General features: G+C 45.7%; 3 protein-coding genes across 3 annotated transcripts; 1 reads left to right on the top strand and 2 right to left on the bottom strand.

The window, feature by feature from the left end:
- The first annotated feature begins 15,855 nt into the window (after window positions 1-15,855).
- Window positions 15,856-25,109, top strand: NAGS (N-acetylglutamate synthase). The gene is made up of 7 exons (XM_066586408.1): window positions 15,856-16,255; window positions 18,323-18,585; window positions 20,170-20,383; window positions 21,376-21,556; window positions 22,694-22,865; window positions 23,122-23,304; window positions 23,620-25,109. The coding sequence occupies exons 1-7, from the start codon at window positions 15,938-15,940 to the stop codon at window positions 23,762-23,764; spliced, it is 1,476 nt and encodes a 491-aa protein (XP_066442505.1). The 5' UTR covers window positions 15,856-15,937; the 3' UTR covers window positions 23,765-25,109.
- A 6,820-nt stretch (window positions 25,110-31,929) lies between these two features.
- Window positions 31,930-37,970, bottom strand: TMEM101 (transmembrane protein 101). The gene is made up of 4 exons (XM_066588233.1): window positions 37,806-37,970; window positions 36,342-36,522; window positions 34,831-34,977; window positions 31,930-33,301 (listed from the first exon to the last, which is right to left on the bottom strand). The coding sequence occupies exons 1-4, from the start codon at window positions 37,934-37,936 to the stop codon at window positions 32,993-32,995; spliced, it is 768 nt and encodes a 255-aa protein (XP_066444330.1). The 5' UTR covers window positions 37,937-37,970; the 3' UTR covers window positions 31,930-32,992.
- Window positions 37,971-50,014: 12,044 nt separating this feature from the next.
- On the bottom strand, window positions 50,015-119,447 carry ITGA3 (integrin subunit alpha 3). Its single transcript, XM_066587334.1, has 26 exons — window positions 118,871-119,447; window positions 98,475-98,602; window positions 95,389-95,468; window positions 88,463-88,712; window positions 88,273-88,356; window positions 80,694-80,898; window positions 79,940-80,133; window positions 79,195-79,283; window positions 78,732-78,862; window positions 75,496-75,579; window positions 71,942-72,009; window positions 70,133-70,269; window positions 68,896-69,042; window positions 60,543-60,640; window positions 60,016-60,181; window positions 59,870-59,938; window positions 59,705-59,784; window positions 56,876-56,953; window positions 55,563-55,665; window positions 55,295-55,471; window positions 54,615-54,710; window positions 53,724-53,837; window positions 53,322-53,420; window positions 53,088-53,213; window positions 51,459-51,609; window positions 50,015-50,951 (listed from the first exon to the last, which is right to left on the bottom strand). The coding sequence occupies exons 1-25, from the start codon at window positions 119,032-119,034 to the stop codon at window positions 51,499-51,501; spliced, it is 3,078 nt and encodes a 1,025-aa protein (XP_066443431.1). The 5' UTR covers window positions 119,035-119,447; the 3' UTR covers window positions 50,015-50,951; window positions 51,459-51,498.
- Window positions 119,448-144,179: the final 24,732 nt, after the last annotated feature.

Genomic DNA, 144,179 nt, shown 5'->3' with positions numbered 1-144,179 from the left:
CATTGCGCAGAGAAGAATCCTCTTCTGGAGGGTCCGGGCTCACGAGCTGCGTCCTGGCTCCTCCCCCTTCTCAGCATCATCGCGTAGCTCCGCCCCCGTCACGTGGTGCTGATCAGCCAATGAGATGGCTGTAATCAGCAGTGGAGCTCAGACTGGAGAAGAACATCCACGGTGCACCATGGGAGAAGACCCGCAGTGCACCATGGGAGAAGACCAGCGGTGCACTTGGGAAATGACGGCGGCCATCTTGGAAGAAGATTTTTATAACTTCATGAAACAGCTTCATGGTGAGTAGAATTGCTCTAAAAAAACGATTTACATGGGTAGTTTGTGATGCTTGCTTAACATGGGGGACTGGGGTGTGAAAATTTTTTCGTTTTGGCCGTGGGACAACCCCTTTAAAGACCAATCAATTTTTATCATCACATTGCAAGAGCCATAACTTTTTGACATAGCCCTATGAGGCCCTGTTTTTTGGGACAAGTTGTATCTTTTATGGCAGCACTCTGGGGTACATAAGTGTGTTAAATAACTTTTATTTATTTTTTGGGGGGGGGGGATGGGAAAAAAAACACAGAAATTCCACCATTGTTTTTGGTTTTTGTTTTTACAGCATTTACCATTCAGTAAAAATAACATGCTAACTGTCTTATCTGGATCAGCACAATTACCACAATACCACGTTTACAGAGATTTTTTATAATACTACTTTTGCACAATAAAAACAAGACTTTTTCACTTTTCCCATCTTTTGCATTCGGCTCAGACCTCCATGATGACTTTTTCCAGACATCTGTAAAGTTTTCAACATAAGACATCTTTGGTTCTTCGCTTTTCCAAAATGCCCATGAATGCCTCCTTAATGTTACTAATGCCACCTTTATGCCCCTTTAAATGCAATAATGTGCCCTATTGCCCCCTTAGTTCCCTCAACTCTAATGCTGCCCCTTTCAGCTAGTTATGTTGCCCCCACAATCGGTAAGACTACCCCCAATTCAGTATCTGTGCCCTTATTCAGTAATACCGTAGTACCCCTTAGTGCCCCTCACTCAGTACTGATGCCCGTAAGTGCTCTTACTTAGCAATAGTGTTCCCCCACTTAGTATAGATGTCCCCTGAGTAATAATGCCCCCACAGCCAGTATCCATGCCCCCCAAGTAACAGTGCCCCCACACTCATATATGTTCTCTTAGTAATAGTACCCCCACACTCATATATGTCCACTTAGTAACAGTGCCCCCACATTCATACATGCCCCCTTAGTAATATTACCCACACACTCATATATGCCCCCACACTCATATATGCCCCCTTAGTAATAGTGCCCTCACACTCATATATGCCCCCTTAGTAATAGTGCCCTCACACTCATATATGCCCCCTTAGTAATAGTGCCCTCCAACATGGTGCACAGGTTGACAAGGGCATTGCCACCTGTACTTACACTCCTACCAATTGTACCTGGAGCCGTTTTACCACATGATTGTAGATAATAGGAGATGGCTCTCGTTGTAGTTTAGACTGTGACTACAGGAGTGATACTCACCTACTGACGCCCCCCATATACAGCACACGTCCCTCTACATGAAGATATTGACTAGTATTAGGCTTCTTTTAACACCCATTATTACCATGTCCGCAGGATACTGCCGCCAAGTCTGAGGACTGAGAGTCGTCAATTGGACATTTCAACGAAGGTTAATTAACTGTGTCCAGAACAGAGTCTTATTGATCTGAGGAATGAACAGAATGACTTGTTAGCTATTATCAATAAGTAATTAACATGGACTTCGTTAGCAAGTGTTGATTAGTGACAGGGTCCCCATTGGTCTCTTGTCTCATTCAGGATCTGCAGCTAATGGGTATTATTTTAACTCTACGGGATTCACAACGTGCCATAAAATGAGCATCTGCTATATAGAAATCATTGGCTAATGGCCATATAGTTCTCCAGCATTTCCTCTCTTTTGGTCTTAAGACTCTTTAATGACCTATCAAGGAATTCCATCATTGCCTCCATCCATCTTGTTTAGGGTTGTGCGCTCCCTATTTCCCCCATCAACTCTTCCTACTACATTTGTCTTTTCTAATGAGCTGGGTCTTGTGATAATATAGGACCTTGCAGTATTAAGGCCCATAAAGGGGGTGTCTAGTTGTAAACTATTGACAGCCTATACTTAGGGTAGGCCAGCAATAATAGATCAGCGAGTGTCCGCCGCCCGGGACGCCCACTGATCAGCTATTCACCAGGCCGATGTACTCATGGACTGAGCTGATTTTTGTAGTAAGCAGACAGCTCCATTCCCACTGCAGTGGCTAGGCTTGGTATTACCAGCAAAGTTGCTATTCATTTCAATGAGAACTGTCTGTAATACCCAGCCTGGCCACTGTAGTGGGAACGGAGCTGTCTTCAATCTGATCATCATAGTATACAAGTGCACCAGCCCAAGTAATAACTGATTGGTGGGGTTTATGGGTGGTACACCCATGCTGATCTACTATAGATAGCTTATCCTGCAGTAGGCCATCATTAGTTTACAACTGGACAATCCCTTTAATGTCCTGACCGCATTAGTTGTGTGGTGGCATCACAAGTTGCCTGTACATAGCTGAGGGACAATCCACTAGACACCACTGAGTATACTGTCCCATTCATAGCTCTCCATTCTCTGAACACCCGGTAGCGTTCACACTATATTTGCTCTCTTGTCCCACTAAGCATATAAACCAGTATCACTCAATTGGACACTCCTGTTCCTACCTGCTGGTCATCATTTACTCACCTCTCCAAAACTAGGCAACCAGGGAATCTACTGCACACCAGAGGACATAAGATACCCTTCTTTATTGAACATTATTACTTCATCCCAGGGGATATTACCTCCTCACAGTGGATCAATAGGGGTTATAGGTTTAGCCACTTGATTACCAGGGCTTACAATCGTATGTCACAAAAATCACAAAATCGATCACCACTTAACCACCAGGGATCATGCCACTTAATCTACTGCTAACAACCAAATATTATACATTGAATACACTGCTGACCAACAGGGAATGGACAATATATGAACCATTAATGACCAGGGACTGGACAATATATGAACCATTGATGACCAGGGACTGGACAACCTATGCACCACCGACCATCATGGACTGGATGATGTATACACCACTGACCACCATAGACTGGACAATGTATACGCCACTGACCACTGTGGACTGGACAATGTATACGCCACTGACCACCATGAACTGGACAATGTATACACCACTGACCACCAGGAACTGGACAATGTATACGCCACTGACCACCATGGACTGGACAATGTATACACCACTGACCACCAGGAACTATAAGTTTAATAACACAACATTTCAAAGCTATGCAAAGTAAATACTCCAATAGAGGACTTGTGGAGACTGCAGGGTACTACTGATGAACTGTTTACTCTAAACACATCTCATATTATATCTGGCTATAAATATGATTAATGCAAATGTGCAACCCCCCCCCCCCCCCCAAAAAAAAAAAAATGGGACACTGTGTAAAATGTAACACGCTCTTATACACAGTCATGTGACTTAGCAGGAAATCGACCCTCCAGCTGTTTTTCTTTATTACCACTTACTTTCCCAGCTTTTTGTTGCCCCTGCCCAACTTTTGTGAGATGTGTTGCTGCCATCAATATCTCAATGAGTTATTTTTTCCCTTCACCTTCTGATATGTGATCCAAGTTCTGTAGTGAACAAAATAGGGTTACATGAGATTTCCAAATCATCGCATTCTTTTTTCTTTATATTTATTCACATTTTACATTGTGCCCCAACTTTTCGGGAATTGGGGTTATATATTTTATACAGCACCCACGGGAGTAGTTGGGTGAAGACGTTGCTGATACAGCATGTGCCCCCTGGTCCATCATTACCTCCGACCTGATCTGTATAGTGATTTCACATGACAACCCATAGTATATAGCATTGGGTCATGTGATGCTCAGACCCTTCACCAGGTGTTCTTCACCAGCCCAAGTACTGCACTATGCAAACAGATGATAGTCTCTATATTTATTGCTCTCCTCTTACTTCATTGCTAAATTAAAAGGTTTCTCTCCCTCTGTGCAATTGCTGCTATCAGCTTGTTTACAGATAAAGGGCTGCCTCTGCCCACTAACCGTAATCCCTTTGTTTGCCTGATCGGAAAAGTGGCTTTCCGCCATGTATATCCAGAGCTTCCTGGATGTGGGGATTTTCAAAGTCCTGAGCAGGAAACTCTGCCAGAGAACTTCAAGCAAGTGCCGTTTTCGTGCGATGCAACACATAGGAAGGCTCCATACAGAAACATGGACTGCAAAAAGTTTTTAAAAATCGCAAAGCGTGGTTGTATAGATTATGCCGCGATTTTGTATTCTAGCAAAGCTTTGAAAGAACCCCTTGGAAACCATGGGCTTCACATACATGTGTTTTGTAGCGCTGTTACATTGCTACAAGATCATGTGATTTTGTAGCCCGTGTGGAAGCAGCCTAAAGGGGTATTCCCATCTCGGGAACCCCATCCTACTGTGCTGCAAATGAGTAGCGCTCTCCAACAAGCCCTCACCTTGTTTTCTCCAAAAGCTGTATTCTTCTCGGCCATTGTTTACTGCTTGTTGTTAGGGGAACCAACCACCTCCACTCCATATATATAAGAGGCGGGTTAGAAAAGTTTAATTTTCCTGGAAAAGTAACTTCACCTACTATGTGACCTCACCCAATCCACCCAATCATGGCTACTGGTGGGGAAGAACCCGTACACCATCGACCAAGTTCAGCAGTGCCCATGCATGCATCCGGTACAGCAGATAAGCCATCACCAAGAGTGCTGTACCTCTCACCACCTCCTTGGTGTCAGCCCACTGCCCTACCCCTTGGTTGGTCCCATTCGCTTGTTTACTGAGGGTGACAACATGCGGTACTCTCCCAAGTGGAAACAAACAAAAGGCCTTTTGATCCTTGCTGGCAAAACTGGGCACCACAATAGGGGGCTGATTTTGATCTGTACAATGGGGTCCTCTCTTTTTTGCTCACACCATTGCAAAGAGCCTTTTATTTAGAGTATGGGTAGAGTTCTAAGTGATGCCTATGTACAAGCCGAAGATCACTGTGACTAATTGTAAGTTCAGTCCTGGTGGCCCTCCAACAAGTGGTTGACCAAGACTCGGATGCCTTCCAGACAATATATAGCACCATGTCTCTACTTTTACAGTTAGAAACAAGAGTGAAAAGTGTAGAAAGTCACAGGAGGTGGAGGGTAAAGTGATGAAAAGAGACGGGCAGGAAAGCAACACTTCTTCAGATGAGCCTTCAAGAAAGAACGCCCTAAGAGAGAAGCAACATCCAGAAGAAGAAAGCGGTGGCTCTGTGGTTGCACGGAGGTTGGAATTTCAAGTGGCTTTTCAAACATAAAACTCTTCTCTTTTCGAGAGCGAGCAAAACTCTGGCCAGCAGACAGACCAACTGGAAGCCCATCTGCGTCCTAGTTGTTGAGAAATAGCCGAGAGGGAAGAAGGGAGGGCAAGATGCATCATACACAACTAATCTAATTCTCCCGTGTTGTTCAAAGAAATATCATCAAAGACAAGTCTCCCTCCTACAATGACAATCAGTGGTGACCTTGCTGGTGACAGACGGGAGGCATCAGCTATATACACTATAGGAGGGCCAGGGCTATGGCTATTTTGGTCTGTATAGTTCACTATTAGGTATTGTTTAGCATTGATCATCCATTATACAACCTTCCATCTTTCTTGTACAACCTCATATTCTGGTGCCAACTAGTGCCAATAGTAATATTGAAGATTGTAGGACAATGGTGGGCAGAGGACGATGGGGCAGTGGGCAGATCAATACAATCCATTCCCAAACATTGATTCACCATCTACTGGGAACCTGGACTTTGGTGGGCTGCATTTGGACGTCAGCCATTTCCGGGGTCCCATAGAAGTGAGTTCCCTGCCTTGATTACATAGGAAAAGAAAGGATTAGAACTGGTAAAGAGGGGCAGTGTTCTACATCTTGCCCATACATAGCGATATATAGAAACATATCACATAAGGATATTAATTGTGGACAAAAGAGTTAGCAGAAACGAACTATTTGGACCACTTACGTAGTTTTACCCTATTTTCTCGATAGCACTGGCTATGCTGAACATTTTTTAATCTTTAAAGGGGTTTTCTGGGACTTAAAAAAAAATTTCAGTGGCTAAAATAAAGATAAACCGCAAACTCACCTGCTCCAGGGGCTTCCCATCCAGCGCTGGAGCACCGGTGACCATCTCTCGGACCAGGGAAGAAGCAGGCTGGCGGTCACGTGCCGTATATTGTACACATGATAACCCAGTCAATCACAGGCTGCAGCAACCATGGAAGAATCACCACTAAAGGATGTGGATTGGTTATCACTGGTATTTGCCTGGAAAACCCTTTTAAAATTTCATCCACATGGCTGTATACTTGCACACAGTTTTTGAAGGGACTCAGCAGGGAGATTGTTCGAGAACTAACCAGAGATCTTTGTGGATGTTGGCTTGCTCAAATCCTTCTGTCAGACAGACTGGATGATGTTGAGATCAGGGCTTTGTGGAGGCCAAATCATGACTTGCCTGACCTTCTTCTTTCATTTCAGTTTGTTTTTCAATGGAATTGTACAGATAACGGGTCACATTGAAGGTGGGAATAATTCTGAAGTGATGTTTTTTTAACAAGACAAAGACATGACATTTTAACAGGGGTGTGTAGACTTTTTATATATACTGTAATTAGATATATTTCCTAAGATAACACTTTACAATCTATACAGGTGTGGGCATTCTAAAGATATGTATAAACTGACATGCCAAAAGTGATGGGATAGCAGTATGTAAATTGATTATGAACTGGTGTCATCTTCCGAAAGTCCACACTTGTATCAGTTGTGGGGTCGGATCTTGTGAGAGAGGTTGAACACCGGCCCGCGTGCTCATGGGAAGGCGTTCTGTAGCTGAAATTCTGTAACATTTCCACTGTGTTTGAACTCATCCATAAAGCAAAAATGGGCATGGTCCCTAATAAGTTAGAGGGGCAGTTCGGTAAGACAGGTGCCCAATCTCTTAACTCTTATTCAGGCTCCGGTGATGACATCCTGTCACTGGGACATGTGACTGCTGCAGCCAATTATTAAAGGGGTATTCTGGGTAATTAATGGACAGGAGTCTGCTGCTCGGGTTCCCCGTCCATCAGCTGATCGTCTGTCAGTCAGCAGGTTGGACGTCATTGGTGGTTAGAGGGGGAAGTCGGAGCGCCAACTTCAGTCCCATTGAAATCAATGGGAGCTCCGCGCTGCTTTCACACTTCCTGATCAGGACAGGAAACTACACCCTGACCGCGGTCCTCAGTAGGCGCTCCCATTGATTGCAATGGGACTGAAGCTGGCGCTCCGATGTCCTCCTCTGCCCACTGATGATGTATGACCCTCTGCACTGATAGCGAGCCGGACGATCAGGTGATGGACGGGGATCCCGAGAGGTGGACCTGTGCAGTGTCACATATCCCTGTGACCGGAAGTCATCACGAGAGCCACAGCAGGGGACCAGGCGCTGTGAATATCGACGCTGCGAATATCAGGTGAGGTGACGTGTTTTATGCTTTTATACAGCGCTGAGCAGGCTTAGTTTATTTTTTATTTCCCCGGATTACCCCTTTAATTTTGCCATAAGTAGTGTTATTATACAATTGATACTATATGTACAAATATGCAAAAAAAAAAAAGCAAATTTTTTTTTTAATGAAGTGTAACGCATAGTGTAGTCTCTTTGGACTAACTCGCTCTTGATTCCAAATTGTTGTGTCCATTGATTTAGAACATAAAACTGGTAAAAGTAGATTAGATTCAAGGACCATTAGCTCCAAAACATGAGACGCATCAAGTTATCAGAGCTTCACTAATGCAGATTAGTAATCAGCGATCCTCATTAAAAGTGGTAAACCTCTGGTGACACCTGCTGGCAGAAGGGGGAATTCATACTCAGTTACAAGTAAAATTGCCCACTTAATTGAACTTTCCAGGAAACTCTATTGTATACAAAGCCGACAGTATATGGGCAGCCTGTGTATGGCCACCTAAGCCTGCCGACTACGCCATGGGGAGCGCATAGACACATGCCAAGGAAAATAGAAAATATCACAAAAACACAAAGTAAACTCATTTCTGTTTTTCTTTGCCTTTTTTCTCTTTCAGTTCCTGGCAAATCTACAAACAAACATATTAGACATGAAAGAGGAATCAAAGTTTTCTTTAATCAGTGACCTTGGATAAGAACATGGAGATAAAAAGACCAAAAAATAATTTAAAGGGACTAGATCACCAAAATTTATTTGCATTAATTAAAACCAAATAGTGAAACATTTTCCCTTTTTCTGATCATTTTTTATTTTCTGAGTGTAGATTTTTATATTCCGTTGTCTGTACATGACTATCGGGGCAGCCATCTTACCTGAGCTAGATTTAACAGCATTAAAGGGATTGCCCCATTGTGAACAGTAGATTGGCGGGGATTCATCACCTGGGACCCTTGCTCATCAGTTTTTTCCTGGGCTGCTGTGCTTATGCTGATCTCTGCAGGAAGCAAACAGCTCTGTTCCCACTGCAGTGGCCTGGCTTGGTATTGCAAGTCATTCACTTCAATTGAAACTTTGCCTGCAATACCAAAACTGGTCACCTCAATGCACAAGCACGCTAGCCCAGTGAGCAGCTGATCTGCAGGGTTCCCGGGCGACTGATGCCTGTTCATCCACTATGGATGGCTTATTCTATGAATAGGCCATCAATACTTGAGCATTTAGAAGATATGTTTTGCAGCAGCTTCATGGGCCATTAACACAATGGATAGGAGCTGACCCATTGACTTGTATGGGGGGCTGTTCTAGACATGCTCTGTGAGCTGCGGGGGTCATTGTGCAGGGAGGAGGAGTAGATAGTCATAGCTTCTGCCTATTGTGATTGGTGGATCCGGTGTTATCTACATATAGGTGTCACCTCTCAGTCTTGTACCAAGATTGTAAGTTATCCCCTATCCATAGATATCCATACACCAGGACGTGCAACGTCATAGACAGAACACTCTACTTGAGGTCTCACAAACGTCACATCAGCATACACACTATTAATCAACAATTACTACAAATAGGTGAAACGTCACTTTACTCAGAATTAACCCTTTACTCTCCAGCTCGAATCATAACTCAGACCTAACACTTAGCAGGCACGCTAACTCACTAATATCTTATACTGGTGTGCATACCTAACGTTGGGGCCCAAGCTACATACTGTTGGCGAGAGGTATAATCTCAACCACATGCTCCATTACACAGCACCTGTTGCTCCGGCTGCTCTCCATCTGGCGCCATGCCATCATTCTTCGACCCCCAGTCATCAGGGCCCTTTTTGTTCTGCCTGTGCTGTTCCCCAGCATGTGGACAGCACAGCTCCTACAACCAGCTGCCTCCAGCACTTTACCAGTTGCTGGCCTCTTCACTGAATGTCTGCAGCTTCCTACTCACAGAAGGCTGTGTCTCAATCCAAAGACTGGCCCATCCCCACATCGTTATATGGGGTTACACAGCCAAACAGGGGCTTCTTCTAGAAGCTTCCCAGTGTCCTCTAATGTAATTCAACTGACTTCTATTAGCAGACAGTTCTTTTCTGAGCTTTGGGCTCCCTCTTGTGGTCAACTTTAATAATGCAGCCTGTAACAATTCTAGAGCTCTGTCCTGGATACCCCAGATTGGCTGATAGTGGCAGTGAATGGGACTTCACTCCAGTGCAGCTGTGAGACACTGTAATCCTTAAGAGGGGAGCAGGGCACTGCTCACCCCTCTTACATAGTTCCTCCCCAGAAATTCTCTGCAATTGCAAGGAGAAAAAAAAACCTTTTGAGTCTTCCGGAATGGAAGACCTTATTTATAGTTGTTCTGTGCTCTTCAGTAGAATGCATAGAACATAGGGGCCCCATAGTATAGATCAAAATGAGCCCCCATTATGTTTCCAGGTTTTGCCACCCAGAACAGAAGAGTCTGGTATTTGTTTCCCCCTCTACAGTCCACTCTCACTCAGCCAATGCCGCCATGACTGCCGTATACCGCCATTACAAAGTGCTACCCCATTAAATTTATTAAAGACACAGTACCAGAATATCTTAAGTCTAAAACGTCTCATAAATTTCTATAATATTAATGCCTTGGTGATGTCTAACGTACATTGGATGTGTGCAGGGTGAGTATGGAATAGGCCTGGGAGCCAAGCTTACTCCATATGTGGCGCATGTCAGCTGTCTTTGATGGCAGCTGTGATGAGAGATAATTCAGATCGTAGCTCTTTACCACTTACCCATTCTGACAGCTGCATTTAAATATCCCAACACCAGAATAGCATTTTTTTAATCACCCCAACTCCAAGAAAAAAGTTAATAAAAAGCTATTAAAAAGTCATATATACCCCAAAATATTATCAATACAAACCACAGCCCATCCCACAAAAAACAATCCCCTTACAGAGCCGCATCGACAGAAAAGCAAAAAAAAGTTATGGAGGTTGAAAGATGGCAGGAGAATTTTTTATTTTTTTTTAAAGTACTACAGCAAAACTATATCAGTTTGGTATCACCGTAATTGTACTGACCTACAAAAAAGTGAAAACATGTCATTTCTGCAGCAGTGTGAACGCCGTAAAAACAAGACCCCCTCTTCAAAAACAAATAATGCAATAGAAACTTTTGAAAACTTCTAAAAGTTTTTCAGTACATTATGTGGTACATTCAAAACTATAATTCGGCCTGCAGAAAGAAGTCCTGAGACGGTTGTGTCAATGGAAAAAATAAAAAAGGATTCTTTGAAAGTGGGGAGGAAAAACAAAAGATGAAAAAAAGAATTGTTATGTCTTCAAGGGGTAAACAACTTTCACTGAGATTAACACCTCCACCTCTAGACAAGCTTACTAGGTAGTCTGACCTGCCCATACATATCCTTACCTTGGGGGCTATGTAGAGCTGAGTTGTTTCACTTCAATGGCCCTATAGTGGCCACTAGAGATGAGCGAGCGTACTCGGTTCGGGTGTTTTTGCACTCGAGCACCGCTTTTTCTGAGTAACTGACTACTCGGACAAAAAGATTCGGGGGGCGCCGGGGGCGGCGTGATGGAGCGGGGGGGGGGGATAGCAGTGGGGAACAGGGGGGAGCTCTCCCCCCCCCCTCCCCTCTGCAACCCCCTGCTCACCCCGAATCTTTTTGTCCGAGTAGTCAGTTACTCGGAAAAAGCGGTGCTCGAGTGCAAAACACCCAAACCGAGTACGTTCGCTCATCTCTAGTGGCCACATAAATATCTGACAACCCTTTAGGCGCATGACTTGTTACAAAACACAACTCTGATGACTGTAATGTAGCGAATTGAGCACTGGAGTTAATTAGGACGCATCCCTTATTCAGGTCTTTTATCAATAAGTTGAGCAGAAACTGACCACAAAGAGTGTTTCTCTCTCCGGAGATTAAATAAAACCTCCAGCGCCACCTACTGGAAGGCAATATTCCTTGAAGCCAAAGTCAGAATCTTTATACAAGCCTTGTAACAATGACTGGGAATTAAAAGCAAATACCCTGAAACAGCTGTCCGTGCATGGAGTCTGGCTTTGCTTTTAATTCGCAGTCATTGTTACAAGACTTGTATAAAGAGTCTGACTTTGGCTTCAAGGAATGCTGCCTTCCAATAGGTGGCAATGTGGAGGTTTTATTCCATCTCCCTTATTTGCATATTACTCAAAGGAATGTGCATGGCTATTTGAGTCTCCTCACTCACCGTCTAGGTGCTCTCGCAAAGCAGAAAAGATACAGTTTCTTCTCTCTCTCTGGCGGACCCAGCATCTCTATGCTTAACATGGACTGCCAATTGATTTCATATAGTACTATGCAATACTTCATATCCCCTGCGGAGGTGCTGCAGGAGAATTAAATACCTCCTGCCAGGTTCCTTCACAGATTTCAGATGATAGCAGGGAGTCCTAGCAGCAGGACATCCTGCAATCAGCTAGGTCTTGGGGAACCCTTCTAAGAAAAGAGGGTTTTTCTCAAAGAGGACAAATCCTTTCGGAGAATGTGATGTTAGAGGAATCTATTCATGTTGTAGAGTCAAGAAGAATAGATGACTGTCACACGGGAATGTACGGATGGGATGGGGATGTAATGTTCTGTCTCATTGGCTATTCCTACGAATGTCCTGTTACGTTTTCTGCCCCACGAGTAAACTGTTATCCATCCAAAATATATTTGTTTACACGCGACTTGGACAGTACTTCTGTGTGACAAAACAAGGCCGCGTGACTGCGTAATCATATGCTGTTTTATCAGCAAACACAGAAGGAAAGGTGGGCCGGAGGCGAGGACAAACACGCTGTGCCAAGAAGACAAATATATGTTCTATGGACAGGCAGGAGCTGCAGCGAGTACCTGCTGGGAATGGAATAATTCATGTACTGTCTCTACAAAAATCTTTATGTAAATGGAGGACCTTTATAGCGTCACCTATTGGAAGGCAGCTTTCCTATAATTCAATATCGAACTTTTTAAATAGCCTAAAGGCAGCCCTTGTAGGACCTTCCAATAGGTGGCACTGCAGAGAAACTGCACCATCTCCTATTTGCATACCTTCTTTCCTAGAGGAGCATGGCTTGGCCTCTAAGCCTCCTCAACCCAACGTGGTGGTCTCCAGTAACACTACCCTCTACGTCTCACAGAATACTTTTTCTCAAAAAATTACAAACTGGTAACCAGGGTCCAAAGTGACCAATCTGTGATCTAAGGAAGAAGATCAAGAAAATAATGAGGCAGGTTGGCCAGTAATAGATTAATTGGAATAACACATATAGCTATGTTGTGCCCCCTCTGTTACCAGTATACATACCCATCACACATACTTCAAGCCAGAGCCCTCATCCTGGCCAGTCCTTGGTGTCTAATGATAATCAAGGTTTTGTTACCCATGAAGGGAAGTCTGTCACTACTTTTTTGGGCTACCAACTGAATATACCTGTGAGTAAAAGAAATGAAAAAGGAGGGTGGAGCAAGACCCAGTGAGGGTGGTGGAATATTTATGGAGTGCAAAGAGTTTTCAATGATTGAGTATTTTGAATGATGGAGGTGCTGCCAACCAGATGACGCTCCACCAGTGTGGGCGTAAGTGGTTAAAGCACTTTTTTCTCCCCTGTCCTCCTGCACACAGGACCTCCGACACATCCAATACATCTTTGGAATTGTGTCACCCCCAGGCATCCTGTTGTCCTATCCAGCCGAACTGACGAAGGGGTTCTTCCCCGAAACGCGTATTCCATTGCTGGTTTTTAATTTCTGATAAAATAATAAAAAGGAAGTGCTTTCACCATCATATATTGGACTTTGATCTACATCTTCTAGTAGCTTAGAGGGTTGTGCCTCCATACCAGTTCTTTTCACATCCTTTTCGTTAACTGAATATACCGGCAGATGTCTGATGATGTGAAGAACATATTGTTACCTTCACTGTGTTTCACTGCATCTCCACTCTCCAGATACCGTTTGTGAAGTGTGCCGGGTGCTATATGCAGATTAGCAGTAGACCGTCCAATGTATATTCACTTGGTAGCCCAAAAAGTCATGATAGACTTCCTTTAACGTAATGTCCTTCCATGGTTTCCAGCCATGTACTCACAAGACAATACATGTTGTCAGCCTACCTAACAGGCGTGAGCTTATAATGATATATATGCTAATATCTACGGGTATTGCTTGTTCTTTAGTTTTGGATACTTTTTAGTTCTTCTCCATTAGGACACAGGTAAGATTAGTAACCTCAGCTTTGCTGCATTGTCTAAGAAGTGGCTCAGGTAGTAGGAAATGTACATTTCATTTCATTGTAGGATGGACTTTTAGTATTCATGACCTATCCTCAGGATAGGTCATCAGTAGTTGATCTGTGGGGTCCCTCACTCAGGATCTCTGCCAATCAGTTGATCGCCGGGCTCCCTTTCAGTGTAGGCAGAGCAGGAAGCAGATAGTGCTGTCCATATTGTAGTAGCCCAGTTTGGTACTGCAGATACAGCTCCCATTGAATCCATTGCAATACCAACTTGGTCCACTGCAATGTTGACAGCACTATCTACTTTCAGTATTGCCCGCACTGACATACTCTGAGGATAGGTCATCAATACTAAAAGTCCAGACAACCCCTTCAAATGAAAGTCTGTCAATTTTGGCAAATCCATAAAATGATTTAATGTGTATGGGAGTCTCTGACTCCTCCTCAATAGGAGATAAGGATCGGGCAGCTGGATCTCCTGGCTTGATCCTTTTGTTCTTGGGGAGATAAGTCACTGACAGAAATGTCCAACAGCAGCTTTCTACCCTTTCTACGTTCAGAAGACTTGTGTTCTCGACAAGTCAAGTTTGCAGATGTTTTCAGATGCCAGCAAGGTATCTGTAGACCCAACAAGCAAGGCTGCTTCTCTTTTCATTGCACAGAAGCTATACATCAGGGAGTCCAGTTTCAACCGTGACTGCTTCCTCCTGCCTATCTGAGCCAAGCTTGCTGCCCAAGCTGCCAAACCGCACTGAATCAGCCATGTCTCAGTCTGCACCTAGCCAGCGTCAGGCCCCCTACTCCTCTTAAATCCCTTCTCACACCTGGGCAGCCCCCTTATTTTCCAACGTAAACTACCATTTGGCCCCTACTTACTACTTCACCTTTCTAGATTGTCCCCATCAATACCTCAACTATACTACCTCTCCCTTACTAGTACTAACCACAGGCACCCTAACTAGCCAAAAACAATGGGTCACAGCGACCCCTTATATCTCTTCATACAGAACAGACCACATTCGTCATTCTTTCCTTGTATCATACACATTCAGCAGAGTAATTAATGCAGGTCATGGGGAAGTTGCCGGTGTTAATTGACGGCCTTATAGTTGTTTGCCCCACAGTTATCTTACTGTATGTCTATGAACATGGATTGCTCGTCATTAAAACTGAAACCAAACCCTTTTATTTCGAGGCAGTGGGCTTGAAAATCAAGGTTGAATTCCAGAAGTTGCCAAAATCATGCTGCCCTTTACCCTTCCCATCCTGAAACCTCCCTATGTTTTATCTCTGTTGACAGTAAATCATTATCAGTACTGATAAAGAAAAAAAGGTTCTTTTTCAGCTCGAACAGATGCTTGTTTTAGGGTTTTTCATTCAGTAATTTTCCGTTAGGAGGCAAATATGTGCATTGAACACTTCTACATACAGTTTATAGACTCAGCGGGCGCATAATTGACATTGCCTGGAGAAGACATTGACTAAAACAAATCTTCCTTATAATTTCTCTTCAGATGTTGGGACTACAATTTTACATGATGTACTTGGGTCTACAGAAGAACCTCAGGTATCCTAAGCTACCTCCAGGTATGTTAACCTCTATCTGGTATAGACCTCCAGACCATGTATTACTATCTATTACAGTTTTGAAGACTTATAGGACTCCTTGACCTCGGAGAAGATGATAGGACTTGGAAATGGTAACTATGGTAGATCTTCTATTGATACCTAAATTCACTGAACCATCTTTCCAACCCAAAGGAATGTGTTATCATCTTATCACCACCCAATCATGGACTGTTACTTTTCCATAGAAGCGCCTACAATTTCCTAATGAAGTCAACAGCCTCGAGTCATCTCTCAAGCCAAAGCCAAGCCCCACCTCTACTGATGCAACATAGCCTTGACCATATAAACTAAGCATTGAGCATAAGAGTCTTATGACACAAAAAGTTTGCTGAAGAAGTTTGAACTAGTCCTCATCAAGACCTGGATAAAGCAGGGGCGAAAAGATAAAAGTTTGGCAAGGACCTGAATCTTCATGGCAGCTGGAAAGGGAATTTCAACATTGACTCTCCGTCATTCTCGCTTCTTAAGTGGTGGAACAAGTGCCGTGCTCCATCAACGTGCTAGAATTAGGGATGATCCTGCCCATGAAGAAGTAAAAAATGCATCAAATCAACAGAAGGCTTCTAAGGAGACAGGTGGCATCTCCAACATGGTTGATCGTTCTTTGGTTCGGAGAGACATTAGAGCTTTCCTACGAGAGTGTGGTGGGACACCCAGTGAGGCACGTCATTGGCTTGCGCAGTTCCAGGAGATGCATTCCACTTATCAAAAGGCCTTTGCAGTTGTTGAGGTAAGTCTTACCAAGGGCAAATAAATGGGTGGTCCAGGATTGGAAAACATGGCTGCTTTCTTCCAAAAACAGTGCCATACATGTGGACAGGTTGTGTGTAGCATTGTAGCTCAGCCTCATTCACTTAAAAAGTAATTACACTTTTCAGAAACGTTTGACATGTCATAGAGACATGCCAAAAGTTTTGGTCAGTGGGGTCTTGCTGCTGAAACCCCCATTCATCACTAGAATGAGGGGACTACAGCACTCGTCTGAGTGCTGTGCCCCCTCAGCTGTCTTCACCGCTTTGTGGCTCTTCCTAGTAGCTGAAGACGGCTTGCATAGAAGTATATTGTGCTTCTATAGGTCTCTATGTGGGACAACTTCAGCTGCCAGGAGGAGCCGGAAAGCATCAAAGACAGCTGACGGGGAACAGTGCTGTAGTCCTGTAATTCTAGCAATCAGCGGAAGTGTCTCAGCAGCAGGACCCCACTGATCAAACCTTTTGATATGCGTCTATGACATGTCAAAAAGTTTCTGAAAACTTTAAATTGAGCTGAGCTGCAATACAAGACCAACCCATGGCCAGGTGTGGTGCCATTTTTGGAAGTAAACAGCCATGTTTTTGTGAAAGCAAACAATCCTTTTAAACAATGTCCTGGAATAAATGGTCCTTCCTAAAGTCCTATACTAGACTGACTATTGCCTTCAAGAACAGAAGTAGGTGCACAGAACATGGCCTCTCATTCTCACTTGGCCAATTCCAACAAGGGCAGAGACAGTTTAAGACGACTTCATTGTCTCTCTTAATTCCCCATTTTGTTTCAGAGAGTCAACAGCAGTCTCTCACATCCCAAGACAGTACATGCTCTACAGCTTTGCCCTTTGGTTCTTGAAACGCTCCCACACTAGAATACACTTTGCAACTACATTTGTGAATGCTCTTCACTTCTAAATGAATTTTGGTTTATTCTTTGACCATCCAATATACAAGAATAGACATATCGTATACAGGGGCGTAACTATAGAGGATGCAGGGGATGCAATTGCACCCGGGCCCAGAAGCCTTAGGGGGCCCATAAGACCTCTCTTCTTTATATAGGGAACCCAGTACTATAAGTAAAGCATTATAGTTGGGGGCCCTGTTACAAGTTTTGCAACGGGGCCCGGGAGCTTCAAGTTACGCCTCTGATCCTACAACTAGGTTTGCAAGCAATTAGTCATGGGAATTTATATCCAATATACATTCCTGTATCAAGACTTTGGTTTATGAAATTTTTGAAGTCCTTCTCATAAACTACTTGCAAGAAAAACGTATGAGAGCAGCAACAGTCCTGTATTTTCTCCATTTGTAGATAAGGCTTTTGTAGCCTTTCCCAGCTTCATGCGTCTCTATAACAAGTCTTCTGAGGCCTTCTCAATGTTATTTACATTGAGGCATGGTTCTTACTAATGCATCTTCCTTGAGAAGAACAGATTTGTGAGTAACCAGGCTTTGTGTGCCTTTGTTAAATAGGCAAAGCACTTGTAAAACGTCTACCTGCAATATCATCTCCTTCATTGAAACACCTTTTGCCGATTTTAACTTTTTTGGAAACGTCATTAACACAGAGAGAGCTTCACTTACTTTTTCTCCCTGCACTGTGGAGGTCTACTTTGTCTAAAATTTTGACTTGGATAACAATCAGACTACATTTGTGCCATGGACTTGCCAAAGATGCACCATAGATCTGCACAAGGCTAATTGGCCCTATTGCAAATTAAATTTCTGTGCAAAATAAGTGATGTCACTTTTTTTTTCATATCATGGATTGAAATCTGCTAAGAAAATTTCCGGTGCCTTTGAATTGGGTTTTAGAAACAGTACACAGATAAAGTAATCCATGTACATCACTATGCCATACGATCTACATAGGACCAAGAAGCCAATATGTCATTGCCTTACATATGTTGTAATGGAAAGTTTGAGTTAAAAAGGTTGTCCAGAATTAGAAACAGTGCCACTCTTGTCCAGAGGCTTGTTGTGGTATTGCAGCTCCCTTCCAACCAGTTATATGTCTGCTTATACACGTGTATTATTTCTCTTAGGTAGATGAAAATGTGTTCAGCTGCAAGAGGTCCTTGACCAGCGTTGCATTCGCCCTGTCTTTTCTCCAGAGGATGGATATGAAACCGCTGGTGGTAATGGGGCTGCCAAGCACATACTGTGCCCGACCTTCAGCTCACGATGCCAAGTCTTTGCTTGTCCACAACTGTCAAACTTTGGTGGATGCCATCCATGCTAATTCTGGTACTGTTTTGCCCTTTTTCAATGGAGGATCTGTGCTGACTGCTCGTGAACAAGACGGCAGGTACCATCCACAATCTATTATCATTGGCTATTTCCTCAGTCAGTCAGGAACCACTGAAATCCTCTAAAACACTGGTGCCCAAACTGTGGCAAAACTACAACTCTAAGCATAAGGTTGACTAGTTTCCTACTCTTAACTCTTCCTATAATGATATCAAAGCTAGTGGACAAATGATCGCCAACACCACAAAGTACTTAAAGGGGTTGTCCCGCGCCGAAACGGTTTTTTTTTTTTTTTAACCCCCCCCCCCCCCCCGTTCGGCGCGAGACAACCCCGATGCAGGGGTTAAAAAAACAACCGCACAGCGCTTACCTGAATCCCGGCGGTCCGGCGTCTTCATACTCACCTGCTGAAGATGGCCGCCGGGATCCTCTGTCTCCGTGGACCGCAGGGCTTCTGTGCGGTCCATTGCCGATTCCAGCCTCCTGATTGGCTGGAATCGGCACGTGACGGGGCGGAGCTACACGGAGGCGGCATTCTGCACGAGCGGCCCCATAGAAGACTGCAGAAGACCCGGACTGCGCAAGCGCGGCTAATTTGGCCATCGGAGGGCGAAAATTAGTCGGCTCCATGGGAACGAGGACGCTAGCAACGGAGCAGGTAAGTATAAAACTTTTTATAACTTCTGTATGGCTCATAATTAATGCACAATGTACATTACAAAGTGCATTAATATGGCCATACAGAAGTGTATAGACCCACTTGCTGCCGCGGGACAACCCCTTTAACATTTTAGTCTGGTATCCCAGAAACAGTACTCTGATGTTCAGATTGTCAAGGTCTGGCACAAGAACATTGTAGAAAACTTCTGAAGGCATTTATCTGCTAAAATTCTTGGCTGGTTTACTGGCAACCATTTATTAAAGCTACTAGATCCTTGTGATGACAGGTTGGTTGGTATCTCTTAAGATGGTCATATACATAAGATCAGGGGCGTAACTAAAGGCTCAGGGCCCTGATGCAAAACGTGAGCTGGGCCCCCCCTCTATCTGTATCTGTACCCGTACCCATACCTAAACAATGCTGCACAGAGACATAACTTGAAGCTCCTGGGCCCCAATGAAAACCTGTAACAGGGCCCCCCAACTATAATGCTTTATTCATAGTACTGGGCTCCCTATATGGAGAAGAGAGGCCTTATGGGCCCCCTAAGGCTCCTGGGCCCGGGTGCAACCGCATCCCCTGCACCCTCTATAGTTACGCCCCTGCATAAGATTAATATTGGCCAAAGCCGCTAATTTTGGCCAACCATTTAGTGTATAAGAGACTCTCGACTGATGGCAGATGTCAGGAAAAAAAAAGGTTGGGCGTGTTGGATTTCAGAATGTCCATTCCTTTTGATCTCAGAGGAGATAATCTGGAGTTTCGCAGCAGCTTACTCCCCATTGAAAATATATGCACACTCCCCACCCCCCACACCCACCGGTTGGGCTGAGTGTGCATGCATAAAAGGGAGTCGGGAGGAATAGCCATTGGGTGATTGAGCATTCACCTATAGCTATGTGAAGTGTACAGACAGTGTTAACCTCCTCTTCAGACTCATTTGCAGGCTAAAGATATCTAATGTATGATCTTTTCTCCTAGCTATGGGACGGTTTCATCAGTGGACATGGAACTGCTCACCTGGTGCCTCAACTCCGGTAACATTCCCATCATTTGTCCTATTGGAGAGACCCCTTCTGGACGCTCTGTTCTTCTAGACTCCTTGGAAGTCACCACAAGCATCTCACGGGTCTTAAATCCACTTAAGATCATCTTCCTCAATACAGCTGGTGGTCTGAAGGAACTGAGTGAAAATGTAAGCTGCATCAACTCTTACTGTACATAGGACTATACACTCTCCTACCAAACGTAATTGGACATCTGAACAAGAATCAAAAGTAGTATTTATTTACATATGTTAATACTTAGTGGGGCTCCGTTGGCCCTGATGACATCAGATACTGTCCGTGGCATACTTTCTACTATTGTCTCATACATTTCAGCAGGTATTTCCCTCCATTCATCCTGCAAACATCTGGCAGGTTTTCTCAAAGAAGATGCATCGGCCCATGTACAATGGTACAAGGCGCATCGTTATTGGACAGTTGAGCAATAGAAGAATGTTCTATAGAGTGATGAATCACACTACTCCATCATCAAATCACATGGAGGTACCTGGTTTGGAGGACACCTGGGCAACGTCTGTTGCCTGAGTGTGTTGTGCCAACAGTTAAGTACGGTGGAGGATGCCTTATGGTCTAGGGATGTTTTACGTGGCATGGCCTCTGTTCATTGGTTGTGGAGACATGAACCATGAACACGGAGGTGAACCCTGCTGACAATGTGGTAATACTCTGGGAATGGTCAGCCATACTTCCAACAAGACAACTGGCCTTGTCATAAAATCCAGCGCTGTTTTATGTTGCTTTAAGGATACGGATATTCCACGATTTGACCGGCTGCACAGAGTCTGACCTGAAACCTACTGAACATCTTTGGCATCAGCTGGAACATCGGGTCAGGAAATATGAACAACGTTCATTTTCTTTGAGAGAACTTGCCAGACCTTTGCAGGATGAATGGAGGGAAATACCAGTTGAAGTGTATCAGATGTCAGTAGAAGGTATGCCATAGAGAATATCCGATGTCATTAGGGCCAAAGGAACTTAAGTAATAACATATGGAAATAAATACTACTTTTGATTCTTGCTCAGGTGTCTAATTACTTTTGATAGGATAGTGTAGCTAACATGATGGAGCAATGTTGGTGCTATTCTTGCACTATTGTAACCTCCCTATGACCCACAGGTTGTAGGACATGTGAATCTTCCAGCAGATTTGGAATTGATGAGGAATGCTGTATGGATGAGTGAAAGACAACGTCAGCAAGTGACGGTCATTGTGGATCTCCTGAACCGCCTGCCTCATTCGTCTTCTGCTGTCATCACATCAGCCCGGTCTCTGCTTAGCGAACTTTTCAGCAACAAAGGTATGAATTGATTTTCAGATATGCACTAATAAAGGAAAAAGAGTGCATGCAAAAACGCAACGGCACACCAACAACCACAAATAAGTCTAAGTATATAGTCTTTATTAAAACAGTCAGGGGCGTAACTATAGAGGGTGCAGGGGATGCGGTTGCACCTGGGCCCAGGAGCCTTAGGGGGCCCATAAGGCCTCTCTTCTCCATATAGGGAGCCCAGTACTATGAGTAAAGCATTATAGTTGGGGGCCCTGTTACAGGTTTTGCATTGGGGCCCAGAAGCTTCAAGTTATGCCTCTGTGCAGCATGGTTTAGGTATGGGTACGGGTACAGATACAGATAGAGGGGGGCCCCAGCTCACCTTTTGCATCAGGGCCCCTGAGCCTTTAGTTACGCCCCTGAAAACAGTTATACTAATATCATACCCCACCAACAAAAAGATTGAAAACACTTAAAATAGAAACAACAGGGTAAGTACCATGATACATATTACCAATCTATACCCCTCCTATGCCAGTGTAAAGCAAAAATACTCCATAGAAAGTGCAAGTGCAAAGTTGGTAATAACTACAATAAGATGATATCATGGATTGGACAAGCAAAAAGAAAATATAATAAGAAACAGCAAGCAATAAACACTTGTCCAAGTGAAGCTCGCAATATGATAAAGCCAGAGAATCCTCAAGATAGGTCATCAATAGTTGATCAGCAGGGGTTCCCCACTCGGGATCCCCGCCGATCAGCTGATTTCTGGCAATGCTGTCAATGTGGACAGCGCTGGAAGCGGAAAGCACTGTCCGTACTGCAGTGGCCAAATTTGATAGTGCAGGCACAGGTACTGAATTTAATGGGATACAGTACCAAATTGGGCTGCTGCAATATTGACAGAGCTATGTGCTTTCAGCATTGACAGTGGTGCCAGGAATCAGTTGACCATAGGGGATTCCGAGGATTGAACCCCCCCCCCCCCTACCGATCAACTATTGATGACCTAACCTGAGAATAGGTCATCAACAGTAAAAGTTCTGTAGTATCCCTTTAAGCTTCACTCCCAATAAGCCTCCTATAAATGCCCCTTCTTGAGCTTTGTTACATTCAGTCCTGCTATCTCTGTCTTGACTCCTCACCATGTGTCCTTTATAGGTTCCGGGACGCTTTTTAAGAACGCAGAACGAATATTGAGATTCGATTCCCTCCAGGATATAGAAACCGATCGCCTCATCTCCCTGGTGAACCGGTCCTTCCAGAAAACGCTGAAGGACAATTACATCAGCAACGTGGCGAAGCGACTCCACTCTGTGTATCTATCTGAGGGGTAGGAGCCATAGCATCTAGTATAGCGATGGGATGGACAGTTCATTTCCAGAACAGCGCCCCTCTTGTCCATGGCTGTGTTAGGTATTACAGTTCATCCTTATTGTAGTGAAGGAGGCTGATCTGCAATAGCAGACAAAGCCATGGACAAGAGTGGCGCTTGCTCTGTATAAATTTTTTTTTAGCGAAACCCAAAAATTTCAATTATGGATTGGACTTTATGGCCACATTAAGTGACCCAATAAATCATCCTACAGGTATAATGCAGCTGCCATCATAACCACAGAACCGGTGCTGGGAGGAACGCCCTATCTGGACAAGTTTGTGGTCAGTAATGGGAGGCAAGGGCAGGGATCCGGCCAGATGCTATGGGAGTGTGTGCGGCAAGACCTGCAGACCCTGTTCTGGAGATCACGAGCCACTAATCCTATTAACCCCTGGTAAGTAATCCTCAGTTAGAGTCTGTTTTATACTCCAGAGCTGCATTCACAATTCTGCAGCTGAAATCTCATATTCCTTGTTGGCTCAATGTATGCACATAGCTTCAATCAGTGACTTAAATTCTGGGAAATGTCAGCTTTACCCCGGGCACTGTACAGTCATCCGATGTAGCAAACACTAATGACCAAGTTTTAGTAAATACAAGGTAGTCCTTCTGGTAGTCCTTCTGGTAGTCCCTCTGGTAGTCCCTCTGGTAGTCCCTCTGGTAGTCCCTCTCATCCCTGTGGTTTACGCATGCCTTTCCATTGTTGCAGGTATTTTAAGAACAGCGATGGGAGCTTTTCAAACAAGCAGTGGATATTTTTTTGGTTGGGTCTAGCAGATATCAGGGATTCCTATGAACTGGTGAACCACGCAAAGAGCCTGCCGGATTCATTCTGCAAAAGCCCCGCCTCATGACAGAGGCTGATGCCACCTGCTGGACAATCACCAGTACTACACCAATGCTACCCGCTGCCGCACAGATGTCAGTCCTATCTCAATACACTCATTGACAAAAAAAATAATGCACCCATATAGAAATGTTGGATTGCTGCAAAACTTGGCATGCAGTTCCATCTCAGGCAGCTATGCAATGATAAGAGTTGTGGTGTGATTAGGTGAACGGTCTTGCCACTAGAGGCCGTAAAAGTGCTTCCACCGTTACCCTATAAAAAGGCCCTCAGAGGCTCCGTGTGTGTAGAAGACCTCTTGTTGAGAGATCGTTGACCGCTAGACATCCTCTATGATGCACTCAAAGACATTTTCCCCAGTTAGCGTATTTTGACATCATTGGAATAAGATAGGCATGAAGATCATTTCAACAAATTGCCCGCCCTCTAGGCCGTTCTGACCAATCTGGTGGGAGCAGTGGCTACATGAAGGCATGGACACATGGCGAACAGGCTCTGGATGACCCAAACAGACCACCAGTAGAGAGGATCATTTGATCCACCAACAAGCATGAGCAGCTCCAACGGTTTTATTGTCCACCATCCAGACACAGGTGACACCATTGCTACAGACCCGTCTCTGCTTGGACGATTTCCAGGTGCTTAGCAGAAGGAAATTTGGAGTCACGACGGCCATTACATGTCCAGCCATTAACATCCCAACTCTGTCGCCTCTATTTGAAGTGGCGTCATGAACAAGAAACCTGAACTGCTACAGACTGTAACCGTATCGTCTTTAGTGGCAAATCCATATTGTGTTGGGAGCAGATGATGGTCCAATGTGAGTAGGAAACCAGCACATATGACAGTCGGTCCCCCCTAGTAGTGGTACGGGGGGCAATGACAGCTCAGCGATATGTTCAGGACATCCTGCAGCCACATGTGTTCCTCTCATGGAAGCTTCCAAGAGGCAGCAGGATAATGCTCGGCCGCACACACAAGGGGGTCACAGGAATGCCAGGTTGACAAACTTCCTTGGCTTGCACAGTTGGCAGATTTATTGCCGAGTAAGCATTCATGCACCAGCTTCTTCAGCCTATGAGTGTGCAGGATCTAGAGGCTCAGATATAACATCTGTGGGCAAACTTGCCTCAGGATAACATAAAGAGCCTGTATGTCTCCATGCCCGCCCGTATCTCATCTTGTATCCAAGCTAGAGGCAGTACAACAGGGTACTAGAGCCTCCATGCCCACCCGTATCACATCTTGTATCTAAGCTAGAGGCAGTACAACAGGGTACTAGAGCCTCCATGCCTGCCTGTATCACACCCTACATCCAAGCTACAGGTGGCCCAACAGGGTACTAGAGCCTTCATGCCTGGCCGTATTATATCTTGTATCCAAGCTACAGGTGGCCCAACAGGGTACTAGAGCCTTCATGCCTGCCCATATCACATCTTGTATCCAAGCTAGAGGTGGTACAACAGGGCACTAGAGCTTCCATGTCTGCCTGTATCACATCTTGTATCTAAGCTAGAGGCAGTACAACAGGGCACTAGAGCCTCCATGTCTGTCCGTATCACATCTTGTATCCAAGCTAGAGGTGGTACAACAGGGTACTAGAGCCTCCATGCCCACCCGTATCACATCTTGTATCCAAGCTAGAGGCGGTACAACAGGGTACTAGAGCCTCCATGCCTGCCTGTATCACATCTTGTATCTAAGCTAGAGGCAGTACAACAGAGTACTAGAGCCTCCATGCCCGCCCGTATCACACCTTGTATCCAAGCTAGAGGTGGTACAACAGGGTCCTAGAGTCTCCATACCCACCTGTATCACATCTTGTATCAAGCTAGAGGCGGTACAACATGGTACTAGAGCCTTCATGTCCTCCCATATCACATCTTGTATCCACGCTAGTGGTGGTACAACAGGGTACTAGAGCCTCTGCTGAATTGTGCAGTTTCTCCCCATTAATTATCCTTTCACACTAATATTGTAATCACTTACTTATATCATTGTTACAATCACACAGAGAACGTTTCCGACGACTCCTCCTCGGTGCGTTATTTTTGTTACTGATTGTACAATATGTTAAGACAGATATAGCAAACCGAAACTTGACATTCCATCAGTCAAGTTAACAACTGCTACATCTGTACACCAGGCGATGGACCTGGGGTGGTTCAATAGATTTGTGTTATTACAACGATGTATTTAAAGTATTATTGTATTTCTGTGTGATCTTTAATGTAAACTTCATGAATATCTATAATAAACCAGAGACTGATATAGTGCTGGAATAAATCGTCTCCGCTGACCATTGTCCTTTAAAACATGCCACATAACAGAAGCAGAGTGGAAGATACTGTATATACCTTACACAATTAGGTAACACTTCACACTTCGGATCTCCATCACTTGTTAAATATAGTCATCTTGAACCTGCTCTCATCTTCGAAGACAACGGGCACTAACGATAGATCTGCAAGTTCTGGTGTTCTCCGGTGAATGCCAGTGGATCTCTTGGTGCTGGGCTGGAGCCTCGGGTCCCACTATAGGACGTCGCGCCATCATGGAGTCTGTTTCTGACAATCGGGTCAGAAACATGCAGACCAGTAGCCCCTGTAGGTCATGTTGTAGGGCGCTGGTACTGCTCCTCCTGTTCCTCCGGTCCGGATACTGGGTTGATGCCCTTGTCCAGCTCTTCTTGTGTACTGGCCCATGTCCTCGTAGCTCTGGACTATGACACAATTTTATCCATTGTACACCACCATACTGATTATGACATAGAGCTATCAATATGCAAAGTGTGCATGGTCCAATTTAAAGGGGTTACCCAAAAACTAAAAACAGCAGAAAGTAGTACGAAACTACAAAGAACCTTCAAAAAACTCAGCTCCCCAATCTCCTGCCGATCAACAGGAGCGCATACCAAATAAAGCACCATGTAGTGTGTTAGACTACCACTGCTTTACCGATACATCAGGTAGTCAGAGGAAGGGTGCGGCCATGTTAGTTCGTCCAGGACTGCAGAGTCGCGTAAGGCCTGTTTCACAAGAGCAAAAAATTGCGCAATTTTCTTGCGTTGCGAAAATGATACAAATCGCAAACATATGAAGCCCATGCTTTCCTATGGGTCCCTTCACATTTGCGCTGTTTCGCAGTATGCGACATTGCGAGTCAAAAACCTTACGGTTTCACAATATGCCCGTGACTTGTGATATTTTGTAGCCCATGTTTCCCTATGGAGCCTCCCTATCTGTTGCATCTGCATTTTCATGCGGTGTGATGTAACTTTGGAAAGGATTGGAAATTCCCCGCTTCCATAAAGCGCTACCCCCGATTGGCTGAACGCCATGGTGCTCAGCCAATCAGAGCCAGCACTTGATTAACGAATCCTGGAGGTGGGGAATTTCCAATCCCGGGCCAAAATTCATGCCTGAAGACAACTCCCGGGGACCAGGAAGAAGACGCAATGGAGCCGGCAGCGCTTCTTAGGTGATGTACATACTTTTCTTGTGTTTTTTCTGCAGTTAGGGCTTCAATTTCAAGCACCACCAGACCCCGCACATTTTTCCAGATGGCACCACAAAATCGCGGTATCGCGAGAAAAAGTCGCCACAAAATCACACTATCAATTTTCTCACGGTGATATCGCTGTGCCCGTATGAAACAGGCCTTAGCCTAACTTCTTTTCGTTCCACACCGATTCCATTCGTAAACTTTTTTCTGCCCTCCCCGCGCGATATGCTAGTTTCTGTTAAACCGTACGATGGATGGTTCACCTCCCAAAAGATGATAATTGGCAAATGGAAGCCGTGGGGAACAGCTGAAAGTGTGAAGTCCACCACGGACCCTCATCAAAATCCACACCAAACCTGCTACGTGTGAACACACCCTTAAAGACGTTCATTCCCTTATTCCGTGGGTAAGAGATAAATGTTTGACAACAGGGACCCCCAAAATCGGCACCTCTTAAACACCCCCTGGGAATGCTCAACCGCTGCGCCATTCACTTTTGTAGGAAGGAAAGAAATAGCTGAGCCCATTAAAAGGGGTTTACCAGAATCACAAGTTATCTGCTATCCACAGGACAGAGGCTAACTTGGTGACCGGTGGGCGTCACACCACTGAGACCCCCACCAATCCCAAGAATGGGGGTCCCATGTATCCTCCCATCATTGCAAGCTTACTGCACCCACCGCAGGGAGAAGACTGAATGGAGTGCTAGTCACACATTGATGCTGCACTCTATTCACTTTCACTGGGGCTGTGAAGAGAGGCGAGCAGCAAGCACTGGGGGATTTCGGCTAGCCCTATTGAAATGAATCGAGCAGCAGCCATGCATGCTCAGCCAGCGCTCCATTCATTCCAATGACACTGCGGGGGCGAAGAGACCCCCATTGTGACAGACAGGAAGGGGGGGGGGGGGACACGGGTCCTCCATTCTCAAGATCAGTAAGGGTCCCTGCTGTGAGACCCCCACCGATCAGCTTCTGTCCCATGGATAGAAGAGACCTTGTGATCCTGGTACAACTCCTTTAATCTCCCTCCGCGGTGTGCCTCATTATGGGGTATTCGGTGTGTCATTCAGCAGGTCCCAGCAGTAAGACCCCCAGAAATCAGATAATTATCCTCTATCCCGTGGAAAAATGTCATTAGTAGAAAAACCCTTTTAAAGGAAGGTACTTAATATGGATGGGCTCATTTATAAAACCCACAGATGTCACCGCGTGGTGGTCCCTGCCGATAGCAAGCAGCTGCCCTCATTCTGGTGGACACAGCTGTTCCATGTATATTCATGGCTAACATGTATTTCACCTGTAGTGGTCACTGGAAATGATCAGGTGATGGCAACTTCCCTACATCTCTCAAAAAAGGTGCCTGGGACAAGAAAGCCCCCTTAAATCCAAATAGCAGATGAACACGAGGGTCGGTGATGTGCATCAGGTGATGACGACTTACTAATGATCATTTATTCCTTTCTGTGCTGAAGTCTGATGATACCAGCTTAAAAAAGACACACATGAACATACATACATGATCTGAGAAAAGGCATACCCTTTAAGGTATATAAAGAAAAGGCATGCTCTAAGCTTATGACAAACACTCCAGTGCACAGTGCAATGATTAGTTACCCCGGGTCTCACCACCATTGTAGCACATGAATAGCTGAGTCACTTTGTAAATATATACATTATATTCAAATATAGCCCAGAGCAGCATTCATAATTCAGCAGGCTTCAGTGCTGAAGTCTCCCAGCATTTCCTGCTTATTCAGAGTCTGGAAAGAGAATGGAGTCTTGATTTACTGTTTCAGCGCTGTGAAGATCTGCTTCTAACAATGATTGTTGTTGGATAAGTAATGTATGTACACAGCAACTCCACCAGCAGAATAGTGAGCGCAGCTCTGGAGTATAATACAGGATGTAACTCAGGATCAGTACTGGCTAAGTAATGTATGTACACAGTGACTCCACCAGCAGAATAGTGAGCGCAGCTCTGGAGTATAATGCAGGATGTAACTCAGGATCAGTACAGGATAAGTAATGTATGTACACAGTGACTCCAGTAGAATAGTGAGTGCAGCTCTGCAGCATAATACAGGATGTAATTCAGGATCAGTGCAGGATAAGTAATGTATGTACACAGTGACTTCACCAGCAGAATAGTGAGTGCAGCTCTGCAGTATAATACAGGATGTAACTCAGGATCAGTGCAGGATAAGTAATGTATGTACACAGTGACTCCACCAGCAGAATAGTGAGTGCAGCTCTGGAGTATAATACAGGATGTAACTCAGGATCAGTGCAGGATAAGTAATGTATGTACACAGCGACTCCAGCAGCAGAATAGTGAGTGCAGCACTGGAGGAGAATACAGGTGTAGATTTAGATCAGTACAGGATAAGTAAAGTACTTACAGAGTTACAGTACATGATTTCTACAATGTCAATCAAAAGTAAACATATACATTGTTATGGATGTCGGACTAAGTCCATTCATATTTTACTTGTTCGGTAAGCACTGTGACACCAGACGCTGGGACTTTAGGCTGCTTCCCATCATCAGGGGCCTCATTTGATAATTTCCCCTCAAATCTGAAACTTTGCACAGGCAGTTAATCAGAACTCATTTAAGGACCTTTGAACTAATTAAAACCAGATCATGGCACATTTTTTGCTGATGCTTTTCTCCGATTGTATATGACTACAGGGCGGCCATCTTACCTGAGCAGCGATTAACAGTATTTAGAGATATGCTTTGCAGCAGGCTCGTGGGCCAGACACGCAATTAAAAGCAGGGGACTCATTGACTTCTAAGGGAGAGTGTGGTGGTTATGCTGTGAAAAGGTCACTATGCAGGGAGAAGGAGGAGGTAAGCTGTGATCACCACCTACCGTGAACAGTGGATCTAGCGTTATCTATAGATGGGCAATAGCAGTCCTTACAATGGGACCTGATGAAAGTTTTCGCTACAGAACAGGACGTGTCAGACTTATTAGGCTAATGGCGGATTCACACACGTGATAAAGGCGTACGATTTTAAAAATAAAACCTATTCTTTTCAATGCATCTATGTACATGGGTGATTCTTCTCTTGCATTGATGCTGCAACAGAGAACAACCGCGGCATATTCTATTTTCATGTGAGTCTCGCACAGAACACGGACGGCCTGCCCTGTGCGATGCAAGTCACGCCCAAAAATGTAAGGTGCGACTTGCACTTGCCCACATAAATCTGCCCTGAGGCCAAAGGCACGCGAGTCTTGTGTTTGCTATCCGAACCGACACCTGACTGGACTCGGACCGCACATAGACCCATAGAAGTCAACGTGCCAAATCACACCCCAGTTGTTTCACAAGAATTTCGTGAAAAACCACACAACACGCGCAATTCTGTTCTGCGGACGAGATTCTCCTATTAAGTCAATGAGATGTTGACCATTCTGTAGCTAAGAAATGCAGACATAAAAAGGATCGGTCTAAATCTTAGGTGCGTGTGCTTTGATAAAAAAAAAAACGTGATTTATCCAATAGGCTATTTTTGATTACATGTTCCCTTTAACACTGGAGACCGGTCGGGAAAGACCGGCTGCGCAAACGCGCGTTCACAACTTATTACTGACGGCAGCGCAGCCCTTGTTTATGGGTGGGGAGGAGCGGACGCAAAATGGCACGTTTTACATCTACCTAAACGGTGCGATTCAAGACAAGCGAGCATCTTAGCACATGTTCTCACACTGCCGAAGTTTTCCACCAGTAAGCGGGGCGTGCCTTCTTTTGGGGAGTTTGGAGTAGATTGATATAACAATTTCACGCTTTGCATTGAAGGAAATCCATGTTACAAATCCACCGTAATTCTGCGGACCTGAGAGTTCGGATTTGTCTGCGAGTGAACGGAGTTTGTTAAAGCCCCATTCACTTGAGCCGCCTTCACCTCTGAGCTGGAAGCTCCAGTCGCTTTGCTGTAACTGTAAATGCCGCGGAATATCCGTGCAGAGGGTTCACACGGAAATTCCATCCTGTCTGGACACCTTTACACTTCAGGAATATCCATCTATATTGCTAGGAAGCAGAAGAGATTGCGAATCCATCTCACCTGCTTTGGTTCACAACAGGAGTTCTGAAGGGCAACAGTGAGACCCCGGAAAGAGACTGGAGACAATTCCTCGACTCCTTCCTGGCTGATTTTCCTCTAGTTTGGCATTTGCTGGTGTCCTTATCACTGATACATGAGCCGCAACCTGCAGCCCAATCCGGTTGTCCCGGTAGCCCTGCTCCTGCAGGACGGCACATCCATACGTGCCACCAGAAGGTTTGCCTGCAGAATTGTCTCCGGAGCATGGAGCAGATACCCGGACATAGGCCAAGACATGAGGAGAGCTGGACAGCGCTGGAGGGCATCAACCCAACTCTGGACTGGAGGAGCGATGCCAGCGCCCTACAAAATGACCTCCAGTGGACTACTGTCTGTACATCTCTGCCTAAACTGTCAAACGGACTCCACGAGGGCCCGACGTCCTGTAGTGGGACCCCTGCTCACAGCCCAGCACCGTGCAGCCCGACTGGACTTCTCCAGAGAACCCCAGAACTGGCAGGTCCATCACTGGCGCCTCGTCACAGATAAGGGCAGGTTCACACAGAGCACATATAACAGACGGGAAAGAATCTGGAGATGATGGAGAAAATTAAAATCTGACGTGCAATTTAATTGTTCCCTTCATTGAGTAGTGTATGTTACATCTATAGCTTATACAGAGATCGGACGTTCACGATCCGTCTCACATAGGATCCCTCTAGGTGAGGTACGCAGATTAGTTGACATGAGAAACAGACAAAACCAATCCAATACCTCCAACTGCAAGATGGTTTGGAGGTTACATCACATACATAATTACAACAGTTGTGTTGGGCAACCCATGAGCCCGCTCATAGGTGGTCTCCCTCCATTACAGTGAATGGGGAGGGGTACGGAAACAGCCAAGAACTAGAGATGAGCGAACGTACTTGTTTCGAGTAATTACTCGATCGAGCACTGCGATTTTTGAGTACTTCAGTACTCGGGTGAAAAGATTCGGGGGGGCGGGGGTAGCAGCGGGGAGCCCTCTCTCTCTCCCCCCCACTGCAACCCCCCACTCACCCACGGCGCCACCCGAATCTTTTCGCCCGAGTACGGAAGTACTCGAAAATCGCGGTCCTCGGGCAAAAAAGGGGCGTGGCCGAGTACGCTCGCTCATCTCTACCAAGAACCATATGCCACGTGCGACCAGATTTTGGCTAAAACTGGCGATGTGCGCCCACGGGGCCAAGCATCACACTTTTCCCCTTTACATAATAAGTAGCTTCTTGTCGTAGAGTAGTCGTCAGCGGGTGGGGAAGTATTTTGCCTTTTAAAAATGGGTGTGGCCTAAGTCTGATGGGAGGGGCTTGTTCATAAAAACCTCAAGTACTTTTTCTTTTTGCTGCTGCATTTATAGGTCTGCACCGTAGCGGTCGCAGGCGGTGATGAAGGATGACTGAAGAGATAGGTAAAGCATTGTAAGTCGCCTCCTGACTGTTCAGGTACGTCCAAGTCCACAGACTTCCTGCATTGAATGTGGTACACAGGCATGATGTGGTGCCCATGAAGTCATGCTGGGCACAGAAGCCTCTGGCAGATGGAAATTATAGCGATAAAGAGAGTAAACGTAAAGTTCTGAGACACTTCAGCTCCATTAGTTCTATTTGGTATAAAAACGCAGCAGGCGGCGCTCAGCCGTCAGTGGCCAGGACGACCGCGGCCCCAAAAATTCCAACGTTCTGCCCGATCATTCGCATCTGATTCCAGAACTCCACTCGCCGGTTTTTGTGCCAGTAGCCCAAGTTTCCATCTACAAGGAGTAAAGAAAAGGGTAGGAGGACAGCAAGGACTTGGGCTGAAAAGCGAACGTAGTAGCCGGATAGGAAGGACAACGCCAACACGTCGTACAGGACGAACAGGATCTGCAGGACGAGTTCTCCTCCGGGCAGGAAGTCCAAGTGTGATATCCGGTCCTCCTTACTGTACTGCAGGGTGTACGCCTGGTGGGGGTGACAAGCAGAGAATCCCATTATTATAATGGACCCTGGAGACCCAGACTCTCAGATTCTACAAACACAATGGAGCACCGAGGGATTTAGAGACACTTTGCCCCCCAGCCGTATGTCTCTGATCCCAGCTCACCGCCTCCGGGACAATAGACCTTTTTTCATTTTTGTTTTTTCCTCTCTACTTTCAACATTTTTTTTTTTTTTTTTTTTAAGTTTTTATTTTCCTGTTGACATGGCCATTCTGGGCTTCTTATTTGGGGCACAAGTTGCACTTTTCAATAGCACCCTATAATGTACTGAAAGGCTTAAAAATCTCCTAACACCAGTGAAATAGGGGAAAAAAAAAAGATCTCCGATCGCAGCCATTGTCACTGGGTGGCGACTGCCAAAAGACAGCCAACAACCACTGTCTATGACCAGTGGATGTCGCCAAGGGGTTAAAGGCTAAATAGGATGCCAATCTGTAAGAACGGGCAGTGATGCCCATCAACAGAGGCATGGAAATGCTTTATTCCAGACATAGGAATGGAGAAAAGAAGCCATCCGGGAGTCAGCATAGGAAATAATCTGCTGCACAGAGCGGAGGGATTATATCCACCGCAGACTCCGAGGGGCCTAAAGTGATACCATGGGCAAAAGCTGTTAATACAACTACTGCCCAGAGTGAAGACTCCTATCTCCACCCCAAAGTCTCACCTACCTGTTCCTCCACGATCAGGATCACTCCTGCATCCTGCCTGTATGCTCAGGACCTGGGCAGTGGTTATGGCCTGACCAGGAACCTGTATAGGGAATGACGCCCTGCAGATGCATGCGCAAACCATAAGAGCAAGTCATTCATTATACAGGTTCCCATCAAGAGACATTTATGAGTATCTCTCAGATTGAAGAGGGGGACGGCAAAGATGAGCTGTGTGGAAATGCTCTTCAGAGTGCCGTGCCCCTTCTTTTGCTGGCATTGATTGTACTACAGAAAGTTACAAAAAAGATAAAGCCAATACAAGACTCACCAAGGAGAAGGAGCACAGCACTCGTCAGATCACTTGTACGCTTTTGTTCCAGTGATTGGTGGGGTCTCAATACCCCATGGACTCCCATTGATCAAAACATTTATGAAGTCTATGAAATATCAGTGACCCTTTGATAGAGATCCTACAGCACTATATACAGTAGCAGATGCTGTATAGTCAGGTGTGGTCACCTTGGTCAGTCTATGCTGCGGAATCACATCTACACTGCTCAGTACTGCTGTATAAAGTCCTTTGTGATGCTGTTACTTATGACGGTGTGCTACGGGGAGGTAGAGAAGAGATCCTGCTCTCCTATATGCACAGTGCATAGAGACATCAAAGCACGGGTACGCTTTCATGCATGCCTCCAGTTTCACCCTAAATACTACAATGAAAATTTCATGTAACAACCCCCCTATAGGAACATGGTTCAATACTACAGGTGACTAAATCCAGACCAGCATCCCGGTTATTGGTGTCCAGGATACAGCTGGCAACCCAATTACCTACCAGACAGGTGAGGTAGATGCCCAAGAAGACCTGACCGGTGGACTGCAGGGAGCGGCTGCGAGGTTTCTGCCTGTAAATTTCCCCGGCACCGCTGGCCACGATTAGGAATCCTCCAATGACGGCGATGGTACGAGAGTACATGCGGACCTGAAAACAGACAGGCAAGACGAATCAATAAAATATACCGTTATCATACACTTCAGTTTGGAAGTTCAACTCCAGCCGTGTCCATACGCTGCAGACTACATAGCATTGTAGCTATGGAGGAAACTTCTCTCTACTTGCCCTATTACAGATGGGAAATGCTCAAAGATGAATCCCTTAAAGGAAATGTCACACAAAGTTAAAGGGTTTTTTAAAACTTAAAAACAGCTATATGGCAGTGGGATGGTGTAATATAAAGACATGGCATACTCACCCCCATCACTCTGAACTTTACTATTGGTCAGCTACCCTCAGGATAGGTCATCAACTTTTGATCGCTGGGGGTTTGCTGCTCTGGCCGATCAGCTGATATCAGGCCCGCTGTCTGCTTCCGGCCCTACATACATAGGATTCAGTGGGAGCTGCACCTGCAGTACCAACCCAAGCAACTGCACTATGGACAGAGCTGTCTGCTTCCGGCTCTGTTCATGATGACAGCGAGCCCGATATCAGCTGATCGCCGGGGATCCTGAGCAGTGGAATCCACCGATCAACCATTAATGACCTAACCTGAGGACACATCATCAAAAGTCAAGTCTCAGATAACCCCTTTAAGTTATCCCCAACCACAGGAATAACTACCTGAGCCTTTGGCGTGAGGTCTCAGCACTCAAACCCTCCACCAATGGGGAAAACGGTGGTTCACAGCATCCATGATGGAACTTGGCTATCACTGGTGGTCACAGTGCAATTCAGCTGGGGAGGCTCGGAGCCCCGTTCTCACAAACAGTGGGGGTCCCAGCATTCAGACCTCCAACGATCAGTTACTTATACCCTCTTCTGTTCATAGGGAATAGCTGAATTTTCGTGGTACAACCCGTTTAAAGGTACATATGGAGATCGCAATAGGGAATTCTTATCTATGTAGTTCCCTATAAACAAAAGCAGAAATTAAAGGGGTTTTCCAGGGAGAAACCATTGATGACCTGTCGTCAGGATATAGCTGATCAGCCGGGGTCTGCCGCTCAGGACTCCAGCTGATCAGACACCCGCTGTCAGCACCACAATACACAGGGATACAAAGGGGAATCAGTGAGCTCTGACCCATCTGTAGTGGCCGGAGTTTGTAACTGCAGGCTGGGGTCTCATTAAAAATCAATGGCGCCCTCAGTTATAAGCGTCGACAACTATACAGGGGTCAGAGCAGCAGCTTCTACCCCATCCCCCGTGCATTAGGGTGCTGATAGCAGGCACCCGCACAGCCGATCAGTTGTGGTCCCGAGTGGCGGACGCCAGCTGATCCTGAGGACGGGTCATCAATAGTATTTCCCTGGAAAACCCCTTTAACCACCGATAAAACCACTCACCTTCAGCCATTCTCCATAGTGGACGTGTCCCCCAACGTGTGCCGCGTAGGTGCTGATGGCCAGCTGCAGAGCAGAACCCAGTGCGAACCAGCGCCGCTTTACCCCAAAAGACATAAAACTAGCGCAAAGCACAGCCACGCCCAGGTCAATGTACAGGAACGGCACGGGGATGTCCGGATTCCTAAAGAAAACAATACAAGGGTTAATAAGTTAGGAAATGCACACAAGAAGTAGTCAGCGCTACGGCGATCAGCGCGTTTAGGGTGGCACCCAATTAGATGTGGTGACATCATCAAGCCGCCATACTGGATCACCTGGCTGCGGGGGACGGGCCTCTGTTTAGTAGGGGCGACACGTAAGCAAAGACATCTGAATGATCCCTCATACGTGGAAGGAAATCATCGCAGGTCTCGCTCGTTTAACCCCTTAAGGCTACAGGACGCACGTGTATGGGGTACTTAATGCAACAGGACCTAAACATACGCCCTGTGGATGGTATGGGATCAGAAGCAGCGCCCATGCCACCCCGCAGCAGGACCCAGCTGTTGCCGATAGTCGGCCTCCTGCTTAAACAGAGGCGATAGATAAGCACAGCGAACCCCACTGTTAACCCCCTCGATGCCATGATCCATGTAGATCAAGACATGCAAAGGGTTCACAGAGGGAGGGTGTTCCCCCTGTGACATCATCGGCCCTCCGTGATCTAGTTACTGACGACAGACATTGGTGTCCCGGCTTGCCATTGCCTATGGTCGCCATGATAAGCAATAAGGCATTGCAGAGCAGAAGTCCTCCAATACATCGTCATGGCAGTTATGGTTCAAGTCCCCTACAGGGACAAAAGGATAAAATAAGTAAATAGTGTGGACCGCCCCCGATTCAGCAGCAAATACCGCCCATAGCTGCTATGGCAAAATGCGATTTCCTCTACATGAGCGGAAAATGATTTTTAGAAGACCATCGGACAGGGGTCGCCGGCAGGGCACAGGGTCGGCTTCCACTGCGGAATCCGCCCCGTCCGTATGTAGGCAGCCTTACCCAATTTGTCTAAAAAAAATAAAATATTTCACATCATCGTATTCGTAACGACCTGTACGATAAACTGAACACTAATTATCCTGCACAGCAAAAAAAGCGCAAACAAAAAAAAAATGCAGGCAAAAATGCTTATTTTGCCTTCCAAAAAATGTCAATAAAAGTGATCAAAAGAGCCGCATGTAACCCAAAATGGGACAAATAAAAACTACAGCTGGGCATGCAAAAAACAAGCCCTCACAGAATGGGTGGAGACAAACAGCACGCCCCCAACTTTTGATTGCGTGCGATGCCATGGCAACGACTTAAAGGAGTTGTCCAGAATGCAGTTGCCGGGATACACCGATGTCGGAATGTAGCAGCCTCACTTGTAATTGCAAGCGTGCAAGGCAATGCAAAAAATTACATATATATATATAGTCACTGTACCTGTTCTCCTCTGCTCTATCCGCATATAACATGAGTTGACTGAAGCAGAACCAGAAGGGGCACCGGGTAAGGAGCAGCACCCCGAACCGGGTCACCAGCTGCATGAGCTTCTTCCGACCACTCACTGCCATTCTCCTGCCGATAAGCAGCGCCGCACCTCACTTCCGGAGAGCAGCACTTCTGCCAACCAAGCCATTCATTTTCTTGCCAACCAGGTAAACGTAGTGACGTCATATCCGCCAACCACACTACACTTCCGGGTCAGAAAAGTACTTCCGTTTTCTCTCTCGCAAAAGGCGCGCATCTATTATATTTCAGCCACACTTCAGTAGCGGTGAGCGATTCCAGTGACCTGATTGGCTGTTGGGTACACACCCCTGTTGCCAGCCACTTTGAATGAGCTTTTTTTTTTTTCTTTACCAGCAGCCGTAAAGCAAACTTCCTGTACAAACACAAGCAGCTGATTAACACTATTGGACTGCCGGAAAGTAAAACTGTCTTTTGTGCCCATGGCAACCAGCTTTCATTTTCTGTTGGCATTTGAAAGATGAATGCCGGCCTGTGATTCGTTGTTATGGAAACAGCTTTATTAATCCTCCCCAAAGTTTATTTGCTGACTGCAATGTTCTATAAAGAGATCAGGAAATCCAGAGAATGAATGACCCCCCCCCCACCCATATGTACTCCAGTAGCTGTACTGACTTAGTCAATAGTCTGCAGTAAAATGTGATTGTTCTCAGTAAGAGAAACCAAGTGATCTTGTAGATATGATAGCTTTTAATGGCTAACAAAAATACATGATGTTATAGCCAGCTTTCCAACCTACTCAGGGCTCTTCCTCAGGCTTAGTCCTCTCACAGGGGCGACCGCGATATCGCATCTTTGTACCCGTCATTTTGCAGCATCCGTGATGCTTTTTGCTGCTGAACGATCCCGCATCGCGTCGCTGCTACCTGCAATTTTCTCACAAGAATGTTGATAGGACTATTAAAAAAGCATCGCGCTAAAATTGCAAATTCGTGCGATGCGATAAACAAGGAGGCTCCGTAGGGAAACACGGGCTACAAAACATCGCGGCAGTACAGAGCAGAAAACCGCGCCATGCCAGAGTCAGTAAACCAGCAGATGATGTACAATGGTGCCTTCCTATTTGCGATGTTTTCACGGATGCGATGTTGCGTGGCATGATCTTTCTAAGATTTTTTTTAACTCCCATGTTTCCGATGGACCCTCATTTTTATCGAAACGCAACGATTTTAACATTAGAAAGCCTTATTGACTTTCACTAAAAAAATTGAGCCTAACAGGCTGAAAAAGCACAGACATGGAGTGATTCATTTTCACTTAAAATAATACCAGAATATCTACAAGATGACTTGGCTTCTCTTGGTGGGAACGATCACATTTTGCTCTACTGGCTAACACCGTACCAAACTTTTTATGTTTTACTAGGCTGGAAAAAGCAATTCCGCCACGTGTAAACACGTCAGCTTGAGGGATGCTGCTACGTGCAGAGTGGCCTCAGTAGTAATAGTGTCCCCCATATCAGCCCCAGTAGTAATAGTGACCCTCACAGTAGCCTCAGTAGTAATAGTGTCCCCTATATCAGCCCCAGTAGTAATAGTGACCCTCACAGTAGCCTCAGTAGTAATAGTGACCCCCACAGTGGCCTCAGTAGTAATAGTGTCCCCTATATCAGCCCCAGCAGTAATAGTGACCCTCACAGTAGCCTCAGTAGTAATAGTGACCCCCACAGTGGCCTCAGTAGTAATAGTGTCCCCCACAGTGGCCCTCAGTAGTAATAGTGTCCCTCACAGTGGCCTCAGTAGTAATAGTGTCCCCTATATCAGCCCCAGTAGTAATAGTGACCCTCACAGTAGCCTCAGTAGTAATAGTGACCCTCACAGTAGCCTCAGTAGTAATAGTGACCCCCACAGTGGCCTCAGTAGTAAGTGTCCCCTATATCAGCCCCAGTAGTAATAGTGACCCTCACAGTAGCCTCAGTAGTAATAGTGACCCTCACAGTAGCCTCAGTAGTAATAGTGACCCCCACAGTGGCCTCAGTAGTAAGTGTCCCCTATATCAGCCCCAGTAGTAATAGTGACCCTCACAATAGCCTCAGCAGTAAGTGTCCTCTATATTGGCCTCAGTAGTAATAGTGACCCCCACAGTGGCCTCAGTAGTAATAGTGTCCCCTATATTGGCCTCAGTAGTAATAGTGACCTCCACAGTAACCTCAGTAGTAATAATGTCCCCTATATCAGCCCCAGCAGTAATAGTGACCCTCACAGTAGCCTCAGTAGTAAGTGTCCTCTATATTGGCCTCAGTAGTAATAGTGGCCCCCACAGTAGCCTCAATAGTAATAGTACCCCCTATATTGGCCCTAGTAGTAATACTGACCCCCGCCGTGGTCTGAGTAGTAATAGTGTCCCCTATATGGGCCCCAGTAGTAATAGTGACCCCCACAGTGACCCCAGTAGTAATAGTGACCCCTACAGTGGCCTCAGTAGTAATAGTGCCCCCCACATTGGCCTCAGTAGTAATAGTGACCCCCTATATTGGCTTCAGTAGTAATAATGACCTCCATAATGGCTCCAGTAGTAATAGTACCCCCTATATTGGCTTCAATAGTAATATTGACCTCCACAGTGGCCTCAGGTCTGGTCACCTCACTCTTTGGGAATTGTTGTCCACCTATTCCATTTATTACTTTAGTTGCCCACCTTTGTACCCACTCAAGCTCTGATATGTCCTTCTTGAGTACCAGTGCCCCAAACTGTCCACAATATTCCATGCACTGGAGAAAAAATATTTTTCATAGATTTGCTTTCTCCTCATCACCCTGTACCTTTTCTCCTACATTATTTATTAGGGGCCAACACTTTCAGTATTAATCTTGTTATTATTTATAGAATTGAAGAAAAGAGTTAGTTTTACTCTCTTTGGAATACGTTTCTCAGTCTCCATCTTTGCTGCTTTTATCTGCTTTTTACATAATTTATGTCCTTATAGGTTTTTAGTGCTTTTTTGATGCCTTCCTGTTTTAGTAGTTTAAACGCTTTCTTTTTTCTGTTTATTGCCCACTTTATATCTTTATTCGGCCACATTGGTTTTCTCCTCCTCCTAACCCTTTTATTCCTGTAAGGTATGTCCCGCTCACAGTGAGTATTTAAGATGTTTTTTTAATTTCCCATTAAAGGGGTTCTGACTAAAGATGAGCGAACACGTTCGGCCCCGCCCCTTTTTCGCCCGAACACCGAACTTTGCGAACACCTCGGTGTTCGGGCGAAAAAGTTCGGGGGCCGCCGTGGCAGCCCGGGGGGGTGCGGCGGGGAGCGGGGGGGAGAGGGAGAGAGAGAGGGCTCCCCCCTGTTCCCCGCTACTGCCGCCCGCGCCGCCGCGCATCTCCCCGCCCCCCGGCGGCACCCGGACACTTACGCGCGAACACTCCAGTGTTCGCTAAAGCCGGTGTCCGGGTGCGGATGTGTCCGTTACGGACACGTTCGCTCATCTCTAGTTCTGACATGAATAATGTTTTTATGCTTTAGCAGCCATTGTTCCCTGGTCTGCCTAATGGACCCAGGGAACCCATGGGTTAATGGCTGCTAAAGCATAAAAATCTTATACTTACCTGTTCTCCTGTTGTTGTTGACATGGGGGGTCATCTCCAGCATATTAGCACTTTCTGCTTAGGTTAAGCAGCCTGACTAGAGCCATCTGATTGGTGCACGCTGTGCAGTCACGTGGTGCCGAAGAGCCAATCAGGTGGCTCTAATCAGCAGCGCTGCTTAACCTAAGCAGAAAGTGCTAGTATGCCTCCCGGCAGGCAGTTTTCTTCTTCCAGCAGCCGCGCCGCTCCGGGATCGCGCGCATGCGCAGTGGAGAGGTGCCCTCTGACAGGAGTCAGGACGGGCCGCGTCTCCACTGCGCATGCTCAGCACTCCGGAGTTCAGCAGGACGGACGGGCCGCCCACAGCAAGCACTGTGCGGTCCGTCCGTTGACCTCGGAAGTGCCTGACGGACGGACCAGAGCAGGAAGCGGTCTTTTTGACCGCTCCTGCTCTGCTTTAAAGGCACAGAAGAAGATGCCGGCTGGAGGGTACATGCCTGGCGATCGGGCCAGGCCAGGCAAGGTGAGTACAATTTTTTTTTTTCATGTCAGAACCCCTTTAATTGTCTGTACTTTTATTTTTGAGGACATTGTCCGAGTCAATAAGATTAAGGGCATTTCTAAGCTGTTTGAACTAAAGTCTAGTATTTTTGTAGCTCCCCCATGGAAATGTATTATATTACTGCTATATATTTATTGCTGTAGTAAAAATCATTGTTTACATGGTGTTTAGTTCTTCACTGCACCCTTAAGGCCTCATGTCCACGGGCCCGTACATGAGGCCAAAAAATATAATATACTTACCTGTCCGGATGCTGCGGGGCTCTCCTCTGTGGTGGCTCTTCCTTCTTCTGCACGGCGGACATGCTCGGTACGCTGGCGGTGTGCCGGGTGTATGCGCCGTGCCCTCTTTTTTTTTCTTTTAAACTCCTGCTTTCTTGTGGTACCGCGGCACGGACGCAGTGACATCTGCGTCTTTACAGTGGATCCAGACGGCTTCCATTGGCTTCAAGCCATGTATGCGGGGAAACCGCACAAAAATGGAGTATGTCGCGGTTGTTTTCCTGCGCGTGCGATCCTCAGGCCGGGGGAAAGTGAAATCCGCAGGTGTTTAATTACCTGTGGGTGCCCAATGATTCCCTATGAGCGTAGATTGCCAGCGCGAGAGACCTGCGCAGTTTTTAAAATTCCATTTTTGCAGTGGACATGAGGAATAAGTGAGTGAACCACAGTATTCAGGCTTCTCCCACCCACAGAAAAAGAAACATGTCCATATTATAGAGCCACAACGTAAATAGACAGCAGCTATAGAAATCCATATAGTGTGCCTCTCGGTGTAAAATCTGTGAACACTGGGGACCCCCTAGTACCAACTCTTGTTATACTGCTGCATACTCCCAGTATTAGCCCCATAATGATTCACCCCAGTATCAACCTCATATATACTCCCAATATCATCCTCATGTATAGTGATATCACCAGTATCACCGCCTTATACATAGATACCCCCAAGTAGTGATACATCCCTGTATCAGTCTTAAATATACTGATGCTCTTAGTATCAGCCTCTTATATAGTAATACTCCCAGTATCAGCCTGCTTTATAGTGATAGCCCACAGTATAAGGCCGCCTGCAGACGGGCGGGTCGGATCCAGCGGCGAGAATTCCCGCCGCGGGACCCGACCCCAGCACCTGCAGGGAGGAGCGCGTACTCACCCATGGCTGGTGGCCCCGGCTCTTTCATGTGCCGGCTGCCGGGCAGCCGGCACATGCGCAGACCGCAGCCGGCGGCCAGGTGAGTGACGTTTCTGTGCGAGGCTCTGCGAGCCCCGCACAGAAATAGGACATTGCGCGCGGCCAAACCGCGGCCGTCTGCATAGGAGTGCGTATTGTAATGCACTCCTATGCAGGCTTTCAGTGGCGGAAATCCCGCGGATAATCCCGCCGCGGGATTTCCGCCCGTGTGCAGGCGGCCTAAGTCTTTTATATAGTAATATCCCCTAGAATCAGCCCTTAATGCACAGATACTCCCCAGTAGCAACCTCTTATATACTATATATAGCAATTCTCCCAGTATCAGCCTACTTTATAGTAATACTCTCAGTATCAGCTTCTTATATAGTGATAATCCCTTTAATAGCCTTTTGGCAAACGACTAATGACCACTTGTCTTCATGTATGTGTGTGAGTGCTTCTCATGCTCCGCCCCTGCTGATGTCATTGCTCCACCCCCTGGTGCCACCATCAAAGGTCCTACAATATATATAAAACACAGAGTCTGACCGACAGATGAACAACACAGTTGGGGCTCTTGGAATTGGAAGGACAAAAATAACACACCGAGAATACAACTAAGCCATTATTATCTCAGAAGACAACAACCTACCACCACCACAGAGATCCAGTGGGCTAAAGGACCTGTGGTGATGTCATTGCTGTGGGAGGAGCCAAGCATTTTGTATAGTGATAGCCCCCAGTACCAGCCTCTTATATAGCAATACCACCACTGTCAGACCCTTATATAGTGATATCCCCAGTATTAGCCTCTTATTGATACACCCCAATATCAGCTTCCTATATAGTTATAGTCCAGGTATCAGCCACCTTTATAGCAATAGCCCCCAGTATCAATCTCTTATATAGTCATATCCCGAGTATCAGCCTCTTATATAGTGACATTTTAGTGGCCCAGATTTAGCCGGGCCCCTCCATGAGTATGAATGTGTTTGTCTTGTGCAATTGTATTGTCAGTGTCTTTTATGTGTGTGCATTTCATGTGTATTGCACCTCTGCAGCACTGAATGGGTTAGGTCTGAGAAATGTATCTTGCTGTATGCCATGTGACTTTGTGTTGTATGCAAGGTGCAGTGCAACGGTTCTTCTTGCAAACGGCAGTTTGCAAAAGTGCCATAAGTTGAGCCTCTCTGGAGGTGAAGAGAACTTCTATTGAGTAGGAGACATTGTACCTCATCTCACGAGGATCCCCAAGATGGAACAGGCTGAGCGATGGCCTGATGTCTGCCCTGGACCCAAATCACCCAGGCCTCCTTGGTGCTAGTATGGAGTATTGAGAGAGAGAGAGAGAGATAGAAAGAAAGTGAGAGGAACCGCCATGCAGTGCTCAGTGCACTTCAAACTGTGAGTGTGTACTGGTAGAGAACTGGAGAGAGAGTAAAGAGAGTCGCCAGGAGCAGAACCCCACAGATAACTGGGACTGTGGCTTCATCTGCCATTCTGAGAATCCTCCCTGTCACACCACTATTCTGTTTGCACCGGTAACACGAGCTCTACTGACTTTTCACGGTTTTGCTCAGAAAGTTATCCGACTTCTGGATTCACTGCAGAGGACGGAACGGTGGCGTCACTAGTGACAAGGACTTCGAGGTAAACTGCAGATTGGGTTTTCTCTGTGAAACTCCTCCAGCAGTAACTTGGTCGGGTCCTGTGCTACACCCAGGGGAGAAGATGGTAGAGCCCAGTGACAAGGCCTTATCTATCCCGCTATCTCCTCGGCTGTGGAACCGCTCCTTTCACGCTGCAATATCTCCAAGAATCAGCCCCTTATATAGTGATATCCCAAGTATCTGCCTCTTATACAGTGATATACCCCAGTATCAGCCTCTTATATAGTGATATCCCCCAATATCAGCCTCTTATATAGTGATATCCCCCAATATCAGCCTCTTATATAGTGATGTCCCCAATATCAGCCTCTTATATAGTGATGTCCCCAATATCAGCCTCTTATATAGTGATGTCCCCAATATCAGCCTATTATATAGGGATATCCCCCAATATCAGCCTCCTATATAGTGATATCCCTCAATATCAGCCTCCTATATAGTCATATCCCTCAATATCAGCCTCCTATATAGTCATATCCCCCAATATCAGCCTCTTATTTAGTGATACACCCCAGTATCAGCCTCTTATTTAGTGATACACCCCAGTATCAGCCTCTTATTTAGTGATACACCCCAGTATCAGCCTCTTATTTAGTGATATCCCCCAATATCAGCCTCTTATATAGTGATACACCCCAATATCAGCCTCTTATATAGTGATACACCCCAGTATCAGCCTTTTATTTAGTGATACACCCCAGTATCAGCCTCTTATTTAGTGATACACCCCAGTATCAGCCTCTTAGTGATACACCCCAGTATCAGCCTCTTATTTAGTGATACACCCCAGTATCAGCCTCTTATTTAGTGATACACCCCAGTATCAGCCTCTTATTTAGTGATACACCCCAGTATCAGCCTCTTATTTAGTGATACACCCCAGTATCAGCCTCTTATATAGTGATGTCCCCAATATCAGCCTCTTATATAGTGATGTCCCCAATATCAGCCTCTTATATAGTGATGTCCCCAATATCAGCCTCTTATATAGTGATGTCCCCAATATCAGCCTCTTATATAGTGATGTCCCCAATATCAGCCTCTTATATAGTGATATCCCCCAATATCAGCCTCTTATATAGTGATGTCCCCAATATCAGCCTCTTATATAGTGATGTCCCCAATATCAGCCTCTTATATAGTGATGTCCCCAATATCAGCCTATTATATAGGGATATCCCCCAATATCAGCCTCCTATATAGTGATATCCCTCAATATCAGCCTCCTATATAGTCATATCCCTCAATATCAGCCTCCTATATAGTCATATCCCCCAATATCAGCCTCTTATTTAGTGATACACCCCAGTATCAGCCTCTTATTTAGTGATACACCCCAGTATCAGCCTCTTATTTAGTGATATCCCCCAATATCAGCCTCTTATATAGTGATGTCCCCAATATCAGCCTCTTATATAGTGATGTCCCCAATATCAGCCTCTTATATAGTGATGTCCCCAATATCAGCCTCTTATATAGTGATGTCCCCAATATCAGCCTCTTATATAGTGATGTCCCCAATATCAGCCTCTTATATAGTGATGTCCCCCAATATCAGCCTCTTATATAGTGATGTCCCCAATATCAGCCTCTTATATAGTGATGTCCCCAATATCAGCCTCTTATATAGTGATGTCCCCAATATCAGCCTATTATATAGGGATATCCCCCAATATCAGCCTCCTATATAGTGATATCCCTCAATATCAGCCTCCTATATAGTCATATCCCTCAATATCAGCCTCCTATATAGTCATATCCCCCAATATCAGCCTCTTATTTAGTGATACACCCCAGTATCAGCCTCTTATTTAGTGATACACCCCAGTATCAGCCTCTTATTTAGTGATATCCCCCAGTATCAGCCTTTTATTTAGTGATACACCCCAGTATCAGCCTCTTATTTAGTGATACACCCCAGTATCAGCCTCTTATTTAGTGATACACCCCAGTATCAGCCTCTTATTTAGTGATACACCCCAGTATCAGCCTCTTATTTAGTGATACACCCCAGTATCAGCCTCTTATTTAGTGATACACCCCAGTATCAGCCTCTTATTTAGTGATACACCCCAGTATCAGCCTCTTATTTAGTGATACACCCCAGTATCAGCCTCTTATTTAGTGATACACCCCAGTATCAGCCTCTTATTTAGTGATACACCCCAGTATCAGCCTCTTATTTAGTGATACACCCCAGTATCAGCCTCTTATTTAGTGATACACCCCAGTATCAGCCTCTTATTTAGTGATACACCCCAGTATCAGCCTCTTATTTAGTGATACACCCCAGTATCAGCCTCTTATTTAGTGATACACCCCAGTATCAGCCTCTTATTTAGTGATACACCCCAGTATCAGCCTCTTATTTAGTGATATCCCCCAATATCAGCCTCTTATATAGTGATACACCCCAGTATCAGCCTCTTTTATAGCGATATCTCTACTATAAACCCCTTATGCACAGATAGCCCCCAGTATCAGCTTCTTATATACTGATATCTCACACTACTTGCCCATCATACAATGACTCCAGCACATTTCCAACATACTCGCACTCACTAAAGTATCGGCTTATCACAGATTTGAGGCCATCTTGTCTTCTCTCTTCCTCCGATGACTAGGCCTCACCTCTTCCCCTCACAGCTCTGTACACAGCAGAACTCCTGTAATTAGCCTACAGCCACCGTCCGTGTGTAACAGGACAGCAGTGCGGCTATGGCTTGCGCTGCTGTGAGTCTGCATGTGAATTCGCCTCGCTCAACTGTGTGGAATCCACGTCATGGGTGACTTTTACATCCGGTTCTGTCCAAGTTTGTAACTGAGTAAACTCGGACGGAACTCAGACCCATTAAAATGAATTCGGTTATTCAGACACGTGTTTTTTTTAATTCGTGTAAATTCATCACCGCACGCTCTATTCTGGTCTGTTTCATGGCCAAGAGCAGGACATGCAAGGTCTACTGTCCGGCACATCGGACAGCACATGGGCAGGGTATGTATCTGTGTGCTGTCTGATGTCAGTTGCGCACAGTTATTTGATTGCAGCCTTATTTATTTGTCTTCTATAGCACAAATTTGAAATCCGTGTGCGCAAATCTGCCCATTGGGGACAATGAAAACACGTGAATTTTGGCGCAGAACATGAAATATACGCCATGTACCCTTCCATGTGTTATCGGTTCTGGGAATCTCTAGAAGCATTCCTATACATATGTGTGAATGATATTACACGCTCATCTTACCGTAGAGGCAGCTCATGCAATAACTATGGGGCCCCTGGGAAAAGAGGGCCCAGTCAAGGTTGGCTGCACCCCTTATTTTAAATGCAGATGAGAATCAGTGCGAGCATACTGTATCCACAATGCACGCTGACAAGGTTCTGGGAAAGTTAACTCAACAGGTCCTATTACATGAGCGCCAGCAGCTGCTGCTTGTGATTGCTTGCAATTTGCTGGCCTGAACCTGCAGTCCAAGTGCAGCCCGGCAATAAGTGCTACTGCACAAGCATTAACGGAGCGCAAACTGCATGCAAAGAAGATGGGAGCAAACAACGCACCTGTCCCAGGTGGTTAGAGGAGTGCTGGTATCAATCAGCCCCAGAAGGTGGCCCCAATTATAATAGTCACCTTTCATGTACTTCACTGACGTAATATGAAATTAAAAATGGGTATGACATCCCCTCTTGTCGCATTCATGAATATGGGATCCGTGTTCTGTCTCTCACCTAGGAAAGTTCCTTTAAGCTCTAATAATCGATATATATATATAAAGGCGAAAGCCCTCACTGACTGTCTGACTCGCCACTGATTCTGTAACTTCCCGGTGTCGTACAAACGTGAAATATGGCACGAGCATTCTTTAGGTCCTAAGTAGGAAAAGTGAAGGAGTCACAACTTGATTATTTAATCTGAATTGCAAAAGTAAGTGCACCCCTATGTAATGTACCTAATCCAATTCTCTAACTTCCCAGTGTCACACAAACTTGAAATTTGGCATAACCATTCTTTAGGTCCTAAATAGGAAACGCAAAGGGGTTGCAACTTGATTATTCAATTCTAAGTGCAAAAGTAAAGGTCCATTTACATGGGACAAATGTCTGGCAAACGATGCCCGATACTCGTCCTTGTGTTTCCACGCTAGCGGAACTGTCTTGCTCATTGAGCGGCCAGCAGGGGGGCGGGGCAGTGCAGGAGATTTCTCTCCTCTCGCTCCCCCGCCCCTCTCCATTGAGATGACACAGCGGCCGTTCACTACTGAACGGTCGCTGATCTTTTATGCATCGTTTGCCCGACATTTGTCCTGTGTAAATGCACCTTTACTGAACACCTATGTTATGTAACATTCGTCCCGTGTAAATGGACCTTTAGTGAACACTTATGTTATGTAACTTCCCGGTGTCATACAAGCATGAAATTTGGCGCATTATTTAGGTCCTACATAAGAAAAGCAAAGGTGTTGCAACTCCAATAATCAATTTTAAGTGTGAAAAAATCTACAATACCTAGTTCTTTTCTTAAAGCCTAGGGAAATGATTTGTATACTGAGAATAATCTACCTCACCTCTACCTACCTCACTAGGTACCTCCTGTGTATATACTAAAAAGAATCTAAGTCACCTCTACGTGCATTTACTGAACAGAAGAAAGCGACCATGAATTGCATGGATGGAATATGCCTTTAAGGCTAAGAAGGGGCTACAAACTCCAGTCTGGGGGTAAATTTGAATAAAAATGGGAGTTACCTTTAAGGGTAAAAAGTGAGGAGTGTGGGAGGGGTGGCACATTCTGCAGAGGGACATTGGTACATGCAGTCTGATGAGAATCTAATGCTCCTCTATGTGTATACACATTTTTTCCCTTGGTTCCTCTAAAGTAACCACGACTTCATAATATTTTCTGTGCGAACAGCATGTACAAACCTGTAACAAATTAACTTGGGCGAAGCCGGGTATATCAGTAGTGTCATATAGTCCACAAATAATAGCACCATACTGGCGCCCATTTTTCATGTGGCGGCGCTACAGGAAAATTGACACTTTGTTATGGGTTCTTACAAAGAATACAAATGATCACTAGGAATCTTAGTAGTGGGACGTCCTATGGTCAACTCCTCATCTAGGGAGCCTTCTAACATAAACAGACTACCTAAAGAGGACAACCCCTTTAAATTTAAGGTTTACACATCCAGAAATGTATTTCATTATTCTATTTTATTCACAACACTTTGGGGTGAAAAGAAAATAATGAAAATATTGGAAGAGTATGATATCTCCATATACCATACCCACCAAGCTATATCATACGGATCATTGTGTTATCTGAAGCAGAATGAGCTTTTCATCCATTGTAACTGTCCAAGGTACATATAGTCCATATAGATTCACCATATCTATACTCATAAATATGGCGTATTGTAAAATATACAGGTTTATTATGTGCAATACAAATGAGGAGTCATCTCCATGAGGGAATCGGTTCGTCCAGTGTCACTCCAAAAGTTTTTTCAGTGCTTCCTCCAGAGCTTCAGATCTGGATGTTCTTGCTCAAAAATTGCAACATACTTTATATTTTTATTTCCAGTGTCTTTGATCCAAAGTCACAAAAAGCATAGAACAATTCAAGTCTCCGTACCCATGTTCTGCTGGATAATTTATGTTCTTCCAGTGTCTCCACCATTCCAGTGCTACAGGATAGTCCGTCTCCATAGTCCAGTGTTAGGTCATACCCCCCCATTTCATGGCACCAAAGTCAAATGGAAATCTGCCGCTCATAATCCAGTGCCACAGGATAATTTGGTCTTTTTCTTTTCCAGCATAGTAAAATAATAAGATTCCTATATAAAGTCATTTATAAAATAATCTATAGCTGCCCCTCTCCCCAACCCTTTTCGCAATGTCCTCATTGTCAATGTGAAGCCAACGTCATAGAGGGAGATATTCCAGCTCCCGATGAGTCTTGGCAGTAGAATGCCCTCAGTAGTATCTGGCTGTTTCTTTCCAGGTGGTGACCCAATGTCTTTGGCTGTTAGGTAGCCTCCCACACAGCTTCTGTCTTTCTTCTTGACGGACGCACACGGCATAGTGAGTTTGGCCCAGGCTGTAACGTCTGACACGATGGAAAAATCCAACCTGCAGAGTCAGGGGCAGCAAGGAGACATGAAGGGAGGAACAATATGGATGTTGTGATTAGAATATGTTGAGATGAGAAAGTTGATGGTTCGGTAAAGAAATGAGTTAAGGAGATAAGATACCAGGAAGTAAAATAAGAAAAGAGTTAATATGGGACAGTCCCGAAGACAGTGAAGTTGTGTATAGGAACAGGTTAAGATGGTGGTGACGAAGAAGAAGACGTCATATGAAACGAAGAGATGACGCAAGTTGTAGGTAAAATTTATGGATGAAAATTGGACATGAGGTGAAAAAAAGACATAAAGGTGGAAAAATACAAAAACTTTTGTCAAGTAGCTCAAGACAGAATAAGCAGAGTGAAAATAGACCTGTAAACTTTACAAGAGGCGTTGGCTTTAAGATTGTACAGTAAATTATCAGATACCATGGAGACCAATAGATAGAGACACAAGTAGCGGGAGGAGGTGGGAAAGGTTTGCAAACACTTGGCTGAGATTGGTTGGTTACCCGAGGGACAGGGTTGGGGGTCAGTGGTCAGAGGTCGTACTCAGGAATCCTGTGTTAATCTCTCAGTCTCTGATGGTTGCACCTTCATTTCAGCCTTCTGACCTCTGACCTCATACTTGGCACGGGTGTTCGCCCTCCGGAAGAATCCACACTACAAGGCAGGAGAGTGGTGAGGGGCCGAGCAGGAAATTCAAAGGGCAATGTCACAGGTTATCACAAAACAACAGTGTAAAGCTAGCCATACACATTAGATGTACAGATGTATTTATCGACAAACAAACGGTTGGTCCCACCAGAGCTTTTCGTTCAATGAATGTTTGTCGCCTTATGTTATTTACGTAACCCATTGTAGTCTATTGACTGCCGGGCTAAGCAAATAGCGTAGATGCCCTAAGATTACAATGTAGCGCGCTGCACGAGTCAAGATAAAGGAGAATCCATCTGTATGTGTCAGACAGATGACATCTGACCATCTAATGTGTATCGGGGCCTCCAGAATGGCACATGTCAGGAACAGGTAGTTGTATTTCAAACTGCCTGATCTTTTTGCTCTTGGCGAGATAAGCCGCTGCCAGAGATTACTTACTACATTCTGCCCATTCAGAACATATGCATTCTGGACCGAGCTGAGCATGCATGTCTACAGGGAGGACAGGAGACATAGCTGTCTATTGTGTATGATCAGCCTAAGAGACTAGAGATGCCTCCCACCAGCTTGAAAAACAATATAATATTTTCTATACAGGATAAGGGGCATGAATAATTAGCTAAATATATCAGCAAGCGATGAATAAAAGGCAAGCAAGGGATAAAACATGCACACTTTCAATGGGTAGCACTGGGATACACTTGACATCTTCCAGGATATATGAAGTTTAGGATGTTGAAGAAAATCTCTTGCAACCAGAGTCAGACTGGCCCACCAGAAAACCAAGAGATCCAAAACAATTGTGCCTCGTACAACGTGGTCTCAAACGTCCAGCAGGAGACTACCCCATTTGGAGATGACTTTGGAGACAATCATTTGCCACCTAGGTCTATTTCTTATGGGTTTGTTATCTGGTGGGTCCAAGGAAAGGCAGTACAGCAGTCTAATCTGCAAAAGTCCTCCACCTGGCACAGCTTTATGAGCACTGGTGAGTTTCTGAAGCAACCTCAGACAATGACATCAGAAGATATGACCAGCAGGGCTGACTATTGTAGAACATAATGGGATTCGAGCCCTTATTTCAACATTTGGCTAATATAGTCTATATTACCATTCAATGTACAGGCCCATCAGTTACCGTGCCAGGACTATGACTATAATGGATAAATAAATAGGGGTCAGAAGCCCAACGTTGTGTTAATATCATTATACATCAAAGTCTTCTTTATGGCAGTGAGAGGTCCTAACTAGTGGCCAATGGTTAATCTTCACAACCAAGTACTGCTATTAACACAGGTGAAGTTAATGACACATGAGTGATATACAGGGGCAAAAGTTCAGTTTGCTATTTTAACTCATGCCCCGAGGCAAGAGGGCTTTTCTGCACTCCCCTTGGCCCCCGGTAGCCCATTCCCAGTACACCTCTGAACCCGCAGATACTATACATAAGAGGCCATATTTGATGGGATTTCATTTCTTACCAGCCAGAGGATGAGAATGATAAGTCCTAGAAGTAAAATACCAGCTACCACTGCGACAATGATCATCCAGAGCGGAAGTTCAGCCGGCGGTGGTTCTACCAGTTCAGAGTCTATGGTGACTGCAAACTGAATTCAAGAGTAATACACAGAGGAAAAGAATTAACATATGGTTAATCTATGTGGGAAAATATATCTTAACAAACTGGTGAGCTGATGTTGAGTAGAAACACGTACTGATACATGTTGACTTCGCATTTTTATGGCATCAATATTGGTTTTCAGATAAAGTTCTGCTGATCCTTCCACCCAAATTCTGTCAGCGTATCTATAATCCTAGGGGAACAACAGAATAAACAATGTTCAGGCACAAGAGAAAAAGATGATATTTTAGTTATGCCTATGTTATGGATCTATACTGTGGCGTCCATAGTGCACTTTGGGTTGATACTATCCCTTGATGTGCTTCCGTGGTATGACCCAATATACTTCCTTAGAAATATTAGGGGAGAATACAGGAGAGAGTACATTGCCTCACAGAGGCATTAAAGGACCAAACTACAGCTGCATGCCAATTCATGTCCTGCCATAATGGAACTGCATTAACAGACTAAGGATTGAATCAACAGTTTTTCTTACCTCTAAGAACGTGCTGTTCCAGACTCTTGCACGCACCGTAATATTGGCTAGCTTTTCCAAGTCATTCAAAGGGCATTCAAAACGCACACATTTGGCACTGCCGCCCTTACACCTCTGTAAACCCAATGCAATATGTTAAAACATAGGTGAAGGCAGGGAAATGCGTGCTACACAATGGAGTTTTTACAATGCCATGAAATAGGTAACTGATCTTATCCTGCAAAGTCAAGGAGAACAGAAGAAAACATGAGTCTGGGGTTTATAATTAAAAAGGACCAGTCAAGTCCTGGAGTCGGTTGGGCTGGCTGCATAACTTTACGAGGCTTTTCTTTTTCTTCTCTCTGTACTCCTACTATTCTCTTGCTTTGATTTCCATTAGTTTTGGGTCCTGGCATTGGGTATCTGATCACAGTTAATGGGTAACATTAGTGGGTGGAGGAAATCTGACGTTATCCCTTGACAGTGGGTGGAGGAGACCGCCCACTTGACAGATTTACATCACCAGGACCCAATACTAATGGAGGTTGGTGTGAGTGAACAGGAAAGGAGTACAGATGAGTGAAAAGCTGCACCAGAGTCAGAAGGATCGTGGCTGCAAAGCTATGCAACTAGCACCCGCTGACCCAAAAATATGACAGGTCCTCCTATGCAGCTGGCACTTGCTGACCCAAAGATATGACAGGTCCTCTTTAAGAAGAAATGCTCATGTTCAGCTCTTCAAGAAACAATATTGATGGTCCCAGATAGGACAACAAGGTGGAACAAGAAGTTGGAACCCTAATTATCTCTTGATATCAATAACAATCCCACGCTACGATGACAAACATTGAACTATACAAAAAGGTTTTATGTGAGGGTTCAAGACATTGACAATCATGTGCTGATTCTTACCAGGACAGTATTTGGTCTTTTAACAGCTGGTAAAACCTTTACATCTGGCAAATCCAACTTGACAGTGTCTCTCCTCCGTCTTCTACCCTCAGAGAGCTGAACCAAAGAAAAAAAACGGTTAAACCACATGTTGTAATAGGCAACTTATTTTAGCTACTATCTTGAAATGCAACAAAAATGCACAAACGCTCATTCAGTATTCTTATTTATTAGTCCAAGCGGAAAGCAGCGTCTCTCACCCTGGAGGACCAAGCAGGTTCATAATTGGCATGGACATCCTATTGATTTTGGTGGGAGAGGTGTAATTCTTCATGTTTCCTGTGGAGGCACTACTGGATAACTTACTGTGAGTTTCCCTTACATTTAACAGCTAATTGCCTATGAGGCTCTTCTAGAAAAAAGGGACTGTCCAAAGTGGATGACCTCTTTACCTGATTTTTCTTACAGCCTCTTGATGTCCAATGCTTTTCTAAGCGTCAAGTGTCTCTAAACTCCTCTCTTGACCCATGGCTACCAAATGCTTTACCATGGTTTAGCTTGACAATGCTAGTGGAAATGTGTGTGTATCAGTTACTACACTTTTCCCATTCCGATCTCTTTTGGCTTAGTTGGTTAAACCTGAGGACAACAACCTGGACATGGTTGACAGCTGGTGGAGATCAATTGTGATGTACACTTACTGTGAGGTTCAAAGGGTCAATGATATGTCCAGCAGGCTGGCACTGTGTCACATTCTGGGTCTTCACCAACACTTCTGTAGGATATAAAAGCCACTTCCCATTGGTCACTTCGTATGGCCATTCGACAGCTAGGATTAGGGATACCAAGTTGTTGAGGGGTTCACCTTCATTTTTAACCTAGAACACAATGTTGACACATGCTAGCTTAATGTCTTCCACTATTAACCTCCATTTAGGGATACTGTATCAATCCCCAACCATCTCTCACCATAAATACGAACTCCACAGGGCTTCCCACATCTTGTACTGTCTTCATGGCTGATTCCCCCATCACTTGGCCACTAAAATAGGTCTGTAGGTTCTGAGGCATCCTGTGTAGAGCCCATCATAGAGAGTAAGGAAGGAGACTTTGTTACTTAATGCACAATACTAATACCGTATGTCCTCTGTCCTGATTTAAAGGGTAACTCTACTCCAAATATTTTATTACTTTGATATACTGTTCATTCTTTATCGTTCATGAAATCTATATGAACAGCACTTTGAACGTCATATAGAAGCACCTTTAAAACCACTTTTTATCTACTTAAATTGGAAGTTGTCACAGACACCCCCCTATTAACATCACTAAATAGCACTTTAATGGGGCTGTCTTATCTGGTCAATGCCTTTCCATATATACTCTATTGCGGTACATGGACATCATAGTGGGAGTCTTCCATTCAAGACCCGTATCTAAGAGTCATAGCAGTAAGTTGCTGCCGAGAGAGGCTCCCAGTCCCACTATGGCAGGCTCAACTAAAGTCCCTCTGCAACAGTCAATGCAGAGCGAATAAGTGTCTGTATGAAGCTACCAAGATGATAACACCCGATCATCAAGAATTAGAGTAACCGGACTCTTTGGAGCAGCTTCATTCCAAGAAAGACTTGTACACATTAGACAACCCTTTTAATTATGCATAGTTTTAGCCTGTAGTTATAATATATTTTGGGTAAAAACATCCCATAACTACATCAGACCCATTATCAGAGTTGCTTAACAACAGGTCTATCAGACACAGAGCAGAAGGAATGAGTCATCTATTGTGAGTGTCTTTCATTGTTCCCCAAGACCATCTACCATTTTTACGGTGATGATTTTCCTTTAAGCCCTCTATTTTTCTCCTTACCCTTGGGTACCTATATAGAAAAAAATTACTTTCAGACTTTCCAGTTTCCACAGTGACTAGTAGAAAACACAAAAGAAGATGATACTTTCTGTTTACTACATCTCGCTTTTCTGCTATGTTGTAAAGACTGGATTTTCAAGAATGGTCATCAGCATGAGGGGCGGGACTAAAATTATTGATCTATTTTATTGTTGAAGACTATATAAGCAGGTCTAGACCACTGCTTTTGTTTAACTGTCTGGAGGAGGCTAGGGATTGTATGGAAGCCTGTTGCTGCAGCCATAAAGCATCATCCTGTTGCACCATCTTCCAATATGGCAGCCCCCGGTAACACACATAATACATGGTAAATCTCCTGACTGCTGGGTTGCTCATCACTTTCTACCGTCTCTATAATTTAGGGAGTACTTACACAGATAATGAAGTCTTTAATGTGTAGTCCACCAAGAATTCAGCATATTCCTCCTCCAGACTGTCCTGTTTACTCAGTCTGAAAAGAAAACATAGGGCAACTTAGCTGCATCCTTAAAGGCGCCCACGTGGATGGGACTTAATGAATACTTTTCACTCTTGAGGTTTCTGTTCAAATGTATCATCACTGACCAGAGCTATTAAATCAATCCGAGTTAACATGGTAAATGTAATATAGTAGCCTCTTAGATTAAAAGAGGTTGTCCATTTTTATTACCTCTTTATGTCACATGCTATCTGGCTGTTTGACAGCCTCACAATCAGGGGAACCTGGCAGCAAGTGTTCAATTTCCCTGCAGCACCACCAAAGGTGAAATGAAGCATTACACAGTGATCTTTGAAATCAATTAACTGTCCATGTAACACAGAGATTTTGCAGTAAGATATAGTGGGTCCGGAAAGTCTTCAGAATCTCACTTTTTTTTTTTTACATTTTCTTATGTTGTGGCCTTGTGCAAATTAAAAAAAAAAAACACAAGTTTTTTCCCATAATTCCCCACTCCCTACCCCATAATGAGAACTTGCAAACAAAATGTTAGAAAACTTTGTAATTAAAAAAAAAAAAGAAAAACTTACATTTTGCATTGACATAAGTATTCAGACCCTTTAATATGACACTTGAAGTTTAGCTCTGGGGACTTCCCATTTTTCTTGATCATCATTGAGATGTTTCTACACCTTGATTGGAGTCCAACTGGGGTAAATTCAGTTGATTGGACATAATTTTAAAAGACACACTGCTGTATATATAAGGTATCACAGCTCACAATGCGTTTCAGAGCCAAAATGAAACCATGAAAGGAAAGAACTGCCTGTATATCTCAGAGACAGGGTTGTAATAAATGGTATAAAAAAGCTGTTTCCACGCTCGTGTTATCGGCCCCTAAATATTTATATATTGGAAAAAAATCTTTTAGGATCCAGTTTCCAAATAAAGGTTTATTAAAAATACAACGTTACAAAATAACTTTTAAAATGCAACGCGTTTCGGCATTCTAATGACGCCCTACTCAAGCATATATCTAAACACAATAATGTTCTAAACACAAGAGACAGGATTGTGTGAAGGCATAGATCTAGAGAAGGCTTTCAAAAAATGTTTGCTGCACTGAAAGTTCCCAGGAGCACAGTGGCCGATATAATTCATAATGGAAAAAAGTATGGAACAACCAGGACTCTTCCTAGAGATGGATGACCCACCAAACTAAGTAATGGCAGAGAACGGCCTTGATAAGAGAGGTGACCAAGAACACAATGGTCACTCTGGCTGAGCTCCAAAGATTCTGTGAGCAGATGAAAGAAGCTACCAGAAGGTCAACCATGACTGCAGAACTCTACCAATCTGGGTTTTATGGCAGAGGGTCCAGAAAGATGCCTCTCCTCAATGAAAGAAACATGAAAATGCCCCATGGAGTTTGCCAAAAGCACCTAAAGACTCTCAGACTGTGAAAGACAAGATTCTCTGGTCTGATGAATCCAAAATCAAGCTTTTTGGCCTCAATTCTAAGCGTTCTGTCTGGAGAAAACCAGGCGCCACTCATCACCATCCCAAGACCATCCCTACAGTGAAGCCTGGTGGTGGCAACATCATGATGTGAGGATATTTATCAGCGGCTGGCACAGGGAGACCGGTCTGGGTTGATGGAAAGCTGAATGGAGCAAGGTGCAAAGATATTCTTAATGATAAGCTGGTCCAGAGCACAAGAAACCAAAGCTTTACAAGAGAAGCTTCACCTGCCAACAAGACAATGACCCAAAGCACTTAGCCAAGACAACACGGGTGGATTAGTGACAATTCTGTGAAGGTCTTTGAGTGGCCCAACCAGAGTGCTGGCTTGAACCCAATTGAACATCTCTGGAGAGACCTGAAAATGGCTATTCTCAAATGGCCCCCACCCAATCAGAAAGAGATTCAGAGAACTAATAGTCAAGTGTGATTTAATATGTCAGATCTACTTCTCATCTATATATTGTTCTCTTATAAACTATTTATTACCCCATATACTGGTAGCCTCGCCTATATCTCCTCATATTACTCCATATAACCCACACACACACTTATCTCCTCCATATGGCAGAAAATCCCCAAATCCAGGAATGCAAACCTTTTGGCATCAAGACGACTAGAAGCTGTAATCGCTGTCAAAAGTGTTTCAAGTACCGGGTACAGGGTGTCAATACTAATGTACAGGGTGTCAATACTAATGTACAGGGTGTCAATACTAATGTACAGGGTGTCAATACTAATGTCAATGCAAGATGTTACTTTTTAATTTTCTTTTAAATTACAAAGATTTCTAACAGTCTGTTTCCACTTTGTCATCAGGGAGAACTGACTGCAGAGTGATAAATTTGCGCATGACCACAACATAATAAAACGTAAAATAAAGTGAAAGGGTCAGAAGACTATATGCACTTTTTGGCTGCCCCGATCAATAGAAGAGGGTCCTCAGTGGGGATTTCCCTCTAGTAACTCAACATTCCTGAAAATGATACTTAAAATCAGGTTTTCTTAAGCAGACAACCCCTAGAATGAGGATAGAGAACCCCACTAAAGCTACAGCCAAGGTCCATTTGCTCCTCGCCCAAATAAAGCCAACAGAAGAACAAAGAGCATAGCCCCTTGTAGAGCTCCATTGCCCCTTGCTTTTAGCCATCATTAGTGGTCATAGTTTAAAGACTCCAGCTTTAATTAACTTGCTACAAAAACTAGACTCTGAATAATGTTTTTTACGTTGGCTTCCTCTAAAGTTCTCTGGCCATTTCTTACGTGGACAGCTGGAGTGCGGTGGTCACCTCTCTGGTCTTCAAGACAATTCCAGATGCTTCAAAGGTGATGTCAATCTCAGCCTATGGAATACAATGGCAGGTAAACAATATGGCAGTAAACCAGGACACAGGCAGCAAAGGACTAGATTACAAATAGATGACTCACTCTTTGGTTCCTTCGGAAAGGATTCCCAAGTTGACACAAAACAGTACCTTCAAAGATGCAGGATCCGACCTATGAAAGAACAATACACTTATATTAGCTCACACATCTGATATAGCGGTACATTATATTGTCCTCCTGCCACTTACTGGTCGCACGGAGGAGAAGAGAAGTTCATCTGGAAAAGTGACATTCAGCATGGCTTCATGGGCATCATCAGCTGAAGAGGTGGCAGTAGGGGCATTGGTCACAACTATTCGAAGGTGCAACCTCTTCACATGTAGGTCATAATAGAGAATCTGAGTCCCATTCACTCTGTGGGAATGTATAGCGAGAGTTATAGGGAAAAGTATGGAGTAATAGGAGGAGATAAAAGGGAGGTTATATGGAGTAATAGGAGCCGATATAAAGGAGATTATATGGAGTAATAGGAGGAGATATAGGGGGAGGTTATATGGAGTAATAGGAGGAGATATAGGGGAGGTTATATGGAGTAATAGGAGGCGATATAGGGGGAGGTTATATGGAGCAATAGGGGGAGATATAGGGGAGGTTATATGGAGTAATGGGAGGAGATATTGGGGAGGTTACTAGTATATGGAGCATTAAATAGTTTATCAGAGAACACTATATAGAATTGACATATTACATTACACTTGACTATTACTTCTCTGACCTTGGAAATGGCTCGTAGTTGTCCCTCAGGTACTCATACTGCATCTGTAAGTTGCTCCTGCACACATTATCTGCTCCGCACTCCTTCTGAAATTGGATCTACAAAACAATAGTGTACCGTTTACTGCTGTTAAGAGCTCTTTTATTACAAAGTGTGTGTTGTGTAATGTATGTATGAATTGGGATTTGCTTTTGTTGTTTGTGGACTCTGGACAGAAAACACCTTGTATGTGGCCATAGACTACAAGCCCTGGCAAATATTATGAAATCGGCACACTTAGAGGATACTTACTAGAGATGAGCGAACGTGTTCGTCCGAACTTGATATCCGTGCGGATATTAGGGTGTTCGGGATGTTCGTTATTCGTAACGAACACCATGCGGTGTTCGGGTTACTTTCACTTCCTTCCCTAACGTTAGCGCGCTTTTCTGGCCAATTGAAAGACAGGGAAGGCATTACAACTTCCCCCTGCGTCGTTCAAGCCCTATATCACCCCCCTGCAGTGAGTGGCTGGGGAGATCAGGTGTTCGCCTAATATAAAAGTCGGCCCCTCCCGCGGCTCGCCTCAGATGCCTGGTGAGTTAGCTGAGGGACAGTGCTGTTTATACCGGAGCTGCTGTAGGGAAAGAATTGGTAGTTAGTGTAGGCTTCAAGACCCCCCAAAGGTCCTTATTAGGGCCACTGATAGCTGTGTGTTGGCTGCTGTTAGCTGTGCTGCATATTTTTTTTCTTCTCAAAATCGCCTCTGCAGAGCATTGCACCCTCCATTGATACTACAGGGAAAGAATTGTGTAGGCAGGGCCACAACACAGTTATTATTCATTGAATATACGCAGTGCTGCCTTTTGCTTGTAAAACAAGTGAAAAAAATTCTATTTGACCTGCCTCTGTCCGTCCTAAGGGCGGTGGACACGTGTCGGCTGCGTGTGCAACGTTTAAAAATCAGACGCACCCAGCTACGGTTTACTGCTGGCTTCGCCATTTGCTTTCCTTAATTGGGAAAAAAAATACCTGCTCTGCCAGAGTTAATAACTCTGCTACCCTCAAGTTCTGTGCCACATTAGCAGGGCCACAGCACAGTTATTAAACTTCTCATGTTCATTGAATATACGCAGTGCTGCCTTTTGGTGGAAAAAAACTGAAAATAATTCTATTTGTCCTGCCTCTGTCCGTCCTAAGGGCGGTGGACACGTGTCGGCTGCGTGTGCAACGTTTAAAAATCAGACGCACCCAGCTACGGTTTACTGCTGGCTTCGCCATTTGCTTTCCTTAATTGGGAAAAAAATACCTGCTCTGCCAGAGTTATAATAACTCTGCTACCCTCACGTTCTGTGACACATTAGCAGGGCCACAGCACAGTTATTAAACTTAGATTATTCATTCACTAGAGGCAGTGGGGCCTTTCGTTTTCAAAAAAGGGAAAAAATTATATTTGGCCTGCAGTCTTGCGCCAATTCATTTCCTGGCTGTGAAATCAAATCACTGGTAATACAGCATGCTGAGGGGTAGGGGTAGGCCTAGAGGACGTGGACGCGGCCGAGGACGCGGAGGGCCAAGTCAGGGTGTGGGCACAGGCCGAGCTCCTGATCCAGGTGTGTCGCAGCCGACTGCTGCGCGATTAGGAGAGAGGCACGTTTCTGGCGTCCCCACATTCATCGCCCAATTAATGGGTCCACGCGGGAGACGGTTATTAGAAAATGAGCAGTGTGAGCAGGTCCTGTCCTGGATGGCAGAAAGTGCTTCGAGCAACCTATCGTCAACACGCAGTTCTGCGCCGTCCACTGCTGCAAATCCGAATCCTCTGTCTGCTGCTCCTCCTTCCTCCCAGCCTCCTCACTCCACTACAATGACACCTGCTCAGGAGCGGGAACACTCCCAGGAACTGTTCTCGGGCCCCTGCTTAGATTGGGCAGCAGCGGTTCCTCTCCCACCAGAGGATTTTATCGTCACTGATGCCCAACCATTCGAAAGTTCCCGGGGTCCGGGGGAAGAGGCTGGGGACTTCCGCCAACTGTCTCAACAACTTTCTGTGGGTGAGGAGGACGATGACGATCAGACACAGTTGTCTTGCAGTGAGGTAGTAGTAAGGGCAGTAAGTCCGAGGGAGCAGCACACAGAGGATTCGGAGGAAGAGCAGCAGGACGATGAGGTGACTGACCCCACCTGGTGTGCAACGCTTACTCAGGAGGACAGGTCTTCAGAGGGGGAGTCAAGGGCATCAGCAGGGCAGGTTGCAAGAGGCAGTGCGGTGGCCAGGGGTAGAGGCAGGGCCAGACCGAATAATCCACCAACGGTTTCCCAAAGCGCCCCCTCGCGCCATGCCACCCTGCAGAGGCCGAGGTGCTCTAAGGTCTGGCAGTTTTTCACAGAGACGCCTGACGACCGACGAACAGTGGTGTGCAACCTTTGTCGCGCAAAGCTCAGCCGGGGAGCCAACACCAACAGCCTCACCACCACCACCATGCGCAGACATATGATGGCCAAGCACCCCACAAGGTGGGACGAAGGCCGTTCAGCGCCTCCGGTTTGCACCCCTGCCTCTCCCCCTGTGCCCCAACCTGCCACTGAGATGCAACCCCCCTCTCAGGACACAGGCACTACCGCCTCATGGCCTGCACCCACACCCTCATCTCCGTTGTCCTCGGCCCCATCCAGCAGTGTAGTTCAGTGCACCGTCCAGCCGTCGCTTGCGCAACTGTTGGAGCGCAAGCGCAAGTACGCCGCCACGCACCCGCACGCTCAAACGTTAACCGTCCGCATAGCAAAATTCATCAGCCTTGAGATGCTGCCGTATAGGGTTGTGGAAACTGAGTCCTTCAAAAGTATCATGGAGGCGGCGGCCCCGCGCTACTCAGTTCCCAGTCGCCACTACTTTTCCCGATGTGCCGTCCCAGCCCTGCACGACCACGTCTCCCGCAACATTGTACGCGCCCTCACCAACGCGGTTACTGCCACGGTCCACTTAACAACGGACACGTGGACAAGCACAGGCGGGCAGGGCCACTACATCTCCCTGACGGCACATTGGGTGAATTTAGTGGAGGCTGGGACAGAGTCAGAGCCTGGGACCGCTCACGTCCTACCCACCCCCAGAATTGCGGGCCCCAGCTCGGTGGTGGTATCTGCGGAGGTGTATGCTTCCTCCACTAAAGCACCCTCCTCCTCCTTCTCCTCCTCTGTCTCGCAATCAAGATGTGTTAGCAGCAGCATGTCGCCAGCAGTCAGTGTCGCGCGGCGTGGCAGCACAGCGGTAGGCAAGCGTCAGCAGGCCGTGCTGAAACTACTCAGCTTAGGCGATAAGAGGCACACGGCCCACGAACTGCTGCAGGGTCTGACACAGCAGACCGACCGCTGGCTTGCGCCGCTGAGCCTCCAACCGGGCATGGTCGTGTGTGACAACGGCCGTAACCTGGTGGCGGCTCTGCAGCTCGGCAGCCTCACGCACGTGCCATGCCTGGCCCACGTCTTTAATTTGGTGGTTCAGCGCTTTCTGAAAAGCTACCCACGCTTGTCAGACCTGCTCGTAAAGGCGCGCCGGCTCTGCGCACATTTCCGCAAGTCCCACACGGACGCTGCCACCCTGCGCACCCTGCAACATCACTTTAAGCTGCCAGTGCACCGACTGCTGTGCGACGTGCCCACACGGTGGAACTCTACGCTCCACATGTTGGCCAGGCTCTATGAACAGCGTAGAGCTATAGTCGAATACCAACTCCAACATGGGCGGCGCAGTGGGAGTCAGCCTCCTCAATTCCTTTCAGAAGAGTGGGCCTGGTTGGCAGACATCTGCCATGTCCTTGGTAATTTTGAGGAGTCTACCCAGGTGGTGAGCGGCGATGCTACAATCATTAGCGTCACCATTCCTCTGCTATGCATCTTGAGAAATTCCCTGCAAACCATAAAGGCAGCTGCTTTGCGCTCGGAAACGGGGGCGGTGGAAGACAGTATGCCGCTGGATAGTCAGGGCACCCTCCTGTCTATTTCTCAGCGCGTACAGGAGGAGGAGGAGGAGCATGAGGAGGATGAGGAGGAGGGGGAAGAGACAGCTTGGCCCGCTGCTGACGGTACACCGGCTGATTGCCTGTCATCCTTTCAGCGTGTATGGCCTGAGGAGGAGGAGGAGGAGGATCCTGAAAGTGATCTTCCTAGTGAAGACAGCCATGTGTTGCGTACAGGTACCCTGGCACACATGGCTGACTTCATGTTAGGATGCCTTTCTCGTGACCCTCGCGTTGCACGCATTCTGGCCACAACGGATTACTGGGTGTACACACTGCTCGACCCACGCTATAAGGAGAACCTGCCCACTCTCATTCCTGAAGAGGAAAGGGGTTCGAGAGTGTTGCTATACCACAGGACCCTTGCGGACAAGCTGATGGTAAAATTCCCAACCGACAGCGCTAGTGGCAGAAGGCGCAGTTCCGAGGGCCAGGTAGCAGGGGAGGTGCGGAGATCGAGCAGCATGTACATCCCAGGCAGTGCAACAGTCTTTAAGGGCCTGGCCAGCTTTATGGCTCCCCAGCAAGACTGTGTCACCGCTCCCCAGTCAAGGCTGAGTCGGCGGGAGCACTGTAAAAGGATGGTGAGGGAGTACGTAGCCGATCGCACGACCATCCTCGGTGACGCCTCTGCCCCCTACAACTACTGGGTGTCGAAGCTGGACACGTGGCCTGAACTAGCGCTGTATGCCCTGGAGGTGCTTGCTTGTCCTGCGGCTAGCGTCTTGTCGGAGAGGGTGTTTAGTGCGGCTGGGGGAATCATCACAGATAAGCGTAGCCGCTTGTCAACCGACAGTGCCGACAGGCTAACACTCATCAAGATGAACAAAGGCTGGATTTCCCCAGACTTCTCTTCTCCACCAGCGGACAGCAGCGATACGTAAGCAATACGTAGGCTGCACCCGCGGATGGAAGCTACGTTCTCTCTCACCATCCAAAACGGGGACATTTCTGCTTCATCAATCTGTGTCTAATATTCCTCCTCCTCCTCCTGCTCCTCCTCCTGAAACCTCACGTAATCACGCTGAACGGGCAATTTTTCTTAGGGCCACAAGGCTCACTCAAATAATTTTTCTGAACAATTTTTATAAGTTTCAATGCGCTTAAAAGCATTGGAACTTTAACTTGAACCAATTTTTCGTTACACTGGGCTGCCTCCAGGCCTAGTTACCACTTAAGCCACATTAACCAAAGCGATTCACCTGCCATCTTGGTTGGGCATGGCCAATTTTTACTGAGGTACATTAGTACTGTTGGTACACCAATTTTTGGGGGCCCTCACCTACAGTGTAATCATAGCAATTTGTATGTTCTTCGCCTGCACTCATGGTACAGAAAGGTGTGTGGGGTTGGCCTACACTTTAGCTACATAAATGTAACTTGGGCCTTGGCTATACTAAGGCTACTGAAATGGAACTAAGACTGCGCTCCCACTATACTGCTGCTTCAGAATTGTTACTGGGGCCTGTCTTGAGTGCTACTATTGCTGACATGGAACGAAGACTGCGCTCCCGCTATACTGCTGCTTCGGAATTGTTACTGGGGCCTGTTTTGAGTGCTACTATTGCTGACATGGAACGAAGACTGCGCTCCCGCTATACTGCTGCTTCGGAATTGTTACTGGGGCCTGTCTTGAGTGCTACTATTGCTGACATGGAACGAAGACTGCGCTCCTCCTATAATGCTGCTACTGATATGTTAGTGGGGCCTGTCCTAATGCTACGGCTGAAATGTTACGAATTCTGGGCTCTGCCTATACCGCTGCTAATGGTATGTCTCTGGGGTGTGGAAACAGAGGCTTCCCAAAGACATGATGGCGGCGAGGCCATTTCCCACCAACGCGGTTACTGTTAAGGTGCATATAACCACGGACACGTGGAGAGGACACGTAGTGCCTCAAAAACATCCCCCTCCTCCTCCAACAGGGAAAACATTCTTGGCAAATGCCTTTGCATTGGTTCGTCTGGTGGCAGTCCAAGAATTTCACCTTTACCGACACAACAAGAGAGCCCCCACACCATCCCCCCGCCACGGCCCACTTAATCCTGGCCGCATTCCGAAAACCAACAAAATACAACTGCGCTACTAGGTCCGCAGTCACCACCACATTACCACCAACGCGGTTACTGTTAAGGTACATATTACCAGTCTGACTGGGGCATGCAGACACCTTGACAGAATGAATAGTGTGTGGCACATAGGTTCCCCATTGCTATGCCCACGTGTGCAGCTCCTGATGGCGGTGGCACAGGATTCTATTTCTCATTGCTTCTGTACAGCATTGTGGGCTATCGCCCCGCCCCTTTTAAAGAGGGTCGCTGCCTAGCCGTGCCAACCCTCTGCAGTGTGTGCCTGCGGTCCCTCGTCATGGCAGACGCACTTCTAAATAGACATGAGGGTGGTGTGGCATGAGGGCAGCTGAAAGCTGCGCAGGGACACTTTGGTGTGCGCTGTGGGGGGGAAGGGGGGCGGCTGGTCAGCATGTAACCCAGGAGAAGTGGCAGCGGAGTGTCATCCAGGCAGTGATTGTGCTTTGTTGTAGCTAGTGTGGTGCTTAGCAAAGGTATGCCATGCTAATGAGGGCTTTTCAGAAGTAAAAGTTGTTGGGAGGGGGGGGGGGGCCCACTCTTGCCGGTATTGTGGCTTAATAGTGGGACCTGTGAACTTGAGATGCAGCCCACCATGTAGCCCCTCGCCTGCCCTATCCGTTTCTGTGTCATTCCCATCACTTTCTTGAATTGCCCAGATTTTCACACATGAAAACCTTAGCGAGCATCGGCGAAATACAAAAATGCTCTGGTCGCCCATTGACTTCAATGGGGTTCGTTATTCGAAACGAACCCTCGAACATCGCGGGAAGTTCGTTTCGAATAACGAACACCCGAACATTTTGGTGTTCGCTCATCTCTAATACTTACTTAACTTTTTTTTACTTTGTAGAAAATACATAAAATTTCAGATATGACACAAACTACAGCCACAATACAGTAGATAGTACAGTTTTATATTATCAGTTGGGTGTCTTAGTATTACACAGTGAGGAGTGAGTGCAATGTGAGGAGAAGCTGTATGCAGCATGGGAACAGCTTCTCCACAAACAGCACCCGCGGCCAGGAAAGAATGTTAGCCACACATCGAAGAAAAGGTAAAGAGTACTAAGAGAAATCCTAGGGGTAGTTAATGGCTTCACCCAAAAAGATGTACATGTACAGCCTCCCAGTGTAGAGTTAGTTTGGAGCAGAATCAGGAGTTCATCCCACTTCATACATGCCAGGTGCTGGCTGTCTTTGGCAGCTGACAGCCACCTGCAACAGCAGCGATCAGCAGTCACGCTGATCTTGGCTGTTAACCTTTTAAACGCCGTTATCAGTTCTGAAAGTAGCATTTAAAAAACCCAATCAGCATTAGGAAGTCCCAAAAGGTCCCCTCACAATGAGATTGTGAGGTGCCGTTTAGTTGTTATGGCAGCCCAGGGCCTTCTGAAGGTCCCCAAAGCTGACATGTATTTCTGCCCATGGGCTTGTGGCCTGTCCAAATCAAAATACCTGTGTTTGAAAACAAAATTAAAATTGTGGGAAAACGCTGAGATCGAAATCACAGCCCTAAATTAGTGGAATTGCATTTTTTTCTATTTTACTCCACTTAGAAATTTTTAAAAAATTTTTCAGTACATTATATGGTATACTAAATAGTAACATTAAGAAATACAAGTCGTCCCATAAAAGACAAGACGTCAGACAGGTAGGATGATAGAAAAATAAGAGTTATGATTTTTTATAAGTAGGGAGAAGAAACCAAAAACAAAAGGGCCATGTCCCTAATGGGTTAATGTAAACTTATAATATCTACTGTGCCGTGCCTCTAATAGTATGTCAGGCTACAAGCGCAGTGAAGTACCGCCTGTACTCAGTTGCTCTATTCATCTATGTAGCGGATTTTCCTTAGCAACAGTGTTCAGCTGCATAGATGTTAAGTATAGGGACAGCAATTCAAGAGAGTTTTTCTACTTATTGACAGAAGACAACCCCTCCCATAGGGTAGCCACTGTTGTGATGACTGATAGCTGTACCGGAGAAAGACGAAGTCAGCTGTGGTGGCCACTACAAGAAAACGGAGTAGTAGATGTGGCCATTGCCCAAGTTTATATAGCGAGAACCACTGTTTCTTAGCGGCCTTTTTCTGTGACTCACCACCTATTTGACATCTATATGCCCAAACAAAGCTTTGAGTTTGTGTACTACCCCCTTAATAGTGTTGTATATTCCTCTCCTATCACTAATAATGTCACACCACACAGCCGATGGCCGATAGTCCTTGCACTATAGGATTTTTCCATAGCATGCTGCTTCCCTTACCTCCAGTGTTTGCTCCATGTTCTGATCTTGGTTCAGGACAGGAAAGTTGTCCAGGTTAACAATCCTCCTGGGATTTCTTTGCTCACGCTCCAGAATATTATACTTCAGTGAAACGTGTATTGGGTGGAGCTTGTCTCGGATACTTTCCTGGGAAATAAAAGGAATTAAATTACGGTAAAATACAGACCTGGACAGTGGTAAACTGGAGGAGACATGGGAAGGAAAATTAATAGCAGGATGCATGGTATGTGTCAAGGCCAGTGGCGTACCTTCACAGACCATACAAGTAAGTGTTCTGGGTCCCATGCTAAGAAGGGGGCCTGGCACTGAACCGCTCTCCTGACTGTCATTGAGTTGACATTTTGCTTACCTCCATCCATCACTAGGGGGAGCTCTCTGCAGACAGATTTAAAGAACTCCCAATGAGTTCAATGGGAACTGTATAAAATCACAAGCAGCTAACTCCCCCTAATAGTGGTTGTAGGTAGTCATAATTTTATTACGTAAATGGGTTGTCAACACTTTTACTATTGCTGATGATGTATCCTCAGGATAGGTCATCAACAGTTGATCGGTAGGAATCTGCCGCTCAGGATCCCCGTAGATCAGCTGATCCCTGGGCCTGCTGTCAATGTGGGCAGTGCTAGAAGCAGATAGCGCTGTCCATTTTGCAGCAGCCCGGGTTGGTAGTGGCAGGCACAGCTCCCATTGAATTCAATTGGAGCTGTGCTTGTAGTACCAAACCTAGCTGCTGCAATGCTGACAGCACTATATGTTTCCAGTCGTGTCTGCACTGACAGCAGGCCCGACGATCAGCTGATTGGTGGGATCCTGAGCAGTGGTCTACTGCCGATCAACTATTGATGACCTATCCAAACATGTTCTTTAACTCTATGTATGCCCCTAGCAAAGGCTATTCTGTTCATCCTATTCCCATCTCCAACTTATCAACATATATGCAGGTATTTCACCAACCATTGATGTATTAAGGTTTCTATGGTCGCTCTTATGTTTCCATTCACTCATTTTGCAGTTCAATGGCTAAGATACAACCATATTTAGTTAAGGTGAATGTTCCTTCTCATCCACTTCTCCCACAAACAAAATCTGAGAGTGCATCTACTACATAGCATATCCATCACATTAACATAACATGATGCCAGACCAAGCCCATAGACTATGCGTATATGGATATACCCTGGTGCACACAGAGTATAAGGCTATATTAGTTCCTTACTAGTAACAGAAGCTTTAGGTTTTGGCATTGGGTATCTGGCATTGGGAAAAATCCTTTGTAAACACTTCCGGCTGCCCCTAGAAATCTCACTCGAGAAGGACGTCTATCAAAGTCGGCTTCCACTGTGTACTGGAGAGCTACAATGGAGAATAGGTAAATGTTATGTTATTTACGTACAGCTCTTGCATAGACATAGTGTTAAAAAGAAAGTCAGCTACTTTGAGCCCTATAAGTTCAGCTTATGGGCTTTAAGTAGCTGACCCACTGAGTCCAGGTATGTAAGTTTTATACTTACCTTCCCTGCCATTCCCCCTCTGTCATTTCTCAAACTTGCTGCTGCAATGTATTCTGCGGTCTACATAAGCATGCTCAATGTGCTCCTATCATTCTATACATGTACCATGAAGTCCACTGGAAGCATTCAGTAGTGGGTTTGACAGCGAAAGAATGGCAAGGAAGGTAAGTCTAAAACTTATATCCCCGGACTCAGTGGGTCAGCTACTTTGATCCCATAAGCTTAACTAATAGGGCTCAAAGTAGCTGACAGATCACCTTTAAATGATAAAATTCTGTCTACCTGCAGCCACCCATAGAGGGAGCTGAGGAGCTTACTGTATACTGATTAGACATAGAACTCTATAATAACACAGTATGCAGTTTGCCCCCCCTAGTGGTGGCTGCAGGCAGACAGAATTTTATAATTTAATTATATGTCATCCCTGGAAATTTGGAGCTCAGCATTGAAAAAAAAAGCTACAACCTCAATAAAGACATAATAGGAAATAAATCAGCACAAAATATTAACCCCTTCCTGATGTGCACCGTACAGCGCACTTCGGATGTCATTGTACAAAGTAGGCTTGGGAGCCAAATCTGCTCCATACATGCCCACAACATTCACAATCAGAGATAACTCAGATCACAACTGTTAACCATTTAAATGCCCCAATTAGGATTGGAATACCCGAAAAGGCTCCCCATGATGAAATTTCCAGGTGCGATTGGGGTATAATAGCAGCCATGAATGATTGCCTATTGAGACGTTCCTGTGGCATGTCTCAAGATGCCAGTCAGAATACAGTATACTGCAATATTAATGTACTGCTGTATACTGTAAAAAATAAATTTCAAGCTCAACTAATAAAAAAGTAAGTCTAAAAGATTTTTTAGCGATGACAAAAAATGAAAAAAAATTAAAAGTTGAAAAACATTATTTCCCAGTTGTTGCTTGAAAAAAAAATGAAAAAATGGGTATTGATGAATACATAAAAATCCAATTTATTAAAACATCACATTAAAATTCCTGCACAGTAAATGCCATCAGAAAAAATGTTTACATGGGCCGATCATGCGTGCAGAAACTGAACCATGAACGAGAAGCTAATTAATTCTCATTCGTAGTTCAGTCCGGGCATTTACACTGAACGATAAGTGTTCAGATTCCCGCTGGATGCAGGAATCTCAATGATTTATTGGCCTGTGTAAAAGGGCCTTTTAACCCTTTCCAATCCAATTTTTAATTCTGGGTTTCCCAGGGGTTTTTCTCTCTCTGCCATTATACAATGGCGCCATCTGCTGGCTAGAGCCAGTACTAAGGTATGGGACATGCTGGAGAGGCCCCCCGACAACAGAGCGGCCAGTAATATACAGTAAGAATACCCTGTTGGACGTCTTCCGACATTGGAGCTGTATAGCCTTCAATCAGAATGTCTTTAGACATCAGACAGTGGAGAGGGTTAATGTTACTAGTTTGTTGGCCAAATCCCGAGCACAGAGGAACGCTCACATAAATGACAGCGAAATACTTACTAATGTTCTGCTTATTACTGGCGTCACCTGTACTTAGCATGTACGAGAAGCAGAGACGAATATCCATACTGTAACACAAGACAGGGAAGAACGGGGTCAGTACTGCAGAGGACACAATAAACTACATTATGGGCTCAAAAGTGATGGAACGGGGAGTCCGGGAAGGAATGTTTTATATTGAGCGGGCACCACGTTTGAGCACTGTGTCTCCGTACTGGCAGTTTGACTCTTCCCGCATGAGCAGCTCCAGTAGAGATGAATGGGAGATGCGCGTGCAGAAGAAGTCAAGCTTCCGGTGCACAAGACTTCATGGGGGCATAGTTTATGGGGCTCAAAGATGATGTAAGTGACCCTTTAAACCTCATCGTGTGGTAGTAATAATAATACTATATAGCGCCAACATATTCCGCAGCGCTTACAAAACAAGGGAGAACAGATACGAAAACCAAAAGTATAAAAACCACGGTTACATGTAGTAATCAGTTGATGGAAACAGTAGGGGTGGGGGGCTCCAACGAGCTTACATACTACAAATAATGGGGGGATACAGAAGGTAAAGGGGCTGGAGATGTGCACGGTATGGCGAGGTTGAGAGTGTGGGATGCTATACACATAGACAATGATCAGACTTAAGCCGTGTGGTGGCTGAATCGATATGACTGCAGGTGCCGCTTGATTACGGCTAGCAGGGGTTGCAGTCAGTAGGTCAGGGAGCATGTTATCAGGCGGGGTACAGAGGGGTTTGTTTAGGGAATTCGGTATGCCTCCCTGAAGAGGTGCATTTTTAGAGCACGCCTGAAGTTCTGCGAGTCCTGGATTGCTCGGGTAGCCTTTGGTAGTGCGTTCCAGAGGACTGGTGCTGCTCTGGAGAAGTCTTGGAGGCGGGAGAGAGAGGTTCGAATTAAAGGGGCAGTTTATCTGATTTCATTAGTGGAACGGAGGGCGCGGTCTGGGTGATGGATTGAGATGAGGGGGGCAATGTGGGCAGCACTGCGCTACGGAGAGCTTTATGGATGAAGGTAGTGGGTTTGAATTGAATTCTGTATTTAACGGGCAGCCAGTGCAGCGACCGCCACAGGGCAGAGGCGTCCGAGTAGCGGCTGGACAGGAAGATGAGCCTGGCTGCCGCAGTCAAGATGAATTGGAGGGTGTAGAGTCTGGCACGGGGGAGGCCGATCAGCAGCGAGTTGCAATAATTGAGCCGAGAGTGGATGAGGGCAACAGTGAGCGTTTTTAGGGTGTCCATGGTGAGAAAGGGGCGGTACTACAATAACCCAGCACACCTGTTGTCTTGGGGACAAATTTGACTTTGATCTTTATTTCTCTCCCTATATTCAGGGCTCTTCCACACTTGCGTTTTTCTTGCACGTTTTTTTCACGCGATATCGCCGCTTTTTTTTTTAAACACAAATATCAATGGGGTTTTCTAATGCTAAGAACACATCGCACAGAAATCGCAAGTTTGTGCTCTCTCATGTCACCTGCACCTCGAAAACATCTCTAGAATCCGACCTTTTCTGACTGTGGAAACAGCAAAGACCCTGATCCATTCTCATCTTGACAACTGTAACTCATTGCTGATGGATCTTCTCCTCACTAAACTTTCCCCTTCCGATGCCTCCACCTTGTGCCAGTCATTGTACTGGTTTTCCGCCCCCTATAGGATACAATTTTAACTTGTCACGCTCATCCACAAAGCTTTCCACAGTGCTGACCGTCCTATATCTCTTCCCTAATCTCTGTTTACCACCCTCCCTGTGCTCTCTGCTCTGATAATGACCTTAGACTCATACCTAATTTAGACACAACGATTATCGTTCAAAAGACATCTTTTGAGCCATAATCGCTGAGTGCATTTACATAACAAGATGATCGCTCAAAATTCGCTCAAACGGCAGTTTGAGTGACAGTTTTTAGCGTTCACTTTGCATAAGTGTAGAAATGAAGTCTCACACTGTGTGCAGAAGAGAAGCGGGACCACTATCTTTAGCATACAGCTGTTGTCTTCTCGGATCGCTTAGCTGGTATACAGCTGAGCGCTCCGAGCGGGGTATGCAGAACACAGGCAACCCCGCAGTGATTTTCGGGGAAGCGTATTAAATATAAGCCCTTCCCAGAAAATCATCCATAGCATGTGTAAAACATTTAAAAAAATATATACTCACCTCTACGCCTCTGCCAGGGCTCAGCCACGTGTAGCCACGTCTTCTCCCTGGACTGTTCTGAAGCTCTTTCATAAGGCGGGGATTTAAAATTGAATTCAATGAATGGCTGAGCACAGCCTTTGATTGGCTGAGCGCTCAGCCAGTCAGCCAGCAAGTCAGATACAGCTCTTTCAGCTGATGAAAGCACTTCAGAGCAGTGCAGGGAGAAGACACGGCTACATGTGGCTGAGCCCTGACAGTGGCGGAGAGGTGAGTATATATATATTTTTTACACCAGCTAGGGATGATTTTCAGGGAAGGGCTTATATCTAAAGCACTTCCCTGAAAATCACTGTGGGGGTGCCATTATCCTATACTCCTGCTGTGTTCATGGAGCGCAGAGCTGGTATACAGCTGAGCGCTCCAAACGGGTATGCAGAAGACAGCTGGAGCGCTCTTTTCTTCATACTCTGGCTGTGTTCTCCGAGCGGGATACCAGCTGAAACAATAGCATTGTTGAAAGGACTGATATTTCCCAATATCCACAGCTTTACACGTGCCCTAAAAAACTCATCTCTTTATAGGAGCCTACCCTATTCTCTACTCTAACTCTTCTCCATTTACCCTCCTTCTACATTTTCCCTTAGCCCATTATATCCCCCACACCTCTTACATCCTAACACACCTCATATCTGCACATTTACAGATACCAGCTGGTGAGCGGCTCATACTACCCTACTCATAAAAAAGGCCAGACCATTCTATAAAACAAGCACTGCTACTTCTTGTATTACTCCTATTTCCTGATAGACTGTAAGCTCCTGTGAGCAGCGCCCTCACCGCTATTGTTCACATTGCCTATTGGTTCTATATTGGTTGTAATATTGTATTTTGTCTATTCTTGTCCTCTCTGATTTGTAAACTGCTGCAGAATATGCTGGCACCATATAAATATTAGTAGTAAAAAGAGGTTTCACATATTCAACATCTCTGCTTGCTGTCAGTGAATGGAGATGTTTTATACAAACCTGTTACAGACGTGATACTTCTCACATCCGACTTTGCTAACTGTATCCAGCCTATGCAATCCTCTATGAGCTAAACACAGGAGCAGCACAAATGTCTCTCCTGTCCTGATAAATTAGCTACAATGTATCAGTGGAGGTAAAATATATCAGTCTGTAGTCGAGGCTGTTTAGCTCAAAGAGGATTGTCCAGACTGGATACAGCTATCACAAACCCTCAGCTATGAGAAGTATTAGGCCTGTCAATGTAAAGGAGAGATTTTCATTCACTGACAGCAAACAGATATTGAAAATGAAAAGGAATTGAAATGCTAAGTCCAGTATGTTGGAAAGTTACAAAACTTTTCAGGATATAGTACACCATACAGTTTAAGGCAACTCTCACCAGGAAGACGTAGTACATTTACTGGGGTCCACGGTTGTGGGGGTGACAGAGAACTCCCTTCTGATATTGATTACAGGTCGAGATCTACCAGAAAACAAAAAGAAAAGAGGGTGAAGTTAAATGATAGAATATAGAGGCTATCACTCTCAATGTATTACCCCAGCACGGCCAAATGACTGGACCAATCTGCAACAAATTTGGCACATAGGTAAATCAGGTGCTTCAGTAGCTTTTAGACTGGGGTTCTATTCTATAGGACCTCCTGTTCTCAACATATTTGCAAAAAAATCGGAATGCAAATATTAAAGGGGTTATCTGGTTACGGGACAACCCCGCTTCAATAGGACCCTCTGTATTTACATAATAAACGGAGATTTACTTACCCCTCTGTGGATCTAGTACTGCAGCCCCGCTGTGGTCCCGGTGATTGTTGTGACAGATGATATCACAGGAAATGAGAAGACTACTAAACCAACGACAGGCAGCAGTGTCACCGCTCGTTCTTCTGGCATCAGCGTTCATATCCTGAGCGCCATACCAGGAGTTCAGGAACGTGATGCTGCAGCCTCTCATTGGCTGCAGCGGTCACCTGATTTTGCTGTGACATCATCTGTCATGACAGTCACCGAGGCCACAGCTGGGCTACAGCGCTGAATCCTGACGGACAACCCCTTTTATTAAAATCTCTTCAGGCTGCCACTGGTGAGACGTGTAATTTCTGTTATATAAAATCTAGCCATTTTTATTTGCTTGCCGTGAATGGAATGTATTTTATTATGTTTACTATGTTTGTTTCATATCATTAGCAAACAAAGTTTTTAACCACACGCAAACAATAAACAGTTACATGAAATAGAAACATACAAAGCCGGGTAATTCTGCTAGTCTCTTATATTACACTCCTGGTCTCTTATATCACACTCCTAGTCTCTTATATTACACTCCTGGTCTCTTATATTACACTCCTGGTCTCTTATATTACACTCCTGGTCTCTTATATTACACTCCTGGTCTCTTATATTACACTCCTGGTCTCTTATAGCACACTCCTAGTCTCTTATAGCACACTCCTAGTCTCTTATAGCACACTCCTAGTCTCTTATAGCACACTCCTAGTCTCTTATAGCACACTCCTAGTCTCTTATAGCACACTCCTAGTCTCTTATAGCACACTCCTAGTCACTTATAGCACACTCCTAGTCACTTATATCACACTCCTGGTCTCTTATAGCACACTCCTGGTCTCTTATAGCACACTCCTGGTCTCTTATAGCACACTCCTGGTCTCTTATAGCACACTCCTAGTCTCTTATAGCACACTGCTAGTCTCTTATAGCACACTCCTAGTCTCTTATAGCACACTCCTAGTCTCTTATAGCACACTCCTAGTCTCTTATAGCACACTCCTAGTCTCTTATAGCACACTCCTAGTCACTTATAGCACACTCCTAGTCACTTATAGCACACTCCTGGTCTCTTATATCACACTCCTAGTCTCTTATAGCACACTCCTGGTCTCTTATAGCACACTCCTAGTCTCTTATAGCACACTGCTAGTCTCTTATAGCACACTGCTAGTCTCTTATATCACACTCCTAGTCTCTTATAGCACACTCCTAGTCTCTTATATCACACTCCTGGTCTCTTATATCACACTCCTGGTCTCTTATATCACACTCCTAGTCTCTTATAGCACACTCCTGGTCTCTTATAGCACACTCCTAGTCTCTTATATCACACTCCTAGTCTCTTATATCACACTCCTAGTCTCCTATATCACACTCCTAGTCTCCTATATCACACTCCTAGTCTCCTATATCACACTCCTAGTCTCCTATATCACACTCCTGGTCTCTTATATCACACTCCTGGTCTCTTATAGCACACTCCTAGTCTCTTATAGCACACTCCTAGTCTCTTATAGCACACTGCTAGTCTCTTATAGCACACTGCTAGTCTCTTATAGCACACTCCTAGTCTCTTATAGCACACTCCTAGTCTCTTATAGCACACTCCTAGTCTCTTATAGCACACTCCTAGTCTCTTATAGCACACTCCTAGTCACTTATATCACACTCCTAGTCTCTTATAGCACACTCCTGGTCTCTTATAGCACACTCCTAGTCTCTTATATCACACTCCTAGTCTCTTATAGCACACTCCTAGTCTCTTATAGCACACTCCTAGTCTCTTATATCACACTCCTAGTCTCTTATATCACACTCCTAGTCTCCTATATCACACTCCTAGTCTCCTATATCACACTCCTAGTCTCCTATATCACACTCCTAGTCTCCTATATCACACTCCTAGTCTCCTATATCACACTCCTAGTCTCCTATATCACACTCCTAGTCTCTTATAGCACACTCCTAGTCTCTTATAGCACACTCCTAGTCTCCTATATCACACTCCTAGTCTCTTATAGCACACTCCTAGTCTCTTATAGCACACTCCTAGTCTCTTATAGCACACTCCTAGTCTCTTATAGCACACTCCTAGTCTCTTATAGCACACTCCTAGTCTCCTATATCACACTCCTAGTCTCTTATACAACACTCCTAGTCTCTTATAGCACACTTCTAGACTCTTATACCACACTCCTAGTCTCTTATAGCACACTCCTAGTCTCTTATAGCACACTCCTAGTCTCCTATATCACACTCCTAGTCTCTTATACAACACTCTTAGTCTCTTATAGCACACTCCTAGTCTCTTATAGCACACTTCTAGACTCTTATACCACACTCCTAGTCTCTTATACCACACTCCTAGTCTCTTATATCACACTCCTAGTCTAATATATCACAGTCCTGGTCTCTTATATTACACTCTTAGTCTCCTTAGCACACTCCTAGTCTCTTATATCACACTCCTAGTCTCTTTTATCACACTCCTAGTCTCTTTTATCACACTCCTAGTCTCTTTTATCACACTCCTAGTCTCTTTTATCACACTCCTAGTCTCTTATATCACACTCCTAGTCTCTTATATCACACTCCTGGTCTAATATATCACAGTCCTGGTCTCTTATATTACACTCTTGGTCTCCTATAGCACTCTCCTAGTCTCTTATATCACACTCCTAGTCTCTTATATCACACTCCTAGTCTAATATATCACAGTCCTGGTCTACGTTATTATAATCCTATTTTATTGTATCACAGTCCTAATGAACCCAGGCTTTGGTAACATGTTTCCTATGCACACATAGTCCCAAGAGACAGAGGTAATACCTAAGCAGAGCCATACGATCAGATAAACTGCCCACCAGCAGATCAGGGTAGGAATTTCCATCAACATCCATCCCCCCATTTAGTGAATATCCAAACATTTGTATCCCGCCAATCTGAGATCCATCGATTATCTACAAGGACACAAAAGACATTCACATTATATTTGTAACAATTTTTTTACATTATAGGGGGTTTCCAACATGTGCAAGTGGCTTCAGACTACACAGGGTTTGTAGTCTGTTACCGTGGAGACACATATATTTACATAGAGGCTATAAATACAAAACAAAAGAAGATTTTTCATTAACACTGTATGCAAAATTGCTTTATTTTTCATGTTAGATCTATTAGAGTATATTAAAATGATCGGTTGTGAAGAAGGACCTTTACTTTTAACATTTTAATCATGGCGTGACAGTACCTACAGTCAATGACTGATAAGGGCCATAGAACAGGCACTTACCTGGCTGGGTTTGGACTGTAGACCAGTAGACTTGCTGAGGTAGATGTACAATTTGCCCATTGCTTCAAAAGGAGCCCCCACGGCCAGGTCTGCGCAGAGTAGAATCTGCATTATACAATATTCACTCTACAATAGGTTATAATCTACACCGATTGGCCACTTTATTAGAGTCCCCGGTCCTTTCACAATTGCTGCTTCCCTGTATGGAAATTCTCCCTGTGACCCCCGGAGAGCAGCATAAAATCACGGGACAGGATTTCTGTGGATCATTTTTAGTGTAAATCCACATTAGATGGAAAAATTCAGCGATCTGAGTGACTTCTGAAGAAGCCTCACCATTGGTGCAAGACTAGCCGGGGGCAGGATTTCATACACTACCAACCACGTGGAGTTTTGACATGCAGAAGTATGGAGAGTACAATGAGAATGATGTGATCGAGGAAAAATATCCAGGGAAGAGGGATACTACAGATGGGAACAACTCGTCACTGAAAGGGGTCGGATGAGGATGTCAAGAATCATTCTGACGTACAGGCGCTGCACAGTCAAGAAATCTGATCTGCACCAACTGCAAGGAAGCTTCTGTCCGCAGGCGCCGATATTCCTGCAGAACGATTTCATTACCTAGTGGAATCTATGCCACAATAAATTGCTGTGGTTCTTAATCCAAAGTAAGTCTAACGTGCGTCTAAATGGGGGTCTCTAATATAGTGGCCATTCAGTGTATATTGCAGATGCTACTCACCTGTGAATCCATCCTGGTTAATATCACCAATGTTCGCCACAGCAAAACCAAAACCAGAGTATAACGGACCGTACAACACTAAAGATGGCTTATCAATGAAACTCCCAACTTCATTGGTATAAATATAAACTGCTCCGCCAATTTCCTTCCTCTGGTCAAAATAATAGGGAGCGCCAACTGCTATGTCCTGCCACCTGGGGATAAATTAAAGTAATGAGGTCTTAATGAGGATTAGACAAATCAGAAATCATAGGCACTACTATGTCTATGGTTGACTTCTACAACTACGGGTGTCATGCTTCCTGTTATACTATCAATTCACAATCAGTGTTCCCTTGACCTGTATAAAGGGTCGGACATTGATTTGCAGGAATGCTGCCATCCAATAGGTGGTGCTGTAGAGACATTGTTCCATCTTCCTTATTTGCATATATTACCCAGAGGAGCATGCATGGCCTTATAAGTCTCCTCACACCTTCTAGGTGCTCTCCTTACCCCTCCCGACTCACGTCATAGGCCTCTCACTAGCCAAGCCAGAATCCTACTGCACACTGATGAGGGGGCAAACACTCCGAAATGGCTGTCTGTGTATGGATTCTGGCTTGGTTTTCAATTCCCAATCATCGATACAAAGACTGGTATAATGGGTCGGACATTGATTTGCAGGAATGCTGCCAACCAATAGGTGGCGCTGCAGAGGTATTGTTCCATCTTCCTTATTTTCTATCATACTAATTAGCCTTTTAACACTTACCCATCATTGTTAAAGTCAGCCAGGGCAATGATGTTGCCAAAGTAGGAGCCGACCTGGTCTCCACTCAGCACCTGTTTTAGCTTCAAGGTTTTGTCCTCTTTTTGCATCAGGTATATAGCACCCTTATGGTTCCAGCGAGGAGCCCCCGAGACAACGGTGATATTACCTTTCTGTAGTAAGTCCTTGCCAATCTGTACAGAGTAACCTGCAGAAGGGAGAGTACAGTTATGGTATCTGACTCAGGTAGCCTTTAAATACAGAATTTATGAAGCCTTGGACATGTAAATTGATTAGGAAGCGGCATCATCTCAAGTGACATCTTGCGAATGTCCACACCTGTATAGGTTGTGAGATTCCTTATCTTGTGAGGTTGAACACTGGCCAGCGCTCATGGCAAGGTGATGTAAATTACATGAGTTAGAACAAGGCGTGATGGCAGGTGCCAGGCGGATGGGACATTACATTTCGGACGTTGTGCGGGCATTTAACATTCCTCAATCCACAGTGTCACATTTGTCATAATATGTCGTAGAAGGTGTTACCACCCACAGTGGACAATGCAGTGGCCGCCCATGGGTGCTTAAATCCATGGCCACCCATGGGTGCTTAATGATTACAGACAGTGACATCTGGCTAAAATTGTCCATGCAAACAGACAAGCGACACCGGCAGAAATCACATCCACATTTAATGCAGGAGACCCCACACACATATCCCGCAGGCCAGTGCAGCGTTCTTCTGCTTCCACTAGATATGAGAGCAGAAGACCCACCAGAGAGCCTCTTAACACCACAACACCAGACACAGCATTTCACCTGGACTTATGAGGTTGCTAACTGGACCCTAGAGTACTGGAAACATGTGGTGTGGTCCGATGAGTCACAGTACCAATTGTGTCCAGATGATGGTAGGATTTGGGTGTGGTGCAGACCCCCCAAAGCCATGGACCCCAGCTGTCAATAAGTCACTGTGCAGGCTGGTGGTGGTTCCAAACTGGTGTAGGGTGTGTTCTCAGGGCACGGGTTGGGTGCACTGCTCCAGGTAAACACGTCATTGACCGGTGCCCGCTACCTTTCACTGCTTGGTGACCATATGCAAACCCTAATGGACCTAATGTATCCCAACAATGATGGCATATTCTAGCAGGATAATACATCGGGCCATTGGACTCAACTCGTCCAGAATTGGTTTGAGGAGCATCCTGGTGAGTTCCTGTGAATCGTGGAGCCTGCACGTTCACCCCACATGAGCCCAATCGAGCATTTATTGCAGGGGTACACAAGTCCAGTCCTCAAGGGCCCTAACAGGTCATGATTTCAGGATATCTTATAGTAAGAACGCCTATGGCAATGTCTGAGGCACTAACAATAATTACGTCACCTGTGCAATACTGAGGAAATCCCAAAAAATGACCTGCTGGGCTCCCTTGAGGACTGCAGCTGTGCACCCCAGATTTATGGGATGGGGTGGTGAGGTCCATTCGCACCCAAGAATCTGCACTCGCAAATACCACGGAGCTGTGGGTGGCTATCCAAATGGCTCAACATCCCTCCAGACGTCTTCTGTCCAACTGTAGAACCAATACCATGTCAAGTTGTTGCACTTCACCAGACTAGAGGAGATGCTGCGCAATATTAGTTCCTCTCCCATGAATTTTGGCATGTCAGTGTATAAGAAGAGGGTAGGGCAACAGTCTACGTTCTGGTTTAGAGAATCATGTGACTATTGTTATACAATGTGTTCTTGCATTGAAATAACACAGTAAATTAAAGCAGATTTTCTTATCTTCTCTTCCTGTCTGTCTGGAGCTTCATGGCTCCCTTGTGCTTGTAAATCTGCCATTAAACTATATAGCCTCACCGCTAATAGGGCAGATTATAAAGATACACTTGGTCTAATGTTTTTCCTGTTTATTCTCTCTTTTATGTCTGTTTTAGCTATACTGAGGTTACCAAAATGCTACAACATGGAGCCATCACTGTCCGTGGGGGCAGCGTAGGTAATTCAGATAAAAGGAAGTAACCGCATCCTCTCAGCACCCCACAAGTATCTTAGTGCCCCCCGGCCTACAAACTTTTTTCTTATTGGATTTAATATAGGAAAATAACTCGTAAGGGGAAATTTAAGAGAAAGAACCGCTATGTTTGTTAGGGGTGTTGCGCAATCATTCGGAGTAAGACCTTTTCCCCCAAATAGTAAGGGCACTATTTAAAGTGGTTTTCCCCACAATTTAAAATTGCTTGACAAGCACTCTGTTCTTTCTGGTTGCTGCCGACCAGGACATGTGACTAGTGCAGCCAATCACTGGCCACTCGTTGACCTTTTATAGCCAGTGATTGGCTGTTGCAGTCACATGTCCTGGTTAGCAGCGACCAGGAGGAACAGAGTGGCTGTGAAGCAATTTTAAGTCAAGGAAAAACCCCTTTAAGCTCCGCATAGAGGCATAAAGCTGTGGAAAGAAAAAAGGATCTGAAAAGCTATAGCCTAATTAGCCAACTCCACTTGGTGAAGGTAACAAGCTACCAGGTGAAAGTGTGTAACCGGGGGGATATCTGACATTTCCTTACAATAAAGGTTTGTTCAGTAAGTTACTATGTGGTCCGTGAGAAGATATGTTCCGGCATATCACATGGTGCACAGACAGGCTTGTGACAGGCCCATCTCTCAAAGTTTCCCGATGGTGCTTCGGCCATAAAAGATTGCTGATCCTAGATCTCCTGCAGCTCCCTACCCATGAGTACACCTAATAGCCTGCCAGAGAATTGTGCCGAGACTCGGGCCACACAAACTCAAGGGGACATAGGAGATACGATCCAGAAGGTCATGTTGTCTGCCAACAAACCCATTCCAAATCCTCATTGGCTTAAAAGGGCTCTTTTAAGCGGCCCAATCATGATTCATCCTCTCGCTGGATCGCGGGAATCTGAATGGTAATTGTTTAGTGTAAACGCCTGCAGTGACTGAATGATGAACGATATTTGGTTGTCATTCAGTTTCTGCAGGCTTAAAGATCAAACAACTATCAAACCGGTGTAAGCAGGCTGTTGTTCATGTGTGAATGATGGCTTGTTTAATGTGAATGGAGACAAGCGGGTAAGAGATAGTTCCGCTCGCCCTTCATTCACGGAGCGGTCCTTGCTCTTGTATGCAAGCACAGCAGGGATTTTCACTGGGACAGCTGTTGGGTGCTGAACCGTCCAACAGTCGTCCCGTGTAAAAGGACCCTAAGCAGGTCCTCTTGGGGGTAGTCTTGAGGGTTGTATGGTAAAGCTGTTTAAGTAATGTGATAATTGCTTTTAATGTGTTAATTTGGATGATTTGTTACATGACCTGGTGTGGTTCTGACCGAGTCAATATGTTGGTCAGCATACTGAGGAGAGCCAAATGCTCAGAAGAATGAATGGCGTTGTCAGGTCGATCCCTAGGTAAGAGTGCTGTGCTATAAGTCCCGGAGATGTTGGGCATGTCAAGAAAGTTGCTGGAGCAACTCCGTGCAGGCCCTGGAGCTAGAGAGGTGGAACTCGGATAGGTAAGACCTGGCCAAACATCGAAGAGGAGATCGCCCTGACTCTTAATCAAGGAAAACAGACTGCATGGCCTGAACTACTGACGTAAAGCAGTCCAGCACACTAGCCATGAGTGCACGTTGCACCCGAGATGCTCAGGCGCAACCTATATCGGGCAGCAGATGGGTCCGATTTGCAAGGATATAGAGCATTGACATGCTTTGTTATCTCCAACGTCCACGAATCATTTGGGAATAGGACATGCCACAAGTTTTTTCACGCATACCATTGGTCGATGTGAAAAAAGTCAATATGCAAAGCCTCATAGCCCCATAATGGGACTATGCCTGTCTGCGGATTAACAGTACAGTAGGGTGCACCTAGCCTAAGGCTGCAGTCTATGTACAGACTAGTCGTGGACGGCACACAGATCCATAGTAGTCAATGTGCCAAATTACACTTCTGGGGTTTTTTTTCACACAGATCACATGAAAAATAAATGCAGCATGTAAAATCCTGATCCAATTTGCAGACAAGATTTGCCTCTTCATCTCAATGGGGATACAAAAAAAAAAATGGACGACACTCAGAAGCCGTCCCGGTACTGACTGTATTTCATAAATCCATAGGTAAGAAATGAAAAAAGATGAATTGGGTTTGTTTCAGGTTTTTTTACTGATATAAAAAAATTGATGACATACTGAAATAATAAAAAGGAAGCACGGACCGCGAAGGAACGGCTTGAGGATGAGCAAAAAAAGTCAGACGCAACACAGATCAGCTTCTTAACGCTCATGTGCCTTTGGTCTAAGGCCGAATACACACGGGCCGAATCTAAGGCGGACGTCTGCTCGCGAGTCCCGCAGCAATGTCCGTCCATAGCAAGCATCTAAAAGTGATTCTTCCATGCACACGAGCGGAAATCAATTGCGATTTCCGCTTACGGAGGAAAAAAAATCACAGCACGCTCCTTTTCCCGCACGGACGGCTTTCATCGAAGTCAATGGAAGCCATCCGACTCGCAGCTATTAATTCCGTAAAGGTCGCGGGACCCGCATCCTTGCCTAGCGTCGGCGTGGGGAAATCTGTACTGCTCATGTGCACCGGCGTGATGGCCGGCCCATCCGCGGTACAGGGAGTAAAAAAAAATGCATGTACGCAAGGATCACGGGCATGTTCAAGGCCGGATTCCGTGTGGGATTCTCCACGTGGAATCCGTGCGTTCCATGTGAATGAGACCTAAGACTATGGTTTTCCTGATCTCACCGGTAGGACATGTATGATAACGGCCGTGTTATCTATATATACAGGTGTAACTTCAGTGTAATCCTGCCTGTGATGATAATGAGAAGACTGCTGAAAAGTTTCTCTGCAGAACAGGAAGTGTCAGACTATTATAGCGGTCAGTGTAAAAAATGCAAGATTTTAGGATTTACAAAAAAAAAAAAAAAAAAAAACACAAAATTTTTTTCAAATTATACCTTATCTTATGGCTCTCTCACACAAGTGCTTTTTGTCAGCGCACTGCGCACGCATCTCCTGCATGGGGGCACGCAGCAGTACGCAATACGTCCTTACTGCTTGCCGATAATCCCCATGCACTATCTTGGTGCGTATGCTCGCGTAATACACGCCAAGATAGTGCATGCTGCGACCATTTTTGAGCGCACATTTCACGTGCTATGTGTGAAAGGCACAACTGAAAGCAAATGATAAGATTGGTACCGTGTATTACGCGCACAATACGCAATAAAATACACACGTGTGAGCGCCCTTAGCAACTTGGTTTATGCAATAGGTCATTTTCCAATAACACATTCCTTTTAGAAAACACACCTAAAAGAAGAGAGCGTGAAAAAAAAACCAAACAGTTCTGAACCAACCCAATGAGTCACATTGACAAGCGAAGTGCGGAAGCTTCATATATAACAAGTCCGGACTAAACCTCTGGCATTCCATACAGCTTAGTGTGAACCTTCCTCCAGAATGATATAAACTTAAACCACAAGCGCAGGTGAGACGGCTTCACCTGTGGGTATTGGGTGTAGAGCTGATGATGACACCTCAAGGGTCTAATGAATATGTAGAGTTAAAGAGACAATGCCTGTCCATACGCTCTACTAGACGGGTCCCTATCCATGAGGCAGAATAGAGGGCCTCTCTGTAGTAACAGCTCCCTTCCTGGCTTACCTTGCGCCCATGAATTTTATATACTACCAAAAGTAATTGGACACCTGAGCAAGAATCAAAAGTAGTATTTATTTCCATATGTTAATACTTAGTGGGGCTCCTTTGGTCCTAATGACATCGGATACTCTCTTGTTGGATACTTTCTACTAATGTCTGATACACTTCAGCTGGTATTTCCCTCCATTCATGCTGCAAACATCTGGCAATGTTCCAGTTCATCCCAAAGCTCAGTAGGGTTCAGGTCGGACTCTGTGCAGCCGGTCCAATCATGGAACATCCATATCTTCAAACCAATGTAACACAGCATTGTATTTGTGACAAGGTGCGTTGTCCTGTTGGAAGTATGGCCGACCATTCCCAGAGTATTGTCACATTGTCAGCAGCACATTATTGTCTAGAATGTCAGGGTACGCCTTCGTGGTTCACGTCTCTACAACCAAAGGACTGAGACTATGCCACATAAAACATCCCCAGACCATAATGGAATCTAGTAGTTAACTGTTGGCACAAAACTCTCAGGCAGAAGGCTTTCTTCAGGCTTCCTTCACACTCAGGTACGTTCATCTGATTAGAAGATGGAGCAGTGTGATTCGTGACTCCATAGAACATTCTTGAAATCCTCATCTGTCCAATGACGACACTCCTTGCACCATTGTACACAGGCCATGCATCTTTTTTGAGAGAACTCAGCAGGCATTTGCAAGATGAATGGAGGGAAATACCAACTGTAGTGTATGCAACATTAGTCGAAAGTATGCCACAGTGAGTATCCAATGTCATTAGGGCCAAAGAAGGCCCACTAAGTATTAACATATGGAGATAAATACTGCTTTTGATTCTTACTCCGATGTCCAATTACTTTTGGTGTACAGTTGATGGCCATTCATTTGATGTATGCTACAGGGCATTTCCCTGCGGTGGCAATGTATAGCAAGACATAGCTTCCCTCCCGCCACCGCAGCTGGCAGTAACGTCCTGGATCAGATGTCATCACATATGAGGATTTGGCCGCCCTTTCAAATCTAAATAATTTTAAGGCTGGATTCACATGAGCATTTTATCAGGGCCAAACATCGCAACCATCTGATGCATTGTATTCCAATGTGTTTGTTCAGATGGGCGATTTTCCAGTGCGTAAAATCGCTCAGCCGAAAAAGATAGCGCATGCGGTGCGCATTCTGGACGGGAGTAAAAATGGTCTGGACCTATCTTTTGCCAGAATACGCCGACCGGTCCCATAAACTCCTCTGGGAGCCTATAAGAGCTGCTGGAAAAGGGAGGTGGGAGAGAGTTTACCAGCAGCTCTGCTAAACTCCCTCTCCCTTCCATACCCCTCTCCACCCCTTGCCGGCTGCCGGCAAAGGAAGGGGGCGGGAGATTAGCACACTAGCTCCATTGAGCTACTACTCTGCAGGCAATCGGCAAAGGGCGGAGAGGGGGCGGGAGTGTAACACACTACCTCCTGTCCTGCCTCCTCCCTTTGCCAGCAGCTGGTAAGGGGCGGAGAGGGGAAGGGGAGGGAGTTAAGTACAACTAAACTCTCTGCCCCTGCCTGACGGTATTCCGGGCTGTGGCGTATACATGGCCACATCCGAAAATCGCAGTGCTGTGTGAAGGAGCCCTAAACAAGAGATTGTCCTGCTGTGGCTATTTCCTCATCATCGCCCCTTTCCTTACACCAACTGCCTTGAATAGCAATTCGATCATCAGTCACCACCAACTGCCCTCCTCTTCAATGAACTAAGACGATTCCTGCCCTCAAAATTAAACCTATCCCACCAATCTAACGACATTCCCTTGCTATCTTGTCTTCAATGTCCTTCCCATCCAGTAGCAAACATCAAAAATGTTATCTCCAGAAGGCATGATGATGGAATAGTTACCCAAGTAGATGTTAGCGGGACCATCTTTTGGGAAGGCACTCTCCATTAAATCCCAGTTATCTCTCTGCAGAGCATAGTCGGTACCTGAAACACAGGAGAAAACCAGAAACACCTATTTAGGCCCTTTTTAGTTCACACAAATAATTTAATCATGAACTCATCTATTCTATGCTACTTATGGAAGTCCTACCTTGCCAGTTGTAGGCACCGGGAGCTCCAAAGTACAACATATTTTCAGTGATGCCACCACTGATGCCCATTTGACACATGCCAGTATGAAGATGGTCACTGCTAGCACCAGCATCACACATCTCATAATGATCGGTCTGCCAGTCATCGTTAACATTGTATTTTAAATCGTTGCCCCGTATGTAGCACTTTCCTATCATCTTGAGTTGCTCTCCGGCTTTCAGTGCCACAGAGTACCGGTGGGCGCACATCTGGCAAAGAAATAAGACAGAGAAGAATTAATGTTATCTATCTCCAATGTATAGAGCAAAGAGCACATAAAAAGAGCGTCTCCAGTTCTGGAGGACCTGTTTTGTCCTGCATTACATAGACAGCCCATGGATATGAATAGACATTGTGTAATGCTTCATTTCTCCTGTGGAGGCACTGTGGATGTGTTTCAGCTATGTGAAAATACCTCTACAGCGCCATCTATTGGATGGCAGCATTCCTTCAAATCAAAGTGACTTTATAACAAGTCTTATCAATGATTGGGAATAGGATCCTAATCATTGATAAGACTTGTTATAAAGTCACTTTGATTTGAAGGAATGCTACCAACCAACAGATGGCGCTGTAGAGGTATTTTTCCATCTTTCTTATTTGCATAAATTTACCACAAGAGCTTATAAGTCTCTTTACTCATCTTCTAGGTGTCCCCACACCCCTTTTGGATGCTCTCCTTGGGAAGAGACTATACCATCTCCTGACCCACTCACCCCCTAGGTGTGTCCACACACTTTTTGGGTGCTCTCCTTAAGGAGAGACAACACCTGACTCAGGTATGTGAGAAACATATATGAAAAAAAAATTAAAAACAGATACTTTTAAAGGATTTTTTAAATTGTATGCGCGGTATATATTTTGATCTGTTTTCATCCTTTTTTTATATGAAAAACATCTACCATAAATATTCGAGTATTAGCCGACCCGAGTATAAGCCGAGTCACAAAAAACTGGTAAAACTTATTGACTCGAGTATAAGCCTAGCTATACTCCAGTATATACTAAGTTGATAAAAATGCAATACTCCCCTCCCAGCCGGCGTCTGTATCCCCAGCGTGATGGTCTCCCCGGTGGTGTGGCAAGCTGCTTCAGACTTGTTCCCCTCTCATCTCCCTGCTCGGTTTTCAATTTCCACGCCGTCAGCTCTGTGTAAGTAAGCACTGTGATTGGATCGAGTGCCTCTCGATAAACCAATCACACCCATTCAGTAATGTCATTCACTGAATGGCTGTGAATGATCGAGTTCTGGCTGTGATTGGTTGGTGCCGATCCAATCACAGTGCTTACGGCGGGGGAATACAAAGCTGAGCAAGGAGATGACAGTGGGGAGAATTCTCAAGCAGCTTGCCACACCGCCAGGGAGACCATTGCACCGGGGACACAGACGCAGGCTGGGAGGTGAGTATTGCGAGGTTTCTTTTTTACCTCACTCGAGTATAAGCCAAGGGGGGCTTTTTCAGCATAAAAAAATGGGCTGAAAAACTAGGCTTATACTCGAGTATATATGGTACTTTTTTTTTTTACTGTAAATTATTTTTTCTAATAAAGTTTTATAGTTCAATCCCTTTTTTTACTTGATCCCAAAAAATGTTTACCTCCCTTTTCCTTTGACAACATTTCCATACTTTTTTTTGTTGGACAGAAAAATGCAGCAGGCTATACTTTTCAATCCCACCAAAAGCGCATGCAAATATATGTCAGGCTAAACATAGCCAAACGGATGCATGGTTTAACTACAATTAACCCATTATAGTCTAGGCTAGGAATCCGTAAAATGCTATGCTTTCATCGGTTTTTGGGCCAAAAAATGTGTGCGTTTCACGGATGAACTTATGCCAGTGTGAACAGGCCCTTACTACCGGGTTACCTCATAGAATACAGCTGATGACTGGAGATCCCAGCAGGAGGACACTTTGTGATCAGCTTTTGTCAAGGCTTTCGCGAAGCTGAGAAAATCGTGTAAGATTTGTGCGTTTCTGAGATGCATAAATCTCACACGAATATAAACCCTATTACTGTGAATAGAATCCCGCACCGCAAACAAGCTGTATCTTTGCGCGTTCCTCGGAATCCATTGCGCATTGTTTTCAATGGGACAGAAAAACGCATTGCATGGCGTGCGATGTGCACGCGAATGCAGGGTTTGCCATTGAAAACCATGGGAAACACTTGTCAATTCTCCGATGCAGCGAAAGCCATGCTGAAGGATAACAACTAGAGATGAGCGAGTATACTCGTTTCGAGTAATTACTCGATCGAGCACTGCGATTTTCGAGTACTTCAGTACTCGGGTGAAAAGATTCGGGGGGCGGGGGGAGGCGTGGCGGCGCGGGGGGTACCAGCGGGGAGCCCTCTCTCTCTCCCCCTCTCCCCCCCACTCCCCGCTGCAACCCCCCACTCACCCACGGCGCCCCTCGAATCTTTTCGGCCGAGTACGGAAGTACTCGAAAATCGCGGTACTTGGGCGAAAAAGGGGCGTGGCCGAGTACGCTCGCTCATCTCTAATAACAACCTCACAGAAGAAAACCGCCTCACATCAGCGAGTACATCACACGTTCACACGCGATATCAGGCCGAGCTTTACGGTCCAATATGGCACTTGGCCGTGTGTAGGTACCCAAACAAGCAGGGATTTTCAAGAGTGGGGACCCCCTTTTAAAGGGATGAGTATGATTATAAAACATGGCCAATTTTTTTCCATAAGCAGCGCCCCTCCTGTCCATAGACTGTGTCTGATATTGCAGTACAGCCTATAGGCAAGAGTGACGCTGCTTCTGGAAATAAGTCAGCCATCTTTTTCTAAACTCATTTATAAAGTGTCCGACTTCATACAGAACTCCAGGAGTGGATCCTGCCAAAGGCCAAAAATGCTTCCCTGGTGCTTTATACGCCAATGTGTAATTCCATTCTAATAATTAAATCCACTTCCATAAATAAAATCTAAGAGAAAACCTCTGAAATAGCAGTATGCTAATTACACCCTGAGTATTGCCTTCACCTGCAATTTCCATTCCAGCATCGAACATAAAAGATAATACGTATTTAGTCTGCGAAACAGTTTTTGCTGATATAAACGAGGGTAATTCTATGTTAGAGGGAGGTTTTGTGGAATGGTTTTTGATTACTGCAGCTATAGTCAGATCTGTAGCATGCTCATTCCAAGATTGGCCACTAGAGGCACCATAGATTCTACACTAGGTATTCTTTACAGTTAGGTTTATGGTACATTGTCTCCATATTTTTGGAGAAACCATCCACCGTGCCCCCAGGCTTTTCCAGTTAACAATGGACTGAATTATGGGCTGTCTGTAAAATGCCCTTTTAAATGTTTTTGACAACTGCACATGTTTGTGCCCACATCTTCCGGGCACCTATGGAGTTCCTAAAGGCTCCCACTCCCAAAGTGTCAATCAAGTATGGGTAATTTAAATGGTACAGTATAGTACACCTATAAATAAAAGAGGAGTAAGGTCAGATTCACAACTGCGTTGGAACCTCTGGCCGGATCCGCCTCAAGATACAAAAAGAAAAAGCGCTGCATGCTACACTTTTTTTCCATTCAAAAGTCAGGCAGCTGGGCAGAAAGTTGGCAGACCCCATTATAGTCAATGGGGTCTGTCCATCGCTATTCGGTTCCATCCATAGACGGAACCGTTCAGCCATGGGGATTCCCCTTTCCTGCTCCCCGAACGGAGCAGGAAAGCGGAATCCCCAACACAGGTGTGAAAGCCCCCTAATGGCAGAAAGCATTGCCGATCTTCCTTCCTTAATCTGTACCGTTTTGGCTGTCGTCCAATAAAAATGGTAGTACTTAAGTGTGGAGGGCGGTGCTTAGCTTCCAGGTCTCTAGAGCTATAGGAGGAGGTTTCTGGCAAGCTGTCTTCTGGCCAGCGACAATGGAGCTGATGGTTTGTACTTATTGTTTCACAAGCACTTAAAGCAACACTGCGGTTTGGGGACAAAATTCTGTTCTGCGACAGAGGGGCGAAGAATAGTACCTGCAGTGTTGTACCAGGGTGGCTGCAGCAATTTTCTAACTACGTATTGGACATTGCGCATTGCTCTCTGATTTGCTAGTGCTGATCTCATGACCTGCTTCGGTCAATCAGAGAGCAAGTATAGTGCATTGGTAGTCAAACACTACCAATGCCCTGTGTGCTTAGGTAGTCTGAGGATTGCATTGGCCATCTTGGCCAAACAGGGCCTAGAACTGGAGGATCGGAAGGACGGAGGAGAAGAACAACTGCAGGTAATGTACCTCCTCCTCTGGTCCTGGGACAGAATTGCGTCTCGAAACTAGAGAGACACTTTAAAGGGTGCAGATGCTAAATGACAAAGCAATTTGCTTTAACCACTCATTACCCCCTCAGCACCATCAGCAATATGTTTATAGTGGATGTACAAGCTGTGTTAGGTGACACCTGCCTGCAACAGCCAGGATTGGAGATAACTTCAGTCCCACCCATATAACCTGTTGGATGCCTCGACCACAGCATCTAAACAGTTAGACAATAGAGACGGCTTCCTCTGTCATCTATGATGTGATACGGGATGCCAAGAGCATCAGGCCTTTCATCTTATTACACCTATTAACCCCGTAAAGGAATGGCATGAAATGGCTGCTATCAATACAGCCTGTGGAAACCAATCCTATCCCACGGATGTGCCCTTAGGGTTCAACAGGCCGGTGGAAGTGGCGGTGTCATGGCATAGGGAGTGTTTTCCTGCTAGGCCTAGAGCCTTTGCTCATCATACCACAATCCTTGCGTGGTGAACACTACAGGAACCTATTAGCTGACCATCTCCACCCATATCTTCTGGAGGTCTTCCTGACCACAGTGCCATCTTTCAACAGGACAACGCTCCATGTCATCAACCTCAGATCATTAGGGAGTGGTTGGAGAATCCCAACAATGAATCCTCCACACTGCCTTGGCCCCTAAACTCACCAGACTGTAACCACATTGAATGTATTTAGGATATAATGGAAAGGGCTGCCACTAACTGTGCACCAACAGACGGAGCTGCTGCAGCGGGCATGGGTCGAGTCAAGTACGAAGGATGTTCGCCACCTTGTGCAATCTATTCCCCGTTGTCTGAAAGTCATGATCGCCCAAAAAGTTGGATCAACCTGTTATTGAGTAGGTGTTCCTATTGCACTGATCGTTTAGTGTACATTCACAGGCAGGTAGGAACTATTAGGGGTTGATCTGGGAACAGTCTGATTGCCATTAGGGAGTCGGGAAGGAATTTTTTCCCCAAAAGGGCTCATTGGCTCCTGCCTCTTGGGGTTTTTTGCCTTCCTCTGGATCAACAACACAGGAGGCTAGACAGGCTGGACTAGATGGACATTGTCATTCGGCCTTACGAACTATGTTACTATTTGGAAAGTACAGAGACGGTTCAGGGGCCCTAAGGAGAGGCCATACATGACAGAGTTGCTAGGCAGCCAGAAGGGTGAAAGAGTTAATAGGAGAGAGTAGGAGGTAAAGAGGGAGTGGAGGTTAAGGAAGGGAAAGATGGGGATTGGGGGAGATAGGATTAGGGAATTAGGGAAAGTGATAAAATGGGGAAGTTTTAGATGGAAGCGCCATTTTAGGAAAGAATAAAGCGGGAAGAGTCCCGCCCGCCCTCCCCAGAGAGGTGAATGGTGAGGGGAAACATTCCATGAGTTTCAAGAATTTCAAGTAATCCGAATATGTCTGGTGGTAATTGTGCACGTCCTGTCATGGCAGGGCGGGTGGGTGGGGTCCTTGGAGCCGGGTTTTTTATATTGTGTGGAGGGAGTTTGGTGGGTATGGCCTCTCCTTTAAGACCCCCCCCCCATTTGTTCATCATGGTTGGGTCTGGTGCATTGGGTAAGGCCAGGGAAGGGATCAATTTTTGATATTCTAGCCCCCCAGTAGGAGGGGGGGCTAGTGGTGTCTCCGAGCCAGGTGTACGGTTGGAGGCAAGGTATGGTTTTATGTGTGGTTTTTTGTTGTGGCTCCTAGGACCTCCACTCCGTATATAAAGAGTTAATATATTGTTATTTGTTAAATAAAAAGGCTGCTGTGGCCAAAATATCCAACAAATATACTATGGTCTCAGTGTATCATTGGGGGGGTAAAGTAGCAAGGTGTTCAGGTCACAGTGGAGGTGACTCTAGCATGCCCGGGTCATGATTAATGCTGCAAACATTAAGATGGCCGCATTGGTCTTATTGATCTGGAGTCGCTGGATTGTATCTCTGCATGAAGCTTGCACCGCAGTCAGTCTGAATGCTGATACTTGTATTCCATTCCTGCAGGATATTCTCATTCGCTTTTGACTAAGAGAAGGGGCTCTTTAATATTGTAATGTAGGTCTACTGTCCCTTTAAGACCATATGACCTACGCAGAAAGCACAGCTCAGATCTAGTGGCACAATGACACTGCACCAAGATAATTGTATCAGACGTCCTCCCGTACTAACAGGCCGTGACAATTCTGATGCATTGCAGATGTGAGGCCGTCTCCAATATCCTGGAGTGCCCGGCCGTATTTGGGACGATGCCATAGTGAGCGGAAATGATTTCTGTGCGGCATAAAGTGAATTATATGGCATTATTTTTAATTACCATCCAGACCAGATGAAGCTCCCGAGCCCCAAAGCAAAATCAGCAACAGACGCCCACCTACCATGTGCCACTAATAATACGGGTGTCTTCGTATGTGGCAGAGGGGCACCAGATACCACTACCTCTTATACCTCCATCCGGCTAACATCCTGCACTCCATGACTCCGGCGGTGTAACGTTACCCCGGACTCATGTACCAATTAGTAATAATTAATCTAAGGAGCAGTAGAATACTTCATGTTCATTTCAGTGTTTTGGGGGCTTTAATCATCATCCCACTTACCAGGACCCGACCTCCATGCCCCTGTGATGCCAGTGTAACTCCCAGCCACATGTTCTCGAGTTCATTGATGCCAGGCACATCTGCGGAGAGAATAGCAGAATGTTAGTAAGATACAATATTAGGCTTCATTCACACGAGGGTATATAGGGCGCGCTTTCACGCCCCGGCAATATACGCTACCCATCTGATGTAAAAGCGCCCAGCTGACCAAGATAGCGCATTTCGTCCGGTCCCTTTTACGCCAGCCAGGAAAGATAGTTGAAGAACTATCTGCTGTCCGGAATACGGCGGCAGGTCCTATAGACTCCTATGGGAGCCTATGGGAGCTGCCGGAGAAGGGAGGTCAGAGGGAGTTTAGCAAAGTGTCTACTAAACTCCCACTCCCTTCCCTCCTCCTCTCTGCCCCTTGTCAACTGTTTGAATGGGAGGGCATGGGGCAGGAGCTAGTTGCTAAGTACCTGCCCCGCCCCCTCCCATTGCTGGCAGCCGACAAGGGGCGGAGAGGAGGCGGGAGCGTAGCACAATACATATCGCAGCATGTTCTATCTTTAGATGTTGCCGCCTCGCCCGTCATTTTCAGTGGGACCTTAAAAGACTTCGCATGGCACTCGCAAACTGTGTGATGTGCATGCAAATGTGATGCTTCCTATTGAAATCAATGGGAAGCACTTGCCCTCCTTAGATGTGCGTGGGCCCTTAAAGCAGTTTTCTGGGATTCGGGTGTTTTTTTTATTGATGACCTATCCTCAGGACCAATAGATACTTGGTGGGGGTCTACCACTCAGGACCCCCACTCATAAGCTGATTCCTGGTGTCGCTGTCAATGTGGTTAGCACTGGAAGCAGATAGCATTGACAACATTGCAGCAGCCATCTGGTTTGGTACTGCAGCTCCCACTGTATTCAACAAGAGCTGTAGCTGCAATACTAACCCTGCACTGCAGACAGTGCGGTCCGCACGGACAGCGACACCAGGAATCAGCTGATCGGCAAGGATCCCGAGTGGGGGATCGCCACTGATCATCTATTGATGATTTATCCTGAGGATAGCTCATCAATAGCAAAAATGCCCAAAGTCCCTGACAACCTTTCTAAAGTCTAGGACTGGGGAAAAAATACAGCTTTTTTCCAGAAATAGCGCCACTTGTGAACACTGGCTGTGTCTACTATTGCAGTTCAGTCCTATACATGTAAGTGCTGCAGTGCCAGGTATATCCGATGGACCAGTATGGTCCTCTTTCAGGAACAAGCAGATCCTTATTTCGAATCACGAACAAGGATAACTCTATCTGATACACAGACGTTTCCTTAGTTTTTCCTTTCCTCACCTGTTGCGGTATTTTATATTTTAAGGGAGCCTGTCACCATATATAATAAGTTATGGTGCTCATAGGGCAGGTTCCAAGGAGTCCGGGGATGTAGTTTTCATACCAACCTGGTTCCCCATTCCCTCGCTGTCATCAGCGGACGCGTCTATGCCACTGCGCACAAACACTCCCATAGAGAGCAGTGTGTGTGTGTCCACTGCGCACGCACACACATTTTTTTCCACGGCGGTGCGTGCGCCACAGCTATAGGGATAAGTCCGCTGACGCTGATTTCCACAGGTGACAGCGTGGGAACGGAGAGACGGATAAGTATGCAAAGCAGATCCCCAGATCCCCAGATTCCTCAGGTCTTGCCCTAGGAGCACCATAACTTAGTCTATGGGGCTCATAAGTGGTGACAGGTTCCCTTTAAGAAAGATAAACTATGACATTCCACCCGGTCCCAGTTTTGCCCTGGTTGACCCTTATAAGCATACTTCCAACCTTACTAAAGCTGCTCATGCACATCAGATGAATGTCGACTGAACCCACCAATTTTGGGGTAGATGTTGGGAGAAAGTAGGATAAGGCAGTTGGATTTCAACATGCCCCATCCTTCTGTCCTCAAGGGAGGTAAGCGATAGTAGTCAGTCGAACGAACATTGGAAGAATAGGTATCTATGGTGTATGGCCACCCTAAGTATCTATATAATCAGGTAATTTAGACCTTGAAAAAGATCTCACTCTGAAAATAGATTATTCTAATAACATGAATATTATAGAATTGAATGGTGCAATGCATGATGGGTATCTTAAAGGGACACTATCACCATCTTTTTGCCGCCCTCATTGAGAGCAGCTTAAGGTACTGCCTGTCATACTGATTACAGTGATATGTCTGCTATTTGAATCTGTGCAGTAGTTTAGGAGAAACTTGTACGTTATTACTAGCAGCCACACAGAGAACTACCGTAGTTCTTAATATTCATGAGCTGCAGCTAGACACACCCACCATGTCCTCCAGCCAATGATTGATAGCTCTCTCACTAGGCACAGTAATAGGCAGACAGCTGTCAATCAGTCGATGGAGAGTAATGTAGGTGGAGTAAACCGTAGCTCATGACTATGGAGGACTACTTCCTGTAATCCTGCTGTGTGCGGCGGCTACTAATAAAATGCAAGTTTCTCCCAAAGTACTGCACAGATACATACAGCAGATATATCACTGCAAGCAGCGTGCCTGTTACTATCTTGTGCTGCTCTTAGAAAGGGCTACAAAAAGATGGTGACAAATCATCTTTAAAGAGGTTTTCAGGATTAGAAAAATAATGGTGGCTTTCTTGTAGAAGCAGTGCCACACATGTCCAAAGGTTGTATTTGGTACTGCAGTGCAGTTTCACTGGATGAGGCTTAACTGCAATACCATTTACAACCTGTGCACATGTGTGGTGCTGTTTTAGGAAGAAAACCACCATTTTTTCTAACTCTGGACAACTGCTTTAATAACAGGTCCTTGCAGGACTGTCAGGGCATGGGAGGGTTAGAGCTTTCCAACAGCTGGAGAGTCATGGGCTAGTAACCATTGCAGTGTAAGATACAGCCTGCTGTTCTGCAGCTGTCAGCCCAAGCCTCCCATTATCCTGCGCGTCCCCCGCACTGGGGGAGTTGTACCAGCAGCCGAGATACATCAGGACTGTAAACCCCTGATATAAGGAATTCCTGCCGTAGCCATCATAACATCATCTTTACCCTCCTGGAACCGAAGGATGCCCAAACTCACATTCCTGATCGATGGAGACTCTGACGCAGTCGGATTTGGACATTGTGATGGGACAGGCGTAGACGGCTCCTGTTCTGTTAACATTCACATTGGGGGGCGCTGCATCTTGGGGGGCTCCTGACAGCATTCTGTAAAAAGGACAGAAAATTAGGTTATTATATTAGCACATTAGATATTTAAATTATTACATGGGGGTCTAACACAGGACATACAGTATATACTGTAGATATATACACACTGAACGGCCACTTTATTACAGCCTCCGACTATTTCACGACTGGAGCTTCCCTCTATGGAAATTCTCCCTGTGACCCCGGAGTGCAGCATAAAATCATAGGCAAAGTTTCCCATGGATCAGTTTCATGTGAATCCACATTAGTTGGTAAAATCCGGCGATCTGATTGAGTTCCAACGAGGCCGGGTCATCGGTGTTAGACTGGCCAAACCGGGCCAGGATTTTACTAGCAGCGGTGTGGGGTTGTCTCGTGTAACAGTGTGGAGAGAATACAGAGAATGGTGTGATCAAGGAAAACATTCAGTGAAAGGAGATTCCATGGAAGGAAACAGCCTATCATCAAAAGGGGTCAGAGGAGGATGTCAAGAATCATCCTGATAAACAGGCTCTGGACAGTCGAGGAAATTGCAGCTAAATACAAGGCTGGTGCTCCGACTATCTTGTCCGAACACACAACTAGGCATTCATTACCACGGATGGGCTATAACAGCAGACAACCAGTTCCAGCGCCATTATGCGTAAGAGAGACAGAAAACTGAGACTCCAGTGGGCAAAAGAGTGCAACAACTGGATCACTGAGCAGCGGGAAAACCATCACCTGGTCAGATGAATGCAGATTTATGTTGCACCATTATTAGGCCCACTTCCCAAATGTACCTGCCTCCTATTATTTCCAGCAGACGTAGGCGTCGTCCAGTTTCCATGGTAACCTGAACTGCTGTACATTTCTTCCCAGCAATGCAGGGGTTAATCCTTTCAGTGTTCCAGTTCAGCTGCAAAACATCAGCCATCAGCTTTCTATTTAGGTGAGCTCAGCCTCATTGCCTTAGTGCTGGTGTACCTTGCTACAGTTATCCAGTCTGGTTCCTGTTTCACGTGCTCTGGTGTTCCCTAGTGCCTTCCTGTCTTTGTATTGTCTTCATCTCTGTGGCGAGTCTCTATGGTTTGCGTTTATTGTACTCTGCAGTGTGTTTGGTTTTCAGTTCACCTTTCCTGTGCTCTGTCAGGGATAGACAGGTCCCAGGTGAGGACCGCGGGGTTCAGCTGTCATTCAAGGATGAGGCAGCGCTTTTTGGAGGCAGGGATTTTTCAATCCCTGGCCTCCAGAAGAGAGGAGATGACTGCCAGGGACAGATAAAAGAGCCACTCAGCTCGTCGGGTGAGTTTTTTTTTTTTTCTTTACAGCTCGGGATGATTTTCAGAGAAGCGCTAATATTTTAAGCCCTTCCCCGAAAATCATCACTGCGAGAGATGCCTGCAACTCACTGCTTTCAATAGGATGGCAGCAGCTCTGGCCCCATTGAAATCAATGGGATAGCATTGCAGTCCCCGCGAGGATGAAGGAATCCCCTGCCATAGCTGTCACAGCTGTGTCAGGGGAGCGTGACGTACTCCCTATGCGTTCAATCGGCGATAGCGCAGATTTTGCAGTGTGCAATGAAGGCATCGCAAATGAGGATGAAACCATTGAAAATCATTGGTTTCATTTTCATGCGCTTTCACTCACTTTCGCAACGCAAGATAGACTATCGCCAGTGTGAAGCCGGCCTCAGTACCTCTCCCGTTTGCGGATTGAACAGACTCTCAGCATCGTGCTCCAACACCTCTGTCCACTGGGATCAGCTGCTAACCTCAGCGGTTCAGGATCACAGCCTAGCTGGTAAGTTGGCACAGTGGGCCCACACCCGCCAGCCGTAACAACCATGCTGATGCATTTGGCTCAGAATTTGGCACAAGCAGCATGAATCGATGACCCCTTCCTGTCAGAACATGTCAGCACCTTCATCTAGGAGGAGGTCCAACATGCTACTAGATGGGGTCTCTAAAAAAGTGGTAATTCAGTGTAGTAGGCGTAGCATTTTTTAGACCGGTCCCACGGTAGAGTGGGACCGGTGGGACCATCACATAAGTCAAATGATGTGACTTTGGTGAGCACCTCCATATTTGGCAGCGCAGGACATCACAACACTTGTAATGCACGGCGCACCTCATGAGCATCCGATATGTTTCAGCAGGTATCCCTCTTGTATCTAACCCTACAGCACATATTTCCTACACGGGGTATAAGACTCCATCTCTTCGGGAGGCCCCAGCCAATTCCAGACCTCCTGGCACGCTACGACCTGGCATCTCCCACTCGTGCCCACGGAGTTCATGCACCTATTTACAACAAACTATTCCAATTATGTAGCGATTCTTCTTCCACCCGCCCGGAAATATCCAATCCGCGATGATAAATGTCATCCGGCCAGTCCGGCCAGATTAATCTGCTCAGGACTAGTTTTCTCTATATCTATAACCCCCTCCAATCTTCACTGTGTGCAGACTTTTACACGGGACGAAAAACCGCTCAGAGACCCACATCCGCGATTTATCGGCCCGTGTAAATGATTTTTTTTGGTCAGTGTGAATATATGCACCGACAGAACGGTGAATGAGAATTTGCTCGTTTCGCGTTCGTTGTTCATTTTTTTTGCACACATAAAACTGAACGACGGAACGTTCCATGCAAACAGACCGTCATTCGCTTATGAACGACTGCCTGCTTACTATGAGGCTACCTACACACGGGCGAGCGCGAGATCAGGCCGAGAAGCTTGGCCCAATATCACGCTCAGCATCCTGCGTTTTACCTGCGGATGCAAGGCGATTTTTTTTTTGTTTTTTTAGGCAAAAACACCTCACAAAGCATCTGTGAAATTCCGATCCCCTTGTGCAAGTTTCAGGCGCGATAGAGAATCGGAAGTGTTTTCCAATGATTTCAATGGGAAACCTCGCAGCCTGCACAGCACACGGCCTGCAGAGAGCCATGCGAGGCATTAAGGGTCCCATTGACCTCAATGGATTATGCGTTCCGAGGACTGTAAAAAGATAGGACGTGTAGCGTTTTTGCTTTTTCCCTGCACCATGATGTGAAAGCAGTAGGGATGAGCGAGTATACTCGCTAAAGGCAATTGCACGAGCGAGCATTGCCTTTAGTGAGTACCTGCCCACTCGAGACCAAAGGTTTGGGTGCCAGCGCGGGGGAGCGGTGAGTAGTCAGCAAGAGGGAGTGGGGGGGAGCGGGAGAGAGAGATCTCCCCTCCGTTCCTCCCCGCTCTCCCCCGCAGCTCCCTGCCTGCCGCCGGCACCCGAACCTTTGGTCTCGAGGGGGCAGGTACTCGCTAAAGGCATTGCTCGCTCGAGCAATTGCCTTTAGCGAGTATACTCGCTCATCTCTAGAAAGCAGCCTTCTCAACCATGTGAAAGCAGCCTGAACGGAGGCAAGCGGGCCGAAACAATCCCCGATCCACTCCGCCTCCATTCGCTGAGCAAAGATCATTCCTGTGTAAAAGCACAGGAACGATTATCGCTGGCACAACCTGTCAGGCATCTGCACCCAAACGATCGTCCCGTGTAAAAGGTCCCTTTGGTCGGCTTCACACGGGCGTATTTGTACACGCAAAAATGCAGGGAATATAACCCATTGATTGGAATAGGTTCGTTCACATTTCCCTATTTTGTTGGCGCATTTCAGTCGCACAAAAAAAAAAAAAAATCGAACATGACCTTTTTCTGCATATTTGCACACCAAAGGTCTCCATTAGAGATGAGTGAACGTACTCGGTAAGGGCGATTTCGCAATCGAGCACCGCGATTTTCGAGTACTTCACTACTTGGGTGAAAAGTACTCGGGTGCGCTGTGGGTGAGTGGGGGGTTGCAGCGGGGAGAGAGAGAGGGCTCCCCCCTGTTCCCCGCTGCTACCCCCCGCCCCACAGCGCACCCGAGTACTTTTCACCCAAGTAGTGAAGTACTCGAAAATCGCGGTGCTCGATTGCGAAATCGCCCTTACCGAGTACGTTCGCTCATCTCTAGTCTCCATAAAAGCCATAAATAGTCGGCACACAAATGCACGCGCACAATACGCAAGGAGGTGTACGAAACGCTGCGTAATTCCACTAGGAAAACAACACATCTGGAACTCATTAAGACTAATTAGCCATTTCAATTGGCGTGTCTTTGTTTGCTGCACTTAAATGAACATGCCTTGCGGCGCAAAAATGGTAGTAAAATGCGTCAATGCGAGCAAAAAAGCATTGTTTATTCCGTAAAGGCGCATATAAATGCACTCACACCCGTGTAGCTCCGGCCTACGGGTGACTGGGTTTAATCACCAAAGGTGCGCACACCTGAATATTAGAAGTGAACTGACCCTCAAGATACAAAATGTCTACTGCTGCTTATTTATGTCATCCCCTCCATTATACAGGGGGGCCAATGAAAAGTAGGCCGCACCACACTGCTATGAAACCTGTCTGATATTGATCTGTCTTTGTTGCCCATAGCAACCAATCACAGCGCAGCATTCATTTCTTACACTGCTGAGGTAAAATGAGAGCTGCGCTGTGATTGGTTGCTATTGGCAACAAAGGCAGCTTTCATAACAGTGCGGTGCGGCCTACTTTCCCTGTAGTAAAGGGGTGCAGGGAGCTTGTATGAACACCTTTTCTACTACTTATAGATGAGATGGGAAGAGAGACCCTCAAGCTGACTTCCCGCATTGTGTATAGCGGTGGTCTGCAGCTGTGGTGGAACTACAACTCCCAGCATGAGCTGCATTTATGGGATTACAGTCTAGTTGTCCAAAGCATGCTGGGATGTGTAGTCCTAGCTAATGTACTCTACACTAAAGGGCCACTCTATTAGAGACCCCCATCTAGTAGCACCTTGGACCTCCTTTGCCCTTTAGAACCGCAGCAATTCCTCATGGTGTAGAGTCCACTAGGTGATGAAATGGTACTGCATGAATATCGGCCCCTGCGGACAGGAAGCTTCTTGTAGTTGCTGCAGATTAGATAGAGGTGCTGACATGTTCTGACCAGCTGACAGGAAGGGGTCATCGATTCATGCTGCTTGTGTCAAATTCCGACCTCCTATCAGCATGGTGCAACAAATCTGGATTCATCTGACCATGTCTTTCCACTGCACTCTTTCATCCACTGGAGTCTCACCTTTTCGTTTCTCTTAGACACAATGGTCGTCTGCTGTTCTAGCCCATCTGATGAACGTCAAGTTGTGCATTCAGACATGTTACTTGGAGCACCATCGTTGTATTTAGCTGTAATTAGCTTGACTGTGCAGCACCTGTTAATCAGGACAATTCTTGACATCCTCCTCTGACCCCTTTCGGTGATGAGTTGTTTCCGTCCACAGAATCGCTCTTCGCTGTACATTCTCTGTGATCACACTATCCTCAGTATACTCTCCACATCACTGCACAAGAAAACCCCACGCAGTCGGCAGTGACATCCCGGCCCCGGCTAGTCCCGGACCAATGACCCGGCCTCATTAGAAGAGATCAGATAGCTGGATTTTCCCATCTAATGTGGATTCACATAAAACTGATCCACAGAAAACTTGTCCCGAGATTTTATGCCGCACTCCGGGGTCACAGGGAGAATCTCCACACAGGGAAGCGCCAATCATGAAAGGGCCTGGGTCTCTAATAAAGTGGCCACCTAGTGTATAACATCATGTGGTCTGCCCAAGACAGTACTGAAATACTGAAATGGTTAATATTTGATAATATATATATATATATATATGTATGTATGTGTGTGTAACCTGGTTATCAAGACGTAGTGGGAGTTGTAGTACTACAACAGCTGGGCAGATGATGGGAGTTGCGGCTGCACGAAAGACCTCAGACATGAAGAGGTTAACCCCTCCAACGCTGTAGGGACGCGGGGTTGTCATATCTTGTTCTGAAGCTGAATTAATTCAATGTTTGCCCTAAAGCACCTGTAAGTGTTGTGTAATGGATCTGCTGCAGAGCGGCGAGGGGGGAGTTACGTTGGCAGAAGCTTCTTCCCGGAATATTGAGATCAATTCCTGCTCTACAAAGGGTTAACGGGGCCATAATTTGTCGGTGACTAACCGGAGGCTACCTGCATTTGTAGCATGCCTGGGGTGAATCAGAGGAAGCTGGAGACAAGACTTATCATACCACACCCTGAGTGACACACAGCGGGCAGTGCCAGCCTCCATTCACGCACACACACTGCAGCACAATGACGAGCATGGGCAGGTCACATGGGTGCTGTGCCAAGCTTCAATGACATACAATACTACACTAATATACAGGCCAGGCTTGTGCCAACACACACTTGCTGCCTGCTCTACAACGACGGGTGGTTACACAAAGGATGAAGACAACAATGTCTACAGGCTATAGGTGCCAAATCACATATGTAATAATACCGCAAAGTGACACCAATGCACAAATCAAAGCAGCATGTACAATAGTGCCCATGCATATAACTCAGGGTGGGCACTGTGGGCATGGCCGGCCCAAACTACTTAGGGCTGGCTGGGGAGACATCAGGCAAATGCAGGAACAATTGCCCACAATAGGTCCACCTGCCCAGATGACCTCCTTCCTCTGTGCAGCAGCATCTTGTTAGATATTTACCCCACGGCTGTCAGCTCATTGGTGCCCCCGACACAATCTCTGAGTTCTGCTACTGTGTTTACACTATGAGCTTGGTTCTGGTGCTGTATTAATGTTAGGCCACTCTAACACGGGCATATTGTCATTGTGTGCAATTTTCCCCCAGGCGACACACGATGCCAATAGTCCATTGATTTGTATTGCGCCACTCACACCAGCGTTTTTTTTTGGGCAACTATCTTGGCACGTATTACACACTCATACACACCAAGATGGCGCATAGGGGTTAGCGGCACGGAGCAAGTACACATCATTACATGAGAGATTCGCGCGGCACACCTGCTCACGCGGTCGTGTACCCAGCCTTATGATTTTGGATCTGTGGCTGTATTTCTGTTATGTGTTTGTGGTTCTGGTGTTGTATTTAATGAGCTTGTTTCTGGTGCTGTATATAAGTTACGAGTTTGGTTATGGTGCTGTTTATATGTACTGAGCTTGGTTCTGGTACAGTATTTATTCACATGAGATTGGTTCTGGGGCTGTACTTATATTATGAGTTTGGTTCTGGTATTTGTTAACATTATAAGCTTGTTTCTCTGCCTGTATTTATGTTATGGGCTTGGTTCCGGTACTGTATTCACTGAGATTGGTTCTGGGGCTGTATTGATATTATGAGCCTGGTTCTGGTACTTTGTTCACATTATAAGCTTGTTTGCCTGCTTGTATTTATATTATGGGCTTGGTTCCAGTACTGTATTCACTGAAATTGGTTCTGGGGCTGTATTGATATTATGAGCCTGGTTCTGGTACTTTGTTCACATTATAAGCTTGCTTCTCTGCCTGTATTTATGTTATGGGCTTGGTTCCAGTACTGTATTCACTGAGATTGGTTCTGGGGCTGTATTGATATTATGAGCCAGGTTCTGGTACTTTGTTCATGTTATGAGCTTGTTTATATGCCTGCATTTATGTTATAAGCTTGGTTTTGGTGCTGGTTTTATGTACTGAGCTTGGTTCTGGTACAGTATGTATTCACTGGGCTGTTCTAGTGTGGGTATGCTGCTATCTTGCTGCTTTCTGTACAAGACGACTACAGGCAGACTGATTATCAGAGCAATATATTGTTCTTTTCCTATGATTGTGGGGGGAGGCAAAAAGAAATTCTGCGCAGGGTGCCATCTAACCTAAGGCTGGCACTGACTGTGGGTAATATATGCCAACTGGACTTCTAGGACTGATCATTGCTATGCACAGCACTGCATAGTAAGTTGGCACTAAGAAGTATAGACTGGCAGAAATGTTAACCTTGTGCTGCAAGTCTATTTGGTACTGCCAAAATAGTGCCAATGTCTCTGCAATCTCCATGACAGTCAGTGGAGCAGTGATGAAGATAAGAGCTGCACTTCCTAAGCAGGGCAGGCAAGGACAGGTGAAAATGGCTGTCAGAAATTCTATGGACAGCAGAGAAGAAGTGCCAACCTCTAAGTGGATGCAGTTAGTACGCCAAATGCTCATGTCCATACCTAAAGCAAGCTCAGTGTACATGTTAATGGTGGAGTACGTCTACAGCCTATATATATATATATTACGCAAACATAATATAACAGGTCTGTGTAGAGCGTAATATTAATATGATATGAACAGTCAGACTGTCTTGCACAATGCACAGACCAGCAGATATGTCTGTAGCAGTCGGTAAGAACTCACACTGACCCCTGACTTGAGATAAGTCTACAGTGCCTTCTGAAATAACTCCTCCCCTTCCTTCCTTAACAGGTTCTAACAAGAGTGCTGCAGACATGAGCTGTGGGCTACAGAGACAGATACTGGGCTAGGAAGGAAGTGTATTTCGTATTTTGGCTATATATATATATTATGCGCTGCGGAATAAGTTTGCGCTTTCCAATAAAGATTATTATTATTATACACATCCTATACACTCCCTCCCAAGCCCAATATCTGTCTCTGTGGCCCATAGCTCATGTCTGCAGCACTCTTGATGGAATATATATAATATAAATAAATATATATATCTATATATAGATATGTGTATGTATATATGTGTGTCATTGTTAGCAGTTTAGTTGTTCACGACCATCAGCGACCCTAAGGCTGGGTTCACACAGGGCGGATTTGCCGTGGAATTTCGCCGCGGCAAATCCGTCTGCGGCCGCTAATCTCCGGATTAGCCAGCCATGTGGACGAGATTTCTCAGAAATCCCGTCCACATGGGACGGCCAATCCGCCGCGGCTTCAGAATATGCAGCATGTCTATTTTTTTTTTATTTCCGCCGCGGCCACGCTCTCCTCTATGGGAGCGCCGGCCGCAGTGGGAGAGCGAGCGGCCGGGCCGCTTCAAAGCCGCCGCGGGTTTTTCCGCGGCGGTTCTCCCGGCGGAAATCTCGCAGTTTTTTCTGCGGCCAAACCGCGGGATTTCCGACGGGAATACGCCCAGTGCGAACCCAGCCTAAAGCCAAGCTCCCTCCATGTTTTTTGATTTTGCATTACTTCTTTGCCGATCCCAAACCAATCTGTCCCCATACTGTGTTCTCACAGCGGCTTCTTGATTGGTATAAAGTGATTTTATCAGCCTGACTAGATGTGCCGATACTCCCGGCTCTTGCAGGGGGCGCCATAGTTTGTCATAGTTGACGCAGTCAAAGGCCTTGATGTAGTCAATGAAGCACATGAAGATATTCTTTTGGTATTGAGTTTTTTTCCATGGTTTGCAATAAGGTTGCGTCTGCCGCGTCCTCGCCAGATTCCTGCCTGCGCATCAGGGGGCGCTGCTGCAACTACTAATCTCAGTCTTTCCTGTATATTTTTGAGAAGCATCTTGCTTGCAGCATTACTTTCTTTTGCTAAAAGGTGAATGAATGAAGGAATTTAGGCACTAGTAACCTGGGTTCACACAGGGCGGATTTGCTGCGGTTTTGCCGCGGATTACCGTTGCATATCCGCGGCAAAACCGCTGCGTTTGCAGTGCAATGCAGCACAAATGAGATTTGGAAAAAAGCTGTTCTCACAGGGCGGAAATGCAACTGGGTGCGGTTTTAAAAGAAGCAGCATGTTCATTCTGTCTTTTCCGCACCGCTTTTTTGTCCATAGACCTCTATGGACGCAGCTAAATCCGCAGCAAAATGTAAAAAAGCGCTGCGGAAAAAACGCAGGCGGATTTTTCCGCAAGAAAATCCGCAGGAAAATCCGCAAGCCAAAATTAACCTTTGAAGCGGTATTGCCACAGAAGCAGTTCTTCTGCGGCAAAACCGCTAAGGAAAAACCGCAGCAAATTGACCCTGTGTGAACCTAGCCGTAGAGTAGGTGTGCAAGGAAACACACTCAGGGTGCCTACACACTGGCGATGAAATCGCATGATTTCCCAGCGCTGCGAGAAATGGCAAAATTATGAAGCCAATGGCTCCATTCACATGTGCGATGCTTTAATGCTTGCGATGCAGCGTGAAAACAAAATCGCAGCATGTCCATTCTTTTTGCGATCTCGCCCATTGTTTCCAATGGGGCCGGCACAATGAGGTAAATTTACTAAGACTACTCTTTCAAATGTCGGTCTTAACATAATTTCCACTGGTGCACGATGCAACGTTGCATGTCTCTGGATATATTAGTTGCGTCTCGTCTCAGTTTCTGCTGTATTATACATAATGTGTAGGTCCGGGGCAGCCACTAATTCTCTTCTAGTAAACATCAATGCACTTTGAGATCAATATGTTATTAATGATGATAGGAATGAAAATCCCACAACCTCCAACACAGTCGAGGAGATCCCTGAGTGATCAAGTAAACTTCACCTTCCATTACTGTAGACGCTATTGTTGGGTCACCAGAATAGGCCTGGATCACCAAGAAATATAGCGATTAAAGATGAGAGAACGTACTCGGTAAGGCCGATTTCGCAATTGAGCACCGCGATTTTCGAGTACTTCACTACTTGGGTGAAAAGTACTCGGGGGCGCTGTGGGTGAGCGGGGGGTTGCAGAGGGGAGTGGGGGGGAGAGAGGGCTCCCCCCTGTTCCCCGCTGCTAACCCCCGCTCTGCCACGCCTCCCCCCGCCCCCCGGCGACCCTGAGTACTTTTCACCCGAGTAGTGAAGTACTCGAAAATCGCGGTGCTCGATTGCGAAATCGGCCTAACCGAGTACGTTCGCTAATCTCTAAGGCAATCTATTGTGTCATAACAGATCAATAAATCTCAACCCAACCCTACTAGTCATTACATCACTGGGCAGGTAAGTGGCCACTGTGCCACGAGCTAAAGGACATAAGAAGGACTAAACCACTAGATCAAAAAAAATCAAAAAAAAATCAAATCATGGTATTTGTATAGCGCCAACTTATTCCGCAGCGCTTTCAGGTAATTATTACTTATTACCCCCCACCAAGCTGGGTTCTCATTTTACCGACCTCAGAAGGATGGAAGGCTGAGTCAACCTTGAGCCGGCTACCTGATTCATGCGGGGATCGAACTTGCAACCTTCAGGTCGTAGGTGAGAGCTTACACTCTGCACCACACGAGGCTCTACTCGAGATCATCGGGATTGATAGAAATCAAGTAGATTAATATGGAAGAGTTAAACAAATGGATCATGTACAAAGGAACTCTGGGAATCCACTGTCCAAATTAAGGTCCTCCATACACATAAGTGGTTAGCTGTCCAAATTCACAGATAATATCAGAGCCAGATGACTCTCTGATGTGTATGGGAGCTGCTCAACTTACAGATGATGTTGGGGGAAAGAAGGAGTCGGATCAGAGAAACTGCATTTTAAAAACCAAACCTTTTATTTCTCAGGAGAAAAGCCATCACCACAGCTTATCTCCCTAAACACATGAATGCTTGGCTGAGCTGAATGTTCATTTGTATGGGCACGATGAAAACTGCTGTTGGCCGAACTCTGTTGAAGCTGTACGGGCACCTTAAGACAGTCCAGCTAGGTTTATGTGCTCAACGGCCATACCACATGCTACCGCTAGACTTTACACAAGATTGATAGTCATTCAAGTGAATGGAGATGGAACGCCCGCCTCCATTTACAGCAAACAGGAGTCACTCAAAGATTGAGCGGCTCCTGTTTACACAAGCCAACAGTTGCTTGGTTTTCGTTCTACTAAAAACCAAGCAACTCCGCGACAAGTGAGCGATTTGTTTTTCAGTGTGCTGTCGGCAGCCGCATGTACATGGGATGATTATTGCTCTAATTCGCTGTTTCCAGTGATAATTCGGGGGATAATCATCCCGTGTAACGGTACCTTAAACAAGTGGTCATCAGCAATGGATGAAACCACTTGATCACAAGAGTTGGCTAATAGTGATGAGCAAGCATACTTGCTAAGGGCAATTGCTCGAGCGAGCATTGCCCTTAGCGAGTACCTGCCCGCTCGGAAGAAAAGGTTCGGGTGCCGGCGCGGGGGAGTGGTGAGTTGCGGCAGTGAGCAGGGGGGAGCGGGGGGGAGAGAGGGAGAGAGAGATCTCCCCTTTGTTCCTCCCCACTCTCCCCCGCAGCTCCCTGCCCGCTGCCGGCAGCAATTGCCCTTAGCAAGTATGGTTGCTCATCACTATTGGCTAATAAACTAGTAGATCATTCAAACTTAGTGTTACGCACTGCACTTTGAAAGGACATTAATCTCCAGGATCACCAGAGACTGCGGACCACAATGTTACTGGTCACCCTCAACGAACACACATGGTTTGACAAGAAGAACACAAGACCATTGGTCTATTGGTTGATATTGTCCCTTGGAATTTGGCCACATGCCATTGAATCAACAAAGAGAGACTGAACATGGTATCCTAGAGACCACAATGATCTACTCATGTTCCAGTGGTAACGTATGTTAATGATATCTTCAATAGATAAACCAATACAAATGCCAACCGGAACACATTGGCTGTTGTATTACCATGAAGTAGGCCATTTAACAGCTCTGGACTCTAACTTGGGTCTCAAGTGCACATAACTGGGTCCCATTCATTATGGATGTACAATATAGAGGGAGGGCCCAATACTAAAATAAGGTTGTCAGCCCACTGGCACCACAGCACCCAGGGCACCTTGGATGGCTATAAGAGCATGGATGGATCAAAAGCAGTGGTGCACCCAACTCTATTCCCTGCACCTCCTACTATGTGAGGGTAAATGTCTTCAGTGCCTCCAAAATCCTGGTGGACATTCTCTATGTCTCACCTTCTCTAGGCTAACAGGGAACAGACTTTAGATGGGGGGGATGTAATAGATGTGTTTCTGTAATTTAACACTCTGACCCTACTGAGATTGCAGGTTGTCTACAAGGATGGCCTTACATGAGGTGAATAAGACTCCCAAGTTGGAATTTACTTGTCATTCTCTTTTGCACATTTATTTGTATGCAGGTTTTTACTCGTCTACTGGAATTCTTGAGTCAACTAAAATCACCAGACCAAGACTCATTGCAAGAGTTACAGCAGCTTATTGTTCCTCCCGAAACAAAGATCACAGCACACACGGAGCTTTTCAATTGACACTTATGGTTCTCCATATTAAAGATCCACATTTTAATGGTTCTTCATCTAGTAGCACGTTGTACCTCCTTTGACCTTCAGAACTGCAGCAATTCAAAATGGTGTGGATTCCACTAAGTATTGAAATTGTTCTGCAAGGATCTTGACCCATGCAGATGAGAAGCTTCTTATAGTTGCCACATATTAGATGACCAGCTGACAGGAAGGGGTCATCAATTCATGCTGCATGCGCTAAATTTTGACCTCCCATCAGCAAAGTGAAACAGAAATCTGGATTCATCTGATCAGATAATGGTTTTTTCACTACTCAACTTTTGTGCCCTTTTGCTTACTGGAGTCTTACTTGTTTCTCTTAGCAATAGCGCTGGAATTGGTCGTCTGCTGTCATAGCCAATCCATGCTAAGGAATGACAAGTTGTGAATTCAGACACGTTGGTTGGAGCACCAGTGTTGTATACAGCTACAATTTCAGTGACGGTGTATCATCTGTTCATCAGAACAATTCTTGACATCCTAATATGACCTCAGTTGTCAACGATTTGTTTACTTCCATGGATCCCCTCTCACTGGATGCTTTTCCTTGATCACGCCATTCTCGGTATATTCTCCACATTGCATGCTTTAGAGAATCCCATAAGGTTGGCAGTGAAATTATGGTACAGATAGTCTAGAACCGATGACCCGGCCTCGTTGGAAGTCAATCAGATTGCTGGATTTTGCCATCTAATGTGAATTCACACTGAAACTGATCCAACAGAAAACTTGTCCCGTGATTTTATGCCGCACTCCGGGGTCACAGGGTTAATTTCCATACAGGGAAGCTCCAATCATGAAAGGGCCGGTGGCTTTAATACAGTGGCCATTCAGTGTAGATGGGGTCTTGACTGGAGTATCCAACTATGTCTGGCCTAATCATGGTCCTTGATGAAATTCTTGATTTGTGCTCTGCTATCAAGACTACCTATTTTTAAAAAGTTGAGTATCACCTGATAGATTTTTCTAAGGTGCTCCTCCAGATCCCATCATTTTCCTTTCCACAGTACATGGCACCCATCAAATTAAATGGACATTGAGGGTTCCTCAACCTCAAGAGACACATTTGAATGGACTGTAGTTGAGAGGGCCCATATTGGGGAATCCTACTGTAACAGCCTACCATGCAATAGGTGGAATACCCCAACTGCAATATATATATTATTGAGGGGGGCATACATACATCTGCAGGCTCCTGTGCGCATTTCCAATCTACATGGGCAGGCATATGTAAACAAACAGTGCGACCCATAAGTTCCGTAAAATAGTTTGACAAGTTCTACCCTATTTTAGCAACATTTATTAAATCACATAGGAGCCCTTCAAAGTTTCCAGTGAACTTCGGAAGCAATTTTCAGACTCGTGGTTACTGTATTTTTTTTCTAAAGGATTATGGGATTTCAGTTCTATTGTTCCCAGGTGGAGCAGGAGACGCTGCCAGGAGTGTGATCCGCACCCTCATATAGCCTCAGCAGCATTACTTTTCTTTAGCTAAAGGGTGAATGAATGAACGAATGAATTCTGCCCCACAGGGCACAGATTTACTAAGAGTTGAGGTATGTACAGAAGGAAGGCACGGAGTGAAGAATCCAAGAATCTATGGAATGCATGCCAGGAAATGGGGACTAAACACGCGCACCTATATACTCCTACTATACATAAGAGCATTGCCCCACCGCAATGTAACTAGCAATATAGCCTGTGCACATCCTCATCTGAAATGATAGATTTTATAAAAAAACATACTAAAAATTGTAAAATATATATATATACCCATCTTGAAATTTGGGTCTAAAGCTAAGTCAAACATGAGGTCACTCAAATGAGTGATTTTGGCCAATAGTTGGTCAATGTAAGCACAGAACCCCATAGGGTGCTGAGTAAGACATCTCTCTTTAGTCGTTTTGTTTCAGTTGACTGAAAACTAAGCGACTTCTCGCTCTGTGTAAACAGGCAGTTGCTCATCTTCGAACAACTACCTGTTCACAGTGAATGGAGAAGGGCATCCGGAAGAGATTCTGTCGCACTTCACCTCCATTCACTTAACGACTATCGGTTGTTGGCAAAAGCGCAGGAGTAATAGTTGTCCCGTGTTAAAGGTCCCTTCGAGGAGTTTGAATTCTGCATTGAGCAGAGGGTTGGACCAGGTGACCCTGGATGTCCCTTTCAGCTCTATAATTCTATGAGTTGTACCAAAGTAAACTTTTACTACTTTTCCATAGGATAGGGAATAAAACTCTGATCAATGGGGCCTTACCACTGAGACCCCTACTAATCCAGAGAACGGGGGTCTTGTGTCCCCCTCTTCTCATCACAGTAGTGATACTTTTCCCACCTGCAGTGATGTCACACTGGATGGAGCAATGCCCGTGCATGCAAGTCCGCTGCTCCATTCATTTCAGTGGGGCTAATGGAAATACCAAAGCACTTGTACCAGGCTATCTCCAGCAGTTCCATTGAAAATTAATGGAGAGGCACCGTGCATACGCGACCATTTTTCTATTTAGTCTTCGAGGGGTGCAGTGAGACCTATGCTCAAGAGAGGTCATCAATATCTGATCTGTGGTGGTCCAAGCTGATCAACTGTCTGAGGAAGTTGTGGCACTCCTTTAGGTACCGCGGCCTCTTCTCAAGTCTGGGACTTCACCTTGAATGGTCACATGGCCTGAGAGCAGCTCAGTCCCAGGGATTCAGCTGCTGTACCAGGTACATCCGTTATACAATTTATGGCGCTGTGCCTAATATTGACTGAATTGGCCATGGTGCTCACCTGAGTGCTGCTATCACTTCAATCAGTTGATCACTGGGGGTCCTGAACAACACAACCCACCAACCAATGATTGATGACCTATCCTGAGGTAATTTCCCTACAAACTCACATTGTAAAATATACGAATTTGTAAAACTACAAGTTCTAGTTTGCAATAGCCGGAGAGCCACAGGTTGGAGATCATGGCTAGAGACTGTCCCTGTTGACTGTTGTATCCCATTAAGGCAATTCCTTAGAGTTTATTTTGAGGTCCTCTCCTCCACTAAGTGTTCTCCTCAGACCTAAATATTCAATTTATCAACGCTTCCGGTGGCATCCTGGCAAAACGGACACAATGGAAGACAGACAAAAGCTTCCTCAGGAAGCCGGGGAGAACATCACCCATTATCATGTGTACAACATAAGGACTGTGGTCAGACCAAGAATTTGCTAATAAGCCACAGCAGTCACAACAACCTACACAGAAAATGTAATAACACCATAATTACAAAATTCGTCTTGGTAAGGTCAAGTATGACGAAAGTGCGTACCCTCGGTAATGAAATCTGGTGGGCATATTAACTGTGCCGAGTTGTAACCTATTTAAAGGAGCACCGATTCACTGGGCCTCATTTACTAATATTGTCTAAAAGTGCAAACTTAGACTAAATCTGTCATATTTTAAGACTGTCTGATGTAAGTTTAGACCACCTATTAGTTGGCTTAGTTTACGCCAAAAATTGCACCAAAATTTTGTTGCAATTTATGGCAATTTGTCACAATTAGAGATGAGCGAACATGCTCGTTTAGAGCAATTACTCGTTTGAGCATCACTTTTTTCGAGTAACTGCCTAATCGGGCGAAAAGATTTGGGGGCACCGGGGGTGAGCGGGGGGGGGGGGGGGGGGGGAGAGAGAGAGAGCTCACAGGTCTAAATCGGCAAATGGCTGATCATCATCGGTCTTGGCTCTAATGTCACTGGCTCCACATTTCAGTCTATGCAGAGGAAGTATTAAGTCCAATATTAAATAGTGACCATTCATATGGCTGGATGACCATGGAATACGTGGATAGGCCAGGTCCATCAGAGCGCGGGCCACTCTTTAAAGGGGTTGCCTGGTTGTAAACTGTTGATGGCCTATCCTTGTGGCCATGCTTAAACAGAATGACTGTCATCTGCCTTTGCTCTTTGACTGATAGTCGTCCCATGTAAAGGGTATCTTACATAAAACCCAGCCTAGTTGTAGCAAGGCACCATTCACACCATTAAGGTTTAGGCTAGACAGTGATAGACAATGATTCAGTCTATCCTTGTAGAGGCGACATTGGGGATCCCATCACTGCTGTACCAAAAAGGCACCATATTCGAAAAATGTTTTCGGAACTACATCCATTCAATACCACACCGCTATGGTACCTTGATGACCAAAGCGGGAATGAGGTCTAAAGCTTCCCATACACCTTCCATAACTGTCAGACAAATGTTCATTTGGCGAGCACTATTTTTCCCAAATTCCCCATTTGGTTTACCCGAGTGTTCATTTTGTTACATGGGGGCAATGGAGAAACCCTACTGGCAGCTTATCTCTTGACGGGCAATATTGAACTAGGGTGCCTAGGGCCCACTAGTCACATTCATTCTGGGGGCGCATTGAACAGGTACATACAAATATTATCTGTCTGAAATACTGAACGGGCCCACCGGGGATTCACCTGTTCCCCTGTGGGCCAATCCAGGTCTACCCACAGGGAACAAAAGCATTGAAATTCAATGTGCCCCATCCTTTTTTTTCCATCACCATCTGTCGGGAGAAAGTTGAGAGTCCCCAATATACATACGAGAGTCCTCTAGTCTCACCGAAATTGGCAGGTTCTGTCAATTGCTGTCTAATGTGTATGGCGCCTATAGGCTGATACAAAATGGTACATATGAGCCTATAGGCGTAACTTGAAGCTCCCGGGCCCCGATGCAAAACTTGTAACAGGGCCCCCAACTATAATGCTTTACCTATAGTACTGGGTTCCCTTTATGGAGAAGAGAGGCCTTATGAGCCCCCTAAGGCTCCTGGGCCCGGGTGCAACCGCATCCCCTGCATCCTCTATAGTTACGCCCCTGTATATGAGCACCTCGATGTGCCTCTGGATTCTACACTTCTTCTAGGGAAGCATATGGTGCCTCATGGTGGCACATAGTCCTGTATTGGCTCTGTGTGCCACTATACAGGATTCATACCCACAGCAAAACCCTAAGGCCTAGGGCTTATTCACACATCCATGTATTTTGTGTGCAGTCCCTGTTTACACACGGACAATATATGGGCCCTTCAACTTTAATGAAGCTTTCCGGACATGCTATCTTTTTTTTCTTTTACACAGACCCTCGGTTCATGCAAAAAAAAAAACACCGCAGCATGTCCTATTTTTGTCTGTGCGCTGTCCGGTGTGAATTGCGCCCAAGCAGCTCGGGTGTAACTCGCACACACGTGTAAATAATATTCTGAGGACCTGAGGTCACGTAGTTACGTAGCATTCTTTGATGATCTGTGTTCATTTCAGAAGAACCATGGGGGGTTCTGTATACTTTTGATTTCTTTGTACTAACTTTGGCGCCACCTACAACCCCGGGATGTGACTGGTCTTTGCACTGCTGTGTCAGTGTGTACCATTGGGCTGTACATTGCTATTTGCACACCCCGCCCTGCAGGCACTGAAGAACTTTCTTATCTGCAGGTGAGATGAACAAAGGAGGAAGAAAGTCAAGTCTTCCAGTTACATGTTCTGCAGAACATTGCCCCTTCAGCCCCTCCCATGCCAAGGCATTGCACGTTAACCCCTTTCATGCCAGGTGCATTGCGCATTAACCCTTTCCCCACATCTCCGGGACATTAGTTACCTACTTTTAACAATTCTTTCATACTCCGTTCAGAGGTAAGAGTCATAACCATGGCTAACAGAAGTGTTAAATTCTTGCCCAGTTAACCCTTTCGTGCCATCCACGTGTAATTTTTAGAAGAATGGAAAAACACGCATAGCGTTCAACAAAAACCAACATCTAATACCACATTATTGGTAGTTATAGTGAATACCCCCTCTGATCTTACTCTAACCTATGGATCTCCAGCTGCTGTAGAACCACAACTCCCATGTGACTGTCCAAGCATGATGGGAGTTGTAGTTTTGCAACAGCTGTAGAGCCGCAGGTTGTGGAACCCTGCTCTAATGGATACATAGTTGCAAACACTAACAGATGCCATATATCATGTTGTACAGGTCAGGGGGATCTGCGCCCACCACACATGGCCCTTTATATACAGACGGAATCTATATTCATAGAGGCTCTCATCTATCATCGTCATGGTGCAATATTCTAGATTAGTAAAGGATTGTTCCAGCCCAGCGTACCGTAAATAAAGCAGTTTATCATAACAGGGCGAGCATTCCTGCACTCAGGTAATCACACTTCACATCCAGGTCATCCGACACAGTATTATAGTTCACAACGCAGCAGATTGCAACATGTTTGTTACATTTTACAAAACACTCAGAATATCAACTCATCAAATCCAATCAATGTGGTAGCATAGATGTTATAGGTATCACTACAAGAGAGAGCTCAATATGTGTTGTGTGAGAAAATGGATAGATAGATAGATAGATAGATAGATAGATAGATAGATAGATAGATAGATAGATAGATAGATAGATAGATAGATAGATAGAGATGGATATAGATAGATAGATAGAGATGGATATAGATAGATAGATACATAGATATGAGCTAGATAGATAGATGGATGGATATGGAGATAGATAGATATTAGATAGATGGATGGATATGGAGATAGATAGATATTAGATAGATGGATGGATGGATATGGAGATAGATGGATATGGAGATAGATATGAGATAGATATGAGATAGATAGATAGATAGATAGATAGATATGAGATAGATAGATAGATAGATATGAGATAGATAGATAGATAGATAGATAGATAGATAGATAGATAGATAGATAGATAGGAGATAGATATGAGATAGATAGATAGATAGATATTAGATAGATAGATATGAGATAGATAGATAGATAGATAGATAGATAGATAGATAAATAGAATACTTGTAGCTACTTAAAACTGTAGACATTCTTAAAACCGCCTGGTCATTTTCTCTAGAATACAGAATATCATGCAGAATACCATTAGATGAACCCAGCTCTACTTATATCCACCCACATGCCCACCTTATGCCATGGATCCTACCCACCCTCACAGGTTCTTCTGTGATTACACCCCTGCCCACAGATGCCCATATACACCCCTCTTCTTGCCCCTTCCCCCCACCTGTTGAACAAACACAAGGCATCCTGATAGATCCCCCTGCAGCAGAGATGCCCACATGCCCCACTCATGCCCCCTCTTTATACTTACAGGTAGCGCTGCTCCCCCTCACTCTGCTTATGGAAGGACACCGAGAACCCGAAGAGCCCCCCGGGCACACCCGCCTGCTTCACCACCGGGAACTGCGTGTCCACATTGAAGGCAGAGGATGCCAGGCAGAGTCCCAACAGCAGGCAGAGCCGAGCTGGTGCCATCCTCACCCTGCAGACCCGGCTCCTGTTCTGCTGGTTCTGTCCCTGGTGCTGATCAGAGGAGCAGGTCCGGGATCAGTGATCTCTCTCTAGGAGGGTCCTGTCTGAGCCCCCTCTGCAGCATAGATCCCAGTGCTGGCTGCAGTTGGGATCCTCAGCAGATTAAAGTTGATCCCCAAGGAATTTTAAAGATCCCATGAGTGCAGATCTCTTCCTAGTGCAGATCCTGTAGAGTGAGACCTGAGTGCTGGCCCACAGCCTCCCTCCCTCTGGTCAGACCCTCCTCCAGCCCTTGCCCCCTGTGCCAGGCCCTCCCATTGCACTGGCTGCTGCTGCCCCTTTCCCTCTCTCCTTCATTTCCACCTTCCCAGTCTCTCTTTGGGCTTTCCCTTCCCTCTACACCCTCTTTTCTTCCGGTGAACTTCTCCCTTACACCCGGTACAGATCTCATGCAGGTTCCCTTAAAGGGGCCACCTCCTCTGCACCTGCCTGTACTGGGAAGGACTGGAAGGAAGGGAGGGGGTGTACTGGGCTGCAGTTTTCTCACACTGCACCTAGAAAAGCAGCAGTGCACTAAATACTTCACACAGCATAATCTGTGCATACAGTGGCAATGATCACTACCCACATGGGCACTGCCACCTGCAGTCTCAGCACAGGCAGGTCATTTCAAGGAGATCTCCAGCAACATTGTAGCAAAAGACATTGTAGCATTCTGTATCAGATTTCTGTCCTAGTGAACTGCATTATGGTCCTGGGTTAGAAACGTTTAGGAAAGTTGGGTTCTTGTAAACTTTTAGAAGTTTGTATACAACTTTCTGCATGGAGTTTGACCTTCTTCTTGTGCCTGAGTTACTCTAATGACCACTTATTTCCTCTTCCTAAATTAATAGCGTATTACGTGCGCATAATATGCGGTGAATGGAGTCACTGAGAGTACACTGATTCTCATTGAGCCATTCACACTCACGTATATACATTGCATATAATACGCGCGTGAAAAAGAACGCACATGTTCTATTTTAGAGCCTAAACAGACGGACGTGTTTGCAGACGTGATACTCACACCCGCAAAATGTGATACAGCGGACTCCGTGATTTCAATTGATTTGTTCTCATGAGCGTGTTTCTCACGTGCAATTCCTGCGCACGAGAAAAGATAGGACTTGCTCTATTCGGCCACATGCAGGTCGGATTCCACATCCAGAATCCCGCAGTGGAATCTGGCCCTGGCAGCAGCGGCGTCCACGCATCCCTGCTTTTTATTTTCTTCTCTCTGTACTGCGGATGGTCAACATCAACTCAGAAAAATCATAAAAGGAAGCCATATTAATGCAAAGTACAAGGACAGGTATAGACACCACAACCCTCAGCATGCACACAGGTAGATCGCTGTATGGGGGAGCCTTACACAGGTACAGGATACTGGTGAACAACCAAAGAACCACCCATACATCTACCATATACTGAGGGGAGAGGCTGTTTAGTATTATACATGCATATAGATAAGGTGCCAGTCACACTGATACATGTGGTGCACCATGCAGGCTTGCAACTTAATAAAGGGGTTTTCCAAGACAATACTATTGATGACCTAGGATAGATCATCAACAGTTTATTGGCCACCCACAGACAGCACCAGTATACACCCGCTGCTCTGACCCCTGTATAGTGGCTGGCGCTTGTAACTGCAGGCTGCGGTCTGATTGAAATAAATGGGATTTTCGCCTGCAATTACACTACATAGGGGTTGGAGCAGCACCGTCTGCGGGCGCCCGATCTGCTGATCAGCAGGAGTCCTCAGTGGCCCCAGGCTGGAGAATCAACTATTGATGACTTATCCGGGTCATCAGTAGTATTTCCTTGGAAAACTATTTTAATGACGATTCAGCCTGGTGGGTTGCATTGTACTTCAAAAGTGAACCACACTGGTACTGCCACCCTGGGCATCCCTAGCATTTAAATCCAGACTCCTTCTGCAAAAACTGCAAGAAATATGAAGTATTAGTTTATATTTCGATCAAAATAAAGAAGCCCGCAACCCACGTCAAGGGTCCTCGTCCTTTTACTGGTCCCTACAGTAATATTACAAACAAATCACAGAAAAAAGACACATAAAATCATCAAGATGAGAAACAAGTATGCATGTGGTCCCCATAAGAGAGCTCCTTTAAATTAATGCACCCCTAGCAGGTTAGATAACCAAGAAAAAGGGAAAAAGGTGGGCACCATAATAAATAAAAAGGGTGCTGCTATTATGTCAATAAGGCCGGGCTCACACGGCAGATTCCAATCACGGACTCCGCTATCAGAATTCGTATGGAGGATCCGTGGCAAAACATGGGCATTGTGAAGCATGTAAGATCGCTTTTTCACTCACACTCTCGAATACGAATTGTGCATTCCGCGAGCGGAGGAAAAATCGCAGCTTGCTCTGGACTCCGTTCGGATGGCCTCCATTGAAGTCAACGGAGGCTGTCCGACCCACAGCACATGTGCAATTAATATTGCGTATGGGCAGCAGCTACCCACGTCATCGCTAAGTGACAGCGCGGGAAATACAAACATTACAAAAAAGTACTACGTATGACCGACAGCGAGCCGCTGCAGTCATCCGCAATACAGAGAAAACAAGATACGCAGGGTCGCCGGCCGGGTTCATAGCTGGAATCCGCTACAGGCCTCCCACATGTCGGTCTGCCCATGTGAGCCCGGCCTTAGACAAAAAAAAGGGTAGAGAGCGACACAACATTAAAAGCGCACACCAAAATGGAAAAAAAACAAACAAATATAAAGCTTATTGACAAACACAATGAAAAGGAAGCATAAAAATCTTTTTAAAAAAGGCTATAAACTCCCAATTGTGGATCAACATGTACCCTATACAATATGTAAAAAGTATCTATAATATAACCAAGATATATCCCATAAATAATACAAAAGAATATTGTATATACTAGAAAATAAGGTGCAATCAAATACATGAATAATTGTCCCTTCCCAGCCCAGGCCCTGCAAGCTCACATTGTGGTCTTACCCAAGCCGGGAAAAGACTCGACAGTCTGCAGCAATTATAGGCCCATTTCACTCATTAATACTGACATTAAAGTATTCGCCAAACTGTTAGCGACCCGGCTGCAACCCTTCATCCTGAAGCTAATCCATAGGGACCAGGTGGGGTTCGTCCCGGGGAGGGTAGAGATAACATAATTAAATCCACGTCCCTAATGTCGAGGGCCCGGGAGGCGTGGATTCCACTCTGTCTCATGGCCGTCGATGCCGAAAAGGCCTTCGACAGAGTAAGATGGAGCTTCTTAGAGGCCACCCTGCGACACGTGGGCCTGGGACCCTGAATGAGAGAGAGGATAATGGCCCTGTATAAGGACCCAACGGCCAGGGTAAGGGTTAATGGGGTACTATCAGATTCCTTCCCCATTCACAACGGAACCAGGCAGGGGTGCCTGCTGTCACTCTTCCTCTATATTTTAACAATGGAGTCGTTGGCTAATGCTATTAGGGGGAATGAATCCATTAGGGGCGTCAAGGTGGGGCACACGGAGTACAAACTGTCCCTGTTCGCTGATGACCTCCTGATATATCTTTCCTGCCCGAGTGTTGGTATCCCGGTCCTTTTAAGGGAATTTGATAGGTTCAGCGATAAAAGTAACTTTAAAATTAACCTCCAGAAGACAGAGATACTGAACGTCTCTATCCCCCAGGCAAAGGAACTCAGGTTGAAAAAGCAGTTCCCATTTAAATGGCAAAGCAAAGCCATAAAATACTTGGGCATTCAGCTCCCAGTCGACCCCTCGCACACATTCAACTTAAACTACAAACCATTCCTAGAGAACCTAGAAAAGGACTTGAAAGTTCTTGTCCTGGAGCGGTAGAATTAACTCGGTCAAGATGGTGTCGCTCCCAAGGTTCCTTTACCTATGTCAGGCCCTCCCCATCCCACTGCATAGACAATATCTGCTGCACTTACACTCCCTAATCACCAAATTTGTCTGGCGAGGGCGCAGGCCCCGACTAAAGCAGAGCACGCTAGTTAGGACCAAGGATAGGGGAGGTCTAGGGCTACCGGACTTCACCCTATACTACAAGGCCAATATAGCGAAATGCGTCCTCGATCTCCTCAAACATAGCAAGTCCAAACTTTGGGTTAAAATGGAACTTGACTCGGATCCAGGCCTGACCCAGGGGATGTTTTGGGTCCCGGGCGGTCTGATCAGAGACTATCCCGGAGTGTCACCTGTGTTGAGGCTTCTGGGGGAGGCATGGTCGGGCTTTGCTAGAAGAGATGGGTTGGTCTCAATTCCGGGTCCTCTTACCCCTATTTTAGCTAACCCTCAATTTAAGGCTTTTGTGACGAACAGAACCTTGCTGCTGACCCCAGCAATACAGGTTCCACGTCTTAGAGATGTGACAAGCCAGAGGGGGATAAAACCTTTAGCGGAGTTCTTTCACGGAGTCTAGGACTCCGCCGGGAGCATGGATGGTATACTTACAACTAAGGGGCTCGCTGAACTCCCTGACACCCGGTTTGAATCTATCTAAAGCCCTCACACCCTTTGAGGTATTATGCATGTCACCTGACCCTGCTGGGCATCTTATCTCATTACTATACAGGTTAATGCTGGATTGTGAGATGAGGGGAGGAACCCCCGACGTTTACGGGAGCATGGGAGGGCGAACTGGGAAAAAGCTTCTCTGCAGAACAATGACAGAGGTCCTTCATTCTAACGCACAAGGCAACAGTGCATTCCAGGTTGCATGAGCTAAATTATAAGGTCCTGTCTCACTGGTATACCACGCCGGACAGAATACACAAAATGTTTCCCCAGTCCTCCTCCCAGTGTTGGAGATGTCTGAGCGGACGGGGAAATATGGTGCATATTTGGTGGGAATGCCCCCCCGGTGGCGGCACTATGGAAGGACGTGCAGGAGTTATACAATAACCTATCTGGGGCAGGCATGGTGTTCTCGCCCAAGCTGGCCCTACTGTCCATGTTCCAGGGACCTATCGCCCAGGTGAGAAAGGGTTTATTGAGATTTTTCATACTGGCGGTAAGGCTGATAATTCCAAGGCTCTGGCGGGACGCCGCAAGCCCCACTAAGACCCACTGGGTCGAGGCAGTGAATACGCTGGCCAGATTTGAGGAGATGAGGGCGGAGGAGGATGCTACGGTGGAGAAGTTCTACGCAACATGGAGGCCATGGTTAGACTTTAGGTCGTCCCCTGGCCTGGGTGACTGGATTTCCAGGACAATAAATGCGTCGTAAGCACCCAGTACCCTGACAGCCTCTCGCGAGCTGAACGGGCCATATCGCTCTCCCTCTGGCACAGGGGATATCAGATATGACGATACCGGAACCCACCCACTCGTGGAGTTGCCTAACCAGAATATAAGGCTCACGCAAATCGGTACCCAACAGGCGAGCATAACCCATTACCCGGACCACCCACACCCCATCCCCCCTAATCCCCCTATGGGCTCCTCGAAACCTCTTCCTTGTTTAACTCTTCTTCGTTTTTCTCTTTGTTTCTTTCTGTCCCACCTCGCGGACCCCTACCCTGAGGTGGGACTGAATTCTGTTAGTTAAAAGAAAAAGGTTGGGCGGAGGTGGGCCAGCAACGAACTCCACGGAGGAGAGGTAGTGGAGTGGGAGAGTGGGCGCATCAATAAGTATGTATACGTATTAATTGTACCAATGTATGTGATGCTCCTCTGGCTTGATTATTGTTACATGCTTTTCCGCCCAAATAAACACTTATTTGATAACAAATACATGAATAACAAAAAAATAGTTTGGTGACATAATATGCATCCAATCTAGACAAATACCGAGCCCCATGATAAGGGCCGGACCCCATGATAAGGGCCGGGGGGCTGCCAGGAGGAGAAAAGAAACATAGCCTAAATAAACAGAAAGGCTGCACAGAGTAAAATCCCCAATGGTATCGCTATATACAGATAACTTCCTCAGGGGTCAGTACTTCATATACTAGTCATTGTATCCCTTGCCCTCCGGTCTCCAGGCACCACTTCATGCCTCTCAACTTTGACAATACCTATGGGGTTTGCCAGGTATTTTATGTTTCCTGTCTGGTTCTATAGTGTTTCCTAAGATAAGTAGTGTCAAAAGTACCTGGCAGCCCTTCATCCCTCCAGCCTCCATAGAGAATAATAGGCACCTCAAGACGTGGTTGGGATATAGAGTATCTATAAAAGTCAATATTATGCTAAGCTTGCAACATAGTAGAAGCAATGGTAATAATACTGACAAAGACATTAGTAACGATGACAATAGCAGCAGTAGTAATGGCTAGGGAGGTTAGACATCTGCATCGGGGGTTCTGGTTTCCTGCTCTGTTTGGGGAGTAGGAAAGGGGAATCCCTCCCAAAACTGGTCTCACTTGTGACGGAAGCGAACAGTGCTGGACGGACCCCATTGACTATAATGGGGTCTGATCGCTTTCCGCTCAGCTGCCTGCAGACACAATTTTCAATTCTCTTATGCCAGTTCCAATGCTCCATTACAGCCACAATGCCCCTCGTGGCAGCCATAAAACCCCATGACAACCATAATACCCTCAATCTCACTGACGCCAGCCACAATGTCCATTATGCTTGTGACCTACCTATTACAACCTATTACATCAGATAGCTTAGAAAAATCACAGAAAGCAGCCATACTAACTAATATACTAACAGAAAGTACAAAGGCAGGTGAAGAACTACAACCATCAGCATGCAGACAGGCAAAAAGCTATATGGGGGATTATTACACAGGTGCAAAGCACTGGTGAAGAACCACTCATGTACCTACCTTATACTGAGGGGAGTGGCTGCTTAATAGTATACTTGCACATAGATAAGGCATACGAAGGGTGCCAGTCCCACTGTTATGTGTAGAGCACCATGCAGGCTTACAACCCATCAATGAGGTAACATACGATTCAGCCTGGTGCGTTGCCCTGCACCTCAAAGTGAGCCACACCGGACCGACACCCCGGGCTCCCCCAGCATTTATGGCCAGTGTGCTTTGTGCAAAAACAACAATAAATACCAATAAATATGAGGCATTAGTTAATATTTTGACCAAAATACAAAACCTGCAACCCGCGTCAAGGGTCCTCATCCTCTTGTGGGTCCCTACACTAATGTTACAAACATATCACAGAAAAAAGACAAATCAACTGGACACACCACCTCCGTCCTCCTGGCATCAGCACTCATGATGCCAGGAGTTCAGAATTTGCCTCAGCGGTCAGCTGACTTCTAGTCACTGACAGCGGGACATTCACCAGAGAGGTAAGCATCTATTCTCTTGTTAGTTTAGAACATGCCTGGCCATCTAACAAAAAAACAAAATTATACTCGGACAACCTCTTTAATTTATAGCAAGGCTCATATACAGAATGGCCAGATTATTAGAGACCCCCTACTAGTAGTGTGCTGGATCTCCTTTGGCCTTTAGAATTGTAGCAATGGCACAGAAGATCAATGGCAGATAACATAGTCGTTCCACCCCCCAAAAAAAATTAGATCAGGAACCGGAAATTCACTTTAATGTATTTAAAGGCATTAGACAATTTCTTTTTGCTAAAAGAGTTCTTCAGCGATCAGCTGATCACTGGACCTCCAGCAATCAGCTGAGATCGATGGAGAACCCAGCAGCAATGGTCCAGTTTCCCTGCAGCGCCACCAATGGGGAAATAAAGCATTGTACAGTTCTCATTGAAATCAATGGGCTTTCCATGAAATGCATAGATGTGTCGATCATCCAAAGTGAGAGACACTCTATGTAGCTGCTCAGCGCTTTGGCTGATTGATGAGGGTCCCGAAGTCTTGGGGTAAATATGGAGGACACACGGGTGATTCAAGAATTCTCCGGAATTTGATATAAAGGATTGAAATGTTTTAATTTAATATGTAGATCCCTTTTAGTGATACATCCAGTGATGCCTAATATAGCAGGGTGGTGCCGACCGCAGTGCAGCAGATGTTGGAGGAAGCCGATGACTACGAGAAGCTGGGGACCAGTCACTGCTGTGTGACTCCCTCGATGCCGTCTTCACAGCTCACATGTGGTTGCCCAAATTAAAAATGGGAGACTATGGATATTAAAGCTACCATGTGGCAGAGCATGAAAAGGGACCACAGAGTCACTTGCTTTGTACACAGTTCAGCATGTGTGCTAATGTCCCAGAATTTCTTAAAGGGGAACTCCACTAATGTCTAGAGTAATTATTAACGTTACCCTCTAGTCCTGGACAAACGAAGATGTCCGAACCGCTTCCCTGACTATCTGTTGCACATTGTGCATTAGTATGCATTGGCAATCAAAGCGCAACTTCACGTGGGCATACGTGTTTTGCACAACCAGAGGCATAACTTTTCGGCCCCAATGCAAAACCTGTAACAGGACCCCCAACTATAATGCTTTATTCATAGTACTGGGCTCCCTATATGGAGAAGAGAGGCCTTATGGGCCCCCTAAGGGTCCTGGGCCCAGGTGCAACCGCATCCCCTATAGTTACGCAAGTGAGTGCAAAGTATTTGTGCTATGCACAAGGCTTATTTGCATGTGTATCAGCATTTCTTACAGTACTTTTTGCACACGCAGGGCATGTTCATTTGCTCACAGCCCTGATTTAAATGGCTATTTAACCTAATGAGTTCCAGATGTGTTCTTTTTTCACATAATTGCGCAGCGTATTGTGTGCATTGCGCATGCATTTGTGGACCTCCCATAGACTTCTGTGGGGACCCTTGGTGCATAAATGCGCACAAAAATAAAGCATGTCCTATCAAAAAATGAGAACAACCCTATTGAAATCAATGGGTTCTATTCGCAGCGTACTGCACACGTAAATCAGTGATTCTGCTCAATGTCCATGTGTCTTTTACATGCATGAAAAAAACTGCATGTGGTTCCTATGGTTAGGGCTTCTTCACATAACCGTGTTTGTGCGGGTGTTTACATGTGCAAAATCTGCGCGCACTAAACACAGGCAATAGAATCCATTGATTTCAGCAGGCTCATTCGCGTGAGCACGTTTTGTGTGTGCATTTCGCACATCCAAAAAAAGGAGGAGCTGCTCTATCTTTCTGCGTTTTGCATTGCAAAAGTCCCATAGAAGTCTACGGCAGGTGGGCAGATATGCAAAAGGAAGAGTGTGACACTGCGCCAAACACAGGGAAAATAACGCATCCGGACCTTATTAGGCTTAATTAGCCTTTAAATTCACAGAAACGGTGTGTCACGCATGTGTGAATTGGCCCAGCGTGCGCAAAAAGTACAGTACTATGCGCGGACATGCAAGTTCCATCCACATCGCAATTAGATGGAACTCGCATGGGAATATCGACCCTGTAAGTGTAGTGGCCCGCTACAACGGGGGCCCCTCCATAACTGTATGCATGCATTTGTCTATGTATTGTCAGCGTCTTCTGTGTTGTATGCATGACGTGTATTGCATAGCTGCAGCACTGAAAGGGTTAACTGTCTGGTATGTGAGCTGACTGTCTGGAAAATGTATCTGTTTGTTTGTCATGTGACCTTGTAATATATATATATATATATATGAATGCAAGGTGTGTGCAAGAGAGTGGGAGATTCGGTCTGCTCTGGGCTTGCAAGAGGACCACAAAGGCACCTTCAGCCTGTGTGGCTCAGAATGGAAGAGGCTGAAATGAGTCTACAGCCCGCCCTGGGACTGCTGTACCCAGGAGATATGAAAGGACTTCTTCCATACCCAAAAGTGAGAGAATGAGGAACTGCCATGCAGCGCACCCTGGTTTATCGAATGTGAGTGTTGACCGGTAGAGTGTCTGAGAGAAGAGAGTGTGTTGCTGGGATCAGGACCTACAGATAACGAGACTGTGGTTTCTTTTGTCCACCCGTGAGTCTTCCCTGTCACACCACTTTGATGTGTTTGCACTGTTTTCTTGCTGGCGTGTATTTTAGAGTTGTCAACAAGTTACTTCAAGTAAAGCGACCAGTCGCCCGTCCGTTTCCGGAGGTTGTGTCTTAAAAGAACCCCGTGTGTGGATTTACTCCGCCAACTAGGAATTCCCCCACGGAGGCTGCGCGAGGGGGAGTTTACTCCGCCATCCAGGAATTCCCCCATAGCAGAAGAATCGGTGGCGTCACGCGTGACATAAGAGACTAAGCTAATCCATTATTGGGTTTCCCGTTTATTAACCTGCCCTCGGCCCTTGGACGTGTCACCAGTTACCTTCTGGTGGGAGACAGTAGAGCCACCATGACGAGGCCCAAACTCTACCCCGCTGTCTCCTACGCTGTGGCCCGTTCCTCGGACGCTCCATAAATACACCCAAAGACACAACATGCTGTAATCACATGGTTACCTGTAATTCACATGGACAACATTGGTCAATCAAAGCAGCCTGCAGTGTCTTAGACTAATGATACATAGCAATGCACAGTGTGCATCAGGTGGTCAGAGAAGTGGGTGCAACGATTTTTGTTTGTCCGGAGGATTACTTTAAGTAGTCATGCATGAGTTTCCCCAGCTTTGTTAAATAGGTAGTCTGAAATATGGAGATCCACCAAATTGCCATGAGTCACGCTCCAGACACCAGCTTCTTTGCAGAAGAAAGCTTTTGCTAGTTGGGCATTCAAATGAATGGTTATCCATGACTGTATGGACGTACGTCACTCCTAAAGAACACAGTTCGCGCTCGGCTGTCTATGGCTTGGCGCCGCAGATATTGAATGGAACAGTGGAGCTTATGGGTGATCACTACTTCATTCAAAGCCTCCTCACTGTGATTGTGAAAGGAGAAAGAACGGGGGCTTTGGAGGATCCCCTTCCTGTGATTGGTGGGGTCTCTGAGGAAGGACCTTAAAATGATATTGCATTTTCAACAAAAAAAAGTTAACTTTTTGTAACAATTCCTCTGTTGTTACTCAATAGCAACTGAAACCAGAATATCCCTTTAAAGCGATCCCCTGGTTTCTGGCTAAAATTCTGTCCCAGGACTGGAGAAGGTGGGAGAACGAAGGGGGCTACATTACCTGCATTACTTCTTTTCTGCTACCCCTCTGATCTGCCGATTCCTATTTTCAGGCATTCAAGATGGCTGACGCAATATTCAGACTACCTAATCCCCACAATGCATTGCTAGTGTTCGACCACCAGTGCACTATACCAGTTCTCTGATTGGCTATGTGATCATCACTGGCCAATCAGAGAGCAGCACACAGTGTGCATTAGTTTGTTAAAAAAATTGTTACAGCCATCTTGGATGCGTGAAAACAGGACCTGAAAATGGAAAATCAGAGGAGCTGCAGAGAAAAACCGCTGCAGGTAATATAACGCGGCTGTCCTGGGGCAGAAGTTTGTTCCAAAACTGGAGGGTCACTTTAAGGGTCCCGGAGTATCTTCCAGCTGCCAACTCATGCCCAGTAGTATTTACCTAGTATTCTACTCTGCATAGACCGCATGTACATTAGCGATATCTACAGCACTTGTAATATGCTATTTGGATACTTGACAAGTTCTGTTGGCCGCAGTCATACTGTGTACGGTAATACGCCAGCCTTTGAGAAAATAGAGTGTAACAGGGTAATGATATTAAGTCGGCAGCAGTAGGGTTTATTTATTATACCGTGGATTCGATTATGGAGGTCAAAGTTCAGTAAGAATTCAATCACGTTCTCCCTGAAGAGCCAAGGACCGCCGATTTGGCTTATACCGTCAATTTCTGTTATTGCTTCATCATGAAGGATCAGTCATTGGTGCAGAATTGACAATCATGGAAAACGGCCATATACTTACTGATACAGGAGGGCAGACATGTGCACCACCTCAGCATGCAGGTTGCCAAACTACCAAATGAGGCAGCCAGTTACACCTGTGGAGGACACCGATGAGACAGCCACTCACACAGCCTCTTAATATACAGCGCCGAGCAGACACTATTGACTAGTGGGGTCCGTTTGGTTTCCGCTCAGCTGCCCAGCTTTTAGACGGAAGAAAAAGCGCTGCATGGCGGTACTTTAAGCCGGATTTGGAGCAGAACCTCCACCCTCAGTATACTGAGGGCATACCCAGAAATCATAAGACCCCATAGCAAAATTTACTTCTGTACTGAAAGCTTCGCCGGACGTACTACACCCTACATGACCTGCTTCTACGGTAGCTGTATCACTGCCAGTATAGGCACAGGTAGGTCTAATAGCTCACTGTTGGCGTCAATGAGTAAAATGTTGTGTGGTATGACTAGCACTTACCAGCTCCCTGATTCTGCTCCCAGGCTATCCCATAAACTGTGCCAAGCACTAAGCTTGGCAGACACATGATGCAGCTATGATGCCATATGAGGCACTGCCTATAACTTGTGTGAAAATGCTGCCTCAGGGGCAAGAAGCTCATCCTTGCTTGACAAGCGCTTACCTGTTGGGCTGCATCATGAGGCTGGAAAGTATCTACATGGGGAAAAACTAATACATGTGTCCTACAATTTTGTACTATAGGGGGCAGCACGGTCTTTCTACAACTACAAACTGAGCCATATAGCACCTAACACTTAGCTCATAACAGAAGAATGCCAGAAATGCCTGAAGCTTGATACTTTATGTAAGCAGCACGTACGGGTCCAGGAACATGTACAAACACTTTCCCTATCGCAGACCCGTATCTGATGACAAATAGGAGGAGATAATATGTATCGTGTATTAATGGGGTCTCTACTTTACATCTGATTGTTATACGCCCCATTGGAACATATTATGGTTGCATAAATTGACAATTGAAACTCCATGGTCTGATACAAAATCTGGGTCCAATGCTCCCACCAACCATGTGCTATTTATGATACTGGTGTCTTCTTATATGGCAATGGACCATTAGGCCCCCTCAAGCATTAGGACCGGGATACAACCTTTGCACCCATAGGTATATTTATAGGGGTTACTATTGATGACCTGTTTCAGGATAGGTCATCAATTGCTCGGCAGGGGCTGCCCCTTGGGATCCCCACCGGTCAGCTGATCCTCAGATGTGATCAGGGCCGGAAGGGTAATAGGTGGCATTGCTCCTGTTGATTTTGATGGACCCTTGCTGATCAACTATTGATGACCTATCCTGAGGGTAAAGCCCTAATAATAAATGCCTGGAATACGCTTTTAAGGTTTGCCATTGCTTTAAAAAGTTTCAACTTCCCAGTCTTGAGTTTTCACCAGTTGTCGAAGACCAAGTGGCCAAGACCAAACTTTGCTGTATTTGATACCTGGCATGCAGGGGTTAAAGTCTACACCTTCCCTTCCCTAGACAAATTCTTCTGTCTCCCGGGAGATCATGTTTCTGCTGCAGACGTTAATGCTTTATGGTTTTCAGATATTCCTTCTTTGTGGTTTGCATTTGGCCATAACTGTTCGTTCTCTACTAAGAGCAGGGTGGCAGGAATGATGGGCAATGGGCATCTCTCCATGGTAGAAGCACTAACATGGGCGCTGAAATACGAGAAACATATCTGGTGGTCGGCCCCTAACCGCAGAAGAGGAGGATGAGAGGAGCAGGCAGGATCTCCAGGGAGAGGAGATATTATTAGCTGATTACAAGCATTCACCCATACCTATTGTAGACTGGGTTCACCGCAGGCAGCATGTAGCACTGCAGGGACATCAAATGATCAAGTCTACAGTTAGGAGATAAAGTAAGTGGACCCTTTAAAATTAGCTGGATTTCTCCAGTGATTATATAATGGAATTACTAATAAAATGTGATCTGATTGTTGTCCAAGTCACAATTATGGACAAACACAATCTGACTAATAATACCAAAAGAGTTGCACTGTTAATGTCTTTTAATGTCCCTTAACCGCTGGAGAACAGTATGGACATGCCTGCAGTGTGAATGAATATCAGGTGAGAAGATCAGGATGTTGTCAAGATGCACAACAACGCATTTGTGGAGAAGATCCCTGAAGATGTCATTTACGAATTCTTGTAAGACGGCTGGGGCATTGACTAGACCGAAAGGCATTACTAAGTATTCATAGTGCCCATCTCGCATGTTGAAGGCGGTCTTCCACTCGTCACCTTCGTGGATGGGGATTAGGTTACAAGCTCCTCGAGATCACGCTTGGTGCAGATCTGAGCACCACACAGACAGTCAAACAGCTCTGGGATCAAGGACATGGGGTATTTGTTCTTAATCGTCATCGTGTTCAAACCCCGATAGCTATACTATCAAACCATGTGTTCAAATATAGTCAATGCAACGACAAAGCGACCTGTCCTTCTTTTTAACGAAGAAGAATCTGGCTCCAGCAGGGGAGGATGATTTGTGGATGAACCCTTTGGCTAGATTGTCTGACATATTCGGCTGTGGCTCGAGTCTTGGGAAGCGACAATGGGTCGCCTCGAGGAGGTACGAGACCTGGTACGAGCTCTATAGGGCAGTCATAGGGGTGATGTGGCAAACACTCTGCCCCTTCTTGTCAAAAACATCAGTAGAGCCGTAGTAGGCCTCTAGCAGGCCCTGGAGGTTCTGAGGAGCAGTAGAATGGTGAATTGGCTGAATGGATAGCACTTGGTATAGCAGAATGTTCCACAACTTAACACCTACTCAGTACTCCAATCCAAGGCAGGGTTATGTGGTAGGAGCCACGGCAGACCCAGTAATAAGGGACTCCCCCATGTATGTTCTCTGTGTGACCAGCTTGAAAAAGACCCATTGTGGGTTGAAACGTTGCTGCTGGCGCTGTGACCAGGGGTTAAAATAAAGATTTTTTAAATTTACTTTTTTATCTTTATTTACTTGCGCTTTATCTGGTGCTGCCTTTCTTCACATTATCCTTTGGACTTCCATTGGGGACTTTTGGATACAGTCCCTTAGAGGCGATTACTTTACCAAGTTTTTACTCCACCATATGTTTTGGTAAAGTGGTGAGTGCTGCTGATTTTCTATTTCCTCTTGCATTGAAACAATAATTGGTCTTTAATACTCACACTTAAGATGTTCTCCTTCCCACCACACTGGTTTTCTCCTGGTTCCTTGCCAGCCTCTCTAAAGCTAAGACTCGGCTCTAGGCTCGGAAGACTGACTTAACACCGCCCACTATTCCTTTTTATACTATCACACTAGCCTAGTCTACAGAGGGGACCTATGACTCAATCCCAGGCTGTCTCTGTCTCTGATACATGGCTAAACACTGCCCCAGACTGTTGCTCTGTGACCTGTAGTCACCCAGGATTGGAGAATATTACCAGTACACATAATTCAGTGGTAAATATGAACACCATAACATCATAACACTTCACATTTATCATGCATGATATTAACCCTGATTTAACACGGTAATCAACACAGAAGTAATGCAGTATCCACCTCTGGGGTACTACACCCGTAGCTGCACATATGATTTGCACAATGTTGAAAAGGAATTTTACTGCATTTCTCCCTGCGGATGTTTCTGTTCATCAATATTTCTGGGATGCCTTGTGTGCAGGTCAGGTCAAAACATCTCTATAGGATTAAAGGGGTTGTCCCGCGGCAGCAAGTGGGTCTATACACTTCTGTATGGCCATATTAATGCACTTTGTAATATACATTGTGCATTAATTATGAGCCATACAGAAGTTATAAAAAGTTTTATACTTACCTGTTCCGTTGCTGGCGTCCTCGTCTCCATGGTGCCGACTAATTTTCGGCCTCTGATGGCCAAATTAGCCGCGCTTGCGCAGTCCGGGTCTTCTGCTTTCTTCTATGGAGCCTCTCGTGCAGGATGCCGGCTCCGTGTAGCTCCGCCCCGTCACGTGCCGATTCCATCCAATCGGCTGAATGATCATCACTCCTGTGTAAAAGCATGGGAGGGATAATCGCTGGGACGATTGTTGGGCGCTTCTGCTACATTACTGAAGGTCTCTTCAGCCTGAGCTTCTGATTGGCTGCCCTTTAGAGATGAGCGAGCATACTCGCTAAGGGCAATTGCTCGAGCGAGCATTGCCCTTAGCGAGTACCTGCCCGCTCGAAAGAAAAGGTTCGGGTGCCGGCGCGGGGGAGCTGTGAGTTGCGGCAGTCAGCAGGGGGGGAGCGGGGGGAGAGAGAGATCTCCTCTCCGTTCCTCCCCGCTCTCCCCCGCAGCTCCCTGCCCGCCGCCGGCACCCGAACCATTTCTCTCGAGCGGGCAGGTACTCACTAAGGGCAATGCTCGCTCGAGCAATTGCCCTTAGGCAGTATGCTTGCTCATCACTACTGCCCTTACATTCTGTAATTAAATGTTCTGCTGCACCTTGGAATTCATTGTTCCCTCAATGATCACAAAGTGTCCGGGCCCTGGGGCAGCAAAGAAGCTCCAGGTCATGATGTTCCCTCCACCAGGCTTCACAGTTGGATGAGGTTTTGGTATTGGTGTGCAGGGTTCTGTTTTTTGGGTGCTATCACATACCCATCCTGATCCACGTCAAGGCTTCTCACCCAAGCAAACGAGTAACCTACTGGACACTGAAGAAGGGCAAAAACCCTGAAACAGTCTGTCTGTACCTGGTTATCTTTTCCTTCTGGAGAAGACTCTGGCTTTGGCTCATATTTCCAGTCATTGTTACAAGGCTTGTTAAAAGATCTGACATTGACTTGCACGAATACTCCCTAATAATAGGTGGCGCTACAGAGGCATTGTTCCATCTTCCCATTTGCCTGTTTCCTCCACATGTAGCATTATACATTTGCACTAAAAAGTTCCCCTTTTGTCTAATCCACACGTGTCAAAGGCAATTCTCGTGGGCCGAATCCTGCCCATCGCCTCATTTTATGTGACCTGCAAGCCGTGCGGGTCACATAAAATGAAGCGATGGGCAGGATTCTACCCAATATGTCTGCAGGTTTGGTCTGGTGATGGTAGTGCAGTTTAAGCACTGATCTCTCCAACTGGCGTCAATGTGCACCGACCTGTACGCAGTGCGGACGCCGATGGAAGAGGTCAGCGGTCACAGACTGCACTGTTGACCAAACCTGCAGGCTAGATGAGTGGAATATACCGTATATACTGGAGTATAAGCCGAGTTTTTCAGCACATTTTTTTCTGCTGAAAAATCTCCCCTTGGCTTATACTCAAGTCAGGGAAGGGTTAAGAAACCCTCCATACTCACCTCTCAGCCAGCGTCTGTGTCCCCGGCAGTGGTTTCGGCGAGCTGCTTGAATTCTCCCCGCTGTCGTCCCCTGCCATCCTCTCTGCTCAGCTCTGTCATCCCTCTCCATCAGTGCTGTGTAAGTAAGGGCTGTGGTTGGATCGAGCACCAGCCAATCACAGCCGGCGCTCAATCATTCACAGCCAATCAGGGAATGACATTCACTGATTGGCTGTGAATGATGGAGTGATGGCTGTGATTGGCTGGCGTTCGATCCAATCACAGCGCTGACAGAGATGACAGAGCCGAGCAGATAGGACGGCGGGGGAGGACAGCGGGGAGAATTCAAGCAGCTTGCCGCACAGACACAGACGCCGGTCGGGAGGGGAGTATGGAGGTTTGTTTTTTTTTAGTATATACTCGAGTATAGCTCGGCTTATACTAGATAGAGTCACTAAGTTTTCCCAGTTTTTTGTGGTAAAACCTATTGACTCGGCTAATACTCGAATATATACGGTATGTAGAGATACTGTCCGGTCAGAGGCCAATAGGGAGGTCACTATTACTACTAGGAATACTATGGGGGTCACTTATTATTATTGGTTAATATAGGGGACACCATTACTATGGGGAGCACTATGGGGGGGCACTTTGACAACTAGGATCATCATGAGGGTCACTGTTACTAATGTAACCACTATGGAGGTCACTATTACTACTGGATGTCACTATTAGTACTGGGGCCACTTTGTTGGACACTGTTACTACTGCGGCCAATATGGTGGACACTGTTAGGGCTCGTTCACACAAGTGTAAGCACATTTCGGTTGAGCAAATATGCTGTATATTTGTGCAATGAAAATCCCGTACATCACGTTTGTCGGCCGCTCCGGCATGTTTGTGTGTGCCTATATACACTGTGCATACAAACAACAACGCAGACGAGCCCATTGGAATCAATATGCTTTATTCCCTGCGTATTATGCCTGCAAAAATTGCGTGCGTAGTACGCTGCGCAAATACACTTGTGTGAACAAGCCCTTAGTACACAGACTTACATTTACAATCGCCCTTTGAAGGCAACCATAGGGGCTTATTCACACGGGCGTATTTATCATCAGTATTTTGTGAGCCACAACCAGGAGCGGGTTCAAAATGAGGAAGAGATGCAAATCTTCCCATTGTACGTTCTCTCCACTTCTAGTTTTGGCTCACGAAAGACTGATGAAAAATACGCCCGTGTGAATAAGCGACAAGGCTGAAGTGGTGAAAATTAGTTTGACACCTCGGTCTAATCTGTCCAAAGAACATTTCACATTAGCATTGCAGAACATTAAGGTGGTCTTGAGCAAACTTGGGGGGAGAGCAGCAGCATTCTTCATGGGGTCTTTCATGAGCACAATTCTAAGTTCGATGTTTTTCTAATAGTGGACACATGAACGGAGGGGTTTGCAGTTTGTAGAGTCTTCTGTAGATTTTTCTGTCCCCCTTAAGTTCTTTCTCACTTCTTTGAGAAACACTTGTGCTTTTGGAGTGAGAAAACTGTCTCCCAGGGAGAAGAGCCAGAGACGTAGCTGGATTGTCAATTAGATCTTGGAGAAGTTACTATAACACACAGGTTCACTTAAAGGGGTTCTGTAACTAAAAAAGAAAAATGCTCTACTTATCTATTCCTCCCCCATCAGTCTACTTAGCAGATCTTCACCTCCCTTATCTTCTCCTGTCTCCAGCAGTCCAGGGGGTCACTTCACCTCCAGCTACCTGATTCTTCTCCTTCCTGTGAGGTTACGTACATTTGGTTGGCAGTCTTCCAATGTACATTACGTCACAGCTCACAGGCCAGTAGGAGGACTGCCTATCTTCTTCAGAGATTGCTCATACGAGCTATCTCTGAAATAGATTACAATTCCTTCCTAGGCAGTGAAGCTACAGCACAGGGATGTGACCTTCACTGACCCAGCAGGAAGGAATTTGTGATAAGCAACCCTCATAACAAGCTGGGCCCAGCCTGCAGTGAGCAGACCTGGGGCACTGGAGAAGCTCAACCAGGAGAAGATGTGATAAGGAGACAGACAGGGAAGGAATAGGTAAGTTTAGATAATTTTTTTTTTAATGACAAAACCCCTTTAAGGCCCATTTAGACACAACGATTATCGCTCAAAATTAGCTCAAAAGCCGTCTTTTGAGCAATAATCATTGTGTGTAACTGCACTTACATCGTGCCGTTTTCGTTATCCCGTCGCTCATCGCCTGCCTTTCAGCATCCTGAAAGAGAAGGATGAACCTTATCAGGGATTCACAGCGGGATACAGCTGATACTATTGCATGCAGAATCTGACCCGCCTGTGTGCTGCCGGCCTTAAAGTGGCAGAGGCCAACCTTCAGAGAGGTTGTAAAGGTCTGTGCAGCAGGCGCTGCGCAGATGAAGAGAGAGAAAGAAGTGAGACATGGAGAGCAAAGAGAAGGAGGCCACTACTGTGCTGAGAGAAAGAGATAAGGTGAATGCCCACGGACGGATTGGCATCGCGTTTCCCACAGTGGAAATCCGCTTGTGAATTCCGCAGTGGCAAAGGTCTATTGCAACTAATAGCTTTCTGCTTGCCAACACACATGTGGATTTGTGCCGCGGATTTCCGCGAGCGTGTGAGAATCGCGGCATGTTCTATTTTATCGCGGATTCACTGTGGGAGGGCTCCTTCAATGGAAGTGAAACCGTGGAAAAACGCGATCACACGCTGCACTTTTTTGTCTTGATTCGCAATACTCTCGCGGCGTAAATCCGTGGGCGTATTCCACTTTGCTCGTGGGCATGAGCCCATAAAGGCTGAGCAAAAAGTAGAGCGGTGAGTAAAGAGAAACGTTCGGCGGCCTGTGCATGTACGCTGACGGGGATTCCGTGAAGGATCTGTGAGTGGTCAGTGGCTAAAAAAAAGAGAAAAACGGCCAACTAGAGAGAAAGGAGATAAAAGAGACCGTGGCTTGATTTCACCGGGGTATAAAAGCCGTTACCAAATAAAGACTGCACTGCCAGGCTGAAAACTATAGACATATCCTTGTGACGGCTAGGACCAGGTATACAAGACTGCCAGAGGGGGCGCTGAGCCCTTGTAGAGAAGGTTGCCTATGATCATGCTAACACCTCATATAACCCCTTAATTGCCAGAGGCCATGGACCTGTGTGATGAGAGTAAAGCACTAGTTACAATTTGTTCTTCCAAAGTGAAGTATATAGAGACTCAACTAACCTTCTGCTGCCCCTGCTGGTGAGAGATAGAATTACTGTTCTGTATCCTGGAGTTATTTTCTATCGTGTTTTCAAAACCTGCATTTAGATGCATCTTAAAATAATGCAGCGAGCAATGAGAATATCAATTTCATATTCCTGTTTAACCACTTAGTGACGGCCAATACGCCTTTTTATTGACCTTAAGAGCTTCTACCCACTAGTGGTTTTTTATCGCTGCGATATCGCTGCATTTTTTTTCAATTGGACTTTCTAATATTAAAATCGCATCGCAAAAGCACAAACTTGCGATTTTAACATTGGAAAGTGCAATGGAAAAAAACGCAGCGATAAAAAAAAAAAACGCTAGTGGGTAGAAGCCATTAAGCTTTAAGCCTGCACATACATATTTTAGGGGGTGGCTTGGCTGACTACTGACAGCCAGGCTCCAGTTCTAGCTGCCAGGAAAGAAGAAACCTCAGATTCTGGCAGTTTAACCCCTTACAGCAGCATGTAAGCGGATGACAAGGGAGGGGACTCCTTCTGTCTTCCGTTGGCACCCCGCAGTGTGATGGCAAGGTACTAATGCGTTCTTACGGCAGCCGGGAGCCTGACAAAAAAAGAAAGGTGGCGAAACACCATGGTGGCGTTTTTGGTCGGCTGAAGACAGATGTCTGTAACATATTGGTGATGGACGTGCGGAGGTTTTGCCAGCCAGACTGACCCTGCGTATGGGAGGTGGCTACGATGTGGCGTGAGGCGCAGCTCTCCACTAACGGGTAGTGATAAGAGTGTAAATGGTATTCTTTATGGTATAAAAGTTAAGGACTGGCATAAAAAAACGTGTTTCGAGGATCAGCGTCTTCTTCTGGTAAGCGGGGATAACACACTATAATAGGCGATATAGGGAAAAAGGTGTGTGGGATACAAAGCGAATATAGGAAACAAGTGGAAGATCAAGGGTTAAGTATGAAGCACAAAGTGTGACGGTATGAAGGGGGCGGAGGAACACGTAACAAGGTTCAGTATTAGGGCAGAATAATATATCATAAATACATGTAAATATGTGTAAAATGCTAAACTCATGTTTCATAATAAATATAGATAAAAAGTAGACATAAAGTAAGTAGTAAATAAATAAAACATTATATACATACACACACACATATATATATATATATATATATATATATTGTGGGAGAGTTAGCTCAGGTAGAGAGCGGGGTTGCAGTGTGAACAGCAGTCAGAGACCAAGACAGCAGTTAGGCCCCCTGTCCACGGGCGTTGCGGTATCCCGCGGCGGATCTCCTATCTGACAGATAGGCTGACCGCGGAGAATGGCTGCAATTCGCAGCATGCTGCAAATTGCTGGCCGCGAGTGGAGAATCGCAGTGATTCTCCGCTCGTGGACAGGGTGGCGGCACTTTCCATAGCAACACTATGGAAAGCTTCAGACAGCGTGATTAGCTGGCAATTTACCGCCAGCAAAACCACGCGCGTGGACAGGGAGCCTTAGGCCGCCTGCACACGAGCGGAAATTCCGCCACGGGATTTCCCGCGGGATTTCCGCCGCTGAAAGTTTGCATAGGAGTGCATTAAAATACGCACTCCTATGCAGACGGCCGCAGTTTGGCCGCGCGAAATCTCGCGCGGCAAACAAACCGCGGCATGTTCTAATTTCCTGCGGGGCACGCACTCACCTGGCCGCCGGCTCCGGTCTGCGCATGCGCCGGCTGCGCGGCAGCCGGCACATGAAAGAGCCGGGGCCGCCAGGCGCGGGTGAGTACGCGCTCGTCCCTGCAGGCGCTCGGGTCGGATCGCGCGGCGAGAATTCTCGCTGCGGGATCCGACCCGCTCGTCTGCAGGCGGCCTTAGAGTGCATACAGGCTCGGCCTGCGTTTATTTAAAAAAAACATGAAAAATAAACAAAACACAGCCATAACTTCAGGCATAAACAAAATCCTGCTTCTCCAGCACTAACTAAACAAAGTCCTTCCCTAACTATACATACAGCTCGCTGCAGCCGCACGAAAACTATACACTTGAACATAGTCCAGTTTACTCTGGGTTAGGGCTCCTTCCCACGGACGGATTTCCGCCACGTTGCCCGCAGCTATTAGGCTCTATTGAACCTAATAGCTCAGTGCTCACAGTGCGGAATTGCGCACCATGAAATCACCCGTCCTCACCCGCGGCATGTTCTATTTTCCACGGGTGTACACGCGGATGGCTTCCATTGCAGTCAATGGAAGCCGTCCATCACGCTATCTTCCGCTGTAGCACAGCGAAAGATAGTGTGAAACCGCTTCCACGCCTACCACCGCTGCGTCATATGACGCAGCCGGCGCGTAGCTGCGGCACGTCACGCCGAAGTGTCCTGCGGGACGTAGGACGCCGGATCTGCAGATAAGTATTGGGGTCTCTGTGGGGCGCCGAGCCCGTCACGGCCGTGTGAAGCCAACCTTAGGGATAGCGTGTCCCTTGAGACCAGCAGCTTCCAGCATGCCTAGCTGCACCCAGCCTCTTCCCTGTCTGCATAGCTGCAGACTTTATGGACTCGGTTAATCACCCAGCCTCTACACCTGGGGAGCTTGCCTCCCCCTAATAAGACCTGGAGTGGAGGGGGTGGAACGGACAGCCCCACTCCCAAGCCTGCCATCCGTTCCAAAAAAACTGGCCCAAACATGTTTTACAAAACATCTCCAGCAACTACTTTTGCTGGAGATCATATTGCATCCCTGGTCTTTCCCCGTGTCCCATGCAGTGAGACACGAACTCCCTTCATACCCACTGGGCATAAGCTCTGAACCAAGGTGAAACATACCGACCATCCACAATAAACCCCTTCCGTGTCTCACAATATTTACACAAGTTTTCTAATGCGTTGGACTTACTAAATTACATTGGTGTGTTCAGGCGTGCTATTTTTTTAGGCGGATCACTATTGTATGTAAAGTTAAAAAAAAATCACAGAATGTTGTATGTGATGGGGGAAAAAATGCACTGACCATGAATTAGCATCCGTGATCACTACAGGGTTTTTCGTGCATCCTGTTTTCTGTGAGTTGTGACAAAACTGACAGTACGTGGGCCTTCCTGTTTTATTTAGTTTTTGGCGCGTGTGAAAAACAGATAACAGACAGATGCAACATGGACATAAAAAAAGGCACATGCACCTGTGTAGTGGCCCAGAAGGTCGTCCGGTATAGCCACACAATCATTTGTCCTGTAACATCTAGCTGTCGGCTCCTAGGAGGCATGAAGGTAAAACACTATTTTCCCCTTTCTTCTCAAAGCTAACTGCTTGGCAACAACTGGCTGCTTATTGGCTGCTTGTCATGCTACCTCTGATTGGTGGAGGGGGATGGTGTGATAGTCCAGAGTGGGAAAATATCAGGGTGAGGCAGGATGTTAGGGGGAGGTGTAGATAGAAAGTGCTAGAGTTAAGACAGGAAGTGAAGGAGGAGTTAAGAGGAGAACAGTGAGAGAGTCGGGAGGAGGCAGTCGGAGGAGGAGGACGTGCAGGAGGAGCTCCGCAGTGTGAGCAGAGATAACGTGTTCAGAAGTGGGAAGATAGGATTTACAAACTTCCTAATCAACAGCAGTGTGGAGGAGAAAGGTTGGGACCGATCTACTAAACAGTGAGTTACATAAAACCTGGTGAAGTCAAAGACAGAGAAAGTGAAAGAGGCCCATCTTAAAATCAGCTTCATTATCTGCCTTATAATCTTCTAGTGAAACCCTAACAGATAACTAGGACTGTGGGAATTCTACCGAGTTGCCTTTAGAGCCAAATAGAGAAAGAGAGTGTGAAAGATTAACTTGTGCTATACTGAATTCAACTGCAGATAAACATGTCATTTGCTTCAAAGTAATATCTCTGCCATTGCTGCAAGGCTGCCATTGTTTACCTTGTTATAATCACAAAACTGAGCTGAAGTAAAACTGAGTACCTCCAATTTACTAATCAAAGCTACCATGACTCGTGTCAGTTATTCCATCATTAACTCTTGGGAGTCCCGGATGAGGTACTGGCGTCACGTGACAAACCACCGTTAGTATTCATAGACTGTAAACCCTTTTTGCCACTGTGAAGCAACCGAGTCAGGAACCTTTGCCGCCATTGCCCGGAGAGATCACAGAGCCACCCGTGACATTCATCTTGCTTCCCCGTTGTCTCCTCCACATTGGCGCACCCCGCTCTGACGCTGCACCTGCATATAGAAGATTAATGGCAGTGGCATACACATAATAGATTGGTCCCTATAGCGAAAAAACAAATGGACCCTCTATTATGGTATCCAAATTTGCCACCTAGGACATGAGAATCTGGTGTTTGTTTACTGTTTACCGTTAACCCCTTCTTGCCCCAGGATGTAAATTTACATCCTGACTGGTAAGAGGTGCCCACAGAATAATTTGCAAATAAAGGTTTTATTTGTGCAAGTGGAAAAATCTAAAAAAATATATAATTTTGGTATTGTTGTAATCGGACCGGCCCACCGGAAGGATTTATCATTTATGTCATATGGTTAATGCTGTAAAAAAAAAAAAAAATAGCAAAGTTATAATAACAGTTATACAAGACTTACATCCAAAAAATAGTACCAAAAACAAGTCCTCATACGGCCATGTCAACGGAAAAATAAAAAATATGGCTTTTGGAAAGTGGGGATGAAAATCCCCAAAAATTGTTACATTCTTAAGACCAAAATAGGCCGCGTCACTAAAGGGTTAAAATGACTCTTAGGCCAGCCAATTCACCACCTCCATGTTTTTCTAAGAATGCAGTTCCTCTTTGGAGCAGTAGCAAAAGGGA

This window comes from Eleutherodactylus coqui, chromosome 13 (assembly GCF_035609145.1).
Source record: "Eleutherodactylus coqui strain aEleCoq1 chromosome 13, aEleCoq1.hap1, whole genome shotgun sequence".
Classification (NCBI taxonomy): domain Eukaryota; kingdom Metazoa; phylum Chordata; class Amphibia; order Anura; family Eleutherodactylidae; genus Eleutherodactylus; species Eleutherodactylus coqui.
This window is presented reverse-complemented; position numbering and strand designations above follow the sequence as displayed.

What these genes read in the sequence shown, in the direction of transcription:
- NAGS (XM_066586408.1), top strand. Translation starts at nt 15,938, where the DNA reads ATGGCAGCTGGAAAGGGAATTTCAACATTGACTCTCCGTCATTCTCGC. An exon ending in TGAAGGAACTGAGTGAAAAT is followed by an intron (nt 20,384 to 21,375) that starts GTAAGCTGCATC and finishes TATGACCCACAG; the next exon opens with GTTGTAGGACATGTGAATCT. An exon ending in ACTAATCCTATTAACCCCTG is followed by an intron (nt 23,305 to 23,619) that starts GTAAGTAATCCT and finishes CCATTGTTGCAG; the next exon opens with GTATTTTAAGAACAGCGATG.
- TMEM101 (XM_066588233.1), bottom strand. Translation starts at nt 37,936, where the DNA reads ATGGCAGTGAGTGGTCGGAAGAAGCTCATGCAGCTGGTGACCCGGTTC. An exon ending in GATAGAGCAGAGGAGAACAG is followed by an intron (nt 36,523 to 37,805) that starts GTACAGTGACTA and finishes TGTTTTCTTTAG; the next exon opens with GAATCCGGACATCCCCGTGC. An exon ending in ACTATGGAGAATGGCTGAAG is followed by an intron (nt 34,978 to 36,341) that starts GTGAGTGGTTTT and finishes GTCTGTTTTCAG; the next exon opens with GTCCGCATGTACTCTCGTAC.
- ITGA3 (XM_066587334.1), bottom strand. Translation starts at nt 119,034, where the DNA reads ATGGCACCAGCTCGGCTCTGCCTGCTGTTGGGACTCTGCCTGGCATCC. An exon ending in AAAGACCAAATACTGTCCTG is followed by an intron (nt 53,838 to 54,614) that starts GTAAGAATCAGC and finishes TTGGGTTTACAG; the next exon opens with AGGTGTAAGGGCGGCAGTGC. An exon ending in GGAACAGCACGTTCTTAGAG is followed by an intron (nt 53,421 to 53,723) that starts GTAAGAAAAACT and finishes TTGTTCCCCTAG; the next exon opens with GATTATAGATACGCTGACAG.